Below are 144,179 nucleotides of genomic sequence, written 5' to 3'. Positions count from 1 at the left end.
GAGACTGATACATTCAGGTTATTCCAAGTGTGATGGATTGGCTCTTTAATGGTACTTGGGGCTGTGCCAATGTCAAAAGTAAGCTTTATGTTTTTTAACTTACAAGTATATTTGGTGACCGGTAGCAGAATGGGTAATATTTTAGTAAATGCATTTTATTTTAAATTATTTCCCCTATACAAAATTAATTGAAACCTGTGTGGAAACAAACATTTGCATCTGATTCAGTTTCTGAAATAAAATAGCTGCACTTAGCATATTAATTCTCCTTCTTCTTCCTGTGAATTATAGTGGGCCTTATGACACTTTCTTCTTTAAAATCAAACTTCAAGGGTGAGGTCTGCCTGAAAACTCATGTTCCATCAGGGTTCAAACTTTATAAGATTATTGCAAGCTTCAAGATTTTTTTCCACATTGAAATTAAGTGGGATGAAATGTTGAGCCAATTCCTCAATGTGCTAACTTTTAAATTTGTGACAATCTTAAACTGAAGGACATAAGAAAAAATATCAGGAGGCTTAAAATACTATGGAAACACATTTTTAATTTTAGTGGCCTTCCCGTTGCTATCACCTCAGATTTATGATTTTTTATTTTCTCATGTAAAAAGCTGGCAGTAATGAATGTGGGACAAAATACATTTATATAGTATGTTTGGGGTTTTATAAATAGTATTTATATAGCACTTTTCATTTGAAGATCTCAAAAGTGGGAGAGTAGTATCTCAATTTTACAGATGGGTAAACTATGGCATGGAAAGGTTAAATGACTAGCTGATAGCAACACAGAAAACTAGTGGCTGGGTCAGTATGGAAGCAAGGTCTCCTGACTCCTTGACAAGAGTTCTCCACTAATTCCAAGACCACACCATTTCTTGGTACAAGCGACAGAAGAGACAGCTGAGAGATGTGGTGAAAGGTTGGAGTGTGCAAACGCAGACATTTTGTGATTCTTCCAAATGCTCTTTCTGTGTCACTTGTGTAGTCTACAATTTTGAATATGGCTACATTACCAACTACTTCGCCATACTAATCAGTTGCTCTTTACTTCACTAACAGATCAGCAAAGGCAGGTTCATACAAGGAAAAAATAAACCGATACCTTTAATGTTGCTAAAGAGAAAATTCTGGATTGTTTTCAACACTTGTCATTAAACATTATATCCCAGCTATTCCTACATTGATCATTGGACTATTTTAACATTTACAGAGTACATCTTCTATTATGCAAAAATGTTTGGTTTTTGGCAGATTTTGAAATCCATCCTTCTTGAAGAGCCAGTCTCAGTGGTTCCTAGCACACAGCCCAAGTTTAAAACATAGCAGCCTGTAAAGGTCATGTCTGCAACTACATATAGGGCAGCAGACCTTTTCAGGAACACATGGGAGAACACCGTGCCCTCTCAAATGTACTAAAGGGGACTGGCAGCAGACATGTTCCTTCTGTGAGCTGAGAAGCTTTGGGAGGAATTCCACAGGATCCCTCTTGGAGTTCCCCTGGGGGTGATATGATTTTACCCTTCTTAAAAAGAGGACCATTCCTAAAGGGCATGACAGCTCTATCAGAAGTTGCAAATTGGTTAGTAAGGCATACAACTGCCCAACTTGCTCATGCAAATGCAATTTGTATATCCCATCCAGTGGCTTGCACTAATGTAACTGCACCAGTACAAACCCCTAGTATACATTGATTTGCCAGTATTTGCACTGGTGAAATTTACTTCTCTTTTGACCCCATGGTAAGCTTCTACAGTGCAGGTCACTTAAGCCTTTTATCCAGGAACTCTTGGGCACTAAAAAAGAAGCTTGCAAAAAGAAGTAGACATATACATTTCATAGATTATTATAAAGCCAGAAAGGACTATTGTGATTATCTATTCTGATCACCTGTATAACACAAGCCATATGACTTTTTGGGTTAATTCCTGTTTAAGACCCACGTATCATTTAGAAAAAACATCCAATCTTGATTTTAAAATTACCGCTGATGAAGAATCCATCACCGCCCTTGGTAAATTGTTCCAATGTTTAATTATCCTCACTGTTAACCTATAATTAAGGTGCAAATTTTTAAGCCTGTCCAGCTTCAACTTCCAACCATTGGATCTTGTTATACCTTTGCTAAATTGGAGAACTGTCTATTATCAAATTTCTGTTCCTTATGTGGGTACTTGTAGACTTGTGCTTAACAAAGAAGTTAAACTAAACAGATTGGCTCCTTGTGTCTATCACTATGAAACCTGTGTTCTAATCTTTTAATAATTCTCCTGGCTCTCCCTTGAACCGTCTCCAGTTTATCAACATCCTTCTTGAAACGTAGACACCAGAACTGGCCACAGTATTCCAGCAGAGGTTGCACCAATGCCAAATACAGAGGTAGTATTACCTTCCTATTCAAAATCCCCCTGTTTGTACATCCAAGGATTGCATTAGACCTTTTGCCCCTAGCATTACATTCAGAGCTCATGTTCAGCTTATTATCCACCCAAGTCAGAGTCACACAAATTTAGATGCTGGAGTTGGTTCAGTCTTAAAATTTGAAAATAAGGTCTTATTTTGGGACATTAGAGAAAATCTGCACTAAGAGAGTGGATTACTATCTAAAAAGTTTCAAAAGTGGTTTTTGATTCATTACAGAATTTCCACGTTATACTTAACTGACAGTAAAAATCTACCTTCGCAACCATTGCAATTGTCCCAGTCTCTGAAAAGAAGGAAGGTCATTTGAATTAAATCCCAGACTTGCTTTACAGGGATCTGTCTATTTTTGTTCTAATTTACTAAAAACAATTCCTGTAACTTGAATGTGTAAGTCATTATTAGAACAAGGTGCAAAGCAAGCAAACAAGAGAGAGAGCTTTCCTTTCACTCAGAAAGAAGAACGTGGTACCTTTATAGCTTCTCCTTAGAGGTACTGTGAAAGGTGAAGGTGCTATAAATCTCCAGCAGTACTCGCTAGAGATACTGTACGCTGCCTTCATCCAGTTCTGTGGGAAAAGATCAAGCTGAATTCTTTTTCCCCCCTGTGTGGTTGGAATGCTGATGTGATTCTTTAAGGATGTGTTAATAGACTGATGCCTACTGCTGACTAGCATTTCTTTTCAGATCACATTCTCTCTTTTGTATGGAAAAATAGGTTTTGTATGGAAAGATATTTGTTTAATCCTTCGAAGGCCTCCAGCTCTTCACTGTACTTTTTAACTGCCACTTAGGTTGCAGCATGTGGTTTGGGTCAGTGATCAAAGGAATCACTGAAATTATTGAATCAACAGGGCAGAAACATGAAAGGAGAAAGTTAAGAGTTAGTAGTACTCAAATAGGCATATTTCCAGTTTGAGATTCTATGTTCTTCTGTGGCTCCCAATCCATGTAAGACATGCCCTTGAATTGTTTAGTGTGACTCTCCCAAAGATAAACTATACCAGTCAGCTGTCCTGGTCATGAAGCAAAATGTATATGGCAACAATGCTAGGAAGACCCTTTAAAATCCTGTTAAAAGCTCAAGGAGCTGTATTGCTGGCTGCCTAAATAAAAATGTGACAGGACAGATCAGCTTATTACTTTCTGGAGATTAGTACTGTATCTCTGATAGATAAAATTATCTGACAGATGCACTCAAAATGACTATTGCCTTCTCCTAACAGATACTATCAATTTTTATCTAGCTGGGTCTTTGCTTATGTCACACATGAACAAGCCCAGGCCACCAATGAAATTAGGGAATTTTTGAGTGGCAACTGACATTATCTCAAGGCTCTTTTAGCTTTTCCAGTTAATAACTCATGCATACATGCTTGCTTCTAGAATTTTTTTTCTAGGCCAGTTTCCTCCCCTCCTCATTTTGGTTAGGACTCTCGCATCAGTGACTTCAGGAAATAACTAGATTTAGAGAAGGCATTGGTGGCAATGGGCCACCGGCTTATAAGCTAAACCTCTCAACACTCTAATATTATTCTTTCATATTTTTAGATGCCTGCCAACTTGGTATCTGAACATTCTGAGCAAAATTGTGAAGAAGCAGAGAGTTCAAAGCAACTGGCTTTTTTTTCTTGCCCCAGTCTTAGACAAAATAAAATAAGACTTCAGCAACTGCATGGATTTGCATGGTACAGATGCATCCTGATTCTGAAGTGGGCTTTCGGAGCCTTTACTGCACAGGTACAGCAGGACTTTGAAGCACTGATGTGGGTTTGTCGCATAATCATGGTTGTTTGGTGAATAATTGTACTTTAATGTCATGGTGCATTTCATTTATGCAGCTCTGTAAGCAGCTGATTTTAGCAGTAGGGGTTATATTCCCCTCAGCAGTGAGCGAATTAATGTGAAGGGGTTGGTTGGTTCTGCCAACACAGCAACGGCCAGAATTTGGGGTAATGCTTCCTTTTCCTGTGAAGTAGACATTGTCCATATTTAGTGTAGAAGGAGGCTGGATTCACAGGCAGACACAGTCTGGCCTTGTTAGGCCTTCTAATAGCTGTGGACCTTAATTAAACTTCATGTCTTTGAATAATGTAAACCTGGTTGGACTGTAAAATAAAGTGGGTTGGATTAATCCTGGGAAGTATTACTGTGCTTTGGGCTTGAGAACCAAATGTAGGGGAAGGCCAGTGTCTGCTCTGGAAGGCTGTTGCTTTCACTTCTTTCACTGTTGTGTGTACATGTTGCCTTTAACAGTTATTTTGCTTTAAATCAAATGTTTAATTACACCTAAACTACATTAAAGGAACATTATTAAGGTTGCAAAGTCAAGCACTCAGATAAGGAAATGCCAAAATTAAGGTTGCCTGTCTGTGTGAATGCATTATGATACAATCTTTAATTACATGATCACATACTAGTTTTTCCACAGGACCCTGCCCCATTCAGGAATCTTGGGTTACATCCCAGGCTGTGGAGAGCAATGTTCTCTAGTGGTCCTGGTTGCTTCTGCCCTGTCCACTCCAGCTTGTCTCTTCCCAATCCCAGGCCCATTCTTCTCACCTAGCCGGTCCCAAGTTCTGCACCTTAGAATTCTCATCCCAGTCCCAGCCTTCTTGCCCAATCAGTTCTAGTCTCTCCCTCTGGACTCCCCATCTATGTCCCAGTCTACCCCCGACTCCCTTTCTTCCCCTGTGCTCAGCCAGTTCTAGTCTTCCCACCTAGCTGTTCATTCAATCTTTCTCTTGCCACCCTTCCCCTGGCCTCCAGTTAGGTCCCCCCCATGTTCCCTACTCCCATTGGGTCCCAGTCTCCCTCCTGGGGCTCCTTCTCCAATCGTAGTGCTGACCACTGGTCAGCTGCTTGTCTCTGTCATTTTGCTCAGCCAGCCCCAGTTCAGCCTCCCACCTCAACTCCCAGTTTTTCTCAACCTGGCTCCTAGGATCCAGTTCAAATATCTTGCCCTCATCCCCAGCCTCCTTGTTCTATTCTACTCTCCCAACCCATGCTGGTCCATGTCTTTCCCCTCTGCATTCAAATTAGGCAGTTTCCTCCTTCATGTTGTCTTGGCCCAGCAGTGGGGTATATAGAACACAGATTAGACAGACTCCATGTCTGCAGCAGCCCAGAGTAGCAATGGTAGGGAAGATCCTGCTCATCCCTAGGCTGAAGCATGTGCAGTGCAGACAGAATCTTTGGATATTTTAGTTGTTAAACTCCTAAATATCTACTTAACATGTGTAAAATGTGATTTTTTTCCAAAAGGTTACAACTTGATCAAATTTGAGTGGATTTTCATGGAGGTGGTGAAAGTCACATCCCTAACCCAAAGTCCTGTCAAATTTTAAGCCCCTCCTCTAAAGCATGGAGCACTAGCACTTTTCAATGAAAAGTTCACTAGTAATTTTTAATATGGACAAAACAACATATTTTCCTCTAGCCTCATTCTCAGAAATGGCTGAACTATTTTGGCAGACATTTTCCTGAAAAAGTCATCTTGTGGCAGGCATTCAGCATTGAAAAAATCAGCCCAAATGGTTTGTTAACAAAGCTATAGGCAACTGAAAACAGGGTGTTATAAGTGGAGGTGTTAGGGAACTTTTAATTCTAGATCATGCTGCTAGCCACACCTATAATGTAGTTGTAGTCCCTTGTCTAAAAGATTCTACTTCCTGTTTCCATCTTCATTTGCATCCTGTCATTTGCAACACGTAGCTTTTCTAACCTGTACTTGGTATTTCTCCAAGGAACAAAATCAATCTCTAATTGCTCATCTTAGTTATTATTCTGCTTTAATGTTAATTGCATAACTCATAGTATTCCTTTCCTGCTGTCCTACTTGTGAAGTGTATCTCCATTTGAGATCAGTTTCTGTGTCTGGGCAAAGGACAGTAGATTGTAGTTTGCACTTTTTAGATTCTTCTTCACATACATTAGGTTTGGATGACTCTCACTTCACAGGTTATATGTAGAGTATATATATCTATTATAAGGTCTATGGCTGGGAAAGCTAAAAAGTCTCATGATGAGTAAACTGGGATTCAAATGTAGTCATTTCATTGACTGCTCACGAATAGTCAAGTGTGACAAACAAAACTGATCTAGTTCAAGACTAACCTTGCAATTGCAAAAATATTTACATGCCTAAGAGAAATTGTCTGTTTATACAATATTGTCCAGGGACTGGGAGTAAAGTGTTTCACTTGGATAAGATATTCTTCATTTCTGTTGTACAATATTGGTTTATATATTGTTAAAGCTTCATTGTTTACACTTCAGTCATGGGTAAAGTGATTCCTATGTAATGGGCATAATTAGTATATCAGTTTAAGGCTGACTAGCATTTTAGGTTCTTTTGGGATGAAAGGTGTTACAGAAATTCAAACAGTTGCTATTAAATAACAGAAGTGATCAAGCTCCAGCATTTTTCCGTGACTTGATTCACTAACACATTTTAGCCCTTCATCATGTTCTCTTGTAATTGGACTCCTTTTTGCAACCGTAAGAATAAAATATAGGCTATATTTCTGTACTAAGTTGGCATAGAGTCATTTGTAACTTAACTCACATTAAAAAGCCATTTATTTTGTTTTTATTATGTATGTAGTAGTAGTGCACAGATGCTCCAACCAAGATCAAGACCCCATTATGTCAGGAGCTGTACAAATATCTGATGAGTGACAGCGCTTGCCTAGAGGAGGCTACAACGTAGACAAAACAGACAAACAGTAGGACAGAAAATAGGCACAGCCTGGAGAAGTGACTTGCCTGAGGTCACACAGCAAATAAATGGCCACCCTGGCAATAGAACCCATATTCCCTGACATGCAGTCTAGTGCCCTATTCACTAGACCACAGTGCCTTCCTTTCTCATCTTCTATTTAAAAACTTAACTTGGGTTTCATTTCATGTATGTAGTTAGTTAACGTCTCATACTGTAATGCACAAGAAAATGAAATGCTTAACTTGTGTGCATTGTCAGTCAAAGATTGCATTCCTTGTATTGTGCTATAATCCACACAAACTAAATTTCTATAATTCAATTTCGGCTGCTCTATTCTTTTCTGTATTGGTATTCTTATAAATGTGGATAGTAGCTGGGAGGACATTGATGTAGCATGAATAATCTTGGATTTTCAGATTATGCTCCTGTCATAGGGTCTGCTACTCATTGCTTGGCAACCCATCCGAGTAGCCCACCTGGGGAATTAGCTCACCACTGTGCACACCATGCCATGCAGTCACTCAGCCCATTGCCTCTGTCACTCGCTCTGCAGCCCCTTCTAGCTGGCCAGGAGCTGATCATGAAGCCTGTCCTTCAAAGCTTAGCCTTCTGGCCAAGTGACCATTATCCTCCCCTTCTGGGGTATCTCAGAGTCTCCTTCCTTGGGTCTGAGACAGTCTGTAACTCCACTATGCTGATTGCACCACTCCAGGCCTGCTCTCTACACCAGGTTCCAATCCAGGGACCCTCAAACCAGCAGTTCAGGTCTCTCTTTCACGGACCTCACTGCTCCTTCACTGGACTCCTTCCTGCTCTGCCCTTTCTCAGCCTCCTATTCTCCCCCTTGTATCAGGGAATATGACTGCAGGCTTACCTCACTGCAGCCCATTGATCTAGCCTCAGCTTCTGCACTTTATAGAAGCCCCATCTGTTCCTGCTCAGGTGAGCTTCATTCTCAGTCAGTCTCATTGCCCTTTAATTCCCCAGCAGGTTCAGCCTAAGGCCTCTCTTGCCACATTAACCCCATCCATGCTAGTGTGAGGTGAACGCCTCATCATCGTCCCCTTTTAAAGAATGAAAATTAATGTAAAGATGACCACTAACCTTGCGTACTCTAGTTAAGTTCTCAACAAGATCAGGGCCACATATTTGTTACATTATGATCACATGATAATTTGAAGGGAAAGGTACATTCAGTACAGTACAAGTGTGTGAGTTAGAGATCATTTCCAGGCCAGCTGGTACGTCTGTTATGCTTAGTGTTACGTAATAGTTTTGGTAGTTCCTGTGGTGTATTTCTTTCTTTAAAACCACAATTTTGCTTGCAATTACGCAGTAGTCAGCTTTAGTAGTTACCACACAAGCACAGAAATTTTGTTAGCCATCATTATTCAATTGCTTTTTATCCAGCAAGAGCACTAAGGTAACAGCAAACAGGACAGTTTTTTGGCCTTGTAAAGCAAGCAATTGATGGGAGCTAGCAGGAGGGTAGGACAGGCTTCTATACAGGTGAGACCAAACTGAACATGGGACTCTTGGGTTTGCTTCACCTCAGCGCACTGGTCAAGGAGGAGAGTGTGCAATATTTGTGGGGCAGAAAGACCAAGGGATAGGTACTCAGTTTAAGCCAGTGGAAACTTGTGTGGAATTGCAAGATGGCCTAATGAATAGGACACAGGAGTTTTCGGTTCTGTTCCCAGATTGGCTTCTGACTTGCTGTGTGACCTTTGGCAAATCACTTCATCTCTCTGGGCCTCTGTTTCCCCTCCCAGTAGCTATCTTGTCTATTTAGGGCTGGCCTACACTACAGAGTTTTTTTGTTGACAAAAGTCAGCTTTCTGGCAGGAGTTGTCTGTGTGTTTGTGCAGTGCCTAGCACCTAGCACCTGGATTGTTGCCACTGCAACACTAATAATAAATATGAAGGTGGGCAAAAGCCTAAAGCCAGTTGAGCAGCACCTATTTTACCCGGGGATATTTTATGTGACATTCTATTCCTACCTGCCTCTGGCTTGGTTTTTTTTCCTTTTCATTATTTGATCTGGTGCATTACTGTATAATCTCTGGCCAATTTTTTGTTGTTGTTTTTGGTTGGTCACTTGGCCAAGAAAACATGTAAGGAATCTGAAATCCTTCGAGTGGAGTAGCAACAATGCTGCTGTACACATTTATTGAGCTGCTCACTATGAGAGGACTTAGTTTATATGTGACTTTCCCCATTTAATGTAAGTATCCATTAAATTTAGAACCGAATATCATTAACCCATGTTTGAAGGGAGTAGAAAAACACCTAGGAAGTATATATATTAAACTAGCTGCAATACATATGTTTCAAATAGAAAAGTTTCAAAATAACCTCTGATCAAGAGAAAATGTCATTTCCATTCTTGAAATCCAATTATCTCATGCTGCAAAGATAATATTCTAATACATGGGTGATGTATTATTTTTTCTTTGTGAGATCCTGTGCTATGTTTCTTCTGTGCAAGAATTTTCTGATGGTAGAAGCTGCTAAGGCCTGCTGATTACCACTGAGACATAGAACTCAAGAGGTCAGGCCATACAGATGTTAGCAAGGACCCTTCCTGCACATTTTCCAATCTTAATGTCAGAGCTTTCAAGAAGTCATAGGAAGAGAGACAGGGCTATTTTTTTTCAGCTGAAATTCTGAAGCAGACTGTTTTAAGCTCAAAATAAAATTTAGCCCTTTCAAAGAGAAACCGAAGATATGAATGTTTTATTCATAGACTATATAGAGTTTACGGCCAGAAGGGACCTTTATGATCATCTAGTATGATATGCTATATAATTATTGTTTGCTGTTGGGGAATGAGGAAGTTGTCTGAGCCTTAGATTCTTTTGAGATTGATCAATGTAACCTAAATACATTTGAAACTAATTATGAGGGTTGTGTGAAATGTTCACAACAAAACTGAAAACATGAACATGCCCAGTCTTTGATTTCATTACGAGTTCTGTGAAAGGTTTTGCTCTGAGCATATCTGGATCATTTTATGACATTGTATTAAAATCATTTGGAATGTGTGGTTGGAGGAAGAGGGAAGTCAGGGAAAACTTGGCAGCTTCAGCTCAGTTTAAGATCTTGAGCAAGCAAATACAAGCAATACACAGGGACCCTGAATCCCTGTGCACTGAAACAGAGGGAAATGTTCACATGACGTATCTGAAGTGAAATAGCCACATTTCATACAGTTTAGCTAATTACTTCTCCTTCTCTTCATCACAACCACAACAACATCATTTGAACAGTGAATGACCAGATGTTCTGTAATTTAAAGCCTGTTTCTGGAGTCACAAATTGTATTGTGCTCAGTCCCCATTTATTGAGGAGATAGGCCCATCTACCATCTGATGTGCTGATGCAGTTCAAAGTGGACTGTATTTTCTGTGAAAGTGAAAAGCCCTTGAATTCTTGGGTTGGGTCCTTGATGTGATGTTGGTTCAGGATGCTGGCATCCTTTCACATTGCTCACTCTCGATATTTGGGGGAAAACCCTGAGTCTTTATGCTCTTGCCCTGAACGCCCAAATTGTTTTCTAGATGTGAGTCAGAATCTCTGTATGTTGTATTGGCAGATGCATGTTCCTTTGGGCCCGATGGGGATCCTGAAGAATTCACATGTAGTGACAAATTTAGGGTGGGTGGGAAGTATGGGAAGCCATGGTTGTGGTATTGATTTTACTGTGCTCATAATGAGAGTCCTGTAGCACCTTAAAGACTAACAAATTTCTGCGGGCGTAAGCTTTTGTGGGCTGCAAACCACTTCGTCAGATGCATGAAGTGGAAATCACAGATGGGAGGTGTATATATACATCCAAGGGTAAGAAACAACAGTGGGGAGGGCAACTGCAAACAGTCAATTCAGTTAGAGTAGATGAGGCCTATTCACAGCCGTTGATCATGGTTTCAATCAGTGCTTCATTCACTGCTTGTCCCCTTCACTATTAAGTTTATGACCATTGGTTTTTAGTATTGTTTGTATGCTGTCATAATAACTGGTATTAGGCTGCTTGTGTTTACACGGAAAAAGCTGTAATTAGATATCATTCAGTATCCTTATTTATACAGTGTTACGGTCAATTCTAGTAGGTGTGTGGTGTATATCATTCAGATGCCAAACTGTAAATTGATGCAGATAGGTAGTCCTTTTGTTGTTTAGTAATGCCTGTATTTGATACAATTTACCAGAGTCTGTTCATGATACCTACCATATGATGCACTGCTTTATCCTCAAGGAAATGTAATCTGACAATATTTGCTTTTGGTACTTTAGTGTTCCTAAAATTCCTTCCAACAAAAGACTGCTATGTTATGGCTATCAGTTACTGTTTCATTGTCTTCAGTAAATAGTTAGCACTTCCTTTATCCTTGCATCTTTAACTCTGTCAGAAGTCATTTTAAAGCCATGCAGCCACATGTGTTATGGGGAAGGTATTATCTAGTAAATTCTTCTCCTGTTATTTTATTTAACAGGAATAATTGCACTGGCCTGGACTTCACCATTAATAAATACAGTGGTCACACCCACAAAACCACCTGGAAAGGTCGTCTGCAGACCAACCCTAGCAGATGATTCAGCAAGGTGGGAAATCAGTGTTTTAGACTCTGTTTTAGGCACTGACACTTGCTGGATGTTTCTGCCAAGAGCTGAATCACTGATACCATACTCTATGCAGCAGCTTTTCTGTTCTGATTGGCAAACAACTGAGAAACATTCATGGCATCATTTGCGGTTGTGTTTACAATTTGGCAAGCACCAATGATTCCCATTTGCGGGCCCCTAAAACCTCAGAACTGGCCTTTAAGCCATTCTGTGCTGCATTTTAATATTGTAATGAATTTGAAGTATGAGAAGAAAAAGATTCCTGTTGAAAGCAGCTTTTAATGCTTCCAGAATTTTTCTCTTCACTCTCCTCTTCAGAAGCAAGTGGGGGCACCATGAACATTTGGTCCTATGAAAATTGGTGATTTGATTACCATTGTTGATCGCCCAGATGCATTTACAAAGAAACCAGCTAAAGGAAAGACATAAGAAGGAGTTCTGCAGTGAGGGAGGAGAAAGCAGGTAAAAAGGCTGATTCAGGGTTCAAAAGGGTAAAACATAATATAAAGTGGCTGTGGCAAGGTCAGGTGACCCTGCTTAGCTATGTGCTAGTTAGTCAAGCTTTCAATGAACTATGAGAGCAATTGTGCCAATCTGAGTTTAATCACATGAAGCTATTTCAGTTAATTGGATTGTTTTTTGCCTCTTTGCAAATCAGGATTATACAAAAAGGCTATTTAGCATAAACACTGGCTGTTCTCTAACATCACAAAATTTTGTTTTGGTCTGTAATTTTGCACTTCATTAAAATAAGTCACCCTGGAGAAGAATTATGCTGCTTAAGTTAGATGGCTTTTTAGGACAGATTGAAAACAATGAAGGCTTCAATTTCTTCCCCTTAAATCAATATTTACAAGCAAAATCCTACCAAAAAGAGTTTTGTTATACTTTCTAAAGATATGATGTAAAGAGAAGAAAATTGTCACAGGATAATGGTCGCCTGCTGCTACATAAAAGCAAGTGCAAAGCAAAAATATTGATCTCAAAGCAGGAGACATTGATTGTGCAATATTGTTCTCTTACAATGATGTAAGATACTATTCATTTTTGGTAGTCCAAATGAATAATATAGATTTACTCATTTAGTCATCTGGATGTTGATTCGGTAGTGATTACTGTCCTATTACTGACTAATTGCATTCTGATTGGGTTATAAAACAGATTTAGTGGGCTGGGTTTTTAAAAGTAGAGTACCAAGACCCCCACTGTGTCTTTCAGCTAATTAGGCCAGCTTCTCTGTAAGAATGATTTTCAAAATATATTGTAATCTTTTCTATCTAATCCATCATCTGTGCAATTTCTAGGTATTCATTATTGTAGTATTTCAGTACCAGATACAATAATAAAGATTTATATAAAATTGTCCATCATGGACTCTTTTCTTTGTCTTTTCTATGTTCTGCAGCTTTCTTTCTCTTTTCTTTTGCTTTCCTTTCCTAATAGCTTGACTTCTAGCTTCTGATCTTCCATCTGCCATGTGATCACAGTGTGATCATCCCTTAAGAAGCATGTTATGAAGGGTGCTCATTATACTTTATTCTCAGTGTTGAAGAGAGAAGTTGGAGGTCAGAGTAAGGCCCTGTTGTAAACAAAGGATTGGCTTAACAGTTTTCCTGACTGCCCAATATGAAATCATTTCTTCCAAATAACTGAATTTGCTTGCCAATGAAAATGCCCTACCTGGCAGAGCTGTCTGTGAATGGATCTAATATTTGGCTGGGCTTGAAATGAGCCTTTCTTCAGATCTAACTTCTAGATTTTTTTCATTTGCTAAAGCCTGGTCTACACTGGCCGCGGATTTCAGCATCAGTCCACGGGAGATATGCAAGCTACGTACAGTGACTTGCGTATGTCCCGTTGACTTCCTAATGTCTACTTACCACGGTGTCTCCACTGTGCTGCACAGCCGGAAAATGTCCTCCCATCGACGCAGCACTGCACTATTTGCTGGGGTGTATTTATGGAGTTGACTTCCGGTTTCGATTGAGTGAGTCTTTGCTGCTCAATCGAACCCGCAAAATTGATCCTGCACTACCGGCGGTGCAGACATAGCCTAAGGGTAGTGGTCTTGAAATTGGCAGTTTATTTGGCAGGGTTAGGCCTGCCAACACAAAGAACTTTTGAATATCTTAGTTTAATTGTTTGTAGGGTAGGATATTCAAAAGTTCTTTGTGTTGGCCTAACCCTGTTCCCAGTGAAGCCAGAGGTAAAACTCCAGCTGTACTTTGTGTGAAGATTATGACTAGACTTTCTATTGTAGTGGCCAGACTTCATCACTTCAGTAGCCATTTATGTGGCAAGTTCTTGGGTTTTTTTATTTTGATAAAACGAAAATGCATTTTTATTTTTCAAAACCAATTGTACAGCACCATCCTGAAGTGAACATCTGTTAAACATACCAGCTATATTACGATCCTTTTGTACTCAGGATGAGCTGAACATATTTTCTTCACACACACACACTCAACAGAATTCCCCTGAAATATCCAAGGATATTTCATCAGAATTATGAATAATTATGAAAAAGCAGTCTGTAGATGTAGAGAACCACAAGGAGACATTTTGTTAGGTTTGATACCTACCTGGTCAACATACTTGCTTTACTTGTAAAAAACAAACAAACAAACAAACAAAAAAACCAACAGAGGTCCCTTGATTTCAACAAGCTTTTGACAAATTTAAAACTAAAAAATGCTTTAAAATTATATTGCGTTTCCATGTTGTAAATTTTCTGTGTAAAATATTAAACCCAAACAAAAATTGCAAAATGTAAAAGCAGCTTATCAGCCCCACTCATAGTTGTTGAGTTCTAGCACTCTGTTGCATTCAAAGACAGAGAAATGAAATTACAAGGTTAAAAATGCTGCCTTTCAACAGGGCGTCTATAAGTCTATTGAAAGCTATACCATGCAAACTCCAGCCTGAGTGCATATCTGTGAGGTGCTGCAGCTGCCATTTCTGCCATCACACATTTGACAGCTTCCAGCTGTTGTGGCCTGGTGTTTTAGGTTGTTTGTTACTCTGGCCTGAATCATTGAGCTGTTTCTAATGGGATGGTTGATGCTTTCAACCTTGGAAAACAAGAGCATGCACATGAAAGTCCTGATTTCAGAAAGGTACTTAAACACATGCCTAACTTTAACATATGAGTAATCCAAATGTCTTTCGTTAGGATTCGGGTGCCCTCATTATAAAATTGCTTTTCTTCATGCACAGCTGTATACACTTGCTCCCATATCCAAGCACACTGATTTTTTTTATCTGTTTCTGTCTCCCATTCTCACCACATCTAGGTTTTCTCAAATCTAATCCAATCTTTGGTATTTCTGAGGAATCTCTCAAGTGTCATATGCAATTAGAAATATCATAGTCCATGACAGAAAATGGTGTTGTTTCTCTCTCCTCCCCATAAGCAAAGTGAATGAATTTGTGTGGCTTTTTTATTATTTATTTTGTTGTTGTTTATGGGCCTTATTTCTGGGGCACACAGCCTCACGATGCAGTGAGACCTGAGCTCAGTTTGGTATATTCTGGCAAGGAATTCTATAACCAGGCTCCTGTAATTGCAAATGCACTGTCAATAGATAGTCTATATCTGATTTGTCTGCAGCTGCATTATCCTTGGTCAGTCAGCATGATGCCATGTTTAGCATTGCCATTGATCAACCACTTTTAAGTTATTGGTGAGCAAAAACCACAAACCAAACAACCCCCCCCAACCAAAATCCCAACAACCCCCCAAATGTTTTTAAGCTGAAAATATATGTATTTTTCATTCTATTGTAAATATGCATTTTATAACACTCCCTAGAACACGTTTACTATTTATTATCCTTATGGTACAGCATAGAGGTCCCATCACCATTGTATAAGATGCGATACAAAGACATAACAAAAAGATGTTCCCTAGGTTGAAACATGCATTTCATATGGTTAAGTTTGTGTGTGGGGGAGACTTTATCCCCCAAGATTTTGAGAGTGGTAAATAATTTGAGGCACAGAAACAGTCAGCGAAAAAATCAACATCTTTACATTACTAGACTGAAGAGGGGAACCAATGTGGAAAGAGGAAGAGGCATGCATGCATGTGATGGAAATCCTGAATTAGTCAGAAAGCGTTGCAAATATCCTCTTTGTATTCAACAACAATAGGAAATGGAATGCATATTTTGAATACTCTGACTGTTTGTTAGCCAGTTGTGCAACCAGCTCAATAATAGCATCAGCGTTCATGAGATTTGACAAATAAAACAGACTAATTGTACATAAGCACTTGTTAAGCAGAAATAAATGTGGCTCTAACTCATGTGCACAAGAGTTGAAGGATAACATTAATGTGAGTAAAGATATACATATGCATTAGTGTTTGCAGGACCTGGGCCTTCATTTGCAATACATGCTGGAAGGAACACTTGATTATTATTGTTGTGCCTAGAACTCGGTCAGGACGAAGGCACCACTATGCTAACACTATAAAAACAAATAACAAGTAAGACGATCCCTGCCCCAGAAAGTTTACATCCTCTGAAATATCTGAATGCACTGAAGCATTCTAATTTATGATAGCTGTGACCTCTGAGTCTAAGGTCTGGTCTACACTTATCTGGAAATTCAGCAGCAGTCAACGGGAGTTACTCAAGCTACGCAGAGTAGCTTGCGTAACTCCTGTCGACTGCTGTAATTCCGTTCTGCATGGTGTCTTCACTGCACTGTGCCGACGGGAACCGCATTCCCGTTGATGCAGTGCTACTCCATGTGAGGAGGTGGTTTTAGTAGGTTGACTTCCTGATAGATTGAGTGGGTTTTCACTGACCGCTCAATCGATCCAGAAAGATCAATCTGACAGCGGCAACTTTGCCGCGATCATTGTAGGCATAACCTTAGTGGACAGCTCATTGAAGATGGCTGCACAGTTTACAGTGGTAGTCAGAATGAGTGTGGTATTAGACTCTATTCAGCAGAGGATATGAAATTATACAGAAGATATTAAAATGACCTTCTTGAAACAGAATGTACATCATGTTCCTAACCATGAATGCTGCATTCAGTTCTGGTCACATTATATCAGAAGGACATGGCAAAAATAGAAAAGATCCAGAGAAGGGCAATGAAAATTATTAGAGGCGTAGGGGCTTCCAAGCAAGGAGAAATTTAAAAGGCTAGGATGACCTAGTTAAGGAAGGAGAACACAGTAAAAGGATATATATTTGAGGTATATATAAGATAATGAATGATACAGAGAAATCCAATCAGATGATGTTACTTATCCTTCCCACAGTAAAAGAACAAAGGGACACATTGAAATTAAAAGGCAACACATTTAAAACAGATAAAAAGAAACACTTTTTTCATGCAACATTTATTTAATCTATGGAAACTGCTGAGGCAGGATGATACTGTGGCAAAGCGCCTGGTTAGAGCATAATAAGGACTAGAGAGACATGAGAAAAAAGAAAATCGGTTACACTAGCAAGGATAAAAATTACAGTACATGATATATTAATCAGGCTTCGGGGGGAAAACTGAATACTAGCTGGGGACAAGAAAAAGTGCCTGATGCTGGAGTCCCTTGAAACCAATAGAATTTTGCCCAGCTGAGGACTGTATGATCAGACTCATAATTCCCTCCCCTTACTGAAATATTAATCAAAAAAATGTCCTTGATTGATTGTATATGTTGCCTTTCTTTGAAAAATTAAATACTGGCCACTGTCTGAAGCAGGATACTGGACTAATCAGAAACTTATTCTAATTTCTATGGCAATGTGTCCCTAGTTAATATTCAATGCCATTTGGCTTGACCTACACCTACCATAACAGGTGAAATTCTGGCCCCACTGAAGTTAATCAGCATTTGCCATTGATTTCGATGTGGCCCGGACTTTGCCCAGATCCTGAAATCAGATCTACAAGGTGAATACTGGTACAGTACACTCCTGTTTATCCGAAACCCCATTATCTAAACCTCCACATTATACACTCTTTCCTTGTCCCTCCTGTATCTCATGCTGGGGGACAAGGAAGGGATTTAAATAATGTGGAGATTTGCAGAATAGAACAGAGACACTCCTCCCCCCATTGGAACTGAGGAGGAGTAAGAGTATGAGCCCCCCAGGTATGGGGGAAGCCATTGTGGTGCTGAATGGCTCTTGCAGTAGCTCAGGGAGCCCTCTGCAGCCCTGCTATCATGGGAATGAGTGAGCGGGGACATGACAGTGGAGTTGCAGAGGGCTCCCTGCACTGCTGCAGGGCTTGTGAAACTTGGTCCCTGAAAGTGCAAGGTGCGGGGGCGGGGGAGGCTGTGGTCCTAGCGAATCAGAGCAGAGCCCTGCCTGGCGGTCTCTGCTCTGCCTTGTGCCTGCAGTGATGGGAGCCCTCTGCAGCTCTGCTGTCATGGGAATGAGTGAGCGGGGCAGTGCAGAGACCCCTGCTGTGACAGTGAGGAGGAAGAGGAGGAGAAGCCTCTGGCCATGGGGGAAGGCCACCCTGCTGCTGAATGGGTCCTGCCCCCTCAATTATCTGAATTTTCAATTATCCCATTAAAATCCATGTCCCCCATTCTATTTTGATAATTGGGAGCACACTGTACCTGCCTAGACCCCTGTGGACATTCATGGGGCTGCCTGCCTGAATCCAATGCCTAAGTTTTAATTGGATAATTAATGTTAATTGAATGCCATTTGATAGATTTTCTTGAATGTTTTTAGCAATTATGTGTATGATAGAAATGTAGAGCTGGAGGAGATCTCTAGAGGTCATCCAGTACATTCCCCTACTCTGAGGCAGAGCTGAATATATCTAGACCATCCCTGACAGGTGTTTGTCCATCCTGTTCTTAAAAACCTTCAGTGAGAGGAATTCCACACCCTCCCTTAGAAAACTATTCCAGTTAACTACCCTTACAGTTAGAAAGTTTTTCCTAATGTCTAACCTAAATCTCCCTTACTGCAAACTAAGCTGATATTTACTGTATAATATACAATACTTTTTCAGCCTCAATAAATACATTTTTTAATTATACCACATGTCTAATTGCCAGGAATGATTAAATATACATCGAATATACATTCAAATTAGTTTCAATTGATGTGGGAATCAGGAAATATAAGAACATTATTATTAATGTTTGTTTATTTCTGATAATGTACTTACGATATAGATAAAGATGACTTACAAAACTAAAGCACCATATTCCACAAGTTTTGGCAATATATGTTGAATACCTGCCCCCAAGAGCCAGACTAAAAAAAAATTATTACCTAAGACATTCTTTTTTTATTTTTAATATAGTCGCATTATGTATTGAATGCTTCAACCATAACTTTATTTTTGCACACCATCTTTACAGTTTTACAGCAATCTACTTTTAAGTGTATTATTGTATCTTCCCATTTTGGAGACAGTGTTTTGGAGACAGATTTTTTCTTGGAAAAATTATAAAACTGTTATCTTGGACTCAATTTGCATTCACTTGCAGAAAGAATTGTGAAGAAATTTAAGTGATTGACTAGGTGACAATGTGATAAAATAGCCATCATGACACTGGATTTCCTATGCCTCTTAAACAAGATAGCGCTGTTGTACATGGATTACTTACTAGTATCTTAATTATTGCTCCCTCTCCCAACTCCCAGTTTAGTTATGTCCAAAAGTTTTATCATGGTGTTGCTTGTCAGGGCCTTGGCTTGCAGAACAAATTATTGTGAAATATCTCAATAGTTCATTTAACTCCCAGTAAAATGTTCTATGTTGTAAACCTTAAATTAAAGACTAATGACACTCCTTTTATACTCTCTGTAGCACTTAGTGTTATATCTGGCACAACAGGCCTTGGCTCATAGCAAACTATTGCAAAAAATAGTGTAGCAGCCTAATGCATTACATTATTACCTGTCTATATGCTGTTTGTCAGAACAAGATTGCTATGCACACTCAGGTGACCTTGATCAGCAGGCAGATGACTAGCAGCTTTGTTGGCCTCATTAGAATGGGGTATCATGTAAATAGATGAGACTAAGGACAAACCTCTTAGAGCTATTTACATTTTTTGAAGGTATCATCATTAACTATTCAGATTGTGAACTGGCTGAGAAACTTTCATTTCAGATTAGCCAGAGAAAAAAAACTAAATGATAAAATGACTTTAAAAAACAAACAAACAAAAAAAAAAAACCATCCGCAAACAATAACAGGTATCAGCATCGAACTCCCTTTGGGGCAGAAGGTCTTCCATAATCTCTCCTGTGGAAGCTGTTTCACTATGTATACATTCTTAAATATTCAGGGAGCAGAGACTAGAACCCAGATATCCCCCTTCCTGGATGTGTGCTCTTATCACTAGGCTGTACTTTTTTGCCCAATGACAATTTAAGTATTTTATACGAAGTGGAACACCTTCAACAGACCCACCCCAGAGTGCTTAGGTACTCACCTGGGCAGGGGAGGCACCTGAGTTCAGGTCCCTATTTCAGAAGGGGACTATCTCCTATGACTGACTTCTCAGTTTTGTGAATCTAGCCCTTCATTTCCTTTGCTTTTATTAATAATGGTTCAAAATGCCCCCAAACAAAATGTTTCACTTTGGGTCAAACAAAACATTTCATTTGACCAGAACCAACCGCTCCCCCTTTCCCCTGCCCAATTTTTGGTTTGGAAAAAAACCTTTCAGAACAGTCAGTGAACTGAAAAATCAGTAATTTGCATTACCCTGTGCATAACCTTCTGGTTCATCAAAATGCTGCTTCCTAATGTTGGGTCTGGAGAGAATTAACAGTGCCATGCTGGTTAGACAGACTTTTTGTTGCTATATTTGAGAATAATGGGCCTGATTCTACTATCAGTTTCCCAGAAGAAAATTGGTGTGAGAGGAGATTGAAACCCATGGTGTCAAAAAGGTCTAGCTGTACTACTGTACAAAAAAGGATAGTTTTATTATATTTTGTAATAGATTTAACAAACATTGTATTTAGTTAAAAACAGTTATTAATATTTGTCACCTTTTTTAAAGAATAATTTATTGCCAAGACAATCCTGTCATTACCAGTTTTTGCTACCAAAACTCATTTTATGGGTGTATTGACAATCAGCTCACCTTATCTTATTTATTTGCGTATTGCCACTTCTGTATCCTGCTGAATTTTAGCTTTACGATAAACAGGATTCACTGCTTCAGACTGTGGATTCATCTTGAGGAAACCTGTGAAAATGGTTGTATAAGAGGGCCAAGATTGTTTCATGGGTAAGTTTTGTGACGTGTGAGGTCTGCAAGTCAGATTTGGATTTCAGAGCAGCTGATCTTGCTGATAGTTTTATGATAAAGGCATATGATATCTGAAACACATCTGTTTCCTCTCTCTTCAGGCAAGTAAAATTAGGGTACTTATGTGGGTAAATGCAGATAGTCAGTATTGATTGATCTGCATTTCTCTCTCTTATACTCCTGAAATGAATATGTGACTGAGACTGGGAAATGTGCTCATGCTAGATGTAAAATACATTATGGTTTAATCTAGTAATGACTCTTTTTGTATTCAGGATTTCTCTCAGGGCATTTGATAAAGAAATGTTGGATATCATTACTGCAGTGAGTGTGCAAAGGCCATTATATCTTCAATCATATATCACATTTGTTTTATTGAGAGAAGGAATGTTGGCCAGGACTCTCCTACTCTGTGTGTAAAATACCATGGAATCTCTAACTTCCAGCAGGGCAAATATCAAAGATTGGGAGAAGGAACCTGAATTTTACATCCCACCTTAACATCTCTGAAGAACGCAGTGCTGAGTAAATACAACAAAAAATAGAAGACTCTAACTTTTTTCCTCTGGAAACCACTTTTCTTAGGTGAATTGATTGTTTCTTTTATTAGAATTACTTAGAAAGTGTAAGCTTCCAGGTAGAGTAATTTAATTAATGTACACTTGTTGGATAAAACTGGATCTGAGCTGCAAAATTTATATCTGGATCTGAACTTTCCCAAAGCTGGGGGTTGGTTTGGATGTGGGGTGCCAGATGTTCTGTTTCTAGTGTGGTGAAAACCTACCTTTGAATGGCCACTCAAGGGCCAACAAAAATCAGGTCCTTAAAAGAAGTTACCTTCTAATTTTCAGTGGCCTAGAATTTCATACATTTGGAGATTATTTGGGATAATCCCTTTATACAGGAGATTGCTAATACAGATGTTCTACTTTATAGATTTCTCTGTATTTAATTTGTTCATAGAGCATTGTCCACGTACACATCACTTCACAAATGCAGAAAAGACAAGGCCCCTACCTTCGGAGTTTATAATTTAGTTTAGACAAATATAATAGATTTATGGGATAACCGTATGAATTCTAGAAGTTGTGGAGATATTGTATATCACAAAAGAAAAGAGTTTGAAGGAGGCAGAAGAGGTCTCTTGCTCATGAAAATTGGAGGCTGTTCCGAGCATGAAGTGTTGAATGAAGGAAGAAACAAAGGTGAGCACTTGGAAGTAGAGATGGCTCCACAGCCTTTTTTTGCTTTGAAATTACTTGAGAGAAGGCTTGTTTCCCCAACGGCTCTTTGCTTCTTCAGAGGGCCTGAGGAGCATACTACAAAACATTCTGTATTGCTCAGCCAATCTATAGTGTAGATTCTGAACAGAGATAGACCCAAGCCACACGTTTCAGATCCAGATTACAACTTTCCCTGAGGTCAATGATTTGGTTTAGGTCTACCTCAGGTTCCGAGGAAGGGCTCCTTCTGGTTATACCTGCCCTCTCTGTGTTTGATTATTTGAGTCAGGAAGGATTACCTGAGCAAAAACATCATCCCTTTCTTTCATTGGCAGCTATGATATGAACAAATACACAATAAATAGAATGAGTACCAGGGAAAAATTACCGTATTACATCTCAAGCTTGTAAATGTTATCTACACTTATAATACTGTTGACCATTTCTAAAACTTGAGGTTTAAAATTTGGATCTGGATCCCCATGGTGAATATTCCAATATGGAAAACAGCTCCAGCCTTTAATCCTCCTCTCCATGAAATACATAGAAAGTGTTGCCAAATCTCACAATTTTATTGGGCATTTTGTGATCATTGATATTTTACTTAAAGCCTCATCTCCTGGAGGCATGAGATTAGGTGAGAATCTCAGCTCTCATTTTTTTTTTCTCGTGGTTGCACAGAAAAGCTTGAAAAGATGAACTGAGTTCACCCTTAAAGGCTCAAAAACCCGAAGGCAAATCAGATTTTTTTAAAAGTTAATGATTTTTAAGACAAGCTCATGATTTTTTGGAGTGGGGTGGGTGTGCGTGAGAGTCAAGATGTTTGAGTTCTTAGAGTTGGTAATACTGTATTTATTCTGGGACTGAATTCTGTCTAAACAATTAAAGAGACACACAAAGCTGTGTCTCTCTTTATCCTTTAAACTTCTTATGCAGGGTTGGAGTCTCATGGTGGTGAGTGGATTACTGGGACAAAAAAGCACCTGTTTATGAAACTATTACTCAGCTCGTCCAGATTGTTCATGTGTTATAAAAACAAGATAATCTTTAAAATAATAAAAGGATCCTTTTATCTTATGATAGAACTGACATTCAGAAATGTACTAGGTGCCCTAATCACTGATGTTATAGGTCCAGGTTTCCTCGGGAAGTCATCCTAACAAAGGAAGGCACTACATGAACAATAATTTGGTGTGCCTCTTTGATCAGTAGCTTATTATGCATTTCCTGTAAAATGTTGTCCCTATCAGTAAGAGGTAGGGCTTGCAGAAGCCCAAATGACTGAGTTTTGGTAATGGAGCTCTGCAGCTTTAGGCAAGACTAAAAGCTCTTAAGTTTTTCTGATGTCTTATACTAGTTCTTACAACTGCTCCAGAAGCGTGTGTAGATGGAGGAGTGTGGAATGGAAGTGACAGAATGGGAGTTTTATTCAGTGCCTGCACATCTCTGATAAGACCATCATTCCCTTGCAGAGACAGCCTGTCAATTGCCTGACACAGATCTTACTTAGGGTTCTGTTGCTGCCACCCAGGGAGCATGTTCTCAGTCATAAGTTAAATGCTGAGAAGTTTAAATCCTTTGGGACTTCCAGGCTGGGAAACGAGTCTGTTTGTGGGAAAAGTGAACATATTTTCCATCCTTCAGAAAACATACTCTCCTTTTGTCACATCTATTTTGTTGTTGCTGTTGTCTGTGTGTGCCACAGATGTAGCTAATACAAATAGTGTATTTTCCCCCTTGCGACAAAGGCTGAACCTCCTCCCCTAATGAACATTTGTTTCAGTTGAACCCCAACACCTACCTTACTCCAAACCACTCAGACTAACTGAATCTTCATTTTTCTCACAAGGTATTTTCTTTCTTTATTTGTTTGGTGGCCAGATCAGAGGAAATGAACTTTCACTTGAATGATTTGGGATCAAGTGGATGGAATGTGCAGCATCGCTGACTGGACAGCTATCGGTTATCTCATCAGGCAGCGTTCAATCGCAGCTGACACTGTTGGAAGTTTATGAGCAGCTGGTGCTGGTGGTGCAGTCCAGATGGAGGCTTAATGCTAATAGTGGTGAGGATCTGAATGGGAACTGAGGCCATTCCTGACCTGTCCTGCTCCTTCCAGCATAGTCCTATGGATTGATGCCATGTGAACCAGACGCCTTTCCTATTCATCTCAAGTTCTCCTCCCTCTTTGTCCTTTTCCTCCATCCCCATGAAAGAACAATTACTCAAAGTAGTTTACACAGATGTGTGTTCATGAAGCAGTAGGAGATTCCTTTGCACCCTATCACATGATTTGATTAGGTACTTAACATAGGAGTTTCAGTTTAGTTCTGTTTTCTTTAAAACTGGCATCAGCTTGGATAAAGACAGACCAAATGAGGAAAAAGTGACACATGGCACCACTGGAATTGCTGCAAAATTCACATGGGTATTGTTTTGTTTATGCTCAGAAAAAAATTGGACTTCTAATATTTTTAACATTCATCATACAGAATCAAAGCTACTAGTGAAACAGAATACCCAAGTCTTGAATAGTTTGCTTTATCTCTGGGCTGATTTCACTACTCCATTCAACTGCTGCTGAAAAGATTGAGCTGGTCATTTTAAAATCACCAGCTAAATCTTCGTGTTTCAGCAGATGGATAGTCTTGTATCTGGGTGTCATTCCCATCTCTGTCGAGGTCTCTTTGTGAGACCACAGGCTAGCCATGTAGGGTAGAACTTTCAAAAGTGCTCAAGGGCCTTAGTAGTACAAGTCCCACTGAAAGTCTTGTGCTCCTAAATCACTAAAGCGCTTTTGAAAATAACACCCTTCATTGTTCTGTGCCTCGGTTTCCCCACTGTTCTAACTTTCTAAAACCACGACATTGCTCACATGAATAAACAATAGCAAAACTCAATTTCACCTTCATTTCCTCTCATTTCTCTCCACCTTTTTGCCTCACTGTCCTAATAAGCCTCAAACAAATGATTTTTTTCTTTGCGCACAGCCATGTTTTCCACTCTTTGAAACAGGTTACTAAACTACATATGCCACATTATTTTTCATGCTGGGATGGCGGATTAACACTTTTAGCAGCCTGTGTAGCTCACTTGTCTTCATTTCTCTGCAGACAGCATGCTTCCAAGAGACTGAGAATGGTGAGCGTATTACTGGTTTGGAACACTGGGTGGTTTTTACATTTTAACATGCTGCCGTTTCATGGATTACATATAAACATTGAGGTATATAAGATTTTAGAGATTTAGAAGGTCCCAGACTGTGGATTAATTGCTCTGAAGACTAATCAGTCAGGGTTTTTATATAAAAATATAATATATGTATGTTCTCTCTTCTTTTCAGTCTCTTTATGGCACAGTTCCTTGTGCCACTAAAGAGGATGCATGATATTTAAGAGCAAGGAGAAGAAATATAAAGCAGGATGACTTGTGCTGCTATTTATGGAGGAGATAGAGGTAAAGAGGTAAAACAAATTTTCAGGTAAGTCTTGTATTAATATGTACATGTTCTCATTTCGTAAGTGGTAGTGTCTTTAAAATGAATATTAGTTACCCTCTAGCCTCATGATTGTATTTTAAAAAAATATGATAGCCTCATCTCTTCACCTTCAGTGTTTACATCTCCCAACATCTGTGACAGAGCCAGAGTCTGTGTTTCCAGGAAATATCAGTCATAGTTAGAATAGGCTTATGATTTAATTCAGTATAAATATTTCTGGATAAATTCTATATTGGTTCTAACTCATTTTTAGTAAGTGGAGCTGCTTCTTCAAGTTCCATTGAGGTAAATCATACTTCTGCCATTGACCTAAATGGAAGCAAAATTGGGCCCTTACTTTAGTAGGACACAACAGAGATGGACTCAGGTCACAAAACTGGGATCTGAATTTGGAGATATTTGAATCTGGGGCTTTTGTTTGAATCCCTCTACATCACAGAACTTGTTTGAGATGTTGTATAGATGTAGTTTCCTCTACTTAGTTCTCACCAAAAGCAATTGTTGAAATGGTTTCTAATGTAGTGTTTTTTAAGGATATGAATAAAAGCACCCCATACATGTATTTCAATGTAGGCAAAGTAGAATACAAGTGCATTCAGAAACTTTTAATTTCATACATAGGTAAAATGAGATTATTTTTATTGTGTGTGAACTTTATACAAGTACACACACACACAGTATATTCCATGAGAATTGCCTGCATACATGTAAAAATAAATCCATTTCCAAAACATTATAAGAAAGAAAACAATAGACATTTTTTGTCCTGTAATTCCTTCATATCAACTCAGAGCTTGATTCCTCACTGAGTTTTGTATTCCTTTACACAAATGAACCACTCTTTGTTATGCAGGGCAGATTCGCTAGTCACTTGAGATTATAGAGTCTGGAGGCCTTAAAATTCCACCTGTCCATGTTTTTGTTACCAGGACTCAGTGCTATTAAATGGAATTCATCTTAGAAGTCATGAATTACTTTGCAGGACATATGAAAATGTAAAGCTCCAGATCTGTACACACTGTCCTTGGACTCTAATGCTATCTTTGAGAAGAGCAAACAGGTTTAGTTTTATTTGTTCAGGAGAAACTGATGCATTGCTCAGTGCAGCTTTTCTATTACAAAACTACTATGATTCAGTTTCATCAAAGAAGAGTATCTGAAAGTGGCCAGAGTTTGTAATGAATTCAGTTATGAAGGGATTCAGTGATGGTGGAATATGGCGTGTTTCACTCTCAGCTTATATTTCCACAGCTGACCAGTTCTTAGTCATCAGAATTTGATGGTTTCATTTCAGTGTCTGGTGGACAGTAGATTGTTAGAGGTGGTCCTTAGAGAACAGAGTTGGGTGACATTGGATGGACAGTGAAGAATCCTGAACGGTCACAGATAATGCTTTCATAGTCCTTTGGCTAGTGTACTTCACTCAGTAGGGCTGTCAATATGGCACCATTCATAAGAACAAATGTCTTTCTTTCTTGATTCTCAACCTCAGGCCTGTCATGCTCAAATGAATGAGTTATGGATCTTCAACAGAAGTTAGGGAGAATGACTGATGTTCTGGTCTATCAGTAGAGTCATTGGCTTACTTAAAGAAAAAGCGAATGGATTTACATTCTCCACATCCAAAGGACACACCTACTCAAAGCAATTGAACATGGGAAGGCTATATAGCCAATAAGATAGCATCCTTTCCAGTTAATTGTTTCTCCTTGAGTAGCACCTAGTCATTTCTTGAGTGACCCCAATGTTTTTCATTCTTCCTGCTATGTTTTCCCTTACATTAGTTGTCCACATAGTGCTTTTCTGTTGCATTATTAACAGTTGGTGTTAACATCCATGTAACCTTTTCCCTGCTTGCTGTCGTGTTAGTCAGGCATTTTTTTGACCTTCTGCCCCAATTTATCCAGGAGGAAAATGTCAATGGACAGACTTGTAGCTTGTTTTGGTGCCCCTTCAAGAATGCTGTTGATATTTTTTTCACCCCCTGGTAATTTATAGCTACTGTTACCCTTGAAAGTGCAGAGCACAAAGGTGAGCCTATAATTATGGCTGGAGGCAGATCCCAGAAATGTTGACTTGTCTCCTAATGCTGTGACTTGCATCAGAATTTCAAATGAGGCATACCCAGCTGTAAGAGAAGCAAAACAACAGCAGCAAAATTACAATACCAAAGAAAGGCAAACCACAAAACTTTCTTCAGACTACAGTTTGGGGGATGGCAGCTAGAATTTGGTTGCAGCATCCTATAAGCTCAAGTGGGTGATTCAATTTTGTTCTTTTCAAATGGAAGTTTAAATTCATTTCCTGGTGATCATCAGTCCTTCCTGTAAATTTACTATCAGTCTGCTTGGAATTCAATATCAGAATAATAGTTTGGGGATTATGATAGGTCTGCTGGACATTGTTACTTTCCTAATGCTTCCCCTGAGCCTGCTTTGAAATCTTTCAAGAGTTTTTCTTAGACAGGAAAATGGAGAGAGATACTTGTTTTGCTGTTCTAGTAATCCCTAGGTAAAAAGCGAGGTTATGGAAGTCAGAGATTTCCATCTGGTCACATTCTGTTCCCATGTGCTTCTGCTACTGCCCTTTTCCAACCAACTAAAATGAATAATACTGGCTATCATGGTGTATCATGGCCAGAAACCACAATGCATAAGCAGAGCTTCAAGTGGAAACATTATTAGCATGATCCAAACCCCTTTGGAATCAATGGGAGTCTTTCCATTGACTTAATTGGAGTTTGGATCAAGCCCTAAATGGTTTGTCAGGGGATTAATCCTTGATTAATTTCCTTATGAAGGGAGAGGATTTTAGTGTGGCTCTTATGCTGAGGATATGTGAAGAATGAGAATAGCAAAGGCCATTGAGTTAGTTGACATGAAATCTGATTTTATTTTATTTTTGATATGGAAAAAGAATAACACGGCAGAAAAGAAGATAGAATCTTAAATATCTCCCACTGTGTTGTCGCTTTTTCCAGACTGATTTACTACAGCACTGTCAAAAAAACAACTAAAGGAGGCCAGACAAACTTATTTTTTTTCTATAAAATGCAATTTAGCAGTAACCAAGTAAATGTTTACAAAAGAAACCAATATGGTGTTGTATAAAGAATTTATGATCAATATCAGGAACTTTTAAAAGGTGCCTAAAGTTGTATTTATTATACGTAATAAATACTATTGTCCTTAGTGTTGTGTCCGCAGACAAATACACCAGGAGCTCTTTAAGGATCAGATTTTCAAAGATAAATGTTCTCATTTGGCCCGAGACTTGCATGTGCTTATGTTATGTATACAAATATAAGACTTCTTTGTCTGTTAGAGTCCACCTCCTTCTGAAGAGAGCTACTGCATCCCTGTCTGAAATTCCTTTTTATTCCCAGCTCATATAGATACTTTTGAAGAGCAATATTTTTCCACAGAAAGTTCCATTTAGAACTGCTCAGGAGTTTTCCATTGAAATAATTCTTCTATGGAAAATGCAGTTTTCAAAAGCTGAATTTTTTTCAACTTTCTATTGAGAAAATTTAAATGAAATATTTTTGTTTTGGGTCAGAGGATGCACAATAGGATGTTTCAGAATAACTGGCCCATAGGACAAAGTTTCTTATCCACAATTAACTATTAATATATTTATTATTATTTATTATGCATATTTTGCTAGAGCCCAAAGGCTTCATCTGGGATCAGGGCCTCACTGAACTGGACACTGTACAGAAGCACATGAAAATTCAGGAACTACCCCAAAGAGTTTACAATATTAAGACAACAGATAATAGAAGAGGGATATAAGATTCAAGCAAAGTGATGAGGGTGGAGTTCAGCATGAGGTCTTCTTTCTTCATGGCGTTTGTTTGTTTGCTTGTTTTAAATATAAACTGTCCCTGACTGCCTATCTAACTAGACGACATCAATGCCTGGTGCTCTGGCAGTTGTCTCAAGGGGCTGGTTCCTGGAGGAGATGGAGGTGTGGCTTAAGCCTTGAAGAAAACTCTCTAGAGGTTGGGATCCTGCAAGAGGCTTGGTAGAGGTGGAGAGAAGGGTCATTGGGTAGCGAGTCCCTGCAGATATCTTGATCCACTCAGAGTAGATATTCAAAGCTCCAGTTGAAATCCCAGGCTCTGGACCAGATCTTCAGCTGGTATAAACAGGCATAATTCCATTGCTGTCTATGGAGCTATGCTGATTTACATCAGCTAAAGACCTGTTCTTCTTACCTCTAAACACAACAGTTTTTCATATGGAAACAGATTTGCCAACCTCTCATCAATAGCAATGCCATTTCTGTATGGGTTCTCCCAGGGAGTATTTTGCTAAGCTCTGTGATTCTTCAGGTTCCAAAATCAGAAAAAGCAAGTTAAAAAGTTGTGGAAGTCTAGACCCACAGAATAACTATCCCTGTGTGAAGGGAAGAAGTGAAGGCTTTCTCTAGGCATTCTTTTTTTCTTGCCTGTGGCAAAAATTCCAATGCGGCTGTGACCAAAAGGGCAAGTGCAATCCTTGGATGCATAAACAGGGGAATCTTGAATAGGAGTAGAGAGGTTATTGTACCATTATATTTGGCACTGCTGCAATCACTTCTGGAATACTGTGTCCAGTTCTGGTATCCACAATTCAAGAAGGATGTTGATAAATTGGAGAGATTTCAGAGAAGATCCATGAGAATAATTAAAGGATTAGAAACAGGCCTTAGAGTGATAGTCTCAGGAGCTCAATCTCTTTTGCTTAACAAAGAGAAGGTTAAGGGGTAACTTGATTACAGTCTATAAGTACCAACATGGGGGACAAATATTTAATAATGATCTCTTCAGTCTAGTAGAGAAAGATATAACATGATCCAATGGCTGGAAGTTGAAGCTAGACAAATTCAGACAGAAATAAGGCATAAATATTTAACAGAGTAATTAGCCATTGGAACTATTTACCAGGAATCGTGGTGGATTCTCCATCACTGACCATTTTTAAATCAAGATGAGATGTTTTTCTAACAGAGATACTCTAGGAATTATTTTGGGGAAGTTCTGTGATCATTGTTGCACAGGACATCTGACTAAATGATCACAATGGTCTCTTCTGGCCGTGGAAACTATGAACCTGAATATTAACTCTCCAAAGCTAGTAAAACATTCTGAGCTGCTCAGATGAAAGGCACTACATTGGTACAACATGTTACAAGAAAGTCATCAGAAGCCTCCTTTCTTATCTCCCAATATAAGCATTTGCAGGCCATTTCTCAGAATAGGTGGCTAGACTGAAGTGGGGGAAAGGTGGAGAGGCAGCAAATATTCTTCATTCTACTTTCAGTACCTTCCTGTCCCCAAAATGTCAGAGAATTGCAATAGTCAAGTTTAATTTGCCCTTAAAGTCTCTAACAGGCATAAAGAATAACTCAGGAAAGAAAGGATCTGTCAGCTCAGCTGATGTACTGATTGAAAGATACTGCTGCTATCACCAAATCATCACTAGGTGTCTTATGTTGTAGCTCTTACATCACATGCACTAAGCAATGGATAACTTTACACTTCCTTAGATCAGAATTTGACCCAGCGAGTCTGAGTGAAGGACTCTAAGGGAGTTTAAGAGGGGATAAACTTACATGCTGAGGAACTGGAAGAGCAGGAAAAGCAAGTAACAGGATGTGACAGAATGTGTGTTAAAAGTGGGGGTGGACGCAGACAATGCAGAGAGAAGAGAGAATGACAGTGATGGCCCTGATTATTCTTATTCTCTCTTTTTAAGCAATTATTCTGTGTCTCATACTGAAGCAAAATGCAACACATGCCCAGCTCTCTCCTGAGCAGGAGTATTTTCCAGCTAAAAAGACCTTGTGGGTGGGTCAGCTAAACATAATAATTAAAAACATTACTGAACTAAATATGGGCTTACAAGGCAAATTTTGAACAGCCTAACAAAATAGTACAGATCGATAAAAGGGGTTCATTGTGTCTATATATAATGAGTAGATAAGTAATAAAACTGCTATTCCTGTCTGGACTCAGAAACTCACCAAACCCTGGAATTCTGGAGGTGCCAATAGTGGCTCCATAGTTAAGATTGAGCTCCGTTTTGCACTTGAATCAGGGAGATAACCTCTTTGATGTATTTGGATGTATTTTTAAAAAGTATAATGTATCATTCCCCTTTTACCCCCCACCATCCCAAATTACCATACTTTCTCTTTGAATATAGAATGGATTTTCCAAAACTGTACAAGTAAATCCTTCAATGGAGGCTGAAGAATAGCTATCATTTTTAGAAAATTCCCTGCGTGGTATGGTTATGTGGTATGGTTAAGAAGTCCTGCTCAAAATGGCCATCATCTCCCATTGTCCTCAATGGGACTGAGGCCATAGACTCAAAGGTTTCAGCCATGGTCAATTGCTGACTGTAATTCTGCTACAAGAGTGAGGTGTTCCTATAACATAGCCTTACCTGTACTCTGTCCCATGGAAATATCATAGACAGATGAAATGTGCATTGTCCTTCACTGAGCTCCAACAGTCCCTTATTCCCTTTCTCTTTTCTTCCAAGTTTACTGTGTTTGCGAATATATATACAGAGAGAGAGAAAGAGATATGTTACAGCCTAAGGGGAGAGAACAGCAGAGCTTTCTAAAATTAAAAATGATATATTTTTAATTTTAGAAAACTCAGCTGTTATCCCTCCTAGAACTGTGTTTTCCCATCCACTTTTCAATCAAAAATACATGTTACATCACAGATGTGCTTACCCATACCACACAACTCTGCAAGGGCGTAGTTGGCACTGCAATCTAGATCAGAGTTTCTCAACCTTTTAAGTAGCAAGTACCTCCTAACTTCTGAAAATGTTAATAAGTACTCCAACACTCCATTTTCCACTCTGAGAAATACAATCTTTTTCCCATTTACCGATGGACGACCGTATTTCTCGTAAATCAGGAGAGTTCTGAGTTCTGCAGTGCTGTGTGGCTGTGGCAGATCACAAAACTGCCTGCTGTTTCTCCCCTCCTTCCTCTTCCCCTTCCTCCATATAGGAGCAAAGGTCAATGCCAGCCGATCACTATGGCCTGATGGCAGGGTCACGTGGTGGTCACCTCATACAGGCGGGAACTTGTGAGGTATGATCAGGCACTAGCGGCCCACCAGAGTGGATAGCAGCACTCCCCATGGCCATCCTTAGGGGGGTGCGGGCCTGGAGCAAATCACACTGTGTGGGCCCCTCTGAAGATTTTTATAATGGTAAAATCTGGGGCTGTCATAGTTGCGGGTAGATCCTGGCTCCAGGACTGGGCAAGCTGCTGGGCTCTCCGCCTGGCTATCTGGGCACTGGGCTTTGAGCCAGGGAGGGAAGCTGCCATCTGGGCAAGTTGCAGATGGCTGCCACCTGGCTGCCAGCCTGGGAGGTGGGCGACTGCCACCTGCTCCGAGCTGGGGCAGAGGAGGCTTCTGCGCAGGCTGGGACCTGGGGATGTGGCTAGGCCTCAGGCAGCTGCTGCCCATCTTCAAGCCAGTGCGCATGAGGCTGGTCTCTCAGCTCAGAGCTGGGGTGCGGGTGGCAGCCAACCAGCTGCGAGCCCAGGGCGCAAGAGGCTGTTGCTGGGCTCCCACCTGGGAGCTGGGATTGGGCAGGATGTGAGCGGCTGCCGCCCAGCTTCCCAGCTAGGAGGTGGAACCAGCAGGAAGCCAGCAGCTGCCGTCCGCCTCCCCCAGAAGCTGGCGGCTTCCCCAGAAGTCGGCAGCTGCCACCTGCCTCTCTTCACTGGGTTTTTTGCCGCGTACCCCCTACCTATGTACCACAGGTTGAGAAATTATTCTCTAGATCATACCAAAAGTGGCTGCTTAGGTCCCTCATGTAGTTTCAGTCAAACTGAAGGAGCTCATGGACAATGCAGAGGTTAATGAAATTTGCCTCTTATGTGTGCACCTTACTGAGTTCAATCAAACCTGAAACTCAAAATAAAATGGAAGGGATGGTGAAATCACATGAAATGGTCCTCAGAATATTATTTGTCAAATCCCATGAGCAGAAAACCCAGAAGGGCTCACACAGGTCCTCTGTCCAATTGTATTGATAAACAGAGGACTTCAGACTGGTAAGCTAATCAGTCCAGCCTTTCAACAGTATCAGGTCCACTCTAAAAAAGGAAAGTAATGTAACTAACCCTTCCCTGCCTCTTAAGCTGATGAAACGACTGTAGGTGGTCATGGTACTAAAAGTAGGAAGCAAAATACAGGGCTGCTCCTTCAGTGCTGCAGCACTGATCTGAGCTAGGGATCAGAGGACAAAGGATAGGGGGTATGTGGAGAATAGGAGTAACCTTTGCAGGAAAGGATTGATCAGAGTCAAAGATTTCTTTCTTTTTCCCGCCCCCCCATTCTTTCAGTCATTGCATCTTTCTTCCTTGTTTGTGTGAAGCAGTAAGGAATATTCATATCCTTTGTTCAGATGTGCTGCTGGATTCGGTACTTGCTGAGGTGGAAGTGCTGGAGCAGTCTTCCTCTGGATTCCTGTTCACTCTGACCACTGGGTAAATATAAAATGCAAACTTTAAAAGAGTTAAAAAACAGCAGCCTTGGAGAAAGGCATTTTTATACTCCACCAAAACTTTGTTCTGCCAGAAATTCAATATGTATTTTTTCCGGCTGCAAATTCACACCCCATTATTTTCCTGCTAGAAAATATTGTTATTCTAGGTTGTCAATTCATATAAATACATTAGGAAAGTAAATTTCTATACAAGGCCATGTATTAGATCTGTACTGTGTGGTGGAACCCTCCAGTCATGTTTACCTCTCCAAAAACCCTTTAAGTTTTCCCTGACAATAATTTATCATCTTTAAAGATACAGATCTAGATTCAGCCATGGCTTTTATTGAAATAACAGTAGGCCCTGTGCATCAAAAGATCTGTTCAGAGCCCCTAAACAATGCTGCTGGCTATCCAGTGCAAAACCAGTCCCTGTCCAAACTTCCAAGCACTCATTTTCCCTTCTCACTTGTGCAGATGTCCTATTGGCCTCTTTTTCTGGTTGAAAAAGTAACCATTGTTCCCAACCAGTTAAAAATATATGTTAGGATAATTTCATCATTCCAAAGTTACTGGGCCAGTCTGCTTGTTAGGAATGAAAAGAACTAAATATACATTAGGAACGTCACTGAAGCGTGACAAATGTTATGCCAACCATGCATGTTTTTAGGTGTGTACTGTATTCTCTTTTTTTGCTGCTTTCCTTGCCTCTTTCACTTTGCCCTTCCCATCCATCTATTTATCTGCCTATGAGTTTTGTACTGCTGCAGATCACTATAGTATCAGAGCACCTTCTATGTAAAATCAGTTAGGAATTATGAAGTCCCTAATGGACTTCATGAAGTCTCTGGCACGTCTCCCTCTTACTGCTCACTTTGTGTCCCCCTACACTTCCTGCCCCTTTGTCTTTGAACTTTCAGCCCTGTATGTCTGGAGCTCTTCCGTAACCCACTCTTCCATGATCTCACCATTTCCTCCTTTAAATGTACTTGTAGTCCTCTTCTCAGCGGAGTTGCCCTAGTCTTTCCCTCAGAGAAAGTGTTAAACTGGAGAACAGATCGTCTTCCTCAATTCTTGTCCCTTTGCCTCCTCTCAAAATCAAAATAAAAGTTATGGCATTAGCAAAATGCATGTTAAAGACTACTGTTCAAACACAACAGTAGCTGTTGCAATCCATTACCTTCCCTGAATCTGAACATTTGAACATTGTCTGAAATTATCAACTCCAAATTCTTCACTGATTTATATCCGGTGTAATGCCATTGAAATTAATAGGGTTAAAAAGGTTTAAATCAGAACAGAATTTGGCCTTTTTGGTTCTGTATATGAGAAGCTAATTTAGAAGTAAGTTCTGGATTTTCTTGTTCTTTGTCTACAGAAAACAAATGTAAGCAAGACATAAAATGAGTTTGGGACAGCAGAATTTAGAATCAAGAATGAAAAAGATTAAATCCAATATAGACAGAAAAAGCATAGGTATTTTTCCCCTGAGAAAATGTCTTGAGTCTTTTCAATGTATGAAGTATCCCAGAAGCAGCACTGGAAAATATCCTGCTAATCAATTATTGCAAATTCTTTGTATATTAATTGTTCTCAGAGTCTGAAAAGCAGCCAAAGGTGCATAATCCTAATTCCAAGTGCCCCCTATAATTTAACTAGTTTTCAATCATCTTTCACTGAAGAAAGATTTTTCAAAAGTCCTTTTAAAATCTTTTTTTTTTCATGACAGCCATACTTTCAACTATGCCTATGATTTTGTCAAGCATAGGGGAAGGTCAGAACATCATATAAAATAGATCAGCTTGCTTCTAGTCAGCCTCTAGCAAAGGAGGAAAAGTAGATCAATAAAGCCTGTTGAAACCATTATAATCCAGATTTTGGAAATTCCTTTTAGCAGAGTACGTATTGGCATTAACAGAAAATGTGTTTTCTTTTAAGAGTGACTGGCTGCAGTGCTACTGTCACTCAGTCACTGATAGCCCTCTCTGCATGCAGCATGCCATATGGGTGGCACTTTTTGTTTTGTGACCTATTGAAAATGGGCAGATAAAATGATAACTCTGTGAAAGTGCTGATCATTTTTCATTTTTGTTTTTTGAAGGCTTGGAAATATTTAATTGAGACTCGCACATCAATGTACTCACTTCTTACCTCAACAATCACTTCTTACCTCTTATGGGGTGGAAGGTCAAATAATCTTATCTCCACCGCCATAGTGATATATGAGGATGAGCAGACATTCTTTATCCAGCCATTACAAGCAGGTTTATTTCACCAGTGATTAGAAAAGTAGAATTCCTTACTCTTAATTGCACAAAAGATGGGCAAAATTCACCCTGCTCTCTAGGATTGCAGTCCACAGAAACTGGCATATTTAATTCTTGATTAGACATGGCATAATGCTCACTATTAATAAAGATCCCAGGTGCTACCATTAGACAAGTGTCAGCTACCAATTGATTTATGTATACAAATATCTTAGGCCAAGATCACAAAATTAAGGTATCAAAGAAAGACCAAAAGTTAATGTGACTTTTTTTATCAGAAAAATGAATGCATGAAACTAGTTATAAAATCAGTGGTCTGTGGTTCATATTTTTGAAATTACATGTTAGGGTGATCATCCACATTTCAAGGAAATAAAGGCTGCGAATAAAGGACAAAGCTTATTATTAAGGCAACTGCCCCACAGTGTTTTATTAATGGTAAAAATGATACATTTGTAACAATGTATAGTCCTTTGTGTGATTATTCCTTGAAAATTTACATCTGTCAGTTTTAAGACAAAATATATGGCTATCAGTGTCCCAAAAGTAACCATCTGAGTAGATGGAGAAACACTAGAAGAAGTAAGTCTTTACCTATCTAGGGAGCAAGATGCGCAGTGATGGTGATGCCAGGCTAGACGTCAAGCCACGAATATCAAAAGCGGCAAACAACTTTCATAAACTTGAATACATTTTGGAAAGTGTCATGGTTGGCACTGATACTGAAATGTGAATTTTTAACTTTGATATTATGTCTGTCTCCTTTATGGAGCAAAGTCATTGGAAATCTACAACAGAAACTGATAAGATCAACTCGTTCCAAAGTAAATGCCTGGAGAAGATTTTCAGGGTCCTTTGGAAAGTGTTTCCTGCAACATCAAAAAATCTAAGTAGAAAAAAACCAACTTAAAGCATCAAACATGGTAAGAAGATGATGATGGACATTGAAGCCCAGAGGAGAGCAACAAAAATGATTAAAGGTCTAGAAAACATGACCTCTGAGGGAAGATTGAAAAAATAAGGTTTGTTTAGTCTGAAGAAAATACTGAGGGGGCCATAACAGTTTCAAGTACATAAAAGGTTGTTACAAGGAGGAGGGAGAAAAATTGTTTTAATCAACCTCTGAGGACAGGACAAGAGTAAATGGGCTTAAATTGCAGCAGGGGTGGTTTAGGTTGGACATTTAGAAAAAACTTCCTAACCGTCAGGGTAGTTAAATACTTGAATAAATTGCCTAGGAAAGTTGTAGAATCTCCGACATTGGAGATTTTTAAGAGCAGGTTAGACAAACATCTGTCGGGGATGATCTAGATACTACTTTGTACTTAGTCCTGCCTTGAGTTCAGGGGACTGGACTAGAGGACCTCTGATGGTCCCTTTCAGTCCTACACATCTATGATTCTATAATTCGGACATGCTTTAAGGATGCCACCAATGTGACTTTCACATCAAGTGATAATATGGATGCCACCTGGGAAGAGAAAAAAATGGTGATGAGAGAAACATTACACAGAACAACAAAGAAGCCAGACCCAACAACATGATCCTGAGATGCTTGAACAGACAAGCACAAGACCAAAATAAATGGCTGAAACTGGTAGACATCCTATATCCCTGACAGGGCAGGAGGATAAAGAAAGAAGAGAGAAAATTCTCAAGCCCATACTATCTCCTGTTGTCTTTCTTTGCCTACAACACTTCTGTCACAGATAGGGTTGTTCAGGCATTATTTTCATCTGCAAAGATGAGTTTATCAAATCAGAGGACAGCAACAATACCATATGACTTAGGTGATAAATCACGCAATTGCAAATACTGAATTCTTGAAGAATAGGTCATGGTAAACAATTTGCTAACAATTGATACGCTGAAATGTATTCTCACAAAACATTAGTCGAAAAATTATTAGTAGTGAACAAATTTATGAAAATCTGTGTTCAGCAGATACTTATGGATTTTATTGCCCTGGTCTCTAGCTCACATTATCTGTGCCTTGGAAGGAATATTTTAATTTTCCTATAGAAGACTAGAGAGAGGGGAGTATGCTAGAGGTAGTTCAAACTGCTATATGTGGCTATGTGAAAATGATGGCTTTGGTTCCTGAGCAGAAATTGTCTCCATGGGAAATAAGGAGCCTTAAAAGTTTGTAATACTGGTTGCCTAGTTATATAGAACGCATCAAACATTCAGCAAATTTCATTTGAGGTCTATTTAGGATTATACTGCCTACTTAAATATAATCATATTAAAAACAACAAAACAAGTAGCCAACGGCCTAACTGAAATAAAACTGCTTTAGGATTACTTTTTTATTAGTACAATTTATGATTTGTTACGGACACTTTATAATTTTCCTAGCTCAAAATGTTTTGCGAAACACAGACTTTTTGGGTGACATGCAATACGTGTGTTAGTTTTTACAGGATACTCCTAGTAATTAGAGATATAAAAGACCTATCAAGTCATCTAGATTCTCCTTTCGCCAGTGTAAGAGGGCTTGATTATCATGTCACAATACCAGTGTTTTGCTTATGTAACTCTCTATAGATTTCAGTGGAATTACATTTGATTTACACTAGTTTAACTAAGAAGAATAAGGTCTTAGAGGTTTAAGAAAGTCGAACATTCTTTTTAGAGTTTTTTAGACTAGATTTGTAACTCGCTAGTCACCTGATATTATAAAGTCTTGGGGGCCTTAAAATTCCTCTTGTCCATGTCTTTATTACCAGAATTCAGTGTTATTCAATGGAATTCACCTTACAGGTCAGGAATTCCTCTGCAGGACATGTGAAAATGTAAAGCTCCAGGTCTGTACACACTGTACCGGGAATCTAATGCTATCTTTGAGAGGAGCAGACAGGTTTTGTCATCTTTGTTCAGGATAAACTGATTTATTGCTCAGTGCAGCTTTTCCATTTCAAAATTACTATGAGCCAGTTTCTTCAGAGGAGAGTATCTGAAAGTGGCCAGAGTTTGTAATGAATTCAGTTCTGAAGGGATCCAGTGATGGATGCAATATAGACAGTCACCCCCAGCCTATCTTGACAAAGCTGACTCAGTTCTCAGCCATCAGTATTTGTATGGCTTCATTTCAGTTTCTGGTGGACAGCAATCCACATAACAAAGTCACCACTAAAACCCAAGTATCAGCAGAAAGGCCAAAGACCTAATCTGAATGTAGCTTTGTTAGAGGTGGTTCTTAGAGAATAGAGTTGTGTCACATTGGTTGGACAGTGAAGAATCCTGAACTTTCACTGCTAATGCTTTCATAATCCTTTAGCTAGTGAACTTCATTTACGAGGGCTGTCAATATGGCATAATTCATAAGAACAAATGTTGTTGATGGAACACTTGATGCTTCTTATACAGAATGAATGATTTTAGTTTTGTGATATGCTTATCAAAATCAAGATAATGTATGGGAAATTAGAGAGCATTTTTTCACGTTTGAGGATGGCAAGAAATAAAAAGACAGGAATTTCAGGGCTGATATGCAGAGTACAAGAGAGTGGTATCAACCTACAAAATTGTAGAGTCAAGAATACGACAGTGGGTCTAACATGGCTGGGCTTTTAAAGGAGTGCAAGCTGTAATTTTACAGAAGAATCCTCAGGCAATCTATTCACGGAGTAGTGTACACAGTCTGAATTTTTGTGGTATGCATGCAGAGTTGCGCATGGAGATGAAGAGTGTGTAACACTAAAAAAACTCTCAGTTTGTTCAATGCCCAATGGGATATTCTACAGGAAGCTGCAAATACTTTGTTGTATAGTATGTCACAGACTTGGTGGAGTGCAAGAATTTAAGCAGTGAAATCACAAGCAAAGAGACAGAGGGAAATTCTACGTGCTATAGTGAAACTGAAGGAAGAACTCAACCTGCCTGTGGAATTCTGCAATGAAGTGGACAGTTTGCCTAAATGGTTAAATCTTTTGAATTCATTTTAGCAGCCACTTTCTGGTTTAAAACCCTACAAGCATTTGACAACTTAAATCATTTACTTCAAGACTCTGAGCTTGCACTTAATGAAGAAATAAGGGTGAAATCACTTGCAAGTGAACTGGAGTGCCTTCGAGAATCTTGGCCTCTGATTCTAGCTGAATCAAAACTTGTAGCAGCTGGTCTGGGTCTTGGGACAAGAATGTTGTCTATGATGAAGACAGGGCAACTACATCAGACCATGAAAATCAAGGAATAGAGTTCGAAGTTTTATGTTACTCTAGATACCCTTATCTGTGAAATTACAAGAAGATCTGAAACAGCTGAAAAAAATCAGCAGCATGTTTTCATTTATTTGGAATCCAGCCTGTCATAATGCCAATTCCAGTATCACAAAAGCATGAGAATTATCAAAATGCTACCAAGAGATATGATAGAAAAGGCTTTTGTTGAAGCAACTCTTCTTTTAAATAAGCTGAGACACTATTTAGAAAAGTGACTTCAATTAAGTTGTTAAAGAAGATTTCTGAAAAAGGACTGCAGAATTTTCCCAAGGAACCTGCATTGCTCTAAGGATTTTTGTCTTGATACTGATTTCAGTTTCTGAAGGGGAGTGCTCATTTAGCAAGTTAGCCTGATTAAAACAAAGAAAACCCAGCCTTCAATCAACTACGGGCCAAGACTGCATATTGGCTTAGTGACGCTGTCAACAAAGTATGATCTTGAAAGGAGCCTAAATTATGATAGCATTCCTTAAAATAAAAATGAGAAATATAAACATGATGTGATTTGTTGTTCGTGGTAACAAATTTTTGGAAGGATGGGAGGGATTCAGTTTCAGATTTTGCCTAGGCCCCCCCCCAAAACCTCTGTGCAGCCCTGTTATTTCAAGAGGCTAGGTGTCGGGACTCTTGGGTTCTATATCTTGCTTTGCCACTTACTCACTTTGTGACCTTTGACAAATCACTTAGGCCACAATGTTCAAACATGGGTACCTAAATTAAGCATGTGCATCTAAATGTAGGTGTCCAAATATATAGCCTGATTTTTTCAAAAGCCCAAGCACTAATAACTCCAGTTGAAGTCAGTGGGGGAGCTATGAGAGCTCAGTGCCTCTGAAATGCAAGTTACTTGTTTGAGTGCCATGTTTGAAAATGTTGGCTTAACTGCTCTCTGCTTCAGTTTACCCTTCTGGAAATTGGCCATAATGGTCCCCTTGGGGTGGTATTACTGCACTGCTCTCTTTCCCCACCAGACACATGCTTAAGGGTATAATTTAAAAGCAACAGTTTTACTGAAAGTAAACTGGGCCCTATCCTTCTCTCATTGAAGTTAATGGGAATTCTGTCACTGACTTCAATGGGAGAAGGTTATGGGCCACTGAACATAACTTGATATTGAAGGAAAATAATTGTCTGCTTGACCATAGTTACTCCATCTTAGTTCTTTGAGTGTTCTGCTCTCTGCTGAAATCACCCTCCTTCTCTTCCTCTCCCCCATAGTGTTTAATCTTCTGCCAGGGTTAAAGAAAGGGCAAGGAGACAGCCAACTGCTTTTTAATTAGTCACACAGCCTTGAGAGATAGATCAGACAACTTTGATAGATAAGTAGAAATCTTCTGTTAACATGTTATCTGTTATGCATACCTTTAGAAATAGAAAAGTATAAACCAATAGCAATAGTAGTAATAATTTGAATATACCTATAAGCATCAAGAATTCATGCATATGTAATTTCTTTGTCTTGTTTGTATAAATATGCAAAAGAGCATGCCTTCGGGGTCTCACACTGACCACTTGCTGGGAAGTGTTTGACCTCTGCAGAAATAAAGCTTGGAGACTGCCCAACTACCTGCGTGGATCTCTTTTCTATCTGGTGCAGGGTAAACGAACCTCATTTGGAATCTTTTTTTTCCAACAATATTAAGGGCTTGTCTACATAAGGTGTTTTAAACTGAATCAAACTGAGTTAATATGATTTGAAAACATTTGCATACACACAGTGCAACCCAGCACTATGCACTATCTTCACATGTGTCAGGAGCTCTGGAGTCCTCTTCCAAAGTGGAGTAGGTTGTTTGGCTTTGATTAATGTGGTCTTTTGTTTGTGTGCATGCAATTGCTGTTCACCACTTTTTGCATGCTTTCAACAACTATCCCACAGTGCTTTGCAGGTCAATTTGTACTGACCTGGTCGTTTACTTGTGTGCCTTCCTTGCCCTTTTTTCAAGTTTCTAGAATGACCCTTCCTCTTCTCAAAAGCTGGCACACTGTGAGATTTTGCCCATTTCCCCCCTGGATTCCAGAGTATTATTATTCTGTTGATACAACAATATAACACTCCAGAAGCCCCACAACTTGTCATGCACAGCTGCCTGGAGCTGTGCTGAGACCCTGGATCTTATCACCATCTGGGAAGAATTGTCCGTTCAGGAAGCTCCTGTGGCCACCAAAATAAGGACCTTTTTGTGGACATTGTAAAGCTGAGGTCTTCCAGGGGTCATGACCAGGATACCAACCAGTTACAGATAAAGATCAAGCAATTCAGGAGAAAGTACATTGAAACAAGGAACAAAAGTAGACAGTCTGATAGGAGACATCTGATCTGTCCATTTATTGATGAACTGGACAGAATTCTACACAATTACAATATGACCGTAACAGGCACTGTTGAGAGCAAAAGCAAAACAGCAAACACAAACTTAGAATGTAACTCCCATCATCTTATCCTTAGCAACATGAAAGCAGATGCAGGTGACTGAAATCTGAATGCACCCAGCACACTCTGAGATTCCTTCAAGAATGGGACAAACCTCAGGGAAGTAAGGAGACTCACACGCAAATGTGCTATCATGGCTTAGCTGGGATATGAGCAATAAAGAACTTGTTTTTTTTCCCTTTATCCACACAGCCACAACACCTGCAACAGACAGACTATCAAGAACAGGGCCTCTCTCTACTGCTGACTGGGTGGCCAACCTGAGGGGGAGAAAAAGGAAGATTTGGGGTGAGATGTTCGCAGAACTCATAGCAGAGTCACAGAGGTAAACCAAGCTGGCTAAGAGGTGGAGGCTGTATATGAGGACCAAGGGGGAGGAAGAACTGCAGTTCTCTCAGGAGAAGGACAGTGTTGCGGTGGTCAGGGAAATTGTGGCTATGGCCAAGGAGAGCCTCACCATGATGGAGAGCATGGAAAAAAGAGAGAGAGGCAACTCCTGGATGCTGTCCTGAGCCAGGATGCCCTCCTGAAAAACATACTCCTGCTAGGCCAGCAGGCTCTGCAGTCCCATCATTTGGGACCCAGTCATGTCCTTTCGTCATGGACCCCTGGCCCGTGCTTGTTACTTGGACCAGTAGCAACCTCTAACTCCTGCATCCCCACAGCAGTGCTCCAAATGCCTCCCATTCACCTCTCAGTTCCAACCTCTGTGCAGTGGGAATGTCCTCCAATGCAACTGAGAATTTCACATCATGACACTCAACCCCAAGAACCAGGTGGACAAGAAGAGCCAGAGGAAAGGCATTCTCACTCATTGTTGGTCATCATTGCATTAACACAGAGAATTCTTCAGTTTAAGCTGAAATAATTCATAGAGCTTTACAAAAGTGCATAGGGAACATCAACCACCACCCCACGATACCCAGTGCTTGCCATGTCTGCATCCCCTCCTCCCAGGGGCTAACATGTTTAGGCATGAGACTCAACATATGAACAGTAGGCACCCTTGATAGCATCCCCCGCTGAGTTCTGTTATCTGTGGGAAGCCTTGCTGGCTGCTTGAACATCTGAGCAAGTTTCTGGACCTCAGCCTCCCACCCATCAGTAAGGCTTCCCCTTTGATCTCACAAATACTGTGCAAAATGCAATATGCAGTTATAATTGTTGGAGCATTTTTTCTTGCTACTTTCAACTTGATCCATAAACTGTGACATCTGCTTTTCTAATGGCCAAATACACACTCGACTACTATTTTGCAGCTACTGAGGTGATAGCTAAAATGTTGCTTCCTTCTGTCCAAGAAGCCCTATATGATTTCATTAACTAAGGCAGCAGGAGATAAACTACCCCCAGAATAACTGGATCAACCTCCACACCATTAATGCCCACAGTGCTCCGGGGGCAAACAATCTTTTCTCCGTTGATTTAAGTAGCACTGAGTTATGAAACATTCTTGAATCATGGACTGTCCCAGACCACCCTGCATTTATAGCTGTAAACCTGCCGCAGTGGCGGTCCACTCCAGGTAGGGAGAAATACCCCTTTCAGTTTATAAATTCTGTGCTCTGGTGGGGATGGGGGAGCAAATGATATGCACACAGATTCCATCAATTGCCCAAAGTAGTTTGGGAACCCTGTGCATGCAAAGCCATCAATAATTTCCTGAGCATCACCCAGCTTCATGACCGGGTTAGACAGTACCTTATCAGTGACATAGCAAAGCTACATGAGAAAGGCCCCAACAGTTTATTTTCCCAGGCCAAATTGATTGGCTACAAACCGATAACATTCTGGGGTGCCTAGGTTCCCAGTGAAAGAGTGGCCCATTTCTCCATGGGTTTGGGCACTACATGTTGGTATGCTTGTTGCTGAAGCACTGGGGTTAGTTCTGTACAGCTCTCAAAGAGGGTAGCCCTACCCATCCTGAAGTTCTCTAGCCACTACGGGTCATCCCAGCTCTGCACAATGATGTTCTCCCACAATCCATGCGGGCTTACCAGCACAGAAATGGTGCTGAAAGCTGTGTAGGTAATCCAGGAACTAGATCTTTTAATTCAACAACTGAAGTTTCTACCTGTTCTTCTACCTTATTCTGCTGCCACTGTGGCAGGCTGCCTGAGAAGCTGCTGCTGCTGCAGAATATTCTGCTGCTCCCTCATCATTTGCTAGATGATGTGATAGGCAAAGTCTAATGCCGAATTTGTCAGGCTAGGAGTGCTGTAATACAGGCCAAGCAGCCTGTGCATATTCGTGCTTGTCATAGTAGTGGTGTAGCGCATTGTTGGGTCCACACTGACTGACAGCAATTTGAAAATGGTGAGAGCCAGCCTAAAAAGGACAAGTGGGGCAGAGACAGCGGAAACTTGGGATTTAAACAAACAAACAAAAAAAGTTTGAACCCACTTGTCTTTCCATAATTCACAGAAAAAACAATCGCAGTTTGCACACTGCTCAACAGCAAAGCAAAGGGCTGGAAGATAACCCCAGAGAATGCTACTCTCTCGGTTTGTAGCAAACTGCCACAGTGGGGTCACACAATGCAAACTTAAAATGGAACAGGCGAACACATGCATTCTGTTGGTACTTGCACACTGTGAGCTATGTGACATCAAAAAGCTTCATATTAACCCTCCCCCCACCACCATTCTTCCCTGGGTAGACGCATCTTAAGTCTAAGATTCTGGGCCTTATTCTTATTTACATTGCCAGAGCACTGTAAAGGGATATTAGTGTAAATGACAATCAGACCCTCAGTATTCATCTTAAGAATAGTGTATCATATGTGCATAACACAATTCTGCTTTATTGACCTTTTATATCCTGCCAGTGTTAACAACATACTTTACTTATTGAATGAAAAACAACCGGAGGCTGCCTCAAACACGTATTGAATGCATGCCAGTGCTAATCAACCATTCTGCATGAATGCTGGCAGCGTGATGCCTTTCATCTAATTTAAGAATGTGTAAAGCTATAATAAAAACTCATAGTTTGGCCCTTGGAATTTAAATTACATAGGATGAAAACATGTTTAAATGGTGAATCAATGTAACTGCTTGGGACCATGAGAAGAAAAAATTAGAAGAGACCATGGGACCAGGGTGATTAGATGAGATTGAAAATTAGAAGTGTTAAGCACTGTATGTGATTTCTATAGTGTAAATGGAATTAAACATATAGCTTAACAAAGTCTGTCTCTGACTCTTTTTGTAATTCAGAGGAAGTTTTTTTCTTCTTTGCTGGTAATTAGTAAAGGTGCCACTTTCCCCTGACACCCATATGGTTTAGATGCATATTTCTTTGTTTCAGAATCCTGATCTCTGCTTTTTGCTACTAATGTTTTATGGTTTAAGTAGGTTAATTTAAAAATCTAAATTAATTTGGATGGTGAGTGTTATTGTGGCCCTTTCTTGTAGTTTGTGGGTCCAAACGGTGGGACCTGCTGATAAATGAGTAAAATAAGAGATGGGCTACCCAGTTCTGATATAATAGGAGCCAATCTGTCCCTGTGTCCATAACTCAAATCCCATTTTTCCTTGGAGTCAAGAAAGTCTGGCTAATGTATCTCCCATTAGTGTTCACCTATGTCTTTACCTGTCTGGCACTGAAGTTTCAAAATATAAGTTTCCTGACCAGTTGTGTAGACTCAAGGGGATAGAGCTGGATGTCTGTTTATAAATCTGGAGTAACTTTACTGAAGTTAACAGAGGAGGCACTTGAAGTCACTGAAGTTACTCAGGATATAGAATATTCAGTGGTATAAAACTGAGATCAGAATCTGGCCCAAAAGTTTTAGATAGTTCAAAGAAGATATTTACTTTAACCAAGCTAAACAAATTCCAAACCGTTTTGGGTTCCCCGACATTGGCTGAAATCTAGTGAATAGGAGCAAAGTTTTAGATGCTATGCTATGAAACAGTGAAATCATAGGTTTTTCTTTTTAACTGTGTTTTTATTCAAGTCCTAGTGCAGGACTCTAATGCTATATTGGAGAAAAACAAGTTCAGGATTAAATATTGACCATCCTGATGAAAAAAGAAATGTATATTATGAAAGATATTTCATCCAAGCACTTTTTAAGATTTCTGTATCCAGTGGGCCAAATTTTGCTGTCCCTTGCATAAGTGAAAATCCACAGTAACTCAGTTACTTCAAAAACAATAAGAATCCTGTAGCACCTTAAAGACTAACAAATTTCTACATCTGACGAAGTGGGTTGCAGCCCATGAAATCTTATGCATGCAGAAATTTGTTAGTCTTTAAGGTGCTACAGGATTCTCGTTGTTTTTGCTGTATACAGATTAACACGGCTACCCCTCTGGAACTTTTCAGTTAATTCATTTACACTGGTGTAAGTGAGAGCAGAATTTGGCCAGGAGTCCATATTTATTTGTGGAATTGGTAAATGTGTGTCATTGAAAATTTTCAGTCAGATTCTGCCACGCTAGAGGTAGCAGAACTGTAAGCATTTAAAAAAAACATCCTATTCAAGTCAGTTGTATACATAGGACTTCTATCAAATAATGAATTGTAAAAGTGGAAGGCCTACTGTTTTTCTAATCAATAGCTAAACATAACTATTGTAAGACTGATCTTTGCAATGATTTGGCAGATCTTGATAACATCAGAATGAAGGTCTCTCCTGAAATGATAGATATGGGAAGAAAATGCAACCAACTTTTCTGTTATGATCAGCCTTCATGGAGTGATGCCTGCTAAACCCCTGTAAAATCACTTTGAGCTTGTTACTGCAGGTTTCCTCTTTCATGGGTATTTCAGTGTATAAAAGTTGTTCAGATCAGACAGTTTGTCTAAAAATGGGCTTAACCACATGGAACAATTCCAGCAGTCACTGACTTGCCATAATCACACTTTGTGCATTAAGGGCCAGATTCCACCAGCCTTAGGGAGGCTGAATACTACCTCACTCTATGACTAATTGGGCTGCACATGGAACATTCATTTCAGTGAGGCTATTTGTGGAAGAAGATACTATTAAATGTGGGTAGGGGAGGCAGAATTTGGCCCCCAGTGAGTCCAAAGGGAAGCCAATTTTCTGAAACGAGAGCACTGTAACAAGATGGTACAAAGCATCTACAGAATCTGAGTTACGAACACCTTGGGAATGGAGGTTGTTCGTAACTCTGAAATGTTTGTAACTCTGAACAAAACATTATGGTGCTCTTTCAAAAGTTTACATTGACTTAATACAGCTTTGAAACATTACTATGTAGAAGAAAAATGCTCCTTTCCCTTTATTTTTTTTTAGTTGTTTATGTTTAACACAGTACTGTACTGTCTTTACTTTATATTTGTCTGCTGCTGCCTGATTGCATATTTCCGATTCCAAATGAGGTGTGTGGTTGACTGGTCAGTTTGTAACTCTGTTGTTTGTAACTCTGAGGTTATATTGTATAAGTGAAAGTAGTTCATCTCGTTCTTTGCATTATATCATCTTCTGGGAGTCTCCTGGGCATGTAAATTAAACTAATTTAGACTCCCTAATACTCACAACACAGCCATAAGTGAATGTAAGCAGGTTTAAGGAAATCTAACTATTAACACCTTACACCTCCCCTCTTGATTTGGCCTATAACATCCATGTTCAAACATAGGGCTGCAGAAAGGAGGTATGTGGAGGAGCTCTGCTAATGGATGAAGTTCCTCTTGAAGGCTTTGATCTTTTTCTAAAAATAATCAGTCTTCAGTCCACAAAAAAGCCAGTGCTGTACAAAGTGACTGCAATGGCAAGGACAATGTTGGTCTGTAGCTGATGTATATTTACAAAGTAATATATCCTATGTCGTGGGGACACAATAGACAGATGCAAAGTGCAGAGAACTAGACAATGACCTCCTAACTGGAAGTCTGTCACTTTACTAAGCACATTCATACAGCATATTCTGCTCCTCTTCACAAACTGGAGGAACTGTATTTTGCATCTACTTGTTCTTTCATTTTCATAAAAGGCCGATGAGGTCCAGTTAATTCATAGCTTTTTTTACTAGAAGTGCTAAAGGGTTGGGTTGGGTTGGAACATGAGAATATTGTAGCTCTATTAGTCATATTCAGAAATGGAAAATAGCTCATAATATCCTCAACAAATAAGAGGTCTGTACTTGTTGGTTAACACTTAAACATAATAAGTTATAATGGTTTTCAGTACACAGAGAGCAACTATTATACTTTCCAAATTACTTAATGGCTTTTATTTGAGATGAAGGGAAACGAACAAAACATCAAAATAAAGTCTCCTGAAGATACAGTAGTTTTTGTCTTTTTTGTAACATGCTACATCTAATCTGCCTTACAAAATGGTAGCTGCCACAAATTTAAGGTTACACTACAGAAAAAATCATAGCAGTTACATAAGTACATAAACCGCAATTAGACTGTGAACAACTATCATCTATTGAGCTATAATACTTTATATATGTGTAGCAAAATAATTTTTACTAGTGTGTTTACTCAACGAACAGGTGTAAAATATTCAAATCGATTTCTGATGGGCGGGGGAATTAAAGAAAAATTATTTGTAAATTACACCTATTTTCAAATTGTTTAATATTTTATGCCAAACTCAAATTGTCCTTTCTCCTTCCCAGACACAAGCTCATTTTTTGCCTAGGCAAGATGTGTGGGTGGGTAATGGGAACTGTGAGTTGCTAAATGCAGCACTGTATTAAACTTTAAGGGCTCAATTCTACAAAGTTCTAAGTGAAGCTGGGCAAATTTTTTCAGTGAAAAAATGAGGAAAAAATTTGCAAAACATGATCCTATTTTTTGACCAGCTCTAGCTCTGAGCATTCCTGTGAGGCTAGGTGTGCCCTCAATGCCCACTGACTCCTTAATGCCAAATGGGAGTTGAGGGCATTCAAAATGACCCAGGAGTTCTAAGGATAATTAATAATCATGTTGAAAAACTTGTTATAGTGGCAGTCTAACTCCAAATCTGAAAAATTATATTTAAAAAACATTGTTACCAGATGAATATTAGAATTAAACTTTTAAAGCTTAGTATGGACTTAATAAAGGACACTGTGTTTTTGTTCAGTGCTGATTTTTGAAAATACATGGCAGGCAGAAGTTCATGAGTTGTATAGACCAAGAAATGAATTTAAAAAGAAAATCTACTGTATAATTACTTAACTTCAATGAGACTGGTGCTGGCATCAACTGTCTAACAATACACCCAAATCCTATAACAAAGCAGGATGGAGGCTAGTTGACAGTCTCCCAGTTACCTAGGGCGATCAGCATTAATGCCAGCGTCGTATGATGTCATTATCTAGCAAGAAAACTGTTTCCTGAAATGGGGGTGGGGGAAATGGCCAAATGTACTAAACACTTTATAGTTGAAAACTACCCACAGTATATGGGTAAGAAGTACTTCCTACCATACAGGCATCTAAATTTTTGAGCTTCAATAGCTTTCTGGAAATAAACTTCTGATTCCATGGCATTCAATTGAATATGACTCTGTCTGCATGGGTATGGATGCCCCAATTTGCCTTTGTCCCTTACATATTTGATTTTTTTTATTGTTAATTACTGTAGTATTAGAATTGCTGAACTTTGAAACTCAAATCACAATATAGTAAATGAAATTAATCCATTATCTTTCATGGCTTCCTCTTCTGCTTTTTTTGTTTGCCATTCATTCTGAGTCTTTCTCACACATTTCCAAGGTCAGGGTCACACCCTTGGGTCCTGGCAGCTCAAGAACCGTGTGTATGCCCTTGTCAAATACATTAAAAATGACCAGCTGCTATGCTGCAAAACTGTGAATGGGATGCTATGAAAAAGAAAGAGAAGCAGTTGGTAATTAACTGTCCCCTGATTGGTAAACAGAAGAGCCATGGTATAGATAAAGTAGAGAAAGCCTCGAAAATAAGACTGAAGAAAGATCAATATTGTTTAAATTAATACATTTCATGATCATTATCAATAATTCAGTAATATCTTGATATTGGTTTTAAATATGATTGAATATATGACGAACACAGATCTGGTAACTGCAAGCTATGAAGCAGTTATAAATAGTTAATCTTGACTCTCAAATCTTTGTGGGTATGACTGCACGAAGCAATGTGTAATGCCATAATATGCAGGTTCCACCAAAAAACCCCAAGATACAAGATAAATGATGATGGAGAGGAAGTATGCTGTTGTGTAGCATATTATCCTCTGGTCTTGTACTGATTTCCTTCCCACACATTCATTAGAGATTGAGAGGGTTTCCAGCAGAGGAGTAGCACAGAAGTCTGTCATTGCATAGTAGACCTAAAGTGGTGACCATTCTAACTCATCTGCACTATGCTGTATTGTCAGTATAGAGTATCAAAACACTTAGATATCAACACAGAGTGAACCAAGATTTGAAGTGAGGATCTACTCTGAAAAGTGGCATCTTATTATGCCGAAAACCAGTTTTATGGATGTATTCAGAGTCATATATGCTATCTTTAATGACCAAAAAAAAAAGAAAAGATTTTTACCATTTTTTTTACTACTGCCAGCCTTGCAAACATATCTGGCAAAATGAGCTTTGTCACTCAGTTTACAATTAGATTGATAACACAAGTTCTGTCTGCCCTCTTTGCAATCCTGTTGTCTTAAAAGCTGTATATACCTGGATAAATTTACTGCAGGCATTAGTGTAATTGACGGCACAATATGAGGACAACGTTGCACAAGAATAACTGTTGAAAGAACACTGCTTGATTTTCAGATCCAAGAGGCGTTTGCGGAGCTGGTAGAAAGGAAATAAATACGTATTTTTTTATGTGTAAACTTTGGTTTGGCAATCACGGAGACACAATAAAAATGGACTTACATGTTTCATTTTTTGTAGAGTTACTTTTTAGAGTAGAACCACAGCTTCGTCTATGGTCACAGAAACAGCCAAAAAAAAAAAAAAAAAAAAAAAAAAAAGTTAAGAGTTCTGAGAAGGGTCTGAGGTGGGTTGGTCACTCAGAAATAAAGCAGGGTCTGTACAAATGCTGGTTGCTTGACACAGATGGAGTGTAGCATCAATTTTTCCCATTCCCAAAGTGTTTTTCTGAATTTTTCAGCAGCTTTTATGACACCATGCTATTAGGATTGGTGCTATAAGGCACCTGCATGGGGGCTCCCAGAATCATTCATAACAGCTTTTGTATGCATTTTAGGTTGGCCTGGGTCACGTACTCATAAAAAAAAAATCTTTCCTGCACCCTCAAAGGAACCAATATAATACTATATATACATTAATCTGCCACTATAATAATTTCCATATTATTCTCCATCCCCTGTAATATGGCTTTAACACCCAAAATGTGGTAGACGCTATTTAAACAGAGTAAGATATAATCTCTTCCTTATAGAGTTTCCAGTCTAAAAAGAGAAAGCCAAACGAAGGATAGAGGGAAAGGATTCAACATATGAACCAAAGGACCATGTCTTATTAGTTACATTTTTTGTTTGAAAACCTTAAAAGTTAAACCTTCTAAATTCCCCTCCTTCATTCACCTCCATCATTCATCTGCCTTATCCTTCTTCCACATCAATTTCCATCTCCAGGTGTAATGCCCTTATGCCTCTCTCTCCTAATATTATACCTCTGCCCTCAACGTAAGGGAGCAGTTTGCTTCCAGGATGAATAAATTACATTACTGTGTAGATTTAGTCAGTTAGCATCTTGTAGGAGTTGCAGAAAAAGTGGGTTTCAGGAGAGATTTGAAAAAGGAGAAGAGAAGGTGGTGGGTTTTTAGGAAGGATTTTCCTTGCATAGGCTTTCTGTTGAACTTCCTATTTGCCCTGACAACTTTTACATGTTGAGTAGAAGTTCCCATTGCTAACGCCGAGCTCTTTTGCACTGAGATATCGCAGCTACAGTAATTGATAACTTATCTGTGTTGTTCATAGTTGGCTTTTGCTTACATTGAATTTCATCTGTTACCCCATTTCCTAGTATTATTTGGTCCTTGGGGATTTCCTCATAATCCTCACTTTAGTTTGTGTCATCAACAGATTTGGCTAATTCAATGTTTATCCCTTCTCCCAGTTCATTATTAATACACCAGGCCTATTACAACTCCATTGGCCACTTTGCTACTTAACATTTTCCATGAGGAAAAGTGCCTTCTTTGTCAGTTTTTAATCCACGATAGGACTTTATCACTTACTTCTTGGTTACTGTCTCCTTAATTGCCTCAAACGAGTGGCTTTATAAAAATCCTTTTGTAAATCTAAATCTTATCTATCTGCCACCTCTCTCTTCAGAACCATCTAATCATAGTCTGGATGACGAGAGAGATCTACAGAGAGGTCTTTCTTATACACTCTTTAATCATGTTCTAGTATCTACAACTTTACATACATACAGTGGTAGTTTTTACTGCTAAGCTTGGGTACAGTAGACTCCCACTGTTTATAGCACTATAAGTTAAATATTTCAAAGGAGCATACATTTGTTTTGTTTACCCATTATAACTATGTTCCTTCTTTAAAAACAAGATCTTTGCCGCCATAGGGGACTGGCAGTGGTGAATTTATTTTCCTTTACTCATCATACATCTTACCTTGTAAAAACCCTGCAGTTTTATGTTGAATTACTATGCCCCTCGCTACCTTCCCCTGTTTTTCCAACTAAAGATACTTGCTTGTGCTAAAAAAACCTTGATAGTCCATAAGAAAATCCTAAATCATTAAAAAGCTGGTGCAGCATGGGCTACTTTTTGTAGCTCTGTTGGCTGGTAGGGCGGGGGGAGTTAGAACAATGGCTTCGGCTACACATAGAGCTGGGAGGTCTGATTCCCAGCACAAGTAGACATACTCGCGCTAGCTCTCTTTGAGCTAGAATGCTAAAAAGAGCAGTGTAGTGATGGGCTAGCTGCCCTAAATAAACCCCTTCCCCTGGATTCCATGGGCATGTCTCAGAGTGGCTAGATCATGCTGCCATTCACCACGGCCCATGAGCCAATTTTAATGTGCTAGCTCAATGAATGCTAGCATGAGTATGGCATCTCGAGCTGGGAATCACATCCCAGCTCCCAGTGTAGACATAGCCAATGCCTTCTCTCCTCTGCAACCGCTTTTGGGTGGCTTATGCCCTAAGGTTGGCTAGTTTGGATTTCAGGGATAGCAATTGTGCCTGGTGTTTATGCAGTAGGGCAAGGATGAGAGAAAATTACTTGCACCCTTCTATTTTGCACAAGGATCTGACACAATCTGGTCCTTGATATTAGACACAGAGCAGAGGTGCCATTATATTGGACAATGGTACATTTGTGTAGTAGGAGAGTCTTGCCATAGGTCAGGTTTTTACATCAATAGCATGCTAAAGCCTCGACACACACCAACGGGGACACAATTACTTGCAGAGATATTTAACATCCATGGGAAAAGCACCTGTTAGATAGATGGAGCTTAAAGATGACCAGTGACCCCCCAAGGACCTTGACTCTCCATCTGGCTGCACTGGGTTTGAGCCTGGGATGTGTGATTCTTGATAAGAAGAGAGACTATACGATCTTTTGTCATGAGTGCCCTTTATGGCCCAGAAGGAATTTTTGGATGTGTCAGAAAGGCACAGGCATTCACGGATGAGTCAGAAGGACAAGGAGAGGAGGGAGGAAAATGGTTCTTAATGGTTTTGTCCTTTTTCCTATGGCAGAAGGGCTATGAAAGCACTTTTCTTCCACCACCAGCAACAACAGTCAAGCTGTTTCATCATTTGTTTCACACCAAAATTATCACTGCCCCCAAAATATACCTGTGATGTTGTTTGACAGACTAAACCATTTGCTTTATTTTAAAAGTGTACTTGACTTGATGGACCTAATTCTCATTTACACTGCTGCCTCGTCACACCATTTGGGCAGTGTAAAGGGGTTTTGGAGTGGTTGATTTGCTCTCACTTGCCCAAGCAGTGTGAAGGGGTTTTAGTGTCGATGAGATAAAATCTGATATCTTTTTATTCTGAATGAGCCCATATATGTCTAATGTCTCTCTTGTTTGTGGGTGCGTGTGTGTGCGTGCACACACACACACACACACACACACACACACTATATGAAATATACACTAAATAGGGCTGCTAGGGTAATCATTAAATGACAGACGATAATTGCTGTACTAAAATTTCACATAGCTTATTTGGAAAACTACAAATGCAAAACCATAGCAGCATTACATGTAACTTGTCAGAATGTTAATTAAAACTGCCTCATCTTTTCCAATTTTTAAAAAATTAATCTTGTATAGTTTTAAATTTACCTAGAAGAGGGCAAGAGGTTAAAGTGAGCCAGTTCTTGATGCACAACCACTCAGCGTGGTCTTGTATCTGTCCACAAGCCTGATCTATCCTCTGGTACATGTCATCAGAGATGACCAGAAAGAAGAAATACTTTAGTGACTTCCTCTTCTCCAACTACAATGCCTGTTACGGGTGGGAAAGAGGCAAATGATGGAATTGGAGATAATCACGCAGGTTTTGTGTTTGTTGAGCATTCACTTTGTTCCAAATGTTTGGTATCAGGACAAACAAAAGTGTGAGTGGCATGGATCTAAGAACAGTTGAATGCAGTGGGGGATGAGTAGGAAGTGCTTCAAATAATCAGTCACCCTCTTCTAAACGAATGCAGTAGTTTTACTGATGTTGGGATGATTCAGCCTCCCCTGACAGGAGGAAAATATTTGTTTTGGATATTATTTGAAGCTGGACAAGACCGCTTTGTGCACCACGAGGACTTTTCATCTCCCCCCAACTGGATCTCTATAATTTGATCTATGCAGACGGGTTTTGGGTTCGCCAAGGAATCAGGCAGCTCGGTAGAGGGGGTTGTGTGCATGTGCATGCTTGACTGTTCTGAAGCTTTATCCATGCATTTTTCTTTATCATTCACTTCCCTGGAGAATGATCCCTTGCCTGAAAGAGCGGGACACCAGCACTTCAACAAGAATGCCATTATTCATCCTGGCCTCAAAGGGGCACCAGCGCACCTCTCTCCAACTAGGGAGGTGAATCATTCCCCTTTTTTCTGCAGGCTGCAGGAAAAGTGGAATTTACATATTAGACTCAATCCTGCACAGGATCAAACAGAGTCTTGACACTGACTTCAGCTGGAACAAGATGGGATCCTGTGAGCCAGTTCATCTGTTAACTGTGAGGCCAGATGTTTAAATGTTTCCAGGCCACAGCACTATCAAACATTGCTCTGTCATGGGCACATTTGCATAAGTTAGTGGTAATGTCAGGTTTGGATTCATCTTTACATTCACAAATAAATGAAAGAAATAAATTGTTTTCATTAATTCTTGACTAACCGTAGGCAAACAGCCTGAGTTCCAGGCCTTTGGTGGAGTTCTCAGGTCATCAAGACATTCTGGGAGCTATAGATACTGAAGCCAAAATCCAGTGAAGCACGTAAGCACATACCTTTTATTTATTAAGCTTGTGATAGTCTTTACTGTTGTTTTTATCATTTATCATTTATGTTGTGCTAGTGCCTAGCGACTCGATAATAGATCAGGGCTCCATTGTACTAGGCAATGTATAGGCACATGTATAACCTAAAGATGATCTCTGCTCCAGAGCTTACAATCTAAGTCCCAGTAAAATCAGTGGGGCTACTCATGTGCTTAAAGTGAAACATGAGCTCAAGTGCTTTGCTGGATTGGTAAAAAGGCTGCGCCCTTGACAGTGGCTTTAATTAGAATAGAGGGGAAGTGCGAATACAGGCAGACAGTAATTGAGAATGTTCTGGAGTGCCACCATTGTCCAGCTTCACCTGAAGTATGCCATATGTTGTTTTCCTCATTTAAAAATAAAAATGAAAAGACCTTATTTGTTGTTCATCCATTTTAAAATGCAGTGTAGTTGTAACCATTTTGGTTCCAGAATATTAGGGAGACAACAGGGTGAGGTGATCCCTTTTATTGGACAGTTTCTGTAGGTGAGAGACAAGCTTCCAAGCCACCCAGAGCTCTGAGACCGGAAGAAGAGCTCTGTGTGTCTCAAAAGCCTGTCTCTCTCCCCAACAGAAGTTGGTCCAAAAAAAGATATTACCTCACTCATCTTGTCTCTCTCAAAAATGTAATGCAGTTTTGGTGGTAATTACTCTATAGAAAAAATACCGATACTCTAAATAGGTAAGAGCTCAGTTTAATATTTATAAATGAATGTTTTGTAACCATTTCCACTGCAAACAATTATTCCAGAAGCATAGGAGTATGTTTAAGATATGGACTAAGCAGTAAGAGCAATTTATATATAGGTTCAATATACTTCTAATTTAATAGCCAATATGAGATGGACTGCTATCTATGTATAGCACAACTAACTGCTTGACATCCATGTACCAGTATAATGGCTAATACTGTACTTAACTCCACAACTACACCCTGAGATTAATCAATGATAATCTGATTGGACATGATCCTGGAATTCATATAGTTGATTGTGCAGAATTTATCATGCATTTATTTATGCATGCCCAGGCATTCTGCAGATGAGTGCAATTACGCTTCCCTCTTCCATTCATGCAGCCTGATTTTAGATGTTGGGGGTGTAACAAGGTGGCTCAGTGTCAGGTACAGGGACTAGATAGCAAGTATAAAAAATCAGGACAGGGTGGGGAGCAGGCACCTATATAAGAAAAAGCCCTGAATATTGGGATTGTCCCTATAATCAGGACATCTGGTCACCCTAGTGTCTGGGGCAGCTTCTAATGGCTCATCCATATAGAGAATAAGAGCCTGTTACTGCTATAAGCTAATAGCGGCACTCTTGGTAGTGTCACCCCTGGTATTGGTGCTGAAGGTCACAGGTTCATATGTGCTGATGACTTATGGTGGGGGTTGCTCCACAAGCAGTAATGCATCCTTTTGAACATCTGGCTGTAACTAGCCACTCTATAAATCTCTCTTTGTAGTCCTCCTAGCAAAAATGAAGCTTAGTTTTGTTGTTCCCAATTCGATTTCTCTGTAGTCCTTGTCTGGAATGCTGTGAGCAACAACAGAGCATACAGTTTTCAATTTACAAAGTGTAGCTGGTTCCAGAATGTGAACCTGTCACATATACTGCCTTAAATGCTTCTGACATATAACATGTACCTAGGTGTGATTTTTCTATTTTCTAAGTGAATGGGTTGGAAAGGTTCTGGGCTGGTAGTGAAGTGGTATTTTCTGTATCTTCAAACTGCTGGCTTTGATTCAGTGAGAACTGGAATTACATTTGGATAGTTAATTAAGGCCATAAGCACAGTAAATCAACTGTCCGTTGGACAATCTTGCATCCTAGTCTCCTACAGCTAAATTCCGAACTCATGGGAGTGGCCAGACTACATGACACAATATAACACATCACAAAAAGAGAATTAATGAATCATTAGAGCTAAAAACAACTTCTCAGAAATGCTCCTAAATAAAAACCCAACAAATTAATCCTCGGTATTCTGCCTTTACTCTTATATCACCACAGCAGTGAGGTCAATATGAATGTGAGGGCAGAATTTCACCTATTAAATGTGCTGATGAAACAGTTGTACTAGTGTATGCAGTTATCTGCTGTATCAATCTCCAGACATCTATTTCTTTTACTGATTATTAGAGCAGTACTTTACATTCCAGCTTTTTGTTTTTGTTTGTTTTTTTTCTAGGACACATTGGCTTTATTGAATGGATGTTCCAGAAGCTTTCACTAAGAAGGTAAATAGAAGCTTGTTTGAAGTTGTACGGGGAAGTTTAGAATGTGTAAGCATTACCAAGACTTCTTACTTCAATGAACAACATAGCAGACCCCTGGGTCTCATTTACCTTTGACTCTATCTCTATCTGGAGAAAATATTGTGTAATCATGATAATGGGTCATATAATTCTCCTCTCACAGGCCCCATTCAGAAATTAATCTCTGCTAGCCTCAGCAATTAAATCTGACCACTACTTAACCAAAGAAATTAAAAGGTATATATTGAGTTGTTCACAGTTTAAACAGGTACAGGTGTTAAAATATTGTTGCAAAAATATATTATGGTGGGGTTTTGTTTAAAATGTAAAATATATAAAAAATCTTGTTCTATATAATTTTCCATCATATACCCAAAACTTTTGGGAGGCCCTGGAACTTTTGTGATTTTTTGGAGGCCCTGGATCTTTTTGGAGCTTCAGACGTCCAGCTTTAGGGATTTTTAGAGCCTGCTGAGATTTGGGATTTTGGGTATACCTGTAGGACCTGTCGTAGAATTACGTTTGTTTTCTTAAAGTAGTTACAATAATAACGTATTTTTAAAATAACTGACTAGAAGCAGAAAAGGTGGAATAAGAACGCTAACAGAAACTTCTCTTCCTGTATGAGCCGATGTAAAAGGGCAAGTTCATTAAAAACACACCATTTGCACCGTGTGCAAGGCACTTCTTCAACCCTGCCTTCTCTATCATAAACAGATAACAACATCATGCTCCCCCAACCCCAGGCTCTCTCCACTCAAAACTTTACACACATAATTCTTCCCATGGAGAGGGGATGAGAGAAAGAGGGAACTACACATGACAGCCTTTGGTCATATTGCTTAATGCACTGATGAAGGGCACTCTGATACTACAGTGATGAGAGCAGTAGAAGAGAGTAAATAGAATAGAATAGGACTGTCTTTCTAAAAGTTCTGGTTAATGCTCTTCATTTGCTATGTCAGTTTCTTCCCTCCATATTAGTCAAAAGATTGAAGGTGAAATCCTAGCTGTATTGAAACCAGTGGCAAAACTCTCATTGACTTCAATGGGCAGAATTTCAACCCCGGTCTCCACATGAGTAAGGTATATTGGGAAGTTAATTGTTTAGCATATGAAATTCAGCCTTATGGAATCATTCCTAGCAATACCACTAAACAAAAAGATTCTTTCTTTTGGAAAATTATCAGTGAAACTGGATTAGGATATCATGTATCCAGGGCAGGGTTTTCAAACCAGAGGCTAACAATTATTGATGAAATCAGTACTGGGACCTCTACTATATTTTTATGGATGGAACATTTCTGATCAAAAACAGTTGAGGGAAATAATCTGAATGTTAACTAATCCCCCTTAGTCACTCACTTTCCTACTTTCAGTGACTTTAAAAGCTTTTTTCCCCTTTAATTTTTATTTTAGCATATTTCAAATGATTTAGATTGCATTGGACAAGAACTTCTAAATGAAAGCTTTTTACATTATGCAGTATAAAGCTAATTAATGAAACTATTCAATCTTGAAAAAAGGGTTAGTGCTACTAGTGACAATTGTTATTTCTCCAATTTTGTTGCTATGCAACTTGGCCAAATTCTGATATCATTAACGTGGCATAATTGTAAAGGAAGGCAAAAATGGTCCATTGACTGTATTGTGTAAGTGGTTTTGTATGCTAGCAATCTTAGAAAGTAATATTTTCCTGTTCTGGTTCTGGTTCTACAGAGATCAGATTCTGAAGTTTAGTTTGATTTTCTTGAGACATTTTTGGTTTATTTCTGTTTGAAATGTTTTTGGATATTAACCTGAACTTGTTCCTTTGACTGAATAAGTTTTGTTGACATACTGGGGACAGCAGAATGTGCGGATAAGCATACAGCAATTGAACGGGACAAATGAACAGCTGTGACCCTAAGATGTTGCAATAGTTCTTTAATTTAATACTGTCTGCTTCAAGTGAATCTTTACTACATAACCTGTAAGTGCACAGTTACATTGTGTTAACTGCATCTATTAGAAAAGTTGTCTCCTTTATGCATTGCTCCCAAAAGGGAAAATACACATAGTGGGAAGCAAATAAGAAAGAAATTGACATTAGCTCATAGACTTTTCATGTTAATCCTCTTTCTAATCACACATGACTTCAGCTGAAAAACCTCTCATATTTTTCAATCTGTGGAGTGGAACAAGCTTAGTGACAGTCACCAGAACCTCTTAAGAACTTTTAAAGCACTTTCTGACATTCTGTTTCATTTTCTGAATAAGCTGTCTGCCTTTACTCCGAAGATCTAAGAGTAAATGATAAATGCTAACCCTGTTATTGTATCTCTAAAATAGTCTATTATTCCATGACTAGCACTTCAAATGACATGCCAGGAATTGACACATTTACTTTTTATGCAATTTGCTAAGAGAAAACTAGAGTTTTGCGTTTTTAAAAAGCATATTTAGATCATTTGTGAAGTATATTGTAACACACCACTAGAAGTCCCTGATTCTGATTTCTGAGTTATTACAGACGAAACTACTGCAAGTTCTTAGAAGAATAGAGTAGGACATAATCTTAAAGACCTCTGTTGTACAGTCATAGAAGTAAGAAATAGAAAAGAACTATTACAGCAGTTCATTTAATCTATCCCCTTGCCAAAGGCAGGTTTGCTCCAGACACTATCTTTTCTGGTTATCCAGTCTAATTTTAAAGGTCTCAAGGAATAGTGTTTCCTATCATATGTTCAAGGGTTGAGACGGAAGGTTACTTCTGTGGATATCTTTTGTGGGGCTGCAGGTTTTTCTTTAGTGACAGTTCTCTTAAGCGGATCATGAAGAAAATATTGGCTCTATGAACACGGTTTTATAAAACAATTATGACTTCTGGCTGACAGTAAGAAGAAGCTCTGTTACAGTGATATTGCGACTTAAAAAAGAGTTTGTATCTTAGGCAATTCATAAGAAAGATCTAATGGCTAGCCTGGAAAGTCAATGTTCAGGTGACTTTTCTCTACAGTGAATTTTTCTGTCATATTGAAGCACAACAACTGAAGGGAAAAATAGACAGCAACTTATTGTATGAAATGCTTCAAAGAATAAACCTGCACTGTTTCATCATGTGAGATTTTTTTTTCTTTGAGGATATTATGCCACCTATTTATGCCTACATTTATATGCACTGACAGATTAACTTTACTGATGATTCATTTCCTGTGTTAGGAAATCAGAGTCTGGAAATGACTAGCAAACCATTTAACTCTTGGTGGTGTTCTGATTTATTAGAGCTTGAGTTTTGTTTCATTTGCATGATTTACTTTGTTTTGTTGCATATCTCCATGGGAACAATGGTGAAACTCTCTAATGAATGAAACAAGAAAAGCTAATCAGGAAGGGTTTTTGATGTAACACAGGATCATAGTATTACTTCCTTAACAAGGTATTATCCTTGAATCTAATTTTGAGTAATGATTCTGACATACCCTACTTCGTCCATACCTGATCCCCATCATTGCCTGTATGGGGAGTATAACAGTATTTAAATACCACTTTTTATAAATATAAATCTAACTGCTTTTGATGTTTGCACAACTGATCCCTGATTCCAACAGGTGGATCTTGAATAACAAACATTATTGTACATATAAGGGGACAATGAAAGTAGAAACACTTAAGCAGACTGGGGGTGTGGTCATCTTCTTACAAACACAACTGTATTTTCACCATAATTTGTTGTCTAATTGAGCATCCAAATTTAGCTGATGCATTTGAACATGTAATTTTAACTCTTGTTTGTAATGTTCCTAATGTTGTGTTCTTAATTACTGAGTGAGAGGCTTGAATATGAATTCATTTTGAAAATGTTCTTCTGATAAATAGAAAGAGGAGGGAAAAGATTTATTAGTAACCCTGATAATAGACTATATATGGAAACAAATTATATTTCTTTAGAAAATTAAGTGATTAAAACCCCCGTGGTACTGAGTCTCAGACCCTGGGTTAGCTAACTCAGGATCATGGGAATCAGGCTGCAGGGCTATAAAATCGCAATGTAAATGTTTAGGCTTGGACTGGAGCCTGTGCTCTGAGACACTCCTCACTTGAGCCCCTGCAGTGAATGTCTACACTGCAATTTTATGGCGGGAGCCCAGACTGTGAGACCATCCCTCTCCCCCATCCAGGAGGTCTCAGAGCTGGGCTCCAGCCTGAGCCCGAATGATTACACTGCACTTTTATAGCTCTGCAGTCTGATACCACAGACTCAAGTCAGCTGACTTGGGACAACTGTGGCCAAGCCTTGGGTCTTTTAGTGCAGTATAGATGTACATTCAATGGTCATAATTGTAGGCTACGTACATAAAAAAGAGTGCATCCTGCCCAATTCAATCTCTTGAATGCCCCTACTATTATAGCATCGGGACCTGCAGCATCTCAGTCCCATGCAGGGTTCTACACAAATCATTTATTTACTAAGGAATGAAGTTCTGGTTGAGCGGAAATTATTTCTGAATTTGACACAAATTTACTGGAGGCCTCTCTTCTAACTTTTATCCCGGCGGTTTAAAGGACTCACCCATCATGTCAGTGTTCTAGCCACTGGGCTACTCTGCTGTAGGCCTTTCTCAATCTTGCTTGTTGAAGCTGTTCCACTTTGTATAAATAATTAGTCACTGGAGCAGGAACTTGAGTCTCTGTCATTCTGTCTCTTTTTCTGGCCCAATGACTATTCACTGTTATTTATACTGTTTTGGTCGATCTGAAGCAGATTTTTTTCAATGTATCAAATTGTTTTGCAATTTTTCTCTTTAGTTTGACACAAACCAATTTTTAAAAATTTAGTGTTATTTTTCAGAGCTGCCAACAAATTGAAAAATAACTTATTTGCCAACTCTAGTAATGGATCTGGTTCTGCACATAGCCACTCTTTGCAATCCTGCAACTTCCCCAGGATCTTGGAGGGGCAGAGTTTCCCTGTGTGGACTCCCTGCTCCATAGCCCTCTCGCCTGCAGAAACACATAACTGCCACTGTATTTTGGGTCTTGTGTGCTCACAAAGGGGACGTTAGGAGTAATTTGCAATGGGTATTTGTCAGTGCACATATTCCAAATCTCTTTTTAGTTCTTCACAGAATCTAATCTAATTTTATTGAGCTAATCTATTCTAAACTAATCTTATGCCCAAGCATTTGCAAAGCATTTTTATTATCTATATGTTTATACTTCCAGGATTTCCTAATAAGTGAATTGATCTTTTTCAAAATGAAAGGGAATGAAAAGATCCCCAGACCATCCAATGCATCAACTGGTCAGTCAGTGCGCTTTGTGCTGGACTTCTATTGTTGGTTTAAATCTACTTTAAATTGGTTGGGCTAGAACCCAGGTGTGAAATTCTGGCCTCATAGAAATCCATGGCAAAACTCTCATATCTTCCTTTATGGTTCAGACAGTGCTGAGCCTAATGGTGACACCAAATAAATAATAATACAAATCACCAAAAAGTCTCCACCAGCAGCCCTGGCTCTCGACTTTGAAGGCAAAATTCAAGTTTATTTTGTTTCAACAGGCTCATACTTCTACCTATTTAGATCTTTTCCTGTGTTCACTTGTTTTTTTAATTTAAAATCCACTCCATTAATAGGTAATTGTTCTCATGTTGGTGGCTGAAGATAATCAGGTTTTCCTTTGCACCAATTCATTTGATTCAACATGGCTGTGTATTTGAGCTGGTTGGAGCTCTATTTTGATGATACTATTATGTATTTCATTGCATTGGGCCAGGGCAGCTATTGTTTGCTTAGTTTATAAGAGAGGACTGTCAAAGTATGTAATTCCATAGCTGAAAATCAAGAGTATCTCAACTTCTGCATTCTGTTTCTTCATATTATAGTTGACTCTCTCTCACTGATGCAGCACATTCAAAACTCAGTATCACATAACATATGATGAGGTGTAACATTACATAAGTTTACTAGGTTAAAAGGAAACCTGCAACTATTTAGTTCAGTCTGGCAAATAAAACTTAAAAATTAAGAAGCACTTTTCAGCAAGAATACACAGTGAAATATATATATATATTTTCAAAATAAAGGCCCAAATCCTTGGCTACAGCTGAGGTATACACAGGAGAACTCAGGTGGAGAAGGTGCAGAGGTGACTTTGACACCTTTGAGCTCCCCAGTCCAAGTCTGGCTGTGGGCTGGGCCTGTTCCCCGGTGTAATTGAAAACAGCCTAAAGGCTGCACCAATTTGTATCTGTACAGATACCACAGATGTGTTCACAAATCGCCTGGTGGGAGGGACAAAATGTGCCGACTACACCTAGGAATTAGGCAGATTTCCTGCCTTTCATGGGCGTGCAAAGGGAAAAACACAAGTCCAGATTTGAATTTTAGGTCATTTACTTTGCTGTAGGTGTCTTATTATGTAAATGTTTGTCTTAAGTTTAGTTAGTAGTGTGACATCATTTGTGAACTCTGCGACTCATATATTCTCATTTATAATACATCCACAAAACAGGTTTAAATGATCCTCTAAAGTTTGTATTGACAATGTATGGTACAAATTGTGCAATCTTTCTGTTCATGAAGGCCTATTGAAGTCAATAGACTCTAATTTAGTCATCTTCAGAAATCCATGGATTTTAGGCAAAAGTATATATAGAATGTCCCAAGCCTTCTATTGATTAAGAACTCATAAAAATAGATATATTTGTAAATATTTTAATGTTAGTGGTAAGGTTCAGAAGGAAATTACTTCATGTTGTTGGTCCAGTTTACATATTAAAACTTTTGGATGTGCAATTAATATGACATTTGGAATAAACCACTGGAAAACATGAAAATGCTGGTGGATCCTTTCAGGGTTGAACTTGGGGTGAATTCTTATTTTCAGAATATCTCTTTTGGAAGAATTTTCCATTGCTGTAAAACAATTTCTGCAGACTGGTGAAGATCATGCCTTAAAAACAAAACTGAAAACAAAACAATTAAACAAAAAATCCATATATGTATTATGGGGCACTGTGAATATTTTGAGTGATAAACAATGCAAGCCATATGCTGTCTGAAGAGTTGAGCTGCTTGGGAAATGTAGCTGCATATAGTGTGGTGTTTGTGTAGTGATGCCACAATCCTTGGTTCACTTAGAACAGTTCAAATGAAAACTGTCCATGGAAGACGTTCCTGGTGGCCACATCTGAATTAGGATAGCTCTGGTGAGCATACCATGTAATGTGAACCAACAGGCTGTAACATATCTGTCACTGTTTCCTACTATCCTGAAAATAAGCTCAGATGGCAGAAAATCCATATCAAATTGGTATGGGGGGCAAAGGACTAACAAATGTTTGCCAAAGTGGATTAAGGTAATAGCATTAAATAGCCAAAATTTGAATTGAAAAGAAGAATTGTTCCTATTTTTGCTGACTTTTTTCCTTTTTATAATGGACAGCAGTGAGAAGCAGAGCACGTGATATATATAATAAATGTGAGTACTGTAAATGGCATAGACATTTGGAAAAAAGTTTGCTGCATCCAGACTTTCAGAAAAATTGGTGTCCAACATCAGTCCTTTATTCACATTTCAGGGCTTTCAGATACTCTTAAAGAACTGTTACATGACCTAGATGAAATACTGACAAGCTTCAATAGATGGGTTGTTAGAGGATTTATTCAAGAATTGAAAAGGACCTTGGTGATGTTTACTGTTACCTATGTGTAGGAGATTTTTATTATCTTATTATGCTTATGCTTATTACCCAACAATGAAACTGAAGATTAGTTAAAAGACTTAGATTGCGTCCCAAAATTGTAGGCTATAGCCTATGGTGAGGGATGGCACATTGCTGTATTACCTCTGGAGCATCACAGGAGGGAGTAATTCTCAGCTGTTTATACCAATAATAAATACTACCTCCCTCTGCCAGCTCAGCTGTGCTGGCTAATGCATTGGGGGAAGCAGTCTAAATTCCACTTATTATATATCCAGTTATTCAGGGATGGGAGTAAACAGATGCATAGCTCTTCTTACTCCTCCATGCCCATACTCAAGGTCTGGTTAGCCGATGAAAGGTTCTAAATCTCACTTCTTTGTATGTGCACATATTACAAGTCACAATCTAGCCTCAAGCAAATGCAAGAAAAGCGAGCCAAACAAGTTGAAAAATGTGAAGCCAAGAGAGTAATAATTGATTGTGTATTCTCTCTGAAACAGCAGGTGTTAATTAGAGATTACAGGGAAGAAGATAGGAGAATCAGAAATGTAGGGGTCAAGGGCTCATCTAGTCTAGCCCACTGCGCTGAGTCAGGACTAAGTACATCTAGACCATTCCTGAAAAGTATTTGTCTAACCTGTTCTTAAAAACATCCAATGGCAAGGATTCCACAACCTCCCTGGAATCTCTATTCCAGTAGAGCAGGACAATTATCTTCTGTGTCTTACACACGACACTCCTGTTAGTACACCGTAGAATAATAGCTGTTTTTGCAACTGCATCATATTATTGACTCATATTCATTTTGTGATCCACTACAACATCCAGATCCTTTTCTGCAGTATTACCATCTAGCCAGTTACAAAACTGCAAAATGTGGAATATTTCATTTTTCCTTCCTGAGTGAAGTGTTTTGTACGTTTTTATTGAATTTCATCTTGTTGATCTCAGACTACATCTCCAATTTGTCCAGGTCATTTTGAATTCTAATCCTGTCCTACAAAGTGCTTGAAACCCCTTCTAGCTTGGTGTCATCTGCAGATTTTATAAGCATACTCTTCACTCCATTATCCAAGTCATTATTGAAAATATTGAACAGTACCGGAACCAAGACAGACCTTTGCAGGACCCCACTAAATATGCCCCTGTTGGACAGGGAACCTTACTCTTAGGTATGATCTTTCAACTAATTTTGCACCCACATTATAGTAATTTCATCTAGATCATATCTCACTAGTTTGCTTATGTCAGTGTCATGTGGGACTGTGTCAAAAGCCTAACTAAAATCAAGATATCACATCTACAGCTTTTCCCCACCCACTAGTCCAGTACAGAAAATGAAATAGAAGTATAATATAAAAAGTACTACTTTCAATATGTATCATATAACTGTAGATTGTGAGGGCAGTAAGAGACATGTAAATCTGTTATTGTCTGTAAAAATATAAAATGAAATTTGGCCTCCAAAATTTTGGAAACATGGTATATGAATGAAATTGGCATAGGAACAGTTTGCCTATTCCTGATTCCCCAAGTTGTTTCCTGCATGGAACAATTTAGAAGCTTGAAATCAAATTACACTTTTTGTGTCCTCATTGAGCTGTTATTATTGTAAGTTATTGTTTATATTACAGGAGCCCTCAAAATATGATAGGTGTATGGACATATAAGAATATAGAGTGTTTGAGATCTTCAGCTGCAGCTAAGGAGTACATTATACTGTATAATCAGTATATCAGGATGGTATGTAAACATGACTTTAAGACACCTCCAAATATTCTTCTACTCCAGGGTTGGCTACACACGAGACTGGTTCTCTGGCATTAAGTTAGAATATCCCATAGGCTACTCTAAATTATTCTGGCTCCAATAAACCTCAAAGCATTGATACAGCATTTGGGGAACTCACAATCTAAACAAAATAAATGCTGTTACTGGAAAATCTTCCAAAGTGAATGAAGGCTTTGGTAAAGAAAAATAGAAAATCACCTAAAAGCTTAATAAAAAACAAAAAAAACCACATACCAATCGGTATTTATATATTTTTTGTGAAAACTGTAGATGTGGCCACTTTGTGTTGTAACAGTGTGTAAAACTCAGTGGACCTCCGGGGGTCTGCAGACTATGTCTAAGGGGCTCACAAAAGCTGACTATGATAACAAAGTTTCAGATCCCTGAAAAGGTGTTCTGTTTTTATGATCAATCAAAAGTAGGTGAATACACTCACACAGGTCAAGACCCAGAAGAGTTGTCATTATCATAGGGTACTAAACCGTGGTCTTGTATCTTATGCTGCATACAATGCTGTGCTGAGCACATTCAACATTTGTAGTTGAATTCCGTTCAGTCAGTTTTCAGTCTAAGATTTCTATGGTCAGGGCCTGTGGACCACAGGTTGACTTTCCAAAAGGGTCTGCACCTCCCTTAGAAATTTTTGGGGTCCACAAATGAAAAAAGGTTGAACACCGCTTCCCTAATTCAAGTATAGTCAGACACAATATGATCACTCCCATGCATGGTGAACCTTTGTTGATGTACAGTCAGAAATGAGAGCCTGGCCAGAATGCTTCTATGATTGTTGATTCCTGGCAGCTATATTGCCCTTTGGGGGCTATGGATAGCCAGTATAACTTAGATCAGCATTCAAGATGGGCTTGGTCAGGGTTGTGCAAAGACCATCTCTGCCCACGCCTCTTGAGCTAAGCTGGAGTCTATGTGAGTTGCTGGAGTCAATGTTGGTTGCTAGGTTTCTATTGGCTAGAAGAGCCTGCAGTCAAGTAAATATGAAAGCTGTCCTTCTGAATCTGGCAGAACAAGGACTTGAGCCAAGGTCTTCCACATCTAAGATGACTGCCCTAAACATTAGGCTATTAGCTATTTTAGGGTGCTCTTTCTCTCCCTTGTTTTGACCAGAAATTTCATCCTGGACCTCAAAGACCAATTCCTGACAAAAGTTTTGCTGAGACTGGCACATTTCCAAGAAAAGTTTCAGTTTTAGCCAATTGACATGTTCTGACTGCAAACCATTTTGCTAAAAAATTCCTGGCTGGCTCTACTTGTGGTTGCTCAGTACACAGCCTTTGAAAATCCATTTTAAAGAAATCAGACCAGCACACTTTTGTGGCTAATACTTTTACTTGGCTTGATTTGTGGACCAAGTCACTCACTTCAGGCACTGGCTAGGCTGCAGGTATGGCAAGAAGAGGGAACACCTTGAATTATTCTGTAGCAAAGTGAGTAGCATTCAATACTCTTTGGACAAAGAAACATTATGTTGTCTTATGGGGCCTGATCCAATGGTGCACTGAAGAGAAGTATAAACAAGAGGATAAAACAAACGAGCTGCTGTTGAATACATGAGAGAAGGGTATGGAGGAAGAAATAAGCCTTTTAAAAAATATAGCTGTACAAATATATATCCAAAAATAAAAACTATTTTTTGTTTGTTCCTCTGTATATTGAAAGCAGTCAGACTTTTTATGCCTAGTTTTATCATAGTGCAAAATATTATAGACAAGTTATAACCCCTAAAAATAGGGGGTTTAAAAACATTGACTCAGCTTTTACTACTGCAGTATAAACAATGCTGCTATGATGTTTTAATATCTACTGTTTCTGAGATACACTTAAAAGCACAGAAGTTGTGCTTAGAGCTCAGTGCCTTCTTCTGAAATGACAAAACATTTAGCTAATATCTTTCCCCCTCCCCTGTTCAGAGCTAATTAAGCAATAACTGTAAAGACAGCATGCGAGGCAATAATTACTTCTCTTTATGCTGATTGTCCCCAAAGCTATGAGCAGCTGTAGTAGTCATACTACGTAGGATTTTTTTTTCCTTTGGCATAAACTGTACAGGCTGTACAGGCTGTCCCATGATAAATCCTCGAGGACTAGTGATTTTTTTTTTATGAAAGATTCTTTTTTTTTTTTCTTCTCTTAATGTTTTGGTTTGAAATCAAGTAACTCAGCTGAGTTAGCAAGAAATCAATGTACAGATTCGTTAATCCACTCACGAAGGCGCTATGATGACATGAAAACCAGATAGTGTTTCTGGTTTCTGAGACATTGTGACAATTCAGTGCTCTGAAATGTTGACCTCATTCTATCAGATCTTAAAAGAATTTGCTGTAAATATTAACAAGAGTACTTACCTGACCTGAAGGGGTATTTTCATTTGTGCGTTACTTACAAAGATACCATAAACTTTGTACATGTGAGAATTACTGTACTGTGGAAATAACCTAGATTTTTCACTAGTCTGATTTGGCTGTTGCTAGGCAACACAAGGTAGCAAAAAATTACATGTAGTCTTTATGTAAAGGTATGTAGTCTTTATGTAAATTTCCAGGTAAGGGACAGATTTGGGAGAAACCAACCAACTAAAAAAAGAAAAGTTTAAACCCACAAAACATATATTAGTTTAAAAGGATTTTTAAAAATTGGAATAAAACCAAAAGTGAGGCATTCTGTTTGATTTTTTTTTCTTCCTGGCTGAAGATCTTTGTGTTTTAAAATAGGCTTTTGTGTCTCACTACGAGTTGTTTTAAATATATGGGAGTGTGTTGACAGTAATATACTACCTTCTGATTGGTTAAAGTTCCTTTCAAGTGAGAGCTTTGTTCTCCCTAAGAAGCTCAGGTCAGTTGTGCAACATGCTGCTACCATTTAAAAAAATGCTGAGTAATGCCAGAGCCTTTTCGGATGGCTGATGCAAACCTGGAGAATTTGCATCATCATTCAGCAGGACTAACTTGGTAAGACAGGAGCTTAAATACAAGTCCATGCGGAAGCTGAGCTGGTTTCCAATGAGAGAGCAGCACTGGCTCACAACGTGAAAGGACAGGTGTTACTAAGTAGTATTTATACAGCAGTGAATATTAAAATTCATCTTCAGAGTGTTGTATCTTTGTGCAGGAGCAGCTTGAGAGGTAACAAAAGGCAGAGAAAGAAAGTGAGAGCAATTAGAAAGAGAGCACAAAGTTTGAGGGGAAAAAACCTTGAGTGCTTGCTAGAAAGTTTTTTTTTTTAACTTTGTTTGTCTTGAGTGTGTTAGTGACATTGTAGCATGTTTAGGAAACCTGCTGTCTCCACAGTCTCTAATGGAAGCTCTTTGCAGGGGCAATCTATTGGCAGATTGCCCTCTCTGGACAGTAAAGAGCCAGCCCAAGAAGACAAAGTGGTGCTGAAGAAGAAAGTAACTTTTTTGAGAGGGGTATCCATTATAATTGGCACTATCATTGGAGCAGGAATCTTCATCTCTCCCAAAGGGATCCTAAAGAACACAGGCAGTGTGGGAATGTCCTTGATTCTCTGGACAGTATGTGGTATCCTCTCACTGTTTGGTAAGTTGGTGAAAGTTTATAATTGATCCTTGGGGGCAGCTGGTGGATTTTTCCCCTCCTGCTATTGGATATCACAGACCAATCTGATATGTGAGGACCAATAAGGCTACAGATATTTTTTTGTTATTTGATAGGCTCTGTAAATGGAACAATACTATGCATTCAGCATTATTTCTCTCACAAGCATTGTGACACACAACCGTACTGTTGCTTTTTATAAATATTATAAGACAAAATAATGTTTCTTATGGGTCCCTAAAGTAACAGGAGAGGGAAACTATCCTTTGTTGCATTTGTGACTTTTTGTTCTAGCTATAATGGTTAGTTTGCAGCATGCTTGCAAGGTGCCGGCAGTTGCGGATATGGGCCAGTCAGTTTGAACACCTGTGAAATGTATAGACAGCTTGATGCAGTTCCCTACTTGCTAGATTTAAGCTCCGAGTTGAATAACATCTGCTGGACAAAATCTTTATTGGCAAGAGAGATAGTGAGAAAAACTTTGTTACTGTTTTTTCACTCTATTCATCAACTCACAATATCACTATGAAAGACCAAGTCACAAAAAGTTATGGAATTTAGCAGCTAACACATACTGAGGGTTTTGACTGCTGGTATGTATTTTCTGGCAGACAACTTGTTTTCTGGCAGGTGGTATTGAGGGCAAGCACTGAGTAACACACATCTGCTTGAGACCATGTAAATGTCACTCTGCGTAAACTGGCTGTGGAATTAAAAGAGGCATTGGCCGCTAAGAAGGAACAAAAGGCCTTAGCTAAACGTTCAGCTGAAGAAAGTTAAAATCAAAAGCTGAACTACTTATTTGAATGCCAAAGTCCCATGCATAACAAAAATCTACTGTGGAACCTTGGAGATTCTGCCTTAGACCGAAACACTCTTCTACAAGTGAAGTGAGAGCTAACACAAAACTTGAAACCTACTTATGAGACGCTGGCTTTTAGATTAAACTAGAGATAGTACTTGCCTCAACATAGCCCTCTATATTTTAATAGGTATGTGTTATATGAGTAAGTGATTAAAATGTGGTAAATTATGGAGATTTCCCCTACATTACATGTTGTGGTAAAACCTCATACAAAGATCACCTATTTGATCAGTGATGGTTTCTGTGAAACATGTATTGCAACATTACAGTAGATACCTTGAAACTGATTCTATACCACATCTCTTCAGATGCACTTGGCAAGAGAAAATCAGTCAGCGGATAGGATCTGTGACCCTAATAGATTATTGGATAACCTGAATAATCTCAAAGTTTTCCAAACTTTATTTATGAAACAAACAAAATATGCCTGGTATTCTTCATTAAAACATATGATTTAATGGGCTGATGTCAGAATAAGAACAGAAGAGAAGCCCTTTGAATTACAAATCCATCTCTAAAATTATAATTTCTGTGGTGTTTTTTGTATTGCAATAATTATATGCATGCATGTCTCTGCATAACACTGGATGTGTTGATGTTTTTTTTGACAAATGTGTGTTATACCTTATAAGTACAGTGGCATATATTAATTAGGGAACATTTAATTGCATATATTTTATTGATCATAAGACTATATACCATATCACTTTATTATTGATTCCCAAAGGCTGCTCAGCAACTGTGCACACACTAGCGAATGGGTTAACTGCATTTGTTAGTACTGGTAAATCTCTCCTTGACTGATGCTGACCGTAGACTGGAGCTGAGAATCTATTGGCTTTGCAACTGTGCAATGACCTGTTAAACACCAGAAGCAGATAAAGACTGGAAGGATGGCACATGGCTAAGAATGTTTAATGCAATGGTGTAGCATGCTGCTGAATGCTTCTAAAAGCTGAGGATGCATATTACGCATGTGGTAGCCTCAGGGAACTTTCCAAGGGTCATCATTGTGCTGTACATTTCTCTAAGAGTCCCTCCACAGTGTACCAAATCACTTTTGCATGACCAGACCTCCTAAAGTAATACCACAAAACTGGTTTTGTTTTTATTTTATCCAGTATTAACATATTGAAAGATTCCTCTTAGTTGGGAAATGTGAAGTCATCTGTGCTTAAGGCAATCCAGTAATCCATGAAGTTTCCCAGAGCTAGGAACAAATGCAGTAATGTGCAAGCACTGAACAACCTGTTTTGGAGGGGTGGGGCTCCTAGGCATTGTACACAACAGTTTGACAGTCCTAGAGAGTGGAGCTCTGAATCAACAGTACACGCTTCCTGACATTGCTCCATCAATGTGCTTCAGCACTAGCAGGGAACATGTAGTACAGTTTCCAGTCCATTGTAATCTCAGCAGAGATTGAACAAAGGATATCTCTTAGTGACAGAGTGCTGGGTATGTCTACTTTTGAGGCTGTAGTGGGATTCCCCAGCTTGAGGAGATGCACTAGCTAGAATGCTACAAATAGAATGTAGCCACAGCAGAATGAGCGTCGGGAGGGACTAATTGCCCCAGCTGTGTGCATGTCAAAGATCCTGGCCCATCTTGCTGCTCGTGCTGCCATTGTTATGCTCTGTTTTTAGCATGCTAGCTCAATGAGATTTAGTAGGAGTATGTCTCGTTAGGTTGGGAATCACCCTGTCCCTCCCCTTGCAGATATGTCATTGTTTGGTCGGTAGCCAGACAGGCTAGCATGACATAGCATTTTCATCTCTCTGTTCACGAGAGGTGGTTGAATAATTAGAAACGGTATTGAGAAATTACCTATTCAGTGGGTTACCGAAATATATAATTGAATAAATTGCACACAAATATTTGCCCACTTACAGGGCTGATTGTACTAATGAAAAATGTATCTGCGAAGAAATTATTTGAAGAAATATGTCAAACCTTGTCAGAAATAATTACTCAATAAATAACTCGCTCTGTTGTTTAGTCTGTTTCTAATGTTCATGTATCATGAAAGTTTTGAATAAACATTATTGGTTATGTCTTGTGATACAACATTTCCATTTTAAACACATTTCCATAGGCGCACTGTGCTATGCTGAACTGGGAACGTGTATCAAGAAATCTGGTGGCCACTACACTTACATCCTGGAGGCGTTTGGCCCATTGCCTGCTTTTGTTAGAGTCTGGGTGGAACTGCTTATAATACGGTAAGTGTACTGAGGGTTCTATTTACCTTTTCTGTCTGCTGCCAATGCAGTTTCAAATACAAAGAGATATGGAGGGGGGCGGGGGGACAGAAATAATCAAGTGGATTTTGATCTTCCAGCTGTGTTCTTTTAATATTTCTGCTTCAAGACACTTACAAGTTCTATTTTCTTTGCCAGCACTGATAATTTGGTTTCAAGATATTTTTGAGAAAAATTATTTAAAATGAACTAACTGGTTTTTATAAAAATTCAGCTGCTTGATTTTCAGTTCTTCTGCAAAACTTACAAGGCTCAGCCATGTCAGTAATAGTGCTGATACCCACACGTTATATTTAAAAAGGCTCTGAAGGACCTACCTTTTGATCTCCCAGTGTGTTATGTGCTGTCTGCCTACTTATACTGTAAACTTTGTGGAAGTGAATCCTGGCTTGGCATAGTTGAGGAGGGTTGCAAATGTAGCTCTAAACTATCTTTCTACCTCCCTCAATAGAGACAGGAATAGTCTAGAGTATGTCTACACTACAATGTAAGCCCAGGTTTAATGGAATTTGAGTTAGCAGACCCTGAGCAGAGGTAGTCAATAGGCAGACCGCAGGCAAAATCCGGACCGCCAGAGGCTTTTGAACAGACCCTGAAATCATTTTATTATTATTATTATTATTTTATTTATTATGATCATTATTATTATTTTTTATCATTTTTTCTGGAGTCTGGCCCTTGATTATATCTTGACCAAAAAATTTTGACCTTGACCAAAAAAAACGGACTAACCCTGACCTTAGGAGTTGACCATCTACACTCATTTGTAACCCCAGGTTAGGAATTGTTGAATTCTGGGTCCCAACCTGGGACTTCAGCATCTACACTGCAATTTGTGTACCTGAGTCCAACAACCCTCCCAAAATGTGGCCACACTAGTCCTTTGTCCATGGTGTAGTTTGGGAAAACTTGACTGTTCACTAAACTCGACTGTCCAGAGGACAAAGGAAGTTGGCCCATGGAATTGTGGGATACTTTTCACAGACTCCCAGAGCATGAGTTCAGTGGAACTACATCTACACAGCAAAGCAATAGGGCAGGGGTGTCAAACATACGGCCTGTGGGCCGTGAACCTTTTTGATCCGGCCCACGTCCGGCCAGTTTTTTTGAGACGTGCTGCTGCCCAAAGTGAGGGCATTGGCACTTAAAGAGATTTCTCTGCCTACGGCATTGCCGGTTTAAGAGTCCGTGAAATGTCTTAAAGTGTTGATGCAGGATGCAGAGAAATCCCTTAAAGCGGCAATGCATGCAGTCTGGCAACACGGTCTCCCACGAAGTCCCGTCGCCGAAAAGGGCTGATGCCTCGCTGCCGAAAAGGGGAAGATGGCCCAAATTTTTTGGCGGAGAGTATTGCATGGCCCCTGTGAAGTGCACTTTATGAGGATTTGGCCCGTCTTCATCAGTGAGTTTGACACCCCTGCAATAGGGCTTGAACCCTGGTTCCTTGTTTGCCTCAGTCTCAGACCCTCCACCCCCTGTGGGGTCCTGAGATCCTGTGTCCAAGACCTGGGTCAGTGTAATTTGTGTGTAAGAAGGAAGGGGACAGGATAGACTGAGCCTCAGTTTGAACCTTAGGCTTACGCTGTAGTGTAGACATATCCCTAGAAATCTGTTCAGCTGGCCATGGCTTTCCAGAGCACCATGTGCTCTGTCCATGCCCCCACATTTCCCCCTCTCTGGAGGTGAGGGAAATTTTGAGCTGGCTATGGGAACTTTACACCACTAGAATATTACTCTAAACCAAGAGAATCCCCAGCTGCCCATGTAAAGCAGCTTTAAGTCCTTAAGTATTTAACTTGGGGCAAGAATCTGCCGTATTGTGTTCCTTTGTGACTGGTACTACCGGGGTGTATGCTGTTGGAGCCTTAAAATATAAGTGTCTTTATATCAAACCAACACCCACAATTTAAATGGATATCAATTATCATATTCAAATTGATTGTAGGAAGTTTGTCCCTTGAATTCTATTTGAACTATTTCTGTGAGAAACCCATGTTATAGTTATAACAATTCACCTCAGATTCATTTCAAATCTGCCCTGCCTTAGTAAGACTTACTTCCTTTAACGCAGAAAGCTAATCGCAGTGCAGATGTTTTATTTGATCTCATTGCCTAACTTACATAATTAGGCAGGGATCCAAATTCTAGCACAGACTAAGTTGGTTAAAAGCAGTACTAATGCTAATTCATTCTGACTCCAAAGTTTATTTAAAATGTGCCAATATCCTGATGATGTCATGAGAACATTCGTCATCGTAGCTTGCCCCACACCCAAATAAATATGAACACTGAGTGAGAATTAAATCAGACCATCCTTGAATCAGTAAATCTAACTATGGGGGTATACTTGTTATAACTTATCAGAATCACGTTGCTGAAATTCCATGTGGAGTTTTTTTTTCCTGACTCCTATGGCTGTGAACTAATTGGTTGTTGTTGTACAAAGAACTAGCCACCCAATATGTATCTGTGTTCTAAGGAGTGACTTTAGTCAGAAAAGTTACACACACATTCCTCAGCTGCGCCCTCTTCCCTCTGAAAGACTGCAGGATTATGAAAACAAAAGATTAGTGGAGCAGCCACAATCAGGAATAAACATTTCCTGCTCCCATATATCATTTCAGCTACAGTGTTACAAATCCAAGAGATATTTAAATAGATTAAAATGTGCTAGCAATGGTTGTGTTTAAATGTGACTTTCACTAGCACTCTTTCCATAACCAGTGCATTCAGGGATATTCCTTTCCCTCTCTCCCTCTCCCCTGCTGAGAATGTTAGACCTATGTTATAAAATCGTCTCAGGAAAAAAATGCTACTTTCCACACAGGTCAGGGAAACCACAGGTTGGACAAGGGCATACTGAAAGTAAATACTGCATTGATTTAGAGCTGTGGTATGTGCTGATAGTAATTTTCCTCCTTCTATCTGCACTGCATAGTAGCTACTTTCCTTTGTTTACAAGTGATAAATTCTCTTTCTACCTACTACTGAAAGCAAGAGATGCGCATAAGGTGTATGTACTTTGTCAACTTTTCTTCACATTTGCAATACAATGCAAAGTGCATTGTTACTTTGATCCTCTGCTCTCTTATTTGTGGACTGCAGCTGATAGCACAATCCACAGAAAAATGGGAGCACATAAGTGCTCATTAAGCCACAGTATTTATTGCAGGTACAATTTAGGAAAAACAGAGATGTAAAAATTATGACGGTGCAGCTAACTGTCACTGTTTCTTCAAGAGAATTGAAAAGAGGGCTTTGTAAAAAGATTAGGTAAGGTTCTGCAAGAAAACATTGCAATTGAAGAAGGAAGTTATGTGTGGAAACTCAAAAGATCTGGTCTGATGGTTGATCTGTAGCAGTACAAAGAAACTGATGAAAACTGTACCATATTTAAATGCTGGGTGTGCTTGAGCCTCTTCCCGCTTACTTTTGTGTTAATTAGAACTCAGTTGCACTTAATATAGTGACATGGAAAGGAGAAGAGAATCAGCCCCTGTGTTTTTGCTAAGCTCACATGTATGAGGGTGGGGGTAAGTGTGTGCAAACAACAACCCTCCCTTAGTCAGCACAGAAACTTAGTTAAAAAGATAGTTTTGACATTTGCTCGCTTATAGTCTGATTCAACACAATCTATGTTATTTTGGCTGAGTCACGACATTAAGAAAATATTTTTTTTTCAGAGACACAGCTCCCTTATGGAAAAGTCCCTTGGAATTTAATAGACAATAATAACCTTTCGATAGAACGTTTAAATTGTCTCATAGAATTTTATTGCAGGGATATCAGGTATTACATTCTAAAGGATAGTTTAAATTCCATAGACAGACTATTATTCTCTGTTTAAATTCTAGAGGTTTTTAGAGTAATTTCAATACAGTCTTGTTTAATTTCTGTTAGTTTCATCATTGTTACAGTCTATAAGACTCTTCTGTAAAGATACTCTGATAGGGATTGTTGAACCAGTTTAAAAACAAAATTACCTAAATTTTCATCTGCCCTCTGGACTGAATCAAACTGTTATTGGACTTCGAAGAAGAAGAATACTTAATTTTTTGTTTTAATTTTCAAGCATTTTTGCACTTCCTGGTTTTGACCACAAGAGGAAGTAAAAATACTATAATATTAATCTGTATGGGCTGAGCTTTCTACAGGGGAGTCAGATCAAATATATTCTTGGTCATTAGCTCCTTATTGTTTGTAACTAGGTGATGGAAGCACAAATAGCTGTCTGAGGAGGTGGAAATAATATTTCCAGAAACAGATAGTGAATGGAATTACTGGAACTCCACTAAGTGGGCCACATGACTACACCTAACAGGGCAAATTAATATTGGTTTAATGGTTTAATGGTTAGGCCTCTGAATAACTTTCTCCTTTGTCTTAAAAAGAAGAGGAAGCATATCCCTTATTAAACTGTTTCTACATATATTGATGTGATTTACCTCCTGCTCTTGAAATCGCCTCACCCATCTCTGTACTTTCTTTCTGCATATTTCATTGTGCAATAAGTGCACTCTCAGTTTCTTTGGGAATATTCCTGGGTTGAAAGGGACCTGTGACCAGGACAGGAAGCAGAAATGGTTCATAAAAGCTGATATACAATTACAGTTTAGCAACACAGTTTCATCCTGACTAAATTCGCTAGGACCTTTGTGTAAGTATTTTTAGGGTGCTTCTCTGAATAAAGCAGAATCTTTGAACTTTGTTGAAATTCCCCTGTGAAGAATGAGATGCATGCAAACATTAAAATTCTATCCACATAAATTTCTATAAAGTTGGGTTTAAATATCGGTTATTATCTGGTACCTGATCATATTTGACTTAAAAGGAATGAATAAAGGACTGTGTTTATAAATCTCCAGTGCATGTAATTTCTGACTGTGCTATAACAGGTAAGTCATATGTCAGTCTATGCTGATAAAAGTGATGATGTGAGTTCAGTAGCACCTGAGCAAAGCATATATGATTATGTACTCCTGAGAACCTCCATTAAATTCAGACACTATGGTAAGTGTAGCACAGCTAGGAAAAACACACACCAATTAAATTGAACTCAGTTTTTTGATAATGAAGATGATACTCTAAAGTGCAGATCCTACATGAATATTATTTATCCACTGTTGTAAATTAAACATGATTTATTGATTCTTTCTTTCTTTCTTTTTTTCTGTTTACCTTAGCCCTGCTGCCACAGCGGTGATATCCCTGGCATTTGGGCGCTATATTTTGGAGCCATTTTTTATCCAATGTGAAATTCCAGACCTAGCAATTAAGCTTATTACAGCTGTTGGGCTCAGTAAGTATAAAAGTATCGGGGAAGGGTGAAGGTGATGTTAAAGTAGAAAGTAAATAAAATAAGTCAGACATGGAATAGATAGTCCCTTGATGTGAACCGTTACAGAATTACTGTGCCTTCTGGGGCGAGTCTCTGTCTCTCCTGTTGGAACTGTTTCTCTTTGTATAAATAAATAAATATTTATTGTGTGCAGTGTTGTAGTCATGTTGAGCCCGGTATATTAGAGAGACAAGGTGGGTGAGGTTTTATCTTTTATTGGAACAATTGCTGTTGGTGAGAGAGGGAAGCTTTTAAGCTCACACACAGCTCTTCTTCAGGTCTATTTGTTGTCATAGGGATATAGGAGACACAGGTTCAAGGCCCAGGTAAGGGCCCTAACCACCAGGCTATAGAGACAGTCTCTCTATGGTCCACTGAATATATAATTATTTACACAGTTCCAAAGAAGAGATTGTGAGAGACCATAACTGCGTAGAGCAGTTTTTAAACTAAGGGCTGGGGGAAGGCCAACAGGTGCGGAGGAGTACGTTGTTTGGACAGAGACATCCCTTTGGGGAGGATCTACTAATGGAGATTCTCTATATCCTAGTAGGGAGGAGAGGATGGAATAGGATAAAATATGGGTAGGATCTAATAAGGAACAGTCAAATGAAAAAGAGTCCCATTCTGTTACACCACATAATGGCAGACTGCTAAAAAGTGACAGTTTTTTAAGTGCTTATATACAAATGTTAGAAGTCTAAATACCAAGGTGAGTGAACTTGAGTGCCTCATGTTAAATGAGGATATTGATATAATAGGCACCACAGAAACTTGGTGTAATGAGGATAATCAATGGGACACAATAATATCAGGGTACAAAATAGATCGGAAGGACAGAATAGGTCATACTGGTAGGGGAGTAGCACTATATATGAATGAAAGTATAGAGTCAGATGAAATAAAAATCTTAAATGAACTAAACCATGCCATACAATTTCTCTGGATAGTAATTCCATGCTTGAATAGTAAGAACATAGCAGTAGGGATATACTACCGACCACCTGATCAGGATGGTGATAGTGAGTGTGAAATGCTCAGGGAGATTAGAGAGGCTATAAATATAAAAATCTCAATAATAATGGGGAGATTTCAACTATCCCCATATTAACTGGATACATGTCACCTCAGGAGGGGATGCAGAGATAAAGTTTCTTGACACCTTAAATGACTGCTTCTTGGAGCAGCTAGTCTTGGAACTCAAATGATGAGAGGCAATTCCCGATTTAGTCCTAAATGGAGTACAGGGTCAGATCCTGCTGAAGCACTTGGTAATAGTGACCATAACATAATAAAATCTAACATCCCTGTGGGGAAGGGGAGAAACACCAAAGCAGCCCACCATGATAGCATTTAATTTGAGAAGAGGGAACTACACAAAAATGAGGAAGTTAGTTAAACAGAAATTAAAAGGTACAGTGTCAAAAGTGAAATCCCTGCAAGCTGCCTGGAAACTTTTTAAAGACACCATAATAGAGGCTCAATTTAAATGTATACCCCAAATTAAAAAGCATAGTAAGAAGACCAAAAAAAGTGCCACCATGGCCAAACAGCAAAGTAAAAAAAGCAGTTAAAGGTAAAAAGGCATCCTTCAGAAAGTGGAAGTTAAATCCTATTAAGGAAAATAAAAAGAAGCATAAACTCTGACAAGTGAAGTGTAAAAATATAGTTATTATAGCCAAAGAATAATTTGAAGAACAGCTAGCCAAAGACTCAAGAAGTAACAGCAAAATTTTTTAAAGTACATCAGAAACAGGATGCCTGCTAAACAAGCAGTGAGGCCACTGGACAATCGAGATACGAAAGGACACTAAGATAAGGCTATTGCGGAGAAACTAAATGAATTCTTTGCATCGGTCTTCACGGCTAAGGATGTGAAGGAGATTCTCAAACCTGAGCCATTCTTTTTAGGTGACAAATCTGAGGAACTGTTCCAGATTGAGGTGTCATTAGAGGAGATTTTGGAACAAATTGATAAATTAAACAGTAATAAGTCACCAGGACTAGGTATCCACCCAAGAATTCTGGAGGAATTCAAATGTGAAATTGCAGAAATGCCAACTGTGGTATGTAACATATCATTTAAATCAGCTTCTGTACAAGATGACTGGAGGATAACTAATGTGATGCCAATTTTTAAAAAAGGCTCCAGAGGCGATCCCGGCAATTACAGGCCAGTAAGGCTAACTTCAATTTCTGTAGCAAAGAACAGAATTATCAGACACACAGATGAACACGATTTGTTGCGGAAGAGTCAACATGGTTTTTAGAAAGGGGAATCATATCTCATCAGTCTACTAGACTCCTTTGTGGGTGTCAACAAGCATGTGGACAAGTGTGATCCAGTGGATGTAGTGTACTTTGATTTTCAAAAAGCTTTTGACTAGGTCCCTCACCAAAGGCTCTTAAGCAAAGTCATGGAATAAGAGGGAAGGTCCTCTCATGGATCAGTAACTGGTTAAAAGATAGGAAACAAAGGGTAGGAATAAATGGTCAATTTTCAGAATGGAGAGAGGTAAATAATGGTGCCCCCAGGGGTTTGTACTAGACAAGTACTGTTCAACATATTCATAAATGATCTAGAAAAAGGGGTAAATAATGAGGTGGCAAAATTTGCAGATGACATAAAACTACTCAAGATAGTTAAGTCCATAGCAGACTGTGAAGAGTTACAAAGAGATCTCACAAAACAGGGTGACTGGGCAACAAAATGGCAGATAAATTCAATGTTGTTAAAAGCAAAGTAATGCACACTGGAAAACATAATCCTAGCTATACATATAAAATGATGGGGTCTAAATTAACTGTTACCACTCAAGAAAGAGATCTTGGAGTCATTGTTGATAGTTCTTTGAAAACATCCACTCAATGTGCAGCAGCGGTCAAAAAAGCTAACAGAATGTTGGGAATCATTAGAAAAGGAAAGATAATAAAACAGGAAATATCATATTGCCTCTTTATAAATCCATGGTACGCCCATATCTTGAATATTACATACAGATCTAGTCGCCCCATCTCAATAAAGATATATTGGAATTGGCAAAAGTACAAAAAAGGGCAACTAAAATGATTAGGGGTATAGAAAAATTTCTGTATGAGGAGAAATTAATAAGACTGGGACTTCTGAGCTTGGAAAAGAGATGACTAAGAGGGGGGAAGGATAGAGGTCTATAAAATCATGACTGGGGTGGAGAAAGTAAATAAAGAAATGTTATTTACTCCTTCTCATAACAAAAACTAGGGGTCATCAAATGAAATGAATAGGCAGCAGGTTTAAAATGAATAAAAGGAAGTATTTCTTAACACAACGTACAGTCAACCTGTGGAACTCCTTGCCAGAGGATGTTGTGAAGGCCAAGACTATAAGTGTGTTCAAAAAAGAACTAGATAAGGTCATGGACAATAGGTCCATCACTGGCTATTAGCCAGGATAGGCAGGGACTGCTGTTTGCCAGAGGCTGGAAATGGCCGATGGGATGGATCACTTGATGATTACCAGTTCTATTTATTCCCTCTCAAGCACTTGGCCCTGGCCACTGGCGGAAGACAGGATACTGGGCTAGATGGACCATTGGTCTAACCCAGCATGGCTGTTCCTATGGTCTATGTTCTTATGTAGACCCACCCCAGCAAACCCAATAGCCTGGTGGTGAGGGCAGGGCAGGGACTTGAACCCACATCAGAGGTGAGTGCCCTAACCAACAGGCTCTTCTGGGGTGGTTCTCTCAAGCTCATTTTTCATGGAGAATAACAGGGATAAAACTGGAGCCTTTCAATGTGGAACAGGAAATTTAAAAAAAAAAATTTCAAAAGTTTTTTGGGACTGGAAAGCTGTTTCCTGCCCAGCTCTAGCCTGTATTTCAATAAGCTGTGAACTCAACCATCTCTTCTCAGTGGGTGCAGAGTTCAGTGTAGGTATTAACGTGTAGGACTAATACAGACACTTACAACAGTCTTTTTTTCCCTACATTCCCTACAGCGCCTACATTACAGTGCTCTGTTTACTACTGGTGGCATGACGATGGCAGTTCCTTAGTAACAGTGTTCCTTTTAATGCGGGCAGCACATCTATAAGAAAAAATATAAAAGGAATGAAAAATGAGCTAAAACAAAACAGTCTAAGGCCTTGTCTACGCTAGAAAAATAAGTCGACCTAACATAGGTAATTACTGCGGTGGCAGATGGCCACACTACCCTCATTGGGTTGGTGGAGAGCGTCTTCACCTGGAGCGCTTTCACCCACCTAAGAGGGGCAGTGTGGGGAGCTCCTGGCTCCCGGTGGGATCCTCCCCCCCACTCCTCATTCCCCATCAGGAGCCAGCCCCAGGTTTCTCCCCTCCCGCTGAGAGCAGCAGCCTGAGGCTTTCCCCCTCCCCATTCCCAGGGGGAAGCTGCCTGGGGCTTCTCACCCCTGGGGAATGGAGTCCAGCTGCTCCAGCTTCTCACCTCCCTGGGCAGCCATTTCAATTTCAGGGCTCAGCCATGAAATTGACAAGGCTGCCCTGGCTCCCAGTGGGGAGCAGGTGGAGAAGTGTCTAGGCTTTTCTCCCCCCTCCCACCCGGAAGAAGGATCCAGGTGTCTGGGCTTCTTGTCCCATTCCCAGCCGGGAGCAGAGACCAGCTGTCCAGCTCTTCGGGAAGCTTTCTTGTCAATTTCACCGTTCCGCTGGAGCAATGTCTACATTGACACTGCATCACCCTAATTAAGCTGACAAGAGCCTGCCCCTTTCATTGAGGTGGTTTTATTATGTCGGCTTAGCAGGGGAGTTACATCAGTGGGAGGAACATTTTATTCTGCACGCCTCCCCTGTTTTGTCAACAAAAGCTAACTTTTGTCCTCAAAACTCTCTAGTGTAGACCAGCCCAAAGTCACATAGGAAGATATTTTTGTTTTTCACAGGTAATTCAATCAGATGACTTTTTCTTTATTTAGGGCGATAGATTCAGCTTGACCTTGAACTTCCAATCTCCAGTATAAAGAAACAAGTTATTTGTAAAGTTTCAGAGGGGTAGCTGTCTATATACAGCAAAAACAACAAGAGTCCTGTAGCACCTTAAAGACTAACAAATTTCTGCGGGCATAAGATTTCGTGGGCTGCAACCCACTTTGTCAGATGCATGAAGTGGAAATCACAGATAGGAGGTATATATATACATATCCAAGGGTAAGAAACAACAATGGGGAGAGCAAGTGCTAACAAAGTCAATTCAGTTAGGGTAGATGAGGTCTATTCACAACTCATATCATACGTACATACATACATACATCAAACTGATGGCTTGTAATCCATTTTTGTATGGAATGTTGGTGTAGAGAGTTTCTACATCCATAGTGGCTAGGATGGTGTTTTCTGGGAGATCACCGATGGATTGTAGATTTCTCAGGAAGTCAGTATCACAAAGATAGCTAGGAATGCTGGTGGCATAGGGCCTGAGGAATGAGTCCACATAGCCTGACAATCCTGCTGTGAGAGTGCCAATGCCTGAGATGATGGGGCGTCCAGGATTCCTGGGTTTGTGGATCTTGGATAGCACATAGAATATAGAATAACCCTGGTCGGGGCTCAGAGGGTGTGTCTGTGTAGATTTGTTCCTGTGTTTCTTTAAGGAGTTTCTTGTAAAAGTTCTTCAAAAAATCAATATCTGACCACATTTGCTTCTGTCTTAATTTGGCAGAAACCATATGAGTAATTGAATTAAGGGCTTGAATTTTTTAGCTTAATTACTTTTTTTATAGTTACATCTGTCTAAAATATTTCAGGAAAAGGTAAGGGTAAAACAGATGTTCAAGAACTTCAAGGTCACTGAGATAGCAGAAACAATATAGGACAACTCCATTAAAGCATTTTTTTATGTGCGTGTAATTCTAACACAGTGAGTGAATAATTTAAAATAATATTTTTGTTACTTTTAATTTAATTGAAAATCTGTGTGAAAAGCCAGGATTTCACAAAGTCATTAAGCAAGGAAGCAGCATGTCTGGAGGGTGGAGTTATCCTGAAATAATGACACCCCTAGGGGAGATTGGAGTCAACAGCAAATTGTTGCTATGGTGACCGAAAGAGAGTGTGTGCAGAGCAGGTAGAGTGAGTTACAGCCTCACCAAAACTAGAGATTCCTGTAGAAAGTCTTGTAAATATGACCAACAAAGATGTCAAGGGAAATACTGATGTATGGGATTTAGTGTTTACTTTTCTGCTTGAGTTTCCACACTGTAATGATGTAGTGTTTTGTGTATTTTATCAGATAGTGCACATGTACCCAGGGATCTGAAAGTCTGACTGTGACTCTTCTATGAGCAGAATTATCTAGTGGAGCTAATTATTATTATTATTAGTAGTAGTATGGTTGCGTACAAAGTTCCCAGTCAGGATAGGAGCCTCTCTTTCCATTCAAGGGTTTGGTATTGCCTAGGTTAAGCTGCAGATTAGCTACCCCATCTCTTGTCCTTCTTACCCACTTCTGTGTCACTTCTCCCTCTCTGCTGCCATGGCTGATTATGCAGAGCGATAATACCGTGCTTTGCAGATCTTTTGCATACCCAAGTTATCTTTATCATCTTGGATGGGAATAAAATAGTTAGAAGCATCATTGAACTATGCATTGGTAATAAGAGAGATTTTGTTCTGTAGCCTTACCATCTTGCCCTCTGATCTTCTCAGCAAGCGAGACAAGTTTTATATTGTTTTGTTTTTGAGTGCAGTTATCTAAAAAAAATAATTCTACATTTTTAAGTTGCACTTTGACAATAAAGAGATTGCACTACAGTACTTGTATGAGGTGAATTGAAAAATACGATTTCTTTTATCTTTTTTACAGTGCAAATATTTGTAATAAAAATAATAATATAAAGTGAGCACTGTACACTTTGTATTCTTTGTTGTAAGGGACATCAATATATTTGAAAATGTAGAAAAACATATTTATAATAAATTTAAATTGGTATTCTATTATTGTTTAACAGTGCAATTAAAACTGCGATTAACTGTGACTTAAAAAACTAGTTAATTTGTTTTGCATTAATCGCATGCATTAATTGTGATTAATTGACAGCCCTAATACACACACACAGTACATAGCGGTGTGTGTATGTGCGGTGCTTATGTGTGTATGCATTCTTGGGGACAATTTATACTATATAAGTGTATTGAATGGTATTATTACTATGTAACCTGAGTAGATATACAGTATAAACTGAGCCAGTTCTAATCACTTCACTTGGTCTCCACGTCAAATGAGCAGGTAAAGAGGTTTCAGCTATGTAAAGCTGAGAACAGATCACCTGCTCATGTATGATATGAATTTTTAACTTGTTTATGTGTATTCTGGGGCTACTATGAGTATTTGACATCCTAGAGAGGACTCAACTTTCCCTTGTTTTTGGGTTCTGTCCCTTGATCAAATACCCCGTTATATACCCCTTCCTAAACACTGGCAATATTGTACTGGGAAAGTGTGGTCAGCAGAGCTGTGCAGAGCTACCAATATTTGCCGGAAAAAACCCTGACATTTTTGTTTGGCTAAATCAGTAGCTTACATTATTTCAGAGTTTACACAAGTCCTGCTAACTTCTCTTCTCCAGTACGGCAATTGCAAATGGCATCAGTTATGCTTGAATTGGTCCCCTTTTGGCAGATTTCAGATACGCAGCTTAAATAAAGACTTTTCTTGGCTGGGATGCTTTTGTATTTGGATATGCATATTTGGATCCTGGCTGGAAAATAGGTCTAAATCTACTCCTGCTTCTCCTGTTGGGTTTTATTATTTTATTATACTTTTTATAGCTATGACAGTATGAAGGATAGAGGCAAGTGTTGGCTGACAAATGTCACCATCACATTTGATTGTACGCTATATTCATGCCATTCTTTTCACCCTCCATGGTCACCTACTGTGCCATGGGTGCCTGCTATACTTGTGCTGGTATTGCCTGCTTATGCCATTCTCTAGCATTACCTTGATCCTGTAGCATAGCTTCTGCAATCAGTTCATGGTGGGGGTTTCTCAAGGTGTCTCTAGAAGGTCGTGGCACCCATCCTATAAACCCCACTGCACAATTCACAGGCATGGTGGCAAATGATGGCAGGATCGATGCAAACCACTCTGATGCTACATAATGATCTTTGATCTGGGACATCTTGATAATTGGCACAGTTGTTATATCCTGTTCCACATCCTGCTTACGTCTTCCTCCATGGTTTATATTCTCCACTATCTACTTCCTTCTCCCCTCTTAAAATTACACTGCTGTTATAAAACACAAATGCAAATGCCACACCCCTATCAGTATATTAAAGTAATGTGCACACAGAACTACTCATACTAAACCTTAAAAGAAATCCATCAAACTGGTTTTATTTTACAAATCTAAGGAAATGAAACTTCAAAAAAATGTACTTAAGAATTTTGGTCCTGATCCTGCAATCCTATTCGCCCCTACTCTGAGCCCCACTGACTTAAAAAAGACTCCATGAGGTTAGAACCTTAGGGTATGTCTACATTGCAGGGGGGAGATGTGATTCCCTGCTCAGTTAGACAGACTTGTGCTAGCTTTGCTAGACCTAGTGTGGTAAACATAGTTCTGTGGATGTTGTGCCATGGGCTGGTCACCTGAGGTCAGGGGTCAGGTGAACTTGGGTATCTGGCGTGAGCCACTGTCAGTGCCTCAGTGTCCATGCTGCTACTTTTAGTGCACTAGCTCAAGCAGGGCTAGTAAGAATCTGTCGATCCATGCTGGGAATAACACCTCCTTGCTGAAATACAGACTTACTGTTAGGCTCGTGTAGGTTACCTCTCGTGTCATTCAGGTTCTGCAATAGCACAGGTGTCTTCTCTGCCTGAGCAGAGCTGATTGCAACACCGGGACGCAGGCGTGTTCAGTCTTTAATTGCATTTTTCTCTCTCTCTTCATGTTCAACTGCAAACCCAAAACTAAGCAGCCACAAAATAGCTGGCCACCCCATTTATGGTTTTGCCTTGGCTGAGATCACAGGAAGCATCTGTGAGTTTCTGACATGGCCACAAATGGAGGAGATTGTGTTCAAGAAAACATGACCTACCTATGAATTTATGGCCTGTGATTTATGCGTGAACTAAACCAGTAGGTATATTTACACTGCAATAAAGAAGCTGTTGCACTGACTCTCAGACCCTAGGTCAGCTGATTCAGGCTCACAGGGCCCAGGCTGAGGGCTATAAAACTGCAGCGTAGACGTTCAGGCTTGGGCTGAAGCCCAGGCTCAAAACCTCTCCTCACTTAAGACCCCTTCAGTCAATGTCTACACTGCAATTTTATAGCCCTGCAGCCTGAGCCTTCTGAGCCTGAGTCAGCTGACCTGGATCAGCCACAGATGTGCCATCAGTCTTTTATTGCAGGGTAGCCATAACTTGTATGAACTGACGTGAGCATTCTTTCGGCTAGTTGTTCGCACTAGTTGTGTGCTATCTGATAAAAATCTTGTGTGCATATCAGAATGTTGATCACCTTTATTAAAAAACCGTGGGTACAGAATAGTTCTCCGTGAGGCAAAGTTGCTCTGTCCTGAGTTCTGTAACTGAATGTTCATGGCCTGGAACTTGAACTCTGCATGAGCTGAATGTCAGGTTTCAAATATTGTGCTGAAAATTTCAACTTGCATGTGTACTGTGCCCCCTGCCAGTGCTTTGTCTTGTGTAAGAGCCACAATACAAATGTTAGCTGAAATTACTAGAACATTTAAAATAAACTACTGAATAGCATTGGATTTTTCTTAGTGACTTATACAGTGCAGGTAAATCAGCTGTTTTAAAATATATTGTGCTGAATTTTCAAGTAAATGATTAAGGGTAGCTGCAAACAATTTATAATATAAAAGAGCATATGCTCAACAACAAGTCAATCTGACATAGGTAAGGATCTAGGGCCTGATTCAGAGCTGTGGTACTTGGGCTTAGAACTGGAGGAACTTTTAAACACTTAAATCAACTGATTGACTTCAATGTCAGGTCTCACAGCCAGGAATCAGGCTCCCAGCATTTTGTATATATTGCCAGGTCGACACATGCACACAGGAATTATAAAGCAAAACACCCAGTATTCTGTACTATAGGGAAATTTTGCCAGACAATTTTGTTTTTGTTGTGGCCCAAAAGAGACTATCTCAGTTCTGAAGTACAGTAAAACCTTGCTCCGTTTTGCTGGTTAAGCATTGTCCTTAGCTCTGAATCTGATTTGTAAAGACACTGATGAAATAGCAGTGCTAGCCGCTGGAGAGTCTGTACAGAGCCAGACCTGCAACACCTGCACTGATACTTGGTAAGCTCCAAGCTTCAGGCTCTGGATCAGCACTCCTGAGTTGTGATTTTATAAATCCAGTAGTGTGTGAGATGGCTGGTAATCCAGATAAACCAGTGCTTCTAAAATGGCTTAGAAGTAAAGATGGATTCTGATGTATAGCTGATTCATTAGTTCCTCTAGATGGAAACAGAGAAAGGATCAATTGATAGGCTTGCACTATCATATTCACCCTTTTGTCTAGCAAGGAATTAAAAACAATATTCTTCTTTTGGCTAACAATAGATTTTTGTACTCTATATAATTATTCATTTACTAAAACATCTTTATCACCTCTCTTCTACAGACATATCATTACATATTCTAGAATAACTGGGACAGGAATTAGATGCTTCATTGTTTTATCTTCGGTGTCAGTTAGTACCCCATCAAGTGCCAGAATGTACTTGCCCTGATCGGGTAGGGTACATGATTTTGGAGTGAGGATGCAAGGATCCTTCCTTCCTCCTTTTCTATCTCTGCATATGAGCCGGACACAGGGCCAAACTTTGCACTGAAGGCCTCTGTGCATCTAGCATCACCAACAATGCTAGAATTCCCAAAGCTGGCGATATGGTCCTAAAAGAGGATAAATAAAGAGAAGAGTAAGTGGAAATAAAGGCAGAGATGTAGCTAAGAGCAAATTTATGCAGGACCTAAGTGAGGGTGAGAAGCTTTAATTTTATTAATTATTGTTTTTTAAAAAATGCAAATCTACAATCAAACCAACATTTCTAATGAGATCCCGAGTGATGGGATTAATTTTTGCAATTAAGTTTTTAATCAAAAATTGTTACAACAGCCCATCAATTACTAACAGTTCACAATTCTGACACTGAGTAAGTGAGCTAGGCAGATAGTGAAGAGATTGAGGGCTGGAACAGTGGGACAGAAAGATGGGTTCAGCAGAGTCATTTAGTATAATGCGGGGAGCAGAAAGGTGAGGAGCTAACAGAGGGAAAAAGTTATTAGAGTAGCTCTGTTTCCTTTCATGTATAAGAATCCATTGTTCAGCTTTGTTCAGTTTGTAATTTAAGGTGCCTTCAGTGACATGAGCACTTTTGTTTAACTTTCCCCTTTTCTTCTCTTGCAGCAGTGGTAATGGTCCTGAATAGCATGAGTGTCAGTTGGAGCGCCCGCATCCAGATTTTCCTTACCTTTTGCAAACTTGTAGCGATTCTGATAATTATAGTCCCTGGAGTTATGCAGCTAATTAAAGGTATGCACTGAAAAGTAAATGCTTTTTAAGTGATTGTTTTCTCTTTCCTCCCCCCCGTCACCGCCACCGAATAGTGCTTATACCAGCAAAATCTCTTAATTAGTCTCTGCTTGTTTAACTTAAGCTCTGTACTTGAGAGCATAGAGTCTGGATCCGTCATTTTAAATGAAGAAGCACAGAATTGCTCCTTTCAACATAACTTTTATCATAAACTCTCTGTGGAAAGGACAGAATCAGTTTTAATGGCAGATGGGCATGTCCTGTTCCTATAAATGTTTTAATAAATTGAACATTAGAAATCATCTGGCAGAGATCATTTGTTTTTTAACTGCATTAATGCTTAGCCCTGTTCAGTATGATATGTGCTATGAATTAGCAACAGGAATGTTCAGCTTTCAGAATTTTCACAGAGTGAAAATACGGGTTATAATGGAAACCATTTTTGGCACTTAGCAATGTAGCTCACAAAGGCTAAAATACTTGTGGTAAAATACTGTGGTCATTGTTTATTCAGTCTACATGGCAGAAGGATGTTGTACCTGAGAAATAAACCTAAACTTTGGCCTTTACAGATGTTTAAACTTGCAGACCTGCCCATATGTGATTGTATTTGATGCTCATGTACATGCATGTCACTGATTCCAAATGAAAGAATAAATATAAAACCAAGACAACAGTGTTAGGCTAACATAAATCCAGTGAAGTCTGAAGAGATTACATGTCTCTTTATATTGTTATTGTTTAAACGTTACTGTAACAAAGCAAATAAAGTCATTCAGAGTAGAGGAGATAGAAGAGCTGTTGATTTTAATAAGCTCATTGGTAGATCATACCTGACAAGAATTTCATAGTGCTATCAGTTCAGGAAGACACTTTTACAATATTCCATATAGCCTCACACCTGGTCAACAACACAGTATGCCTGTCCATAATATCCGACAACAATGTCATGGCATCCATGTGTTCTCTTGTGGCTGTATAGTCCGATATGTGAGGAGCAAGGTCATGAGCTGATGTCATCTAGGAATGCCACTGAAAGACTTCGCACCGTGCTTGGCCTTCTTTTCCAATCAGGTTTTCACATCCATCTTTCGCAAAGCGTTTACAACCTTTATCGACAGTTACTCACCATTCGGGTCTGTCCTTGGCTGTGTCTTCAAAGTCATCAGTATTTACATTGCAAGAGTTGAGATTCTGCTTTAGGGCATCTTTGAAGCATTTATGTTGACTGCCCTTCCCAGACTTTCCTAGTTTCAGCTCACCATAAAGAACTTTTTTGGGGGAAGTCCGTCACCACCCATTCTAATACCGTGACCTGCCCATCGAAGCTGAATGTTGATAATCATTCCTTTGATGCTGTTTATTTTTCAAAGATGTTGGTGTTTGACACTTTGTTTTGCCAGCAGAATTTCAGAATAGAACAAAGACAATGCATGTAAAATTTTTCAAGTTGCTTGATGTGTCTGTGGTAAACTGTCCAGGTTTCAAACCCATATAAAAGGGATGCTATCACTGCTGGAATGTATTTCAAATTTGGTGACAGTTTGAAGGTAGGCTGGTTGAGTATACTAGGAGAAGTCTTCCAAAGGCCTGGCTTGCCTTTTGTATTCTCTTTGATATTTCTTGACCCAGGGAACCATCATTTGAGATGCTACTGCCAAGTTCTATAAACTGATTGATATTATTTAGTTTTGTATCATTGATGCTGATGTTTGGCTCAGTGATAGTGGTTGATCTTCTGTACTATTCATGGCTGGAGCAGAAGCACTGATAAGAGTCACAAATCATGAATTTTCAATGGAAAATTGTGGTCACTAGATGTTCATTTTTGCCCACAGTAAGTATTTCAGTAGGCTATATTTAATGACAAAACCAATGCCAACACTTGTGTCTTCCTTTGCTGGTTTGCCTTTTAAGAAAAAGCTATGTCCACCTCCTAGTTCATTATGGAGCCTTCATCTGCAGTCTGGTTTTGCTGAGGGCAGCCACGTTATTGCTGTATCTAGCAGGTTCCCTTACAATTAATGCTGTACGTCTTTCAGGTCTTGATATCTCTGTCCATTAAGATCTGTATGTTCCAGTCACCATAGTGAGAGCTCTTGTTTTATAGAGAAACAAGAGATGTTGCCGAACCTTTTTTGCCGCCCAGGATTCAAAACTGAGCAACCAAAGTCCCAGGTCTGTGGACAGGTTTGTGATTATGACTGTAAGTGTTCATCTACACCTGACACTTCACCACTCACCCAATGATGCATGGAGAACAGTGACACAAAAGGTCACGACAACTGGGAACCTCATCAGATGCAGGAGATTTTGACCTGTTTGTCAAGACTTACATATTTCAACATACGATGCTGCAGTACCTTTTCAGACATTAGACCTAGAGGTCTCCTCCGCTTGTGCATCAAAGCAGATTTAGTATGCTAGGGATCATCCACACAGTGGTCATTCTACAAGGACCTTGATCCTGAATACTGGGCAGCACGGACATTAGGTGACATCCCAGGTGACTGAGCAATCCCTTTTCAGGATAGCACTGCTCACCCTAGCAAAGGAAAGACTAGAAAAGGCACCCTAAACAGTGCCTGCCCAACCGTAATCTGAACAATTCACCACAACTGGTGGAACATCCATACGGTGGTCATTCTATAAGAAAAACAAGAATTCAGCATCACACACACACACAGAGCAGTGGATTCAGATTTTCTCAGGGACATAGATGGCTCACCTTTTTAATTCTCCTTGGCCGGTGACAGTCTCTTAAACAAAAGTTTCCCACTCTAGGTCTCTGTCTGATTCGCTAGACAGATTTCTGATTTCATGTGTTAGGCATTCTTCTTCACAGCTGCTGCTGCTCCTTCCTCTCACTTTCACACTCAGAAAAACTACTCGTTGATCACACTACTCCCTCATCTCTTAATATCCTTGGAGCAGACCAAACCCTGAGCACCTTGCTCAGGGATAGATCCAATTACTCTTACTTATGTTGAGTAGAACCATTGTTTTCCCCATGTGACCCACATTCATTGTTGGCTCCCCGTGGTGCTTTTGCCTGGTGTGTCAGCTCTGCTAAACTGTGCTCTCCTGAACCACTCCTTCTCTCCACTCTACCATCTCAGAGCCCCTCAACCCTCTTCCTCCATATTCAGTCAGTGGGACTATCCACAGAGTAAGGAACTTCTCATTGTTAGTGAGGCCGGTAGAGTCTGGCTTTCATTTTTTCCCAATCATTATTCAGGCAAAACGCCCATCAGTTTCAGTGACCTAATAGAATGCTAAACTGTATTATACAGTTCCACCACTAGGTGGCTCTCTGTGTAAAACACCTTATTTTTGCTAGTGGCTATCAACCTTTCCACGCTTCTGTGCCCCTGCAGGAGTCTGATTTGTCTTGCTTATCCTCAAGTTTCAGCTCACTTAAAAACTACTTGCTTACAAAATCAGACATAAACATACAAAAGTGTCACAGAACAGTATTGCTTAAAAATTGCTTCCTTTCTCATTTTATCATATAATTATAAAAGAAATCAATGGAAATATAAATATTGTACTTAAATTTCAGTGTATGGTATACAGAGCAGTATAAACAGGTCATTGTCTGTATGCAATTTTAGTTTTACTGGCTTTAGTAGTGCTTTTCATGTAGCCTGTTGTAAACTAGGCAAATACTTAGTTCAGCTGATATACCCCCTGGAAGACCTCTGTGTGCCCCCAGGGGCACGTGTACCCTTGGTTGAGAAGCACTGATTTAAGATACCCTGAGCTATATCTGACAGAGCATTAAAGGATTATGATGAACACATCTAGTATATATAAGCAAGCTCTGTAGCCAGTGCATATCTGCTACAGGAACAGGACAACTGAGGAGTTTGTAATGAATAAAGACTGAGTGTAAATTGATTAAGCAGTTCAGGATTTGACCCGTTGATAACTGGGAAAGGGAAACTGAACAGAATTCTGCATCTAATTGCTGGGTTTTTTTTCTGCACAGACTTACAACTTCCTAGAAAATCTAGGACATAACAATGCTAGAGCAGCCTTACAAACTACACTGAACCTGGTAAAATTATAGCAGAGAGCGAGAGTAACTCTGCTGGCGGGACATTGCAAAGATATACACTCAAAGCTTACTGTTAATTACAGCACATATTTGCAGTGCCAATGTTTCCCAGCAGATTCTGTTACAATATTCCTTTGCAGATAGGATAGATATATCTATAATCAAACCTTTTTTTCTGTGTGGAAACTCTTCATTGCATCTTCCAAATGCGACTGTTTGTGAAGTGGGGAGTAGCAAAACTGTGCATTCTTGAGATATGAATGTACATGTGCCTACAGGGAAGAACTTGTTTTGTCAGTTTTATCCCCCATTATGTTTTTTAAAATTAGCAGCAGTGCATTCAAAACAATCTGTACAGGAAATTGAGTAGGGAAAATTTTTAGAACAATCTGTGAAAAATATGGGCACACAGCCTATTACTATTACTATATGTGTATAGCCACCTCCTGGGTACTATTTTCAATATGTTTACCCGCAAGTGTTTGGATTGATAGCTGTATAATTCTTGCTTAGTATAATGTGACTCATGGTTATGAATATTATGTGGTAGAAAACTACTGGATGCTAATAGCTTAAAGGCTGGAAAGATTTTAGCTATCAGATCAGTAAAAATGCTGTTTATAAATAAAATGCTAGTAGTGTTCCTTATTGTTTAAATTGTAAAGTATAATTATAGAGAATAATTAGCAAAACTTAAGGGCCTGATTCTGTTCTCATTAGCATTAGTGTAAATTAGAAATAGTTCCACTGAAGTCAATCGAGTTACAGCAGTGTGATTGCACTCGGAATCAAGCACAAGGAAGAAAATAGAATAAACGCAGAAGCTCAAATTCTGATGTTACATGACTGTGTGCACCTCCCATTGAAACCTCTGAAAGCCTCCTGCAGCCAGTGGCAGAATTTGGCCTCAAAGGTCTGACCCATAAATTTCAAATCCAGATTTTGAACCTTCCTAAATCATCAAATGGGGGGGGGGTTGATTAACTTTTCTGGTAGTGATACAACAATGTTTTGCTTCTCGTGTACTAGTTGGTTCAGAAACCAGCTTTTTGGTTGGCAGTAAATGTGAAAAATATGTAAATTGATTATTGCTAGATGAAATATAATTCACATATTTAAAATATGCATTAATGTTTAATAGAGATGGGTGCACGATGCATATTCAGTCATTTATCTGATAAAATTTCAACTTTTCTGTTTGCAAATTGCCAAAAGGATTTTCTCAAATTTCTTTATTTGAAATTATTCACGAAATAATTTCTCAAGAGAATTCTTGGCTGTAGCTCACCTGTACCATATACAATCTGTCCTAGCTGGACATAGGATTAGACCCTATATTCTGTTACTTGACTAGAAGAGATTAGCTGTCTCTACAAATAGCTAGCAAAATTTGAGTGAACTGTCTCTTTTGACAAACATGACAACCAACTCCTCTTCTAGGATGTAGACACAGTCTCAGTGCCAGATTGTGACCCCTTATACAGAGGAGGGGTTACTCTCCCAAATAGTTCCATTGAAGTCAACAACAGAAGCTGACGTCAATGGAACTACGGTATCTGGGTGAGTAACTTCTCCATGATTTGATTTTTTTTTATTTTTTTATTTTTTTGAGGAGGGAAAGGGAGAGTAGATGGTCACTATCTAGACATGGGTAAGGTTTTTTTTTTTTTTTAAATTATTTTAAAATCTTCTAATGACTATTTCAGAGATTATATTTCGGTATTGTCTCTATTTATGTTGCAGGAGAAACACAGCACTTTAAAGATGCATTTGCAGGGAATGATGCCAGTGTTATGGGATTACCTCTTGCTTTTTATTCAGGAATGTATGCCTATTCAGGCTGGTAAGTAGTCTAAAGATGTCCACTTGTGTTATAAATTGTATGCTGTAACAAAGTCATGCATCTAGCTGTAAAAGATGACTGATGTCCTACATCTTGTTTTGAATTACTTCATGTTAAGGGACAGATTCTGCTGCTCTTACTTATGCTCAGTAGTTACTCTGTGAGCAGCTCCATTGAGAAAAGAGAATATTTTTGCAGAGTAAGCACGAAATAATCTGGTTCAAAATAATTATTTACTTATATTTTTGACCCCCAAGGATAGAACTGAGGTGAACAAGGAGGAATGTACTTTACTTCTCTTGATCTATTTGAATAAAAAAGTCAAGCAGGGAAAAACAATCCCTTTGGTAAACATATCTGTAATTGCATGCACAAATATTGGTTTATATGGGCAGTTAAACAATTTGCAAGAGGAATTGTGTTTCATATGCCCTCAGTCTCTACTTTATGAAAATGTAGCTCAAAAGACAAGTAAACACTGAGTGCTATATTAATAGCTAGGTTGGCCACAAAGTGATATAATGATAGTGATATAGTTATATCACTAGATACAGTGATATAAAACCAGAATATGATACATTTTGCAATTATGGACTAGCACTTACACCACATGTAGTCCTTTTGATTTCAATGGGTGTAAAGTACTATTGAGTCTGAGCCAGGATATCGGAATCTGGCCCAAAGTCTCTTGCTCAGACCTTTGCTCCAAGTTCTCTCTCTCCCTGTCACTAACTACACTATTGTAGGTTGGAAAGAGTTTGGTGTTTGTAGCTTCTTCCTTACAATGCATTCATGCCCTATAGGTGCTCCACATTGTGCAATGCCAATATACTGTACAGCTGGTGTTTAAAAACTATTGCAATGCACAGAGAGGGTTTGTTTGGAGAGAGCTCTGTTTGGAAGCCTTTTTTTCCTTTACACACTGCGTGCAGGCATTAAAACACTTTGCCTTACACAAAGGACTAGGCCTGGATGATAAGCTTTTCTTGGAGGTGGGGGGACGGGTGGCAGTGGGTTGAGTCAGGTATTTGAATTCTTTGCCAGCCTGTAACTCCCCTTTTGTACTAGAGCATTACAAACATGCACAGTGAATTACAGAACAAAACTCTCACATTAAATTGTTTGTGCGGCACTCTAGAGGATCCACAGCCTTTGAATGCTACAGATATTAGAAAATGGAGCTGGCATTTTGAAAGCGGAAAGAAATCTTCCTGATTATATGAAATCTCCCTTTCTCTTTCTCATTTACCTCTGACATGGACTCTGAGTTAAAATACTTCCCTTAATGACCATTTTTGTTTTATTGTTACTTTGAGAACTTCTTGTTTGGCCATTACTCACCCTTGGAGTCGTAAAATAAGAAGTCTTAAAAATATTATCTATATACCTTTTAGTCCCAGTTACCTCCTTTTCCCGTCCAAAACACGGAGCTCCTCAAAGCTCACATTTAAAATAAAAGTAATCACTTTTTGCCTTTCTTTTCCCAGTTACAGACTTTAAATCTTAGATCCTTACTTGCCATTTACAAAAGTAGTACCCAGAACCAGATCTAACTTTTGCCAGTGCTTCTTCTAAGGTGCCTCTCTATCTTGTCACTAGCTCACACCGATTGCTTTAGAGCAGAACAGATTAGAACAGTAACAGGCATGTCACACAGTAGCCTTGCTCTATTAGTCGCATGTGGCTAATTGAATCCAATAAGATAACTATGAAAGAGCAGGGCAAAATTTGGTGTTGTGACCCAGGTTATTGGCAGAATTTAATACATGCCCTCAGAGGCAGTAGTAAAATGAAGAACAAGGATGTTTTATGGGCTATATCCGGGGTTTTACCCTGCATAGAACAGAGGAGTATTGTGTATGTATGTGGTGGATGAAAAGTGATGATCAGGACAAAGAATGTAGGGAAAGTTGACCTTGCATTAATGAGAGCACTGCTGCCTGGCCACCAAATTATTTCTGTCTAGTAGCTAGAGTGTGACTTAAGCAATGAGCACATACCTAAATGCCTTATTAGGCATAACCAATATCCTCACCGTACTCTCCCCTCCCTTTTTTAGTCTGTGCACTTACAAGTTAAGGAACAATTGCTCAGGAAGTTTGAGACTTACTACTGCTCAGTGTATAGGACTATGCCTACTGCATAACCTTATGTATGCAGATGCATAGCCTTGTCTGGCTCTTACACTGGAGTGCAACCGCCTCATGTGGCCAGTGCCATGGCTCGTAGGATTAATGACCTTGTTTGCTGGCTACATACATGACATTAGCTATAACTTCCAGTACTGCCTAAAATCTGAGACGGATTCTTTTGAAGTTGCTTCTATTCTGGTTGCTCCAAAGTCCTGGTCCAGATCACGGATGTAATCTTTATAAGACATTCCATCAAATGCAAGCTTAAAGCCAGGGCTTAAATCTGAGATCTATGTGGCTTGCGAGGGATTTTTGGCCACGCTTTTTTCAGTATGTGAGCTTGAAGAAAAACCCTCAGTGCAATGTCACTCCACATTGGCATTGTGTAGGATTTTGTCTAGTGTCCTGTTCTCCCTGATAACTAGCAAGCCAACAACTTTTCTTCCAAACTGTGGGGAAGAGTAAAAAATCTCTGATAACTGACCGATCTGTTTAATGAATTAAGAACATCGACACGATGGTTGGAAAATTAATCTAGGATTAAAATGCATCAAACATTTGTAATAAGTTTTCTTTCATTTTCTAGGTTTTACCTCAATTTTGTTACTGAAGAAGTGGAAAATCCTGAGAAGTAGGTATCTTATTTTTTCCCTTTCCTTTTTAAAATGATCATTACATTCAAATGTTGAGAAAAAAGCAGTGAGCACTGGAAATTCTGAACTAGTCAAGTTGCATTTTCCAGCAGATCTGGTATCTATTTGAACTGCTGTAGCTTGAAGATTTGCTCTTTCCGGCTTGTGGTGACCTCACTGTGTATTCTGCTTTCATATGCACAGAAAGCAGAAGACTAAGGAGATCTCCAGAGTTCTGAATCTCACCTTCAGGTTATGAATAACTCTCAATGTTTCATTCAGTGGAAGTTACATGTATTCTGTTGGGGAGAATCATGCCCAAGAACTTATCTGAATGCTGCATTATGTGGCAGTTTTGCTACTGTTTAAATATTAATCTAAACAGATAATTCTCCAGTTCAACAAAAGAATAACTTGATTTCACACAGGGTCCATCTGCACAGCAAGTGGCACAAAGCTCAGGACTATAGACTTGGGCTTATGGGGCTTGTGTTATGACACTAAAAACAGTTGTTTAGATGTTTGGGCTCAGGTTGGAGCTCAGGCTTTGAAATATAGGGAGGGGGGTGGGCTGCGGTCCATCTTTCATAAACAACCTGAGCTTGTAGCTCAGGTCACCTGTCAAAATTTTTTATGGATTTCCTTTTCACTCTTATTGGTTGTCTGCCCCTAATGAAAGAATGGTTAGATTCTGGAAACAAGTCCTTTGGCTTCTGAGCTGTGAAAGCTTGGGTAAAGCTGTGTAGAGATGAGTGTGTGTGTGTGTGTGTGTGTGTGTGTGTGTGTACAGATGTATCAGAACAGTATAATGTTGGGAGAAAGAAGGGGACAATTCTACATTTCTTTTGGTGGGGGAAAGGAACCTTTCTCTACCAGGGTTTTTTTGTTTTGTTTTGTTTATTTTTTGAGAGTCCTGTTGCTTATGTTCAAGTGGCTGGAATATTTCAGTAAGTCCTGGGGAGATGGATTAGTGGGCAGAGTAAAGGTGAGGTGGTCAAGGGTGTGTGTTAGACACTGTTCCTCTTATGGCTCTGTAAGTTATATGGCTATCATCAATATATATGAGATGGGTTTTTACACATGCACACACACACAAAACCCCATTGGACTTTCCAAATTGTTAAATCCCTTTGAGAACTTGCACACTGAAGATTATATTGTAATTAAGGAAAGTTCCTAATGATTTTTGTTATGGATAATTTTGGGACAATCCTGCTTCTGTTTAGGTTAATGGAAGTTTTTTTACCATTGAGTTAAATGAGCATGAGATCAAGTACTATGTATTTCTCAACATTTTGCCCCTCTACGGATTAGAACATAAGGGACATTATTCTCTCTTACAATAGAAAGCATATTAAATCCCACAGAATATACATACAGTGGACTAGATTCTCATCTGCAGCTGAGATCTACTTAGTACGGCTGGGGAAGAAGAAGGGAGTAAAATGATGGCTTTGAGGCTGCCACTGTAACATCCTTTCTCATGGGAACATCAACTCAGAGATTCTCCATACCTAAGGAGAATCCTTAGAGAGTTGGTTAAGCTGGCATTCAGGCTGCTTTGCACTGCTGGAGCAGACCGACAAATTGCAGCAATATATATTGTTTCAGAACTCTGATAGCCCAGCTGATCTGAAGTGTTCCATTAAAAGATAGTTTCAGAAAAAGAGGCTCAACTTTACATGAGTAGTGTTGCTTCCTCCATGCTACAAAGCTGCTGAAGCGTCACTTCATCACTCTTCCTATTTAGGGTGCTGTTTGCCTGGGAGCTAAAGGAAGATGTCCTGTGTTTACCGTGCATCTGAGGGCACATTATGCACATGAAAGTAGAAGTACATAACAAAAGGACCAGGGTTTCCAAAGCATTATTTAATAGCTATCAAAACATAATTGGACTAAGCAAATTATTACGTGCTATGCTGAATGAAGCATAGCACCACCAATAAATCAGGATTTTAGACTCCAATAAACAGTCCTGAAACAGAAGCAATTAAACAGAAGATAATTTTTTATTCAGTTGCTGCATGAAGCCTGTATTGTAAAGATGCTGCTGTTAACCATACTGAAAGGAATTCTGCAACAGATGTAGATAGATTAGAAAGGTAACATTGCCTATCTATTGTGGCAAAAAAAAAAAAAGAAGACATTTGAGGATAATTTAGACCAATTCTAATAGGGGCTGGCCCAATAGCCACTGAAATAATGGGAGTGTTTCCACTGACTTCAATGAGCATTGAATCAGGCCTCTAAAGAGTGGCTGGTGACAGGTATTTATCAGGCCATGCTGTTATTTATAAATTCTTTGAGACTTAATGTTGACATTGCTTAGAATCCTTTCTGTCAATACTATGTTAAAGATCAAGCAAGATACAGTAGTGTTAGAGTGGTATTACATGGTGAGATTTAAACAAAAACTAGGGGCGTTGCCTTGAACAGGTTAACATTTGTAACGGCTCCAGGTGTGTAATTTGTAATATTTTTGTAAATGGCTGTAGATGCAAATTATTTCTGGAGAAAGGGAGTTTATGGTGATTCCTCAGTGTTGTGATGTGTCAAGGTAAATGTTTGCTTCAGATTTAGTCACAGTTGTACATTTCCAGGTACGCCGCAGCATGTAAAATAACTGGCAGCTGGTACTTGGGTGAATGATCAACTGATTCTCAAACAGTATCAGCCTGCCTTCTGCCAACCTGCAACAAAATGTGTCAAAAGAGTTATATGGAGAATATAACTAATGACATCACTGGGAATATGGAAATATTTTGGCATCTACAGTACCTGAACAAAGCTGTCAAATGCCCATCTTTTCCACCATCTCATCCTCTGAATCCCTTTCCACACCTGTGTTATGAAGTGAGTGGAAAGGGGCAATACTTTAGAGTCCATCCTAAAGAGCACTGGGAGAGGCAGACAGCTGCTTGATTGTCTTCTAGATTGTAAGCTCTTCAGGGTAGAGGTTGCCTTGTCTTCTGTGTCACGTATGCGAACAGGAGCATTACTGGGGTGCATCAAATATATTAGAAAATTTAATGCAATCCATTAATAAATAACTCCAAAAAGTGCTACCCCACAACTCTCCCACTTGGGAACTGTGTGTGTATAGATGAGAGTCTGCAATTGGTTGTGATTGCTTAGGCCAGATACACCCACACAACCCCCTTTGAAGTTAGCAGGACTCCGTGCATGGGCTCAGCAGTCTGCACATGAGCAACAAATTGCAGGATCAAGGTCTTAAATGGGTTAAATCCTCTGAGCCTGGGGCACTCAGATACCAAGTTGATATTAAAAACCTACTTAGAGAAAAGTGATGGAGAATACACAGACACTGAATAAGAGGGGGGAAAAAGATACTTGAAATTATAGAAGACAAAGTGAAAGAGAAAAGAGACCAAAAGAATATGAGAGAGAATAGTTTTGAAGTTTTTAAAACTGAAAATACTATTGGGCTTGGGGTAGAGGAGGGTTGATTCTCACTTCGGACACAATATATCCCCCTTAGTTTTATTCGGAAAAGTGCATTAACATGTCACTATTTATTATAATATTTAAGGGTAGCTACGGTTTTTATTTCTTACTAAAACCCTTTTAACTACCTTATTTTCCAGCCTGGAGTTTCATTCTTTATTTGTTGTAAGCACAAGTGTAAAAGGGCAGAGCCCCTAGTGTGCTAATGGGACCTGAAGAAACATGGAGGTTAATGATAGCTTCATATAGACTCTGAGGTCACAGTGTTCAGCTGCTTACCTCTGCATTTTTTTAATAACTTGAAATAATTTTGTTAACCAAGAATGTTTGGACCTGCAGTGAAATCCATTCTTCTTCTTCTTCTTCTTCTTTTTTTTTTGCGATGTAAAATTAACTTCTACATATATGTGCGGGGTCCATAATGATTAGTATTCAAAATGAAGATATTTGAATATCCCCCCAAAAAAACCCCTTCATTTTAAATACATATGCAACCATGCTATATGCAGCTGTGATCTCTTCATTTCTCATACATGATAGGGATCAGGCCAAGTCAGGATTTGGATGCTATGTGGTGTTGTCTGGAAAACAAGTTAATGAGCTAGCAACCAGTACTCTGAAAGCAAGCAAGCTTAAAAATGACAGGGGAAGCAGTATCAGGAAGTAAATTTAGAGGACTGGAAAATGGGCACATTGAACCTTCAAACTCATTTCTTAAATGATTTTTAGGGTTATTATGTGCTTTGTGTTAATTTATACCTCCTCATAGTCTTTGGCCTTAACTACAGATATCCATCCCTTCGTTACTACTCTTCAGCACGGATTGGAGTTCAGGATCAGGACCTAATTTGTAAAGAATGTTTAGTTGCCCTTGGGATGAAAAATACATAGAAATTATTAGTATGTATTTGCATTAGTGTAGTGCCTGCTCTGAATCGTTGACAGTCTAAAGCTCCCCCCAGTCCTGCACTGTTTTGTATGTAAGTGGACTGCTGAGCCTGCACCGATCCCAGTGCAAGATCAGAATCTAAATAGAAAAGACAGAAGAAAGTAGTGTTCCCATTTCACAGATGGGAAGCTGAGATTGAGCAATTAATGACTTGCTCAAGGTCAAACAAAGTCAGTAGTGGTGCTGGGAGTTAAATCCAGATCTTCAGAGTCATAGCCTAATTTTAACCACAAAACCATTCTTTCTCTCTGGAAATATAAGTGGTGGTTGTTACTGTTGTTATATTTTAAAAAACAGTTCTACTGTAATGGTCTCCAATATTAGCAGCATAAAATGAAGAAAAAAGGACATTTATATAGTGACCTGATGTCTAACAATTTGTGATACCTGAAGTTGGTAAAAATCTCTGGAAGCATATATATTAGGAAACATTTATTCTCTAAAATGCCACAATTAGCAGTTATGATTAACTATATTTGGCATATTCCTTTTTTTTAATGGGTCATTTTGTTTGCGAATATTTTGTTTCTGTTTGTAAAATCACTTTGGTTCAACACAGGCAATCTATCATTGTTTAAAAAGTTACACGGTGCAAAGAATGTATTATTGAGATGTATAGTGTTTGTAAGCCTGCTCTCAGATTGATAAATCATGTCTTGTGCTGTGGAAAAGCCAAGAAATGAATTGCTTTGCTATGACCTTGGGGTCTGAGATTAGTCAGTTTGTCTATTAGACTTTTCCAGTGTTCTTTTCAGTTCATTTATTCCTTCTTTTCTAAGGAGCCAAGAAGCAGTAGACTTATAACAAGTTACCAAGGCTTGATATCATCAGTCATTTTGGAAAAGCAGAGTACCAAAATGCTTTGTATAATCTTGTTTTTCTACTGGGTTTAAATAATCCGAGTGTCATGTTTAATTAATATATTGTCTGCCTCCAATTTGTATTAATTAATAGCTAAATGTCACACTAGCATCAATGAGAACTGAAAGGGAAAACTTAGTACTGGGAAATTTTTCCAAAATGTCTGAGTATGATACGAACACAGATAAATGAAAGGAGAGAGGCCTCAAAAATGTGTGTGAAACTCCAACATGTGAGTGGTTTGTGTCCTTCTAATTTTTGGCATGGCACAGTGTGATGCACCAAACTGTCAATAACTTGTCAATAACTTGAATCACACTGTCAGCAACAATTCAACACTCCTTGGCGGGTCATCAGCAGCAGGGTTTGAACCCAGAAGTTCCAGATCTAAAAGCATGAGCCTCTACTACTTGTGATAAAAAATGCACCATTGTTATTCCAAAGCTGTGTCAGACCCATTAACTGCTCTCTTTGGCCTAGTGAGTGAAAGAGACCACAATACTGTATAGGTCTGGGTTACACTAAGCATCCTTAATTCCCACTGACTTCAACAGGAGTTGTGCGTGGCCCAGCATCTATGAAAATGAGGTACCTAAAACAGATTTTTTCAGTTTAAAAAATTTAAGCTCTATGTTCCTCAATTTCCAGATCTGTAAAATGGGGATAATATCTTACTTTATGTAGGTTTTGAAAGGTTAGAGACTGATTCGAAGCCCATTGAATCGATCTCTTAATGCACTAATGTTTGTAAAGTGCTTTGAAATCCTTAGGTGAAAAATGAATAACAGTACAAAACATTAAATTTATAAAATAGTTGCTACTTCTCGGTTTGAAAAGACTGGATTTTGAAATGTTGTTTTCAAATACTTTATCCAGTTTATTCACAAGGAGATTGTTCCTCCTTTATGCACTATAAGGTCTTTATCCTGCAAAGATTTGTGCTCTGTGACATAAGTTGGATGATTCAGAGTCCATGTAGGCGTGTGTGTGAATCTTGCAGGATTGGGTCCTAGGACTGCGGAGCTGGCTAAAATGGATGCAGTTTTCTTTTCGAATAAAATGCCTCAGAACTGTTCTCAAGCTTCAGTTAGGCAGCTATATTTTCCCTCTCTTTGGAAGCCTGTACCCAGACTATGTGTGCTGCCTAAAGGAACACATAGTTGCTGTACTGTGGGATCAAAATCCTTCTTTTATAAGTCTGCTTCAGTTATGCATAAAAGATACATTTGGTTCCAAGTCAATTTGTTCATGTACGGCCAAAGTGCAAAATAAATGGTGCAGAAATGATAGGCTTATATTGTAATATTTTATCTTGAGGTAATCAAAGGTGACATATATTAATCTTTCAAATGTTTTACAAAGCCCATTTGCTTGTGTGAATTTATAAGGTGTCCAGCTACCTTTAAGTAAAAATTGAAGGGCAATTTTGTATCTTCCTTCATTTTTTCTCACTGTACTTTTTTGTGTCTTGTGATATTTTTGTTTTTGAATCTTTATGGTTTATCTCAGAATCATTGTGTATATATATATTTTTAAAAACCTATTTCTAAATCATGTTTTTCTAGAAATCATATTCTTTATAAAATTTCACTTAGAGACCTAGAGTCAATGCTGAAGGGTGATTGGGACCTTAAATTTCCATCAACTTCTGCAGAACTTTGAGATGCAGTTCCTGATTCGATGTCCATTGAAGTAAATGTAAGGTATCCAATAGTCCATAGTCTGCTGCATAACTCACTTCTTATAACTTCATTAAAGGGGCATTTCTGTGCTAAAAATGACACCTAATAACCATTTACTGAGCTGGAGCTGCACAGAAAGCACTGAACTGAGTGAGATACTAAATTGTTCAGTTTCAGAGGGGTAGCCGTGTTAGTCTGTATACAGCAAAAACAATGAGAGTCCTGTAGCACCTTAAAGACTAACAAATTTCTGCGGGCATAAGCTTTTGTGGGCTGCAACCCACTTCGTCATCTGTGCAGCTCATCTGATGAAATGAGTTGCAGCCCACAAAAGCTTATGCCCGCAGAAATTTGTTAGTCTTTAAGGTGCTACAGGACTCTCACTGTATCTGAACAATTTAAAAACTTCCTCCCTTTCTTACTCCACATGATATCCTGGGGTAGGGCTTCTACCTCACTGGCTCCTAACAGAGATTAAAGCTGATTCTAAAGGAAGCTAAGGGGGTAGTCTGCTATTGTCTTTAAGATTACAATGCTATCTAATCCATTTCTGGAAAAGTTTAAGTCTGATCTGGAAAGTTTAAGTAATGGTTTCACAATCAGGTTTTCATGTGTCTGTAACTCATTAACCAGTAAAAGAATCTGCTGAGCTTGGTGAAAAAAGCAAATTAAATATAACAGGGAATTTCCTGCCTAAAAGTAAACTTTGGTTTTGCTCCTGATGATGCCTCTGAAAAGGCATGTGTCATTTAGTAGTATTCATGTAATTCAATCATGGACTAAGTGTATTCATATGTATATCATGATTGCTGAGGTGAGAGAGTTGGTTTGCCAGTCTGAGAATCTCTCTTGCTAAAATGAACTTTCCTGTGCCTTTACACATTTGCTGAGAGTGTTGGTTGGCCCCGTGCTGCTAAAATGAATCTGTTTGCATTTCCATTATATCCCATCATAGGTGGTGGAACTGGGGGTGCTGGCTTGGAAGTGTCTCTGTTATATACAGGGTTTACAGTTTGGTTCAATGGCTCTCAGCACCCTCACTATACAAATTGTTCCAGCACCCCTATATCCAGCACCTATTTTTAGGTCTTCCTAAATTACCTATAAATTCCTTTCTGAGACTTGGCCTTTCATTCCTGGATAGATATTTTTAATACAAATTTTTGAGGAAAAAATTGTGTTCAGCTCTGTGAAAACTGACAGTTTAATTAAAAAAAAAAATATCCTGACTCATTGCAGATGCTTTTCAGCGTTTCTGAGGCTTCCAAATACTTTCATTTTTAAACTAGCAACATTCAGGCCATTTAATCCAAAATGCAGGCCAGTCAAGACTTTTGGGTATTTTTTAAAAAAGCAGCTGAAAAACAACAGTGACTTTGTTTTGGCAGTTGCTGGCCACGTGCATGAATTGTGACAAGGTGTGAAGGTGCTCCTTAGGTCTCAGATTGTAAGGAGAACCCCCGACATCCCTACCTATCACATGGGTGATCTGGGGCAGGGACACGAAGGAAGCAGCTGCAAATGGAGGCTACCAAAAGAAAAGAGCAGAAAAGGCTGAAAGCTGGAATGACCTTGTGTTCGGAGTTGCTCTTTTTCAGGATCCTCTTTGTATTAATAAAGCCAGCTCAGAGGAAAGGGACTTGAATTGAACCATAGTTTGAGGCTTTATTTTATCTATCTTGGCTGAACTATCTGCCCATTGCCTTGAATATATATATCGGTGGGATATTTCTCAGGCTCCATGCTCATGTTGGCAGTTGAATAATTTTCTGATGAAAGTATCTGTTTCGTTCTGTTGGGTCAATTGTGAGCTGTTTAAAAATGTCTTTCAGTATATTCAGAGTTGGGCTGCAGGGTCACCTTAATTCTCCCTGCTGCACACGTCTGCCCATTGCAGCTGATTAAGGCCCTCAGAATACTTGGTGGCCTTGCACAATGTGAGCTATGACACCTATTATCTACAACATGATGACTTAAGCATGCAAATTCAGCCCTCTAATTTTGAATTTCCTTGCTTTTATCTGTTTAATGCAAATCCTTGATATTAACCCTATGTGGGACAAATCCTGCTCTCTCCTCTTTGGATGTAGCAGAGCCCACTGCTTTGAGGTGTTGGCCAGCATGGGAGAGGGAAGAGGCAGAATTTGGGGAGCATGGTTTGTGTTATGCAGCTGAACTCCTGTGGGCCCAGAACATGTGGACAAAAATGATTTTCCAGTTTGGAAAGCAATTCCTCCACCTCTCCATTGTGACACATACACCCGGCAGTGATATGAGTCCATCTGAAAGGTATGTGCGGGGACAATGAAGCACTATATAAATGCACCAGTCATCATCTCCCATCAAGTAGGGTGCAGGCAGAAAAAAAGGTTACTGAAGCCTCAGGACCACAGTACAGGCTACAGTTTGGTGGAGGATGTTTTTTCCTTCCTTGTCCCCATGAAACCCCCTGGCTGCTGGGTCTGTGCACTGCTTTCCTGGATTTGTCCCTTTGTGTGCATATTTAAATACTGCTTATTTAGAAACTCATCAGCCCAATAATTATTAGTTCAAACTGTAACATCTATGATGGTTACTAAAATGTCTTCTGTGTGGCTTTTTTTTATTCTCCAGTTTTTCTCAGTTTTCCAAATCATTTTTACAGCTTGTTGGGAAACATACCTGTGCAGAGTCATTTGCTGTAAAGTCATACCATGGGAAATAGAAATTATCTCTAGTTGCAGTTTAAGGCATTAGTAATCTCTGCCACTGGAGGCTGTTTACCAAAAACCTATCTGACTTCTGAATTGGTTTTCTGAGAAGACAACCCAGTAGTACTTTAAAATCAGATGACCTTCTAGCCTTCTGTCTACTACATCCACTGCACTGTCTCCTTATTTTAATATAAAAATTACAGATGTGTGAGGCTCTGTTCAGCAGATTGGCTGCCAGTAAGAGCTATTTATGACAAAGATTGAGTTGATATGCCAATCAATGCAGCTGTGTATCAGTCAGGATTGAGGCTGTTCTAATCTCTGGCGTCTATAAATGTTGCACAGATACGGTTTAACAATTGATTAGAACAACAGGAGTGCCTCATAAAATTACAGTCACAAAGGCTAAATGTGCCAATTCACTATCAAATAGAAAAGATAAGACCACTCCTACAATTATAATCCATCCACACACAAATAGTCCCATTGAAACCAATGAGAATACGCACATTAGTAAAGAATGTAGGATTGGACCCTTAGGCTTTGAAGACCTAACAAACAAAACCTTAGCTGACTTCCTTGATACAGCTATTGTTTTATAGTTCAAATTATCATTCCTGTACAGTAAGAGTTGGCATCAGGCACCTACCGTGTGTGGACACAAAAAGACGACCAAAGGGAGTCTGATGGGATATTAAAAATAAATGTGTGTTAGGCTCAGGGTTGCTTTTATCAGCATTGCTGTCATGTATTTACATATATGTATCCGAATTAAAAGAGACATTCCAGCATGGTTATTACTTTTTCACTTTCTACTAATTGGCTGATATAGGATCTGATCATAAGTAATGTCAGCTTGTTAGTCTTGTGGGTTTGCACATTTTAGGAAAGCAGTGCAGATGTTTTAAAAGTGTGGGAATAACAAAGGCTGTCGGTTGTCTAATGAAAAAGTGGAGTAGGGCAAACGTAACTGGGGAAAGAGAATTGCAGAGAGGAAAAATGGATTGCTAGGGAAAAGGCTATGATGTTATTTTGGCATAAATCATGATATAGAATATGTTGTGTTTTTGTTTCTGTGGGGTATTATAACTAGGCTCAGCCACTTCCCTTCTGCTCCCTCATGGCCAAGGGTCACACTGTAGGCAACCTACATCAGTTTCCCCTCTTGGAATGTTCAAATAAAACATCACCTAATCTTTTTCTTAGTTAAAAAATACCCCTCCTTGAGGACTAGGTTTATTAATGTAACATACATTTCAAATAAATAAAACTTAAAATCCAAAAGTCCATTAATAGTCCTCACAACACAAGGTTTCTCTTCCTCCTTTTCCCAGGCCTTCCTGCCGGGTCTTTGCAGTTTCTCTCCTGCTTGGTCAGGGTCTGTCCCCGGCCTCTCTGCCTGGGATAACTCCCTTGGTCTCAGGGTCTTCCCTGAAGGAGCCTTTACTCAGTCTCTGCAGACTCTGCCACAACTTCCCTTCTTCATTGAAACTTCCTGCTGCTCTTTATAGGATAATCTCCCTGCTCTCTCTCCCAGATGTGTCTCATTCTGTAATCAGGGTTGGTGAACCCAAGCCCTCTAGATTTTAAGGGGCAAGCCACCCCATTACAGGTAGTCTTGCCTACATTAGTGGCTCCCAGCCTATAGTCTGTCAACCACTGAAGACCCGTGGAGTATTTGGTGGTGGTTTACACAGAGATGGCTGGTCACATGATGTTGGCTGTCCTTGTTTCCAGATGTTTCTGAAGGCATCTAGGGTCATCATTGCAAATGACAAAGAATGTGGAAGCCCATAAAACATCTGGATCAAGGAACTATTCTAGATAGTTGCTGGTACATAAGAGAAGAAGTAGCAGAGGAAACAAGCTGCCAGCTGTCACTGGTGAGGAATATACAGGGAAGAAAGGAATGAGGCTGCCAGGTATTATGTCTAGGGAAGGAAGGGGAGATGAGGATCAAGTGGTCGGGCAATATGTCTGGGGGAAGAAGGGAAGCAAGAAATGAGGAAATGTGCAGGGGGAGAAGAGGTGAAGTGGACTAGGTAGCAGAGAAGCTTGTAGAGAGGAGCAGGAAGAGACAAAGGACAGAATGGGTGTGGGGGGGGGGGGGGGGAAGAGCAGAGAGTGGGATTAACTCTTTTTTAAGGAGGATATAACAGTTGTTACATTAGAGGCCGCTAAAAAGTTTTTTTCAATATGACTTTTCAATGGAAGTAATTGCCACAAGGATGTTATGAGATTGTGAACGGGCTGGGAGGTGCTTTGTATAATCATTGAAAGTTCAGATGGATATGGAAATGGCTGACCTTCCTGGGAGCCACACAAATCCTGAAGCAGATTCTGAAAACAATTTAAGCCATGTAAAGATTACTGGCACTTGTAAGTTTGAAACTTTAATTCAGTCAGGGCAGCTCACTTAGGGGTACATTTGCAGAACAATGCATGGAAGTTTAGCAATGTAATTTCCATTCGGTGGGAAAGGCATATGCTTACTGGTTGGCTAGAGATACAAGTTGTCAACCAGAGCAGGCATTGTAGTGAGGTACCAAACTACAGTTTCTGGTCAGGATAATGATGGAGAACCAGGAATCAATGGCTATTTTCTGGGATGATCCCTCCTGCCCACAAGGAAGGGGGAAGAGCATTGTCCTTTCCACACTACTCTGATTTCAATATGACAGTTTCATTGGGACTTTATAATGTTTGAAGACAATCACGGCATGATTTCAGCACATGCCATGCTACTGGGGAAAGGTAAGATCAACAGGCCAACATGAGTCAAATGCCCATCCATGAAGTTCTGAGAGGTAAGACTTAGCATCTGCTGCAGTGGGAGACTGTCCCCCTGCCAAATCCATAAAGCCCCAAACTCCTTCCCTTGAGGGGATACTATTATTGAAAACTCAATTAAAGGAAAATCAGTTTTCCTGTCCCTCCATCTCCACATCCTGTGGGTTTTTCCAATGGTAGGTATGATCACACTCTAGGTTTGGAAGTAGTGGGACCACTTGGGGGGTGGAGGGGAAAATTACATTGAGATTTGTGGTTATGGGAAGAATTTTACAATTTATGCTGGTTTAGTGGCTAAGACATGTTGTATTTATTGTTGGAATTGTCAGTGGCTAACTGTTATGGCTTATCTCTATATTTCATTTTTTGTCTGAATCATGTTGCGGTGCATCACTATGCATCTGGTTACTTTCTGTCAAGTGTTTCATCCAGTGATGTGCTAATCTGCTGAGTGTGTGGTGTGTTTGCTTTCCTTTTTGTTTATTTATGTGAAGCATAGTTACAATAAATCCACTTTCCAAGAGAAGTAAAAGAAACTTTTACCCATAATCCACCTGTGCATTTGTCAAGATTTCAACTCAGCTTTATTTTACTTCGCATGTAACAGTGAAACCTTCTAGGTTTTCATCTACCTGCATCTCTCCCCATTCATGCCTCTTTGACGTCTCAAATGCCTTGACAAGTTGTTGTTTGTATATTTTAACAGTTTTATCTTTCACTGAGGGATATACAATCCTGAAGCTTTACTGTTACACTATCTTTTTGCTCAACTGGTATTTTTTTTATAGAAAGTCAGAGGTTCTTTCTGGGGTTTACACTGCAGAACTAGAAATTTCCTGCAGGATAGGTGGAAAGTTAGAGTTCCAGGAGACATTTTATTTCATTTGAGAGAACACAGCCATTCTGAACTCTCAGGTGAATACCAGAAGCTAAATTCTTTCATCAGATTGTTGAGTTGCTCTCAGATGGATGGCTTGTATCTTGGATGCTGTGGAAATTCTCTGGAGACTTCTGTACTCCTTATAGTGTTTTATACCTGCTCCATTCCTTTCCTGTGGATCTCTCATAGAGCAGTCGATCTGACCAAAAGGCCCTATCAATTTGGTACCTTCCACACAGAGAACTAGGGAACCTTTCTTGGGGAAGCACTTTGCTGCTGTTTTAACCAGGATCCATAGGTATGTTTTCAATCTCCTGGCTAACACTTTATTCTGATGGTAGTATATTGGTAGCTAGGTTGGTGTATTAGCTGAATCCATGTTTTAGTGTACCACTGTGAAGGAATTTTTTCATACTGGTTGCATGTGAGGGAGAGCCTTCCTACACACTCTTTCTTTCCTCTCCTACCATCTTTTAACATCATTACAAAAGATGGCAGGACTGAGCCCTAAAAATAGCCAGATGCATAGCATGAAGCTGGCACCACACTAATGTACTGTTATACAATTAATAATAATTGGATCTTTCTTAAACCTCAACATTGTTGTTGTTAAAAGTTTACAACATGACCTAAACTTGCTACAAGTTGACACTTGGCACTTGAGTTCTGAGAACAGGAGATAAAAGTGTTGTATCGTTTTAAATAAAACCATCATAAGTCAGTTCAATGATATTTTTATTAGCTCTATTCAATATCAAACAAAAGACGAGCAGAATGAAACACAAAGAAAAACATGACAGGATGCACAGGAGAGTCTCTATGCATACTTTTTAGTTTGCATCACTGAATTCCACAAAGTATGGGCAAATAGCTACTATCAGGAGTAGTGCTTTCAGACTGAGAATAGAGCCATTGACTTAAGAGTTATATCTTCACTATAGTGAAGCCAAAACATCTCTAGCAATGGTCTTATCTTACAGAAGAAAAGGAGCACATATTCTACCTGGATCAGCAGTAAAGCTAACTGAATAACTTATTTAATGAATGTCACAATTTCTTTTCAAATGAAATATTGAACAGATGCCTTCATTATTCTCTCTACTTTAATCAATAGCTAAATAGCAAAATTATATTTAAGCTACATTATAGTCATATCAAAACAAATGTAATTTGAGTTAGTAGGTACTGCTTTCAGATATACATATACATTGTATATACTTATTGACATTTTGTAAGCACTTAGTTCACAGTTTGACAGATACATTGGTATTTTGACCTTTAATATTTTGGAATCTCAAAGTAAGGTACAATGATAGAGGCTCTTTAAAGAAAAGGCTATTGTTAACTAACATTGCATAAGGAATTTATCATTGAAAGCCATTACATTACATTATAGTCTGCATCCATGAACCATGAACTAAACGGATTTATATAAAACCTTAACAGCTCCAGAAGAGCTGTTGAGTGAATAATCTGCATTTACAAAGATATCTAAATAAGTATGGCATTTGAAAGTTATGCTGCTGTGATCTATTATATCTGTTCTCATTAACTTATGGTACTTTTGGGTTAAGTGTTACTATTAAGTGTTGCATCTTTATCATGTCATTATTTTTTGAGTGCACTATAATGAATGAAGAGTAAAATAATAGTATTTAACTGGTCTCTTAGAAGTATTAAAAGTAATTCTGATTACCTTATCTTCAAAGGACATAGCCAAAAAAAAAAAAAAAAAGTGGATGGAGTTCAGAGACAGGCAATGAGAATAATTAGGGCATGGAAAACTCCTATATGAATGGAGATAGAGCTTGAACAGTTGACTGGAATTGCTTGTCTTATAGAGGAGGCAAATGGAAGGAGACACTATAAAAGGGACAGTATAGAGAAAGGAGACTGAGTGGTTTTATTTACCCTGTGTCATGATACAAGAACAAAGAGCTACTGTGTAAAATTAAATAGTGACAGATTCAAAATTGATAAAAAGCAAATAGTTTTGCAACACAATTAACCCATGGATCTCATTGCTACATGATATCATTGAAGGCAATAGATCACCACAATTATAAAATTCTTATGGATATGAACAATATCCAGAGTCATCAAAGTAAATATACTTTTTATGTTTTGGAAGGGATATAAACTCTCATGTTTCAAGGGCTTAAGCCAGTCTCTATCTATTGAGAGCTAGAAGGAATTTTTCTCTAAGAGCAGGTTATTCCATAACTGCCTACCACAGGATTTCTTAAACCATCCTCTGAAGCTTCTGTATTCAACACTGTTGGAGACAAGATACTGGACTAGATGACCCTTGGTCTGTGGGAATACTTTCCTCACCTAAGCTCCCAGTTCTGCAGTCTATTCTGCATTTACTGCAATTACTTGAATTGCTTGCAGCATCAAGGCCCCAGTTTATCCTTTTTCCACCTGCTTAACATTTTCCTCCACTCCCTCCAGTATGCGCAAATGTGCAACTCCTGCTTTCTGAAGGCTGTTTGAGTAAGAGCTGTTCTGTTATGGAGCCCTGGTCTACACTTACCGGGAGATTCGGCGGCAGTCGACAGGAGTCACACAAACTACGCAGAGTAGCTTGCATAACTCCCGTCGACTGCTGTGCTTCCCTTCTGCACGCCGCCTTCACTGCACTGCGCTACATGAGGGGGTGGTTTTACTCAGTCGACTTCCTGATCAATTGAGCGGATCTACACTGACTGCTCAATCGATCCAGAAAGATCAATCTGGTGGCGGCAACTGCCCCTATTTTTGTGTACTACTTTGTATGTTGGCTTCAATAATATTTGCACGTTTGAGGGACTTGGTCTTTCACATATATGATAGTTCTGGGGCTGAATAGCATGACATATTGTAGATCTTAAAGAGTGGTTACTCTTTTTTGTTTTAAGTTTTGGCATGAAAGAGCAGTGGATCATTTTGTTTTACTACAGACATGATAAACTGGGGACAATCCCCCAAAAGACTGTAACTTTTGTTTAAAAGTACTGTAATTCAAATGTGGCTCTTTTTGACAGTATGGCCAAGAGTTTTAAAAGCGACTAGTGATTCGGAGTGCCTTCTCTTTATGGATGCCAAATGTGAAATGCCTAAAGGGGGCCCGGCTTTCATAAAAGGTTGAATGCCAACCCTCTAAAATCACCTCTTTAAGATCACTCAGCTTGGTCACTCAGAAACGGAGGTACCCAGAATCTCTGGTTCAGCAGCAACAAGGGCTGTGTTCAATAGGTAGGGGTTCCTTTTCAACAGTACAACACAAAACTGGCTCAAGCCCTCACCCAGTAATCTGGGATAATTACGCATTGTTCCTTGGGCATCTCTAGAAGCAATATTTCTCCTCTCGCAAGACCAGAGACTGAATGTAGAAAAGAAACTTTTAATAAAAGGGGAATAGTAATCCGGCATTAATTTGGGAAAACACCAGAAATAGGATTCACAAGCATAAAACCATGAGCAAAACACCCATCCCAGAATACATTGGGTAGTTTCCATTTTCCTCAGGTTCTTAAGTCCAGCAGGTATTAATGTACCCCTCTCCTCATCGCACCCTACTCACGGTTGTAGTCCTTAGTCGGTGCAGCTGCAGAGTTCACCTCATACCTGTGTTGGGGAGAAGGGAGGAAAGAAGGCTCTTTGTTCACTCCATTGACCGCCCAACTCTGCTCTGCTGGCTGCCTTGTCAGCCGCTCCCTGCTCCACTAGCCACCCTGCCAGCCATCACTGGTGCACACCATCACTTTCTGCAGCCACCTGCTTCTCTACTGTGACCTCTGCTGGTCAGTCCCTTGAGGTTCCACCCAGCTCTTAATAATTGTCAGCTCTCAGTGATTTTCAGGTCTTAGTGGCAGATCTTCATTGCTGAAGCAGGCTGGGCAGAAAACGCTGTTCTACAACAAGTGATTTCAACTCTAGTGATCACTTAAGAAAACAAAAGACTCCTAATGGAGCCTTAATTGGCTCTGTCTTTGAACTGTCCTGAGAGGCAGGTTAAACAAGGCCTAGGACTCCTCCTAGCGGGGACACTTGTCCCCACCCCCTTTTCATTTCACAGGGGTCTGGCATTCGAGCTCCTTGCTTAGTGAGTTCAGTTCAACTGAGGGTAACCCCTTCAATCAGGGCAGCTGAGCACAGTTCTTCTGCCCTTTACTCATACAATGAGAATAACAACATTTCATTACCTTGACATTCAAGTGAAGTGAATTTGTAAAGTGATGTGTAACCCAGCACCAGCCCACGTTGGTCACTTTGGCAACACAGCTTTGTCTGCTGGGTACCTAGGCAGAATGGGTGTGTTCATGTAAATACCATCAGGTCCTGAAGCCTTTTCCCCTCCCCAGGTAGCTGTCAGGAGACAGCTCATTCAGACCCTGCTTACACCAGTATTTGCCTCTCCTGTCATTAAAAAAATGGGGCATATTCTGTTCTCTATTACACCCAGGCAACTCCAGTTGAAAAGTGGAGCTGTACCGGTTTAACTGAGCAGAATTTAGGCCGTTGTATTTAACTAATGTTAACTTTACAGAAAGAAGTCATAGCAAGGAAATTCAAATATGAATCTTAAGTCCCTGTTAAACTCATTTCAGGGACCTCCAGTCAGTGTGCACTGCATTACATTAAATACCATATGTGCCTTAGTATGTATCAGACCACACAGGGAATTTTCTGGCTTTGGTGTGTCAGAACTCAATCATTTCTTACAGTACCTATTTCAAGGTGCTGCATAAAGCATGCAGGGCACATAGTAAGTTTGCTGCAATATATCTAGCAAAAATCTCATTTCCTTGCTCTCTTGGGGGAGAGTTATTTACATGCTGGGTAAGCCCATTTGTTGCATTACAATACTGTTAAGATGTCTTCCTTTAATTTTCATTAAAATCCCTCTTATTTTTTAAAAGTGCTAACTAATTAATGTCCCTCAAGGCACTTGTGTTACCATTTTTCTCATTTTAAATTCCTATAATAGAACAGCCTTTGTTGGTAAATGATATTCCAGTTTCCATGGCACTCTTTGTTACAAGTAGATGCTCTTTTCATCGCTGAATAGTGCAATTTCAATTCAGGCTGAAATATCAATGGTAACATGCAGCAGCAAATTATTCCTTTATGATCCTTGTCGTTGTTGAAACTCTCCTGTTAAGAATTAAATGTCAAAGAATTTAATGAATCTGAAAAGTCTGATTCCTTTTTTCTTTTTACCTTGTGCACCTAAGATATCATCCTTTGTTGTTACCAAACTAGGTTATTAAAATGCTAACAATGGTGCTTCCTAAAAAGTTCAGATGCAAGAAAAAGAGGGCACCATTCCCTCCCTCCCCAGCAGCATCTTAGCAAAGTGTTTTGTATTCACACTGTTTGTTACAAGGCTCTGAACTTCAGCAGTTCATTTTCAGAATGATAGCAGCCTAGCCAATCTGCTCCATTACATTACTTGAGGTGCTCGTGTGCCTTTTGCTATTACATAAATCAGACACGTGTCCTCAGCATAGACAATAGATGTACGTGCAATCAGCACTGTGAGTTCTACTTCCACCCCAAATGCCTTCACAGTCAAGATGTCCTAATCCTTACTATGACAAAGAAGGATTATTTGACAGCTAGTATTTCTAAATGTGATATTCCTCTCCTATCCATCTCCTCCCTCCATCTCCCTTCCCTTCCCTTTTCTGGCAATGACATTGTTGTTGTACGGAAATCGGTCTCAACTGGTTCAGATGTCCAGAGCTGTGAGGCCCAATCTGCTCATTTCCCAGCTCAGATCCCTTTGTTTGTACCTCTAAATTCCACACCAGGGACTGCCGTTCATTGCCTAGTGCTGTCTTCAAGCTTTGTGGAAAAGGACTTGTGTATAGGTGCTGCTATATTTAATATTAAATCTAACTCGAATTTCAGGAGGCTTCTTATTTTTCTTTTAATACCAAAAATGATCTTGGCTGGGGGGGGGGGGGGGGAGCAGTATCTCCTGCTCATAAATCAGAAATTCAATCATTCAGAAATCAGATGAGAACCTGGTGCAATAAAATATCTCTTTCTGTTTTTTTAATATATAATTGCCCCCATCTATTATTTTTTTAAGCCTTCTATTGGGATGTGTGTGTGTTTGTGTCTCCTGTAACAGCTAAGGAGTAGGTAAAACTGAGATCTGGGGCATAAAATCCAGGTTGGAGGAAATGCTCTGAACCTGATAGTTTTCTTCTGCATTTTTGTTTTGGAGCTTGATACAGACTGGTGTCTTTTCTTTCTTTTTTTTTAAGAAAGCCTGTGCCAAGTTTGCTACTATAGCGTCTTTCCCTTCATGCAAATGCTGCTTTAGTATCATTTCTCAGCATAATCTATGCTACAGGCAGTGATGTAAGTCCTTGCCAGCAAGAAAATAAGAAGATAGAGTACATTAAAGAACTGAGGTGGTCTTAAGTTATATAGTACAAGCTACACAACTATAAAAAGTGTGAACTTTTTAGTTGGTTTGACCAAGGATCAGCTGAACGAGTTCATTCCATTCCTCTGAAAAATAGTATCTCTTATGGAAGACAACACCTTTACTAGATGCCAGCTAGGGCTGGAACATGTGTTAGAACCATGTGTTTTAATCTGGTTTGGTCCTGTCCATCCTGGCCAGCCATACTGAGTTAGAACATGGTATGCTGCAGTCAAGTTTAAACCATGTTAAAAATAACCACTGTGTGAATGGGGCATTTAGCACCAGGCCCACCAAAGGCTTCTGCTCAGTACTGCAACTAAAAATGTTTGTCTGGGACAATATGCTGTGAATATCAATGTTTATCCCTTACAGCTGGTACCACTGTAGGTCGTGAGTTTTGGCTGTGAGATCATTTGATGCTACTCATTGGGTCAGGGAACCACTGCTGTGAAATAAATTAATAAATAAAAGTTCAGAGTAGTGAATTTAATCCAGTATCCTCACACAGATTTTTAACATTGTTTGACCCGTCTTAGTCAGTTGATCATGCAGCAGCCCTTTTATTAATATAAATCCAATTATAATCCAAGCAAGGTGAGAAAAAAGCTAGTAAGTAAAAAATAGCAGAAGCATTTGCTTCCCTTGCTAGGTGACAGAAAGTGAGAAGGCCTGATTCTCCACTCTGTTACACCTGTGTCATGTTGGTGTATCTCCACTGATGTCAGTAGCATAAAACTAATAGTGAAGTAGAGAATCAGGCCCTTTAACTCTCAATCCAGCAATAACTTCCTTGGCCCATGGGATAGTGCAAGAGAAATTGAGGCTTAATGGCCAAGCCTTTCTTTCCCCAGAAAGTTATAATCAAAAGAAGATGAATAGAGCTCACTTGATTTAAGATTGTCTGAGCTGCAAGACCATAAATAACAGTCCTAGTTCAGAACATATGGATGCTGGGAATGAAACATATTGACAAGCATTGAAGGGAAAAGAGCAGTGATTTTCTTCACACAATGTTCCCTATAATGATCAAAATAATAATCACTTATGGCTCAAGGCTACAAGGCTAAAAATTATTGCACATGTACCCATTAGTATTTCCAAATATGCTCACTGAGGATCTGTTGCAGTGAAAACTGGGGTTCTAAACCACACAGTACAGAATGTTCACAACTTCAAGCCCATTTTGTTTGATTGCCCTAGGAGGTGGCACCCTTTTTCAGTTGTGTTCATTTTACCCCCTTTTACAGAAGATGACAATTGTAACCTTTTGAAACTTTAGAGAACAGGTGTGAATCATTTTGATTTCTCCTTCACCATAATTGGTTATATGGGATGCTCCCCCTCTGCCGCCATTCTTCATGGAAAATATATGGAAGAGGGGAGTTTATGCCAACAGATCTGTGGAAGCAGACTTGCAAATATTATACATCACCTTGTTCTGTCTATGTGACAGGTGGATTTGATGCGTTCATGCATGCAGGCGTAGATTGAAGATCTGTGGATATAGAACTAAGATCCTAGATGTTACTCCTAGTCTGTGCATCATCTGTGCTTCCACTGAGCTCCTTCTGAGCTTCTGGCTCCTTCCAAGAACCAGTTGCATGTTTGCTCCCTTTCTGTGCTGCATTTATTTCCTTCCGTGCACTATTATTTGGAGGAAACTTGTGGTACAAATGTCTTCTGGACTTCTCACCATGCATGAGGCCCTATGGCCCATGCAAAAGACAGTTTCATTTTTAAAAGTACCCAGATCTGAAAGCAATGCATTTACCAGAATTATTTTTAAAAGATTTCAGTGATTCCTTGAGGAAAATGTCATTGCACAGGGGTAATTTCTGTAAAGGAACCTGAAAGTCCTATGATGGTCAATTTTCAGCATACCAAAGAAATAAACAGTACCTACAGCACTTCATAATGAAAATCAAACTTTGTTTCCTGTCACGGTAACATTGTAGCCATGTGAAAGAAGTTAAAACTTTTGCTGATTTGGGTTTACTCAGTTGTAATATTAACTGCTTTCACCATTACTGAAAAACAGTACATTTATTGCCCAAATTAGCATGTTAATTTGTTTTGTTTTGTTTTTTTAATTTATTCTGGTACAGTGGACTAGTTCCATTATGTTTTGCAAGCAGTGGGTCTGATCCTGCTCCATTTAAAATCAAGGACTAAAATCCAGTTGCTTTCAGTGATAGGATCAGGCCCATAATTTAAATTAGCTTTGAAGAGTAAAAATCTGCAATTTTGCTAGACTAAGTAGGAAATCTGATTGATCATTTTCTTATCATGTGAAAGGGAGAGCTGAGTTCTATGAGAGATTGTGCCTTTTATCAATGAACGTAGTGTGAAACTGATTCAGCGTCAGGGTAATACACCCTCATTAGACAGATAAGACTTTGGTGGATAATGGCTGTTTGCTGGATGCATTACTAAAGACTGAAACCTCCATCTCATTTCAGAATTGCTTTTGCTTTCAAACATCTTATCACATTAAAATTTACACCAATTACATTAAACAGATTTAGTTGAACCGGTGCACACCTCTAGGTGACACTCTTATTTCTGTTTTAACAGTGGCATATTTCAGATCAGTTTAAACCAGCTCCTAATCAATTTAAGCTATACAGAAATAAATCTGGTTTCAGCCAAACTAAAAGGGTTCACACGGCCTTTTGCACTAATTGAACTAAATACGTTTAAAATCAGACCTGAAATTGAACTAGTACAACTCTGTATGTAGATAAACCCTTAGTGAGCTCTTCTCTTTTCATGTGTATTACTTTGTATGCCTCCAAAGATATTTAAGGGAGTATGAGCAAGTCATTGATTGCTTAAAATTCTGCATTTCCTATATCCTGTTTACTTTTGTACTCTTTTTGTGCCGGCTTTACTGTAGTTGTTCGCTTACTTTGCTTTTTATATTTATTCCTTTATTCAGCTGCTAATCTATAAGGGCTCATTTCTTACATCTTGTTGCAGGCCTATAGCCTCACTTTTTTTGTGTGTATGGAGTTTTTCCATGTATAGTGCACTGAGATAAGGCTTTGGTGAAATCCACATTTAAAGTGAATACAAGGAAATGATTTTTGGCTTGGCCACTGAACTATAAGGTGTGCGGAGACCACCTGCTTTATGGCTGTGAACTCAGCTGAATCTGCTGAACATATCTGGAATGTGTGCCTGTCATTTTATGGAAAGATCAGCCAACAGTGCTTTCAGTGCTGAGCGCTTACTGTTTGTTGTTATAAAGCTTGTCATTAAGCTGGGATATGAGCTGTAGACCTCTGGGAATGTTCCTAACCTGACTTATTGAAGTTGTTCTTCCTATCCCCAGGTTCTCATCTTTTCCTCCCTGTGTCTTCCCTCTATGTTTCTCTTGAAAATATTTACAGTAAGTAATGCTGTAGCAGATCAGATTACCAGATGAACTATGGTTTTACTGCACTTAGGGTCAAATCCTAAACCCAGTGTGCAGCATGAGTAACTGGGCTGTGCCCTGGGGAGATTCACAGAATCCAAGGAGGAGGAAATTCTCTCCCGATCCATAACTAGCTCTGACTGTAGGTGCAGATGAAAGACTTTTAGATCTATATAGTTACATGTTTACCAGCTCCATTCCTACCCCCTAATTTTGCTGGGATCCAAGGAGCATCTCACTGGTGTTCTATGAAACACATGGTTTGCGCACTCCTGATTCAGGCTTCCCTGTTCCTGCATTGCAACTACACCATATGTCGGGCAGGATGGTGGGATTTGCCCCTGACTAATAACTAGTCATGAGTAAATCTTAAAAAGGTAGAAGCTTGGTTCAGTTTGGATAAGCACCCAGATGTTTGAATGTTCCCTACATATTAACTGGCCCAGAGAGAGGGAGAGAGAAAGAGAGTGAGAGTGACACCACAGACCGGTATTTAGGACACTCACCTGAGTGATGGGGACCCCCTGTTCAAATCCCTGCTCCTCCTGAAGCAGAGGGGGAATTGCACCAGGTGAATACCGCATCCCAGGTGAGTACAGTAGATGCTCATTTGCAGCAACACCTTGTAAGAGCAACTGCCACTTACAAGCAACATTTTCCCTGGGAACACTTTCCGTTCTGTGAATTGTCAACACTCCCCATAACAGCAACAGACATTTAGGAGCAACATAGCAAAAGGGCACCAATATGTTGCTACTAATGAGTGACTCCTGTATCTTCATCATTGGGATAAAGGTTGTATCAGAGGCTTCCTCCTCCACCTTGGCTGTTTTGTGAAGAGTCAGGCATGCTTTTAGCACACCTAACGGGCTCAGGCCCCTTAGGTAGGATAGATGTTTCCATGCCTATAAACACCTGTTTGAAGATCATGTTGGGGCTTAGTTGTGAAATAGGAGTCCTGGGGCCTGAGTCAGGCAGGATGCCCAGAAGCAGAAACTTAGTTGCTTAGGGAACTTTTACAGTAAAAATGTAGGTACAAATGAGTTCAGATGTCTACAGCATTTGGTGGCAGCTGAACAGGGTTTTTGTGGTTCTCAGTAGTACCTAAATTTGGGGTTTATAGACCTAAGTTCCTTTGTGGATATGTTAAGTGCATAGGTCTTTCAATGCCTTGTAGATAACATATTATATCTGTCATATGACCTTGTGGATAAATAGTACATAATGGGTCCTGTTAAATGCAATGTAAACATTTGTCCCCTAATATGGATGCTAAGCCACTGTATCCAGAGTTAATTTACTTCACTAACAATGCTGACTTGCAATTGTTTCGTAACTATGGCTACTCTTCTGGCATTAGAGCTACTCACATAATAGTGAAAGGATTAATGTATGAGATAGAGGTGAATCAAGGTATCTTATTGCAGGCTGGGAATTCGTCCCTTCAATTTGACCAGTAGAAAAGACTCTTTTAAAGCTTCTACTTAGTATTTTAACATAGTGTTCAGATCTGGCTTAATGTACTATACAATGATTAAGTGACAAAATGCAACTCTGAACTGAAGCGTCAATGAGAAATGAGCCAGGGTTGGATTACTCATCCCTTAAATCATGAAACTGGATTGTCACTTTTGTCAAAATTTACCATTGCAGGCAGCTGTCTAACAAGCTGCACTCACTGGTGTCACAGGATAATGTATTGCAGCCCCCCTAAGGGCCTGATCATGTTGGGAGAGAAAAAAGAGGGATAGATGGAGCACTTTTTTACAGAAGAGCACTAAGAACTTAGAGGTCACAAAGCCTCTTATTCTGCTCCAGGCTTTTGGGAACATGGTGATTCCCAATCTTCAGGCAATGTAATGAATGGCACTTGCTGACTAGTTATGTTTTTTTTGCAACCAGCAGAGGTTAGTGCTATTCAGCATGATGAGCCAGGACTCAGTGTGCTAAATACACTCAGGTTTTAAAGTGCTTTTACCTCTTTGGTTTTGAACTGCCATTTTATTTTAGAGGACATTGTATCGAGATCTGAATTAGAGGCACCTTGTAGTGCTAAGATTCTATAAGGATTGATAAGTACTCGAGATGAAGAGCAGACAGTTTTAGCTCAGGAAGTTGAAAGTTTTGGCTGCCTGAACTCAAGAAAGTCAGAGCAGGAGATTATGCCATCAAGAAGAGGAAATGTATATTGGTAACAAAGCATCACATTGCTAAGGTCAGTAATTTCATGGCATTTCCACCATTTTTTGAACTCTATGTGGTGTGCTATCTATCCATCCCTGCCATTGTCTCTTGCATCGAGTGACACCTACAAATTGATGTGTTCCCTTAGCCTGAGACTGTGGGCCTCTTCCTGTAATAGCAGTGGGCTTGTACAGTGCTACAATGCCCATCATATTGTGATCATTGCTACATGACCCTTTTATCTAATTATTTCTCTAGTTTCTATAATATTATCACCATAGTTTCTAACACAGTTAAGATGTGGAACCACCTCCTCATTTTTAACGTCTCTCATTCCATAATCTCTTTTCAACTTGAAAGCTTTGCCAGGGTGTTCTGTCCCTTTAAAGGCCAAGATACCTGGAGCCAGCAGCCCTGTTTTCAGGCAGATCCCTTTAAGGACAGGCATTTGGGCTTGGTAGAAGAGATTCTCAGACCCAGCTGGAAGAGGGTGAGGTAGTTATAAAAGCCAGCAAGTAGTTCAGCTGGTGGGAAAGCTGCCAGGAGCTGGTGGGGGGAAGGTGGCAGTGGGAGGTGGAGAAGGAGGAGGAAGTCCTGGGTCTTATCCAGGAGTGGCAATGTAGTTTGCAAGAGTTATGTCAAAAACCATCACATAATGGATCAGTGTGTTGAATCCCAAAGATGCTCTTTGAGGTAGCGGATTTTGTTTTCCCTCTTTTCTTCCACAGTTGGCTGTGTCTATTGTCTTTCACATAGATGATTGCTACACGTAACAACCTTTAGATCCCATCAAAAGTATTCTCAAATAGAGCTGGGCAAAATTTTTAGACCAAATGCTTTGTTTTGCCATTTTTGAAACCATGTTTTTGTTTGTTTGTTTTTTGGTTCAAAACAAATTTTGGTTTCAAAATTTAAAAATAAATAAATAAATAAAAATGCTCAAAATGGAAACATTTTGTTTTGATCGCAACAAGATGTTGATTGGACCCAAAACTCTTTTTTTTTTTTTTTTTTTCAATTTGCTGAAAATTAAAAAAAAATTCCACTTCAGTTTAACCAGAAACACATTTTTATCTGATTTTTAGACTTGCCAGTGAACTTAAAAATCTGTTTTTACCCAGCTCTACTCTTGACTGAGTCAGCTGAAGGGAATAGCCATGAAGCAAAAGCACCCCCTTCTCAAGGGCAATGTGTATCCTGAATCTACCATGTCACTTCCTGTTAACTAGAATTAAAGATGGATTCTTTATTTCTCAAATATAAATCCCTAGTTGGTCCGGACCAGAGGAGATCATTTCAAGGGAGGTGTGGTGTTTCCTACTGAATAGAACACTGGACGGGGATTTGGGAGACCTGGTTTCTGTTCCCAGCTTGGACACTGGCATGCTTGGATGACCTTGGATATGTCATTTTGCCTCTGCGTCTCAGTTTCCCTTTATTTAAAACAAGGATAATGACACTGTCTCCTTTGAGATCTACTGACAAAAAGTGTTATATAATACATAGCTCTTATTATTGTTTATTAACATGTTCTTCCTCCTTCTCCTCCCATATTGATAAAATGGCAAGATTTTATATGCTCATTGCTGCTATTTCTGAGGCAAACTCAGTCTTCAATTACCTCCATAAAGTCCAGTCCTCAGTGTGAATGTCAGTTGGCACATGGTAGAGCTTTTTGAGGGTATTGTTGCATGTGCCTGACCGAGGGGCAGAATCTGTCAGCCTATGTATTATTTGAATAGCTGACTCAAATTAGAGACATGGAACATAAATTTCTTTTTTTTTCCTTTTTTTTTATACCTAGTTATAATTTTTTAGGTCACCAACTGCTCATCTGTTCATGCCAATCATAGATCTAGAGATCTAAAGGGCAAAGACCAAATTGCTTTTCCTCATGTTCTTATTTGCTTCATTTTCGGGGAATGACTAGCAGATTGCAACTAATGAGCTTTTTTGTGTATTCCAGAAACATACCGCTCGCAATATGCATTTCAATGGTTATTGTCACAGTTGGCTATGTGTTAACAAATGTGGCTTATTTCACTACCATCAGCCCTGAGGAACTGCTAAATTCAAAAGCTGTGGCAGTGGTAAGTTATGGAGGCAAAACACAAATGTATAGATCTGGCTACAGTTAAAGTAGATCTGTTGTTGTTAAAGTTGGTCATTTCCCTCTTGAAAAGAAGAATAAAAAAGTGGGAAACGTACAATAAAAACACCCTACAAGGCCCCAGTTTAGCAATGTCCTTAAGTCTTGTTGACTATTGGATTCCTTGTGGATGCATGGGGATGAATTTAAGTTTATGGATAACATTAGCTCATCCTTAATCAACTAACTTTTTTAGAGTTGCTGGGACTTAAGTGCATGCTTAAGGTCAAGTACATATCTAAGTGTTTTGCTGAAGTGTGGTGGTGTCATTTATTTTTATTTTGATGGCATCTGTCTTTTAATAAGTGAAAAACCACATACCAATGTTGACACAGCTAAGGCTTTTTTAAATAGGAGAATCTGAGTACCCTATTTCCAAGTGACTAATTCTATAACATGTATAAAATCTAGCAGCAGAATGTTTTGTTCTCCTTCAAACCTTGAGGATAAGAAATAAGACTCTTACGTAATGACCTAGGTGAGTCAGATGTACCTGGGTGCTATATACTGTAGGATGACAGAAGTTCAGTAATGTGATTATTATACAAAATATTAAGAATTTTTGTATACCTATGACAAATGTGGATTAATCATAGTTTCCCCTTTATAGAATGTAAACGAATAGTCAACAGCCGATGGTATTTAAAACAATAAATATTTAGGGGCAGATTCTTCCATGAAATAGTAGCTTAACTGGCAGGTAGCTACACTGAAATAAATCTCTGCTGGCAAAATAAGATGCTACCCAGTGAGTAGGAACTGGAGATACTTACCCACATTAAACTGGATCTCACTAATGAAAAGAAGATGACAAATGTGCAGTACAAAGTCACAAAGTTATAGAATGGGATCTTATAGAATCTCTTATTTTTAATGTTAATTCATGTTACTCTCTTTTACCAGACCTTTGCTGAACGATTAATGGGGAATTTTTCATTAGCCGTTCCAATATTTGTTGCCCTTTCTTGCTTTGGTTCTATGAATGGTGGCATCTTTGCTGTCTCCAGGTAAAACAATCCAAAATATTATTGGAGTGTGTGTGTGAGGTGGGTACAGTTAAAGCATAACTCAAAACCAAGGAGAGCAAATGAAAGCAGGATTAATTCCTTTAAATATTAGGAGAGGTTGGCTACAATAGTCTTTATGACCTTTATCACGTTTGACATTGCTATCACATTGCTAAAACCCTGGGAATTGTTTAAATAATTAATCCCTTTTAGTGTAATACCTAATTGATTATTGATTTTTTCTATGGGATAGGGTGAATGTAGGAAAACACTAATATTAACTGCTTGTAAAGATTGATAATATTGGGATGGGACATGGTTAGCTTTGGTTTCTGTGTATGGGTTTCTGGCATCTTTTAAAAACTGAATGTCTTAAAAAAGAATAAATAGTACTACTGAGGATAACTTTGAATGTGTTCTGCATCTCTACTGAGCTACTTTGACTTCTCTTTGTAATGAGTGTATTTAAAGTCCGTCCACATTTATTTCCCACCAGGATGTTCTACGTGGCATCCCGTGAGGGTCACCTTCCGGAAATTCTCTCTATGATTCATGTCCGCAAGCACACTCCTCTGCCAGCTGTCATTGTTTTGGTAAATCATACAAACTAATGTCCCTGTGCAAGATTGTGTATTGCTGGCTTGCACGGGAGGATTCAAGCAGAACTTGGGCACTGCTTGAGTCTCATTTATTTCTTTATATTTTGGGATTTGGTGAGGGGCAGAGGAATATAAGCACAGAAGTGAGATTCTGAAGTGACCTATTCTACTGACTCCTCCTCTGTGTTTCTGATGGTAGCACTTAATTCTCTGAGGCTGCTACCTAAATCATGTCTCATTATATTCAGTTTCTAAGGATTTGGAAGGTTGAAGGAAAGTGATTAGCTCGACCCCTTTCAGTGCCATGAATTCTCACAGAAAAGGAAGTAGAGAAATAAAACTCAAATTCAATTGATTGGAAGTGCAGCTAAACAGCACCCTAAAGCACCCTAAAGACTTGTTATAGCCACCTTACAGTGAAAAAATGTGAACAATTATATACAAAGGTAATAGGGTGAGGTAGCTCTCAGTAGTGCAGTGATTCTGTGATTGCTTTTTAATTTTTTTGGGAGCATGTGTTTGAAAAGATGGGTAACAGAGAAACAATTGTGAAAGGGCTCTGAGAAGAAAGGAAAAGCACCAGGTAGTACATTGTTGGGCCAGTTACTAATTCCTAAGACAGACTCACAGCTAAAAGTTGGCTCTGTCTTCATATCGAAGACTAATTTATGTAGTAAAGCATTAGGAAAAAAGAGAGGAGTGACTCAAACTCTAATTTTCAAACTCAGTTACCTGTTATGTCTGTTAATAAATTTCCACTTAGGGCTCAGTCTTCTGTGGGGATTGTGGGTACTCAGCACCAGGCCTTGCGGAACCAATGGCCCTGCTCCAGATGGGCTGACACTTGTATCCAAGTGCAGTCCCACAGACCTGAGTGGGACTCCATGTGGGTGTAGGAGTCTGCTGATGTGATCAGGTTGCAGGATCAGGGCCTAAATTAACACTTACAATAGGTTCCTAAATACTCATTTCGGATGTGCATGTGTCAGTTTAAGGGAATAGGAAGTCACTACACTGCAGTCAGACCCAGATGTGGTTATAGCATTTGGTGACGTATCCATAGCTAGCACAGGTGCTAATAGCAATGAAGCTACAGCAGGGTGGGCTTGCTACTCAAGTACAAGCCTGCTATGGAGCATGGGTGAATACTTGAATGCTAGCCTGTATTGGTGCCCGTGCTGCCATGATTTCAGTGTTATTGGTATCTGCGCTAGTGCGCTGAAAGCTAGCTCAGGTATGTCTCCTTGTTCTGCAATCATGTGTCCAGTCACAGTGTAGCCAGTCCCTAAGTGTTTAATTTTAAATTTAGGCACTTAAATGTAGATACCCTGGTTTGAAAATTGGGTTCCATAATTATGGGGGTCAAGGGGTTGTGTTTTAATGTACTTGTTGTACCCTGCAATATTCTATTTGTTTTGCTTACTATTTTGTTGAATTTTTTGTGACTTACATTTCTGTTTAGCACACGGCACAGTGCAGCTTCCCTGAGCTTCCTTATATTTTATACCAGTTATAGACACTAGTTTTCCTTGCAGAAGCATTGCTTCTGTATGAAGATGGCTTTTATGCATCTTTCCTATTGTTCACGCCATCCTTGATATAAGTACGATAGTTACAGAGATATTTTCTGCCTTGACCCTTAGCATCTCTGCGTTTTCCTGTTGTGTGTGATGTCGAAGGCTGAATACCACAACAAGACAATGAGCTTCTTTGGGGGAGAGAAGGAAAATGAGCACGTTCAGTGTTCTATGCTCAATACACTAAGTGAAGAAAGGAAGATATTGCTTATTACATACCTGCATATTTGTGGCTAGGAGAACTCTTAAGCTCAAGCATATAACAAGCCTAAGTAACCAGGAGATCCTATTTGTAGTCTTTTTTGTGTCTTACCCCTATGTGTCTCCTCCACCATGGATTGCCCTTTGTTGCAGTATCATGCTTAAACTTAAATGTTAAGCTTTTGGGGGCAGGGTGGGTGAAATCTGTGGGTGAAATCCTGGCCCCATTGAAGTCAAAGGCCAAACTCCCATTGATTTCAATGGGGTGAGGATTTTACTTTGTATCTTTTATTTGTAAAGAACCTAGCATGTTTTCGGCACTGTGTAAATCATAATGGACTGGAAGTCAGAATGGATGCTCAGTGGGGTAAGCCCCATGTTTGAAATATTTACACTTCCTGTCCAAATCCCAGCTATGTCTTCATGCCAAAGATGTATGTGTGTTGTTTTCTTTTTCTGTGAAAAAACTAATACATGTTAGCTATCTCATTGTAAAATCCTAGTGGAGACAAGGTGGAGGTCACTTTTATCACAATTTAGCTAGGCAGGGCCAGCCCTGTATGTGCCTCCCTGACCCATGGTTGACCTTGCCTGGCTACATCTCAGTAAAATCTACACAGCCTGTCTTCACTAGGATTTTTCCAGTGAACACATAGCCTACAGCAAGTTTGACCTAGCCCTTCATTCCAAAAAGTACAAATTGACGGTGTCTTTTGAATTAGAACATAAAAACTCAGAGCTAGTTTTTGCTAGACATTTTTACCTTGTGTTATTGTGATACTTAACATGCTTGTAAAAGCGAATGTGGACACTCCCCAGCCATTTGATCCAGGCTATAAATATTCATTTTTTAATCTAGGCTGATCCCTATGATTGAAAAAAAGTTTGTAGCCTAGAACAAATGTGTGGGGAGTTTCCACATTAGTCTTTACAGACATGTTAAGAAGTACAAGTTTAATTGACTGCCAAAGTGTAGAAGTCTAGTTTAGACATAACCTGGGCTTCTGTCTACTCTACATAGACATTAAAGATCCCAGGGCACTTCTCATAAGGGTAAGGGTTGTCCTGATGTTTACCAAAATTTCCCCTTTCCATGCTGTGTAAATCCTTCTGTGTGACAATTAGCTGCTGGCCTCCACTCCAGAGGTGGTTGCATTTCAGAGGTGCAGCATGTGTGTAGTTTGTGATTGGTTATGGGATGAAAGTCATAATATAAACAGAAGATGATGATGTAAATAAAAGACTCTCATGCATTAAGACTCTCCAAATTTCTTTTGCAGCACCCACTAACAATGATAATGCTCTTCACTGGGGATATCTACAGCCTCCTGAACTTCCTCAGTTTTGCCAGGTGGCTTTTTATTGGACTGGTAGTTGCTGGGCTGATTTATCTCAGATATAAACGTCCTGATATGCCTCGTCCTTTCAAGGTAACTTCACCAATCTGATGGTTTTTACATAAATCTCTCCTCCTGTACTTAACTCTCCCCTAGTCCACAGCCTGGTAAGAGAGCAGATATTCTGCAGTAAAATGTAACCGCTTGCAGGCAAGCTGTGTTAATAGAATTGATTCTTTTACTGTAGTTTAAATGTTTAACAACAGGATTCCCAATTTTTTTCTCTGCGAGATCTCTGAAGAGCAAAAGCATTAATCTAGCCATGTTTCTTTCTAGAGAAGTCTTTCTTGTTCACTGTTGATGGGGTTGGGGGACAAGGAATTGTGTATTTATATTTTGATTGGTCTGTGAAAATGAAGACGTTTGATCAATTTTGTACACACTGACGCTATGTTGAGGAAGTAAGATAGAAGGTTCTGACTAGTGTCTGGTGTGAAGATGCCTCCTAATTGTACACAATCATGTGTCTTTCAAACTGCCTGTATTTTGAGGGCATTTCATGTGGGCCTCAATCTGGCCTCTGTATTGCAGGCCGAAATAACTTCATCCACATTTTTGCAACCAGAATTAATGTCAGGCTCAAATATTAGTAGTTAGATATCAACGGTTCTTTTTCTTTTACCTAATCTCTCTATAGAGCCTTATTTGACATCAATCTCCATTTCAGGTACAAACAAGTCATTAAACATTTAATTACTGATATTTGTGCCCACAATTAATTGCAGGCATAGTTATTTTTTGAGCATTAAATTGCACCCAGAAAAATTGCTCAAAATCTGGCCTAGTAGTTATCCCGGACTTGATTTTGCCACCCTTATTTATATTAAGTAGTTCCTTGCTATGTGAATAGTCCCAGTGAAGTTACTTGTATAGCGAGATAGTACTTAGCATTAGTAAGAATAGCAAAAATCTATCCCTATTAAAATATGGGGAAGAAATTTAACTTAGTTGGAAAAGAAGCGTGCCTTGTTCCATTCTTTTAGGCACGTAAATGAAAGGTCAGCAGTTTAGCAGATTTCTCTTTGATTTCTTTTTTACAACACTCAGATAGGGCACAACAGAGAATCTGTAATGTTTAAAGGCATGAAAGCAAGGGGATCATCTCTTGAGAATTCTCCATTATGCCAAGCATCTGGTTAGCAGCACCATCAGGCACCTCCTTCAAAGAGGTGCAAAGACAGTTTGCAACCTCACTATTGAAAGTTGAGAGAATTAATTTGATATTGCTATTTTTTCCTGCTTTTGGAATGATACTAATAACATTAAAGGTCATGCTGTCAGAAGCACAATACTTCTTCGGTACCCGTCAGTTACCTAATGTGATCAAATATCTTTTATTAGTGGTCAAATGACAATAAACTTGTGCTCCTCCAGCCAGATTTTGTTTTGTACCTTAGGAAGTATGTACTTAATAATTTTAAAAGGCAGCTGGCGACTTGAGTGCCTTGCTTTATTTTACAATGGAGTCTGGCAGATAATTATCAAAGAGGAAACCTTTACTATAGTTAGTGCTGTTTATCTAATAGAGGACTAGAGAAGGACTTTTGTAGTATAACATTTACAACCCTTACATTTTAAGGATGTTAAGCACTGTAGTGTTTTAGTGTGTAATTAAGAGACTGGGGTAGTATTTACTACATAACACTGTCTTTAATTTATCTTCTTTAGTTACTCACATTTCAAATGCATGTTTTAAAAAACAGTATTTCTGCAGAACCATAGTGTGCTGCAGTGTTTTATCCAATTTACATTTCATGGAACATTAAATACTAGTGTCATTCAATAACCAAGGTCAGTGTGAAGTAATAACTTTTTTTTTTGGCCTGTGTTTCAGGTACCTCTATTTATTCCAGCTTTGTTTTCCTTCACCTGCCTCTTCATGGTTGCACTGTCACTTTACTCTGATCCTGTCAATACAGGCATAGGCTTTGCAATAACCCTGACTGGTGTCCCTGCCTACTACCTCTTTATCATTTGGGACAAGAAGCCAAGATGGTTCAGAAGACTCTTAGGTAAGACCACATTCACGTGAGACTCTTCCCTCTCTCTCAGAACCTTTCAGTTGATCCTTGTAATTAAGGTTACCACCTCCAGAACACTCCCTCATGGCACGGGGTGGCCCTCATCGCCCCTGCCTCAGTTCCCCCTTTTTAAGTCTTTTATAAAACTCCACAGTCTTGTTTGGTTGCTGCAGTGATTTGACTCTCCAGCTAAGTAATTAACAAAAACCCCACCCATTCCAGACTATACAAGTACAAACATAAACACAAAACCAGAGTCTTCTAGCCAATTTCAAACTGGGCCCAGCCCCGCCTTTCTGAGGGTCTGGTTCGTCTTCAATAACTCATACCACTAGACACACCTGAGCCTGCCCTCTGGCTCAGCTTTCAGCCCTTCCCGGGCTATTTTCAGTTTCCCTTTAGACTCCCTCCTGAACTCCTTTGGGCTGGCTCTCCAGTGAGCAGTATCTCCTAAGGTTTGCTTCTTTCCTGGAGGCCTCCGTTCTCTTTCTATCTCCCCTCTGGCATCTCACTACCCAGGCTTCTCCCTTATCTATTCCAGAGGCCTGATTGAGTCATATGACCCATTTTCCTATGGAGTGGCAAGTTAAGTATGTCACAGATGGGGCTGAGACCCATGTCCCCTTAAAGAGTAAGCCACCCTGTAATAATCCCCAAACAGGAAAGTCCTTTTGATTCTTGTCACCATTCTGTTTCATGATAGCAGAGCCAATTGCTTTTCAATCAAATGCTGTAACCATTGTTCAACCAGTAAACTAAACCCCAGCTAATTAAAAGGCCACATCCACAGCACGCTCATTCTTTAAACCAATCAGATAAACAGATTTTTTTTTTTAAAACAAGACGTTTTAGATTACTGAATCCCTCTGCCCCCACCACACATTTAAGTTACTAGCCTTCTTCCCATAGCCATTTGCCTGTTCTAACAGAGTGAACGTTTCCTTATGGGGAAACCGCTTCTGACAACTAAAACGTCCTGAATGTAGGCTTGTTTCTGCACTCATTACTCAAACCAAACACCTATGGGCCTCCATAGGATTTTGTTTCAAGAAAAGCATGTTGGAATCGAGTCCTTCATTAAAACATATCCTAGATGGTGTCGTGACTCTTACTGGCTATTAAAAGCAAAGTTATGAGATAAAATGCTCTATATTTGACACACTGTCATGATGTTTGTTTACATCTTTTCTGTGGATGACTGCCAACATATTTTCCTAAAGTTACTTATCTAATTTTTTTACATCGGACTCTAATTGAAGAAAATTGTTTATATATTATTTTTGGACATTTTTTCAAAAACTTGTGAAACGTTTGTTGTGCTGGGGAAGAGCTCTGTGAAGTTCTTTGGAGTAGTACAAGTAGTTTAACAAACGACTGGCCCACTCCCTTTCTCATTTTTGTTACTCAGCATTATTTTGTGAGGTTTTACCATGAGACAGTTTCCAGTGCAAAGAGAAATATAGGAACATCTCCTAAGAGATTTGAGAAATGGTGGGAATTTGTTAAACTAAATTGGGTGAAAAGCTTGCATTATGCCACAGACACATTGTGAAAGCTAGAGATTTCAGTAAAAGTTTTCCCTCTACAGTTTATTAAATTGAAAAATAAAAGGCTCTCCTAGCTCCATACCAATTAGCTTTACTGGGCATTTAACATTAACATATAATAATAATACTAATAAAGTAGCATAAAAACCTTGCATGCATGCTGCAGTTACTTCTATCAATGACAGGTCTATTTGCCCAGCTCATGCTGAATAAGACCTTACTCTGGGGCAGTCCTATTAAAATCAATAGGGTTGTTTACAAAGTAATGTGTTAGTTATTGTAAGGCTATCAGAATCTACCCTTAATGTTTTAAGTCAGAATCTTAAAATAAAAATATATATTTTAGGGGCTGTGCTATAATCTTTTGGGTCTTACTATGTTGTAACTAGTGTCACAAGAATCTGTGCATAAAGCACTGGTACAAATGAAAACTGTTTAATACAGTCCCAAATAGCAATCAACCAAACCTATTCTGAATAGGTGATGTCCATATTGGTTTATAATTTCTCTGGCTTGAAGTTTAGGAACTAGAAAGTATTTTCTTAATAAACCAACAATACCTGTTTACATTTTCTGGTGAGAAGCTCTGAGGTTTTGAAGCATGGTTACTTGAAACTCTGTGGCCACAGGATGCCAGTGTTGAACTACATTACTCAGGTGAAAGGAAAATATTCTCTTGAAAGGAGATTGGATATACATTAAGCCTTTTCTACCAGCTGTGACAGTGTGGCTGATTATTCTAGCCTTTGGAGAACACTGGATTCTCATGCAGGAAATCAAGTCAGATGCCTGTGTAACACATACAGACACAGTGCTGGCTCAGAGGGGAAAGCAGCAGACACCTGTCAATATGGGTGAAACAGCTTGTTCGGTTTCCCTGTGTTATTTCTAAACTAACAATAGTAGTTAGAGAAAACCGATGCTGACCCTTTTGAGGTGAGAGGAGGTGATGACCCGCTCATTAAATAAACAGCTTTGTTTCAGAGTAAGCAGTGAGAAATATCCCTGGAGTTGCTTTTTTAAAATTATATTACTTTGCAGGAGTTGATACTCCTGCACTGCAGAGTCCAAAGATCATTTTTCGCATGGATTCTGCTTCAGGATAAGCTTATTTAGGATACTTCTCTGAGATATGAATAATGTATTTAGCTGATCTCACACAGCGTTTGCAAAATGACCATTATTGTTATTTACCAAGTTACCCTACTTTAAAAAAAATAGATCTGGGCAGTGCAGGTAGCCAGAGAGATGTTTTGTGCTCCCTTCTCCCCCCCACTCCTAAATGACTTCTAATCCTGCATGAGCCAGTTAATATTTCACTAGCATTAGACACCTATGACACATAGTTTTACCCTAATGTGCTTGGACAAATCATAACCGCACCTGGCCATTTTCTCACCTTTTACAGAATTAACCTAACACTGAAGAACCAAGAAAAGGGACACCCTACAAAAGTAGACCAATAATGAAAAGCATGTAACAAAGATCAGAGGTGGACATGAGCCAAAACACATGAACTTGGGAGTGTTTGTTACACAATCCTAAATCTGGATCCATATTTACTGATGCCGTCTCTTTATAATGGGCTGAGCACCCCCCAACCTTTGAGTTTAAAATTCAGCAATAGCTCTGAATGTTGTGGCTTGAGCCCATGTCAGAGTACAGATATGCTGTACATATAAAATCCTTCCATTTCTTTAACTGCTATTTCCAGACATCAGAGGGTGCCAGTTGCCCATTCAAGATGTAGTATTATATGTTCAATGCAGCTCTCCTTGTTGAGTTAATGATGTTGGGCTCCACAGGAATTCATCTCAGCTTTATGCCAGAGAGCAGCAGCAAGTTCCTTGTCCTGTCATATACATGTCCAGTAAATCACTGCTTTTACTGTGAGGTTTCTTTTCCATTCCCAGCCTTTACTGTGTGGTTATAGATAACAACTCAGAGTTCCTATGCAGGCAGTCCAGATGCCAATAAGCCCGACTCTCATTGATACTGAGGGTCCTTTAAACTGCTCTGGAAGCATAAAAAAAGGCTTTAAAATGGATACAAATATAAATTGTACTGCCAGAGTGGTATAAAGAGGGTCTTAGCGCAAATGATAATCAGGCCCAATATCTCTAGCCACTGCTTAAAGCAAACAAGTATTATCAGCATTTCAGTGCTTGCAGCTTCTCACTAATCTAGGCTACAATGCAAATTATTTCTTCAGAAAAAACTGTGAAGAGCAATATGCAGGGATTCTTCATTGCCTTACACCTTGTGTCATTTACACCAGTGCAGAGCGAGTGTAAAAGACTAATAAATCAGAATGGTAGTGTTTTACACCCACATTGTCTCACTTTGCACGGGTGTAAATGACTGCACAAGGTTCTGGGCAGTGGAGAATCAGGCCTTATGTTGGCGAAGAGGCCTGTTAGCTTAAGATGAACTTTGAGGAAGAATGAATCTTTCCTTGGTATTCAATATTTGTATGATTGGTGCCCACATATGAATCACCAATGTAAACAGGAAAAGCACTCAGAGGACAAATCCCGCTAATTCTTGACTCTTACCATTAATAATAGCACAGGTCACAAAGAAGAACCTGTAACGTTTAAATCAGTGCAGAAGCGTTATATGCACATATTTAATGCAGTTTATTTTGATCAAGTGGATTCTGACACAGAATATGGGTGCCTTATTCAGCATATTTGGGCCTTTATTGCAACATTAACATTGTTTGTTTGTTTTGAGCTGATTCAGCTCAAAACAGAGAATTAATTTTCTAGATATAATGTCTAAATAGAAAACGTATACATGTCTCTCCAAATGAGAACCCTTCTATACCTAGTAATTGTCCCTTTTGGCACAGAGCTGAGCAAAATATGGTTAGAAAGGGAAGAGAGTGGTAAGGCTCTTTAAATTAGACATTATATGATGTTATGACTGGTACATCTAAATACTTATGACACATATAATTGGTGAGTTGTACAGCTCTTCTAGGAGACTCTTCCTTGGTTACTTCCCACATATCTCCAGTTTATTTACTTTTTTCTTTGCAGACAAGGTAACTGCAACGCTGCAAATCATCCTGGAAGTTGTCCCAACAGAAAATGGCTCGAAATCATGATCACTTACATCCTGAAGAAACAGGTGTTGACTGAGAGTCCCATTTCAGCTTGGGAAACCATGGTGGGAAGCTTCTTTCCCCTTCCTGGAAGTTCAGTGAATTACAAGAGCAAGACACAGTTAAAATGAAGCCTGAAAATGAATTGGCTACCAGAGCTGCAAAAATTTTTTTTTTTTTACATTCTCAAGCTTTTGTACAAGCAGTTTGTATGTAGAAAGTGCATCGGCTCTGTCCTGTAAAATAACAGGAGCCTCAGGACACTGGTGGACATTGATCGCCTCTCTTCTCTCTGGGAGAATGGGGACAAGTAGAAAAAAAAAAGAAACGTCTCGTTAATATTTCCCTTTTACAATACTCTATTTTAGCAAGCCTTGGGTTCTTCAAATTGGGGATTTTACTGCATTATCAATGAACATTTGTTCCGGAAATGTTTTTGTAATCAGATATACTGTGAAGAGTATATCTACACCCTGCTCATGAAGAACCTACCCTTCACTGGAAGAAGGCCGAGGTAAAAGTTTTGGTCAAGGTTGTTCTTCCTCTCCCTGCATTCTTTACTCATATCTTACTTCTCTTGTCTCAACTGAAGCAGCATATCAGTTCTCCACATACAAACATGTTGGCTTCATTCAGCTTTGTGGTGGCCTAGAAGGATTGCTAAATTTCCTGAGTTTTTTCAATACGGTGATTAAAAATAGAGTCTGATATTTAATATTGATTTTCTACTAAAAGGGTACACAAATTTTAGGTCTGACACAATAATTTGATCCATTTAAAAAGTTTCTACCCGTGTGAAATTAATCATTGGTTCTACCAGTATTCCATGGTATATGTATAAGAAATATCTCTCAATCCAGTAAATGCTTTCAAAATCAGTCGAGACATTTTAAATTGAACCACTGAACATACATGGAAAGGAAAATGTGGATCTACTGTCCTCATTTAGGCAAAGCTCCCATTAAAGTCAATAACAGTTGGTTAGCAAATGTGATTGGAAGTACCACCAGTTATGAAATCAATGGGAATTTTGTCCAAGGATGGACAGCTGTTTTGGAATAAACATACTAAGTGAAAGGCAAGCCTGAGAAAGTTTGGAACATTGAATTGTATATGCACACAAACAAAACGGTATGTTTACTTAAACACATTCCAAGTTCTTAGGCCTTGAGATCTCAGCAAACATTGTTCTACAAAACCTATTTCCTGGTTCCCAGTTTCAACTGAAGCTGGAAATTGAGTTGCAAAATTTGGGAGAAAAACCCCCAATTGTTTTGATTCTGAACCAAGTTTTGCATTCAGTTTGTGTTTTAGGTTAAGGGGTTGGCTCAGTTCTGACTTAGCTTGCCCTTTCCTATTAATAATACTTTGCACAGTAGGTGAACACTGAAATATTTTAAATGCTCAAAAAAGAGGTTCTATATTTCAAAGACTACTCCAGCCTTAGGATAAGGTTTTACTGTTAATATGTTAGAAATAAAATCTTAAATATTTAATGCACTACTTTTAAAACTGTTGCCTATTAGAAGATCACATTTCTTCAAAACCTTCATGAAAGACAAAAATCTTCTAATTTATAAATATCGAGGGAAACATAACAACTATTGAAACCTCTATAGTTAAAGAGATACTGTCAACTTGAAGTAATCAATTAAAAAAAAAAGAGAGAAGAGTTTTAAAGTCTGTTCACTGCACATGCTTCTGAGTTCTCCTACCAAATTTTGTGGTTGTACAATGAAATTTCCCTGGTTTTCTTGCGCACTGTTTTTCTCTCCTGTGTTTGTGTGAAAGACCCACATAAACAGAGAAGATGAAGTATCCGACTAGACTGTGTGCAGTTAGTGTCACTGTTTCCTCTAAGTACTGTCAAATGAACAAAGTAAGTAGAGAGGACAATATTTTTCCTCTAGTCTCTTTCAGTTAGAGTATCCTAAAGTATTGTTTGAAACTATAGTAGGCAAACATTTTCAGACAGATTTTTAAGTTGACAGGGTCCCTTTAACTTTACTATAGTATTATTTTCATTTTCTCATACAGAGATTGAAATTTAGAAGTGTTAAGAGAGCCTGTTTCAACAATCACTTTTCACTAGCATTAGTTTCACGCAAGCAGTTACTTTGTCCTAAGAGAAATCATTTAATTTACTGCAATTGTATATTTAGAAGAAGAAAAATAACTTGTGAAATAACACAATGGCTTTTAGAATGGCACACGGGGGTTTATTATTCTAATTATTCTATTCCACGAATATATGGAACGTTAATGCAAAAAATGTTTCAATGGGATGTCCACTGAGTTACAAAAGTCAGAACTAAGGACATTTATTGGGTCCTGAAGCACTGTGTATGACTGCACAAAGCAGAGGAAGTAGACAATATAAAGAAATCCTTGGAATGCTGCTATTGATCTTTTCTAAGGTGTCATCTTCAAGTCCTTCAAGCAAGAGCCCCTAAAATAGCATGTTAAACCTGTGTTTCGTTTTCTCACTTAGGGTCCAATCCTGCACCCATTCAAATCAATGGGACCACTATTGAATTTAGGATTTGCACCCTCCTATTACTAGTGGGGTAAGAATCAGGACTTTAAGCTTTTATTCTCCTTTTTTTTTTACCCTCAAACCTCTTTACCAGCCAGCTGCTATCAATATACCTCTTGCTGGGAAGATGGGATGTGTTTTTTCTTTCATCTGTTGGTCTTTTCAGGCTCTGTCTGGTATTCCTTATGCAGGCAGAAATCCCACTGAAGTCAATGAGGATGAAAGTTTTATCAGGGTAGACTTAAAGTCCGAGTCTGTGGTGCATCCCTTAGAGGCACAGCACACAGCTTGCAGACCAGGGAAAGGGGGCCAATAGTGGTGGTAAGCCACCTTTGCATCCTCTCTGTTCTGGATGCAGAAGTAGCCCTGGAATTATATTTGTTACAGCAGCCTCTGGGCACCTGTGTCATCCAGAAATTCCAAAATCTCCTCCCATCTCTAGTCTCCCACTGTCTGTACATGAGCTTGTGACAGAGCTCTTGTCCAGTAGCCTGAGGCTGTCTCACTAAAATCGTAGAGTGCTGCAAATCCATGGATATCTGCTTTATAGCCACAGATATCTGCATCCATATCCACAGATCGCTTTTTGTGGATTGGATGCAGATACAAATTTTGTATCCACGGAGGACCCTATAAATTCGTGCACCAGGGATATTCTCCCCTATATAGATCCAGGGCTTTTAGAGCCCCTTTTATGTTGCTCCAGGTCCTTCACGTGGTATCTAAGAGCTGGAGTGTTTGTGAGAATCTCACCCTTCTCAAATAGGCTATTAGAGCCTGAGCACCATGTGTTTTCATTTATACCTATATAAAGTTTGTATAAAACACTACCAAATCAGGACCGCAGTGCTTTACATGTGCCTTGCACAGACGTAAATGATTACATAGTAGAGGCAATGAAGAATCAGACCTTATATTGTAAGAGGTGATCAGCAGCTGCAAAGTCTTGATCTGCTCTGTGATCCTACCTCAGTGTGGGGGTCTGGATAAGATGACCTCTTGAGGTCACTTCCTGCCCTATATTTTTATGATCAGTTGGAGGGGAGGGGAGCATGTGGAGGTTAATGTCAATTATGAATATCTGCATGTTATTTTGTACTGCATTGCCTCCAGATAATGTGGTGCCTACAGTCCCCAGTCAGGGCTCAGGGCCCCATTGTATAAATACATAGCAATAAGATAGTGCCTACCCCAAGCAGTTTGCAGTTTGAGTATAGTGATGTATACCACTGGTGCTAAAACATCAAGATGATATGGGCCATATAAATCCTAAAGAGATCATGTCCCATCTATGAGTAGTTATAACTCCTAATAGAGTATAGAGAGAATAGGCTATGGAAAAACGTGGTTTTTATTGGCATACTTGCTAGTTTTATAGAAAATAGTGAGTCCATATTTTAAATTAAAAACAGATTCTTTTCAAATCAGTTTGTGTGTGTATTAGGAATCCATAATTCACATCTAAATATCACTACTACAGGACTGTGAATGTTTATAAATGTTGAAAAGATGTTGATACATTTTATCTGTGTAGCATTTTTCTGAAATAAATTTAAAAGCCTATTTCTATAATATTTTCCAAATACCTAACACTTCTTATGCAACCAAAATTTTGACTGTAACGTAGCTTATGTATATGTGCAGTTCTATAAGCATATATTGTAAATATATGTATATATTTCCATCATTCATGTATTCAAATTATATTTTAATTAAAAAACTTTTAAATAATAACGAGGCAACTCAAAAAATGAACACAACTTCTATGCTATATTTTTTTAAATAAGTAGAGATAATTTACTTTCTTGTAGACAGAGATTTCCAAATATTTTTACTTTAATTTGTGTAGATTAAGTAATATCTTTTCCTAATACGTAGTTACAAAATCTATTTAGTATGATCTAATATATATCTATATATATATATCTACATATATATATGATCTGAGATAATCAAATAAGGACCCAGTTGATATTAGCAGGAGTTGTGCCTGAGAAATAACTTCAAAACAAGGTACTAAGTAATCATCCCCAGTATATCATTTGCTGCATTTCCATTATAAATTCCATTTTGGCCTTAAACCTCATGTGAT

The 144,179-nt window shown here is 39.2% G+C and overlaps 1 protein-coding gene across 1 annotated transcript; it reads left to right on the top strand.

Moving 5' to 3' along the window:
- The first annotated feature begins 71,641 nt into the window (after positions 1-71,641).
- Positions 71,642-139,585, top strand: SLC7A11 (solute carrier family 7 member 11). Its single transcript, XM_067568036.1, has 12 exons — positions 71,642-71,918; positions 74,894-75,020; positions 80,243-80,358; positions 91,803-91,928; positions 97,732-97,831; positions 100,550-100,594; positions 127,911-128,034; positions 128,997-129,100; positions 129,597-129,693; positions 132,758-132,907; positions 134,709-134,886; positions 139,487-139,585. Exons 1-12 carry the CDS (start codon positions 71,642-71,644, stop codon positions 139,552-139,554), a joined length of 1,512 nt encoding a protein of 503 aa, XP_067424137.1. The 3' UTR covers positions 139,555-139,585.
- Positions 139,586-144,179: the final 4,594 nt, after the last annotated feature.

The sequence above is a fragment of the Emydura macquarii genome, unplaced genomic scaffold, assembly GCF_026122565.2.
Source record: "Emydura macquarii macquarii isolate MOO-44397 ecotype Brisbane River unplaced genomic scaffold, CSIRO-AGI_Emac_v2 contig_2834, whole genome shotgun sequence".
Taxonomy (NCBI): Eukaryota; Metazoa; Chordata; order Testudines; family Chelidae; genus Emydura; species Emydura macquarii.
Note: the sequence above shows the minus strand (reverse complement) of the source record. Positions and strands in the feature narration are given on the sequence as shown.

Coding starts and splice junctions, on each gene's coding strand:
- SLC7A11 (XM_067568036.1), top strand. CDS start 71,642: ATGTTTAGGAAACCTGCTGTCTCCACAGTCTCTAATGGAAGCTCTTTG. Junction 75,021..80,242: donor GTGGAACTGCTTATAATACG/GTAAGTGTACTG, acceptor TGTTTACCTTAG/CCCTGCTGCCACAGCGGTGA. Junction 134,887..139,486: donor ATGGTTCAGAAGACTCTTAG/GTAAGACCACAT, acceptor TTTTCTTTGCAG/ACAAGGTAACTGCAACGCTG.